At 38.4% G+C, this 144,179-nt stretch overlaps 1 protein-coding gene across 1 annotated transcript; it reads right to left on the bottom strand.

Annotated features, from left to right (window-relative positions):
- Positions 1-93,492: 93,492 nt before the first annotated feature.
- Positions 93,493-95,896, bottom strand: LOC147529187 (uncharacterized). Its single transcript, XM_086625448.1, has 3 exons — positions 95,737-95,896; positions 94,468-95,295; positions 93,493-93,908 (listed from the first exon to the last, which is right to left on the bottom strand). Exons 2-3 carry the CDS (start codon positions 95,225-95,227, stop codon positions 93,493-93,495), a joined length of 1,176 nt encoding a protein of 391 aa, XP_086481574.1. The 5' UTR covers positions 95,228-95,295; positions 95,737-95,896.
- Positions 95,897-144,179: the final 48,283 nt, after the last annotated feature.

Below are 144,179 nucleotides of genomic sequence, written 5' to 3'. Positions count from 1 at the left end.
CCCCATCCCCAATTTTTTATATAAGTACAGTGCATATGTACAGTCCTTTGAAAACAAGAATAAAGACTAAAATCTCCCACACATGTAGGAGATGTGAAGGTGGTGTGACTCACAGTAGATTTCCAGGGTTAACCTCAGTTGCTGCAAAGGCTCTGAAAAGTAATGAGAAGAGATAAAATCTTCGTGGAAGTAGCTTTGTTTCATGCATTTTCTCAGACCGTCGTGCTACAACAACAATGCAACTTTATAAGAAATTAGATTGCTTTCTGAAAGTTTTCTGGAAAGGTAAATACAGACTTTTTTATGTTTTCATCTTGTATCTGACCTTTCCTTAAGAGGAGGTCAGGTTATATCTCTCTTTTGCTACAGCTGAATTTTTGCTAGGGGTTTCTGTTTTATCAAACTCACTTCTGTACTTATCTCTTACAGACTTGACTTTTATGCAGCTGCATCTGCCAAAACTGATTGGTTACAAACTTTTAGTTTCTGCAAATGTTTACATCAAGGGTATTATTCTATGCAAAGAATATCATATGTCTTCCTTTCATAATTTTTATTTCTTACCTGTTAAAAAAAGGTTAGTTTTTCAAATTTTTTTCTGAGCTATCAGTCTCTTTCTAGCATGATATTCTAATATGCATTTTTCAATGCAATGCAATTTTTCCTGTCTACTAATGGGTTTCAGCAGTCTTCAGCAACCATGCTGATAATACATCACTTAATTTCTTCCTTTCACATATGAGTCTTTTTGGTGTGTTATTGTGCTGCCTCAAGAATGGTTTCTGCTGACTGATCATAGTGATATGCTTCAGTGTAACAAAGGGATTTAAATTGGTTAATCTGTCTTTCTATATTGCAGAACAGAACTAATTGCTTTCCGTTTGGATATTCAAAATGCTTTTATTGCCTATGAAAGCCACTGAAGCCAAAATATAACTTTTGGGAGGGCCACAGTCAGCAAATTTTGGAAGTGAAATGGAAATTGAAGGTGCTCTGAAGCTTACTACTATAGGAAAGTGGTTCTGTTTTGTAAGTTATGTTGATTGACTGAGTGAGTGAAAGTAATGCAACCTTCCTCCTGATCATGAAACTGCAATCTATTTTCAGGATGAGTGACATGTGAAAGAGGAAATAAAATGCTACATCATAAACATCATGTCTGACAATATTTCCAGTGAGAAGAACTAAGATAAATGTAGTAAAACAAACAGAAGAATTTAGATTTGACAGGGAAATAGAATACTCTCTATTAAACTGGAAGGTACATATCTTGAACCCTGAGGTTAAAAATAAATACTGGAGTTATATCAGCTGCTGAATGCCATCCTGAGAGACTTGATGAGTGACATAATTAGTACCTTTTCAAAGTACCAAGATTTTTTCAGATGATTGAAGATATTCAACAAGAACTTAATGCATGGAGTAAATGCATTACATGTTTGTCAGAAAATATAACGACAATAGTAAATTCCAATAGCTATCACCTTAGAATATTTTAAGGAAGGATTAAACATGTTTAGATCTATCAAGAACATCTGTGGTTACACTATTCAAAAATCTCTAAAGATTATAGGCATTTATTTTTTTTTCCCCAGAGCACTGTTGTAGAGTATTTTTCATGGTTTTACTGGTTTGGACTGAGATAGAATTAATTTTCTTCATAGTACCTAGTGTAGGGCTATATTTCGAATTCATGCTGAAAACAGTGTTCATAACACAAGGATTTTCCATACCACATGACGTCATGCTCAGCATATAAAGCTGAGGGAAGAAGAATGAAGCAGGGAATGTTTGGAGTGATGGTGTTTGTCTTCCCAAGTAACCATTATTGGTCATGGAGCCCTGTTTTCCTGGAGATGGCTGAACACCTGCTTGTTAATGGGAAGTGGTGAATGAATTCCTTGTTTTGCTTTGTTTGAGCACACAACTTTTATTTTTCCTATTAAACTATCTTTACCTCAACCCATGAGTTTTCTCACTTTTACAGTTCTGTTTCTCTCCTCTATCCTACCAGGGAGGAATGAGTGAGTGGCCGGATGGGACTTAGTTGTCGGCTGCGCTTAAACCACGACAATGGAGTTAAGAAGAAACATTCCTGTAGATGACCTGTTGACTAATTTCCTCTTATGGGAGTTGCTCATCTATCTGTTTTGAAGGCTGATTGCCCAGATTCAGTATGATAATTTGTATGCTTTGTTTGTTTTCGTGCCTACTTATGTGTTCCTTGTGTCGCCAGTGCATTTGTGTGGCTTATTAGCTAAATCTTTACTTGTCTATCAGACCCTTTTCTTCCTGTACCTTATATGTCCTTGCTATGGCTTTTTTCCCACATTATCTTATTGAAATGTATTTTCTCCATGCAGTATGAGAAACAACCATGCTTTCCCATGATGCATGAATAAAATACATTGTGTTCTTGTAATATTCGCTGAAAATCTTCCTGTTTACTCATGTCTTCTTATCAGTCTGTGCACAGTTATGTTTTGTATTGAGGAATATCTGCTAGCCTCATATGATTGCCTTAGATACACTGGGGAATTTTAAATTGTTCTAGCTGCTTATCTATGGGGTTTTAGACTGCTGAAGTAAAAGGCAATAAGATGCGAAATGATTGACATCCAAAGTGAACAGTCTATAATTGCCAATCAGCTGGGTGTAAATGGCAAGGTTTAAGGGGATGTGGGAGGTTGCAAGGGTGGCCTGTGGGAGGAGATCAGCTTCCTCAACTGGTCAGCTGTGCAGCCATACAGCAGCAAGAGACCTACTGCGTGTCAAAGCTGAGCCCATAGGTGAAGCTGATGGGGCTTTCGTGAAAACATATTTAAGAAAGGGTAAAAAACATTGGACAGAGAAATGAGGAAGGAAAAAAGCGTAAGAAACAACAGAAGCGATATGAAGATGAGAGAAGGAGGAGGAGGAGGAGGAGGAGGAGGAGGAGGAGGAGGAGGAGGAAGTGCTCCAGACGCTGAAGCAGATGTGCCCCGAAACCCATGGAGAATCCATGCTGGAGTAGATTTCTTGCAGGACTGCAGCCCATAGAGAGTCCATGCCAGAGCAGGGGAAATGACAAAGAGAAACGACTATGCATTGACCACAATCTCTCCTTCATCCCCTCTGTGCCATCTGGGGTGGGAATAGAGGAGTCTGGAGTGAAGGAATGAAGTTCAGCCTGGAAGAATGGAGAGAAAAGGTGTTGCTTTAATGTTTGTCTTTTTGCTTCTCATGACCTCATCTATTTTAATTGACAGTAAATTAAATTAATTTTCCCTGAGTCTAGTTTGCCAACAACAGCACTCTCCCTGTCTTTATCACAGCCCATGAGCTTTCTCCCTTCTGTTTTTTCCTCTTGTCTCCCCCTGTCCTGCTAAGGAGGGGGAGTGAGAGATCGGCTGAACGAGAATTTGACTTTTAGACCTGCCACAGAAACAAATAATTAGCATAAAGATGGAATGAAAATGGGAAGAGTGATCATTTTATTTATTCTGGGATAAAAATGAGGTAAAAAGGAACTAGAGGAAGTTTGAATAATTTAATTTTATATTCACTTATTTTCATAATTTAAAAACCAAAACTAAACAAAACAAACAAACAAAACAAATAGGGATCCAATAGCACTGATAAGAACATTTAAAGCTACAAGAAGAACATACTTTCCTAACAGTGTCCAATCAACTTGTGAAACTCATTGCTATGAATGCTAATGAGACTAAGACTAAAGCAGGTTTATAAGAAAACTGAAAGATTTGCATAAATGATGAGAACATCCACAGTTCAATTGGAAAGGATTAAGAAAAGATTGGAAAAGGATGGCTGAAAGGACATAACTGTTAATGCTTCATGTCTCTATCTAATGATAAAGGGACATGTGTCTTCATGCCAGCTTCCTATAAGTTTTCTTGCACTCTCCTTTGAAGAAGTTTATACAGGTGTCTGTACGTGACAGACTAATATCTCGGTCAATGCCCTGATTTGCTCCCCTTGTTTCTGTATTCCTAGTTGTCTGAAAAATAGTTAAAAATTCATTTGCAGTAGCAGGATTGAGTTCCAAATGGCTCACCAGGCTGATCATCTAATGAAGACAATTATTCTTTAATCAGCATGATGTAGTTATGAGTGTGAGACTTTGGAAAATTGAGTCTGGAAAAGGAATTTGACAGGATTTGCCAGAAGCCTGTCACTGATGGTGACAACTAACTTCTTCACAGAATCAAAGCAAAGAATGTTTTAAAAGGCTCAAAAAGGATCATTTTCATTCATTCAGGACCAAATCAGTCCAGGGAGACATTTCTCTGACCTGTTCCCTGTATAACCTGTTTATGTGTTTCAGTACCCTTACCATGTCTAATGACAGTATCTTCCACAGTGAGAGTGGAATCCAATTATTAATTAATAAGTTAATATCTAACCTAATTTCTTCATGTGCTGCCTTCAGTGAGTGAAGAGAAAAAATATTCGTCAGTCTCTATCTAATGATGTTCCACGTATTGCAAGTTATCTAAGGCTGTTCTTTTATAGTCTACAAAGGCCATTCCCTTCAACATTTTCTCAAGGGTGTGTCTTCTGTATTTGTTACTCTTGTGCTCCCCTGAACTCTTCCTGATTTGCCTGCATTTTATTTAAAAGTGCAGTGTCCAGACTGGACAAATTTTTCCAGATGAGGCTTTTACCAGAGAAAAGTACAGTAGAAAATATTACCTCCGCTATCATATATAAAATACTCATTAATATTCCAAATTAGGCTAAGTTAAGATAAATTAATTCTCTTTGCAATTCACTTCCCTGGTAGAAAAAGGTTTGAGAACATGAAAGATGGTTCCATTCACAGTGCAGTTTTCACATATTTAGTGACCATTTTTAAACTTACTTATTTAAAGAATGCCACCTTGCCTCACTGTATTGGTCAGTAACGCTCAATTTGAAGGCTTAGCTTTGTGTGCCTAAATAAGCCTAACATGGCTGACTTTCAGAACTTGATTTAAAAAAATATATATTATCAGATTTTAGGCTGAAGATTCCAGTTAGAGGAAAATACTATTTCTTAGTACACTAAGAAACCATATTTATGAAAGGAAAATTTTCAGGATCCTCAAGCTTTCTGTATTTTAAAAAAATTATTATACAAGTTATTTAATTCAGTTAAATATATGCATCCAAATGTCTTCTTTTTAAAGAAAAAAAAATAATTTAAAAAAAGCATTAATTTTTCAGCACTTTTCTGAAAACAGAAAATGTCCTGTTTAATTCAAAAGTTTTACTTTCTCATAGATTCATAGATTCATAGATTTCTAGGTTGGAAAAGACCTTAGAGATCATCGAGTCCAACCATCCCTAATCCCCATTAAACCATATCCTCAAGTAGCTCATCCACCCTATTCTTAAACACATCCAGGGATGGGGACTCAACCACTTCCCTGGGCAGCTTATTCCAGTGGCTGACAACCCTTTCAGAGAAGAAATACTTCCTAACATCCAACCTGAATCTCCCCTGACTAAGCTTATGCCCATTTCCTCTTGTTCTATCTCCCATCACTAATGTAAAGAGCCCTTCCCCTACCTCCCCACCATCTTTTCTCAAGTATTTATAGGCCGTAATCAGGTCTCCCCTCAGCCTCCTCTTCTCCAGGCTAAACAGCCCCAACTCCCTCAGCCGCTCCTCATAAGTTTTATTTTCCAGCCCCTTGACCAGTTTGGTCGCCCTTCTTTGGACTCGCTCCAGGAGCTCAATATCTCTCTTAAAGCGAGGGGCCCAAAACTGGACACAATATTCCAGGTGCGGCCTCACCAGTGCCGAGTACAGGGGCAGGATCACTTCCCTATTCCTGCTGGTCACACTATTCTTGATACATGCCAGTATCCCATTGGCCTTTTTGGCCACCTGGGCACACTGCTGGCTCATATCAAGCCGGTAGTCAACCAACACCCCCAGGTCCTTTTCCGCCAGGCAGCTCTCCAGCCACTCCTCCCCGAGCCTATAGCGATGCTTGGGGTTTTTATACCCCAAGTGAAGGACTCTGCACTTGGCCTTATTAAAGCTCATGCCATTGGCCTAAGCCCAACGATCCAGTCTGTTCAAATCCCTCTGAAGGGCCTCCCTACCCTCGGGCAGATCGACACAGCCTCCCAGCTTGGTGTCGTCCGCAAATTTACTGAGGGTACATTCAATCCCCTCATCCAGGTCATTGATAAAGATGTTAAACAGAATTGGACCCAGCACTGAGCCCTGGGGAACCCCACTGGTGACCGGCCTCCAGCCGGATTTAGCTCCATTTACCACCACTCTTTGGGCCCGGCCATCCAGCCAGTTTTTAACCCAAAGGAGGGTGTGCCTATCCAGGCCAGCAATTACCAGTTTCTCCACCAGAACACTATGAGAAACTGTATCAAAGGCTTTACTGAGGTCCAGGAAAACTACATCCACAGCCCTTCCCTCGTCAACCAGGCGGGTCACCCTGTCATAGAAGGTGATCAGGTTTGATTGGCAAGACCTGCCTTTCATAAACCCATGTTGACTGGGCCTGATCACCCGGTTAACCTGTATGTGCTCATTAATAGCACTCAAGATAACCTGTTCCATGACTTTGCCCGTCACCGAGGTCAGACTGACAGGCCTGTAGTTCCCCGGATCCTCCTTCCGCCCTTTTTTGTAAATGGGGGTAACATCCGCCAGCCTCCAGTCCAGCAGAACTTCCCCAGTGAGCCAAGACTGCCCAAAGATAATGGACAGGGGTTTGGCAATGACATCCGCCAGCTCTCTCAGGACTCTCGGGTGGATACCATCAGGCCCCATAGACTTGTGGGCATCCAGCCGAAGGAGCAGATCCTTGACCCGTTCCTCTTGGATCACAGGAGCTTCGATCTGCTCTCCCTCCCTGCACTCAGACACCGAAGGCCAGCTCACCTGGGAACTGCTGACCTTATTATTAAAGACTGAGGCAAAGAAGGCATTAAGGACTTCAGCCTTGTCTTCATCCCTAGTGACTAACGTACCCCCTGAGTCCAGTAGGGGCTGGAGGTGATCTTTAGCCCTCCTTTTGTTATTAATATATTTATAGAAAGACTTTTTGTTGTCCCTTACGGAGCAGGCTAGTCTAAGTTCCAATTGGGCTTTTGCCTCCCTGATTTTCTCCCTACATGCCCTAACTTCCTCCCTGTATTGATTCCTGGATGCCTGCCCATTCTTCCAAGACTTGTAGACATCCCTTTTTCTTTTGAGATGTTCCCAAATCTCCTTTGTTATCCAAGCTGGTTTTCTACCCCGGCGGCTCGACTTCCGGCACACAGGGACAGCTCGCTCCTGTGCCTCCAGAATTTCCTTTTTGAATAGTAACCATCCCTCCTGCGCCCCCTTACCCTTGAGAGCTGTCTCCCATTGGACTTTGTTAACCAGACTTCTAAACAGCCCAAAGTCAGCTCGCCCAAAGTCCAGCTTGGCCGTTTTAGTGTTCCCTCTCCTAACTTCCCCTAGAATTGAGAATTCTATTATCTCGTGGTCACTAAGCCCCAGGCGTCCTCCAACCTTCACATCTCCCACAAGACCTTCTCTGTTCACAAACAGCAGGTCTAGGGGAGCTCCTTCTCTAGTCGGTTCACTAACCAGTTGTGAGAGGAAGTTATCCTCCACACTCTGCAGGAACCGCCTAGACTGTTTCCTGACTGCCATGTTATACTTCCAACAGACATCAGGCAGGTTAAAGTCACCCATAAGGACAAGGGCTAGTGAGCACGAGACTTCCCCCCAGTTGTTTAAAGAATAGCTCATCAGTCTCACTGTCCTGATAGGGTGGCCTGTAGCAGATACCCACTACAATATCCGCCTTCATAGGCCCCTCTTTGATTTTCACCCATAGACATTCTACTAGGTCATCCCCAACATTTAACTCTAAACAGTTTAGATCTTCCCTTACATACAGGGCAACCCCACCACCCCTTCTACCTCTCCTATCCCTCCTGAAGAGTTTGTAGCCATCCATGGTAGCACTCCAGTTATACGAGTCATCCCACCATGTTTCAGTGATGGCAACTATGTCGTAGTTTCCCCGGATAGCAAGAGCTTCCAGTTCCTCTTGTTTATTGCCCATACTGCGTGCGTTCGTATAGAAGCACGTAAGTTGGGCTTTCGACCCCACGGCACCCCTAGGGGGGGAACTTTTATTACCTGAGCTGTTATTTTTGGGATTCTCTTTAACCTCAAGGCAACTTGTGTGTTGCTCTTGACTACACATATCACCCCCTAGTATCACTGAGGCAGCAGGCCGAAGGCACCTGCCTACACTCCCTTCATCAGACAATCGAGGGCCGTCCTCGGCTGTTAATCCTCTAAGTCTGATAATACCCCCCACCCCCTTCACATCTAGTTTAAAGCCCTGTTGATGATCCCAGCTAGTTCTGTAGCGAGCAGCCTTTTCCCCCGTGGAGACAAACCCGCCCCGTCCCTAGATAGAAGATCTGGCATTAAGGTCAGCCCGTGGTTAAAGAAGCCTAGGTTGTTTTCCTCACACCACTTTTGTAGCCAATTATTTAAATCCTCGATCTCCGGCACTTTCTGTTGCTATTTCCTCTTCTTTATCTCACAGGGCTCAGACGTAGTAAGAGATGAAGTTTGTGGTACACAGTGACTATTTATTATTATCTAGATTATAAGTCTTTCCTCTGATTCTCACATCAATGGAAACAAAAATACCAGGGAGACGATCACTTCCCTAGTCCTGCTGGCAACACTATTTCTGATACGAGCTAGGATGCTGTTGGCCGTCTTGGCCACCTGGGAACACTATTGGCTCATATTCAGCCAGCTGTGACCAACACCCCCAGGTCCTTTTCCACTGGGCAGCTTTCCACCCACTCCAAGCCTGTAGGGTTGCATGGGATTGTTGTGACCCAAGTGCAGGACCCGACACTTTTAGCCTTATTGAATCTCATACAATTGGTCTTGGTCCATCTATCCAGCCTGTCCAGATCCCTCTGTAGAGCCTTCCAACCCTCACACAGATCAATACTCTCACCTAATTTGATGTCATCTGGAAACTTACTGAGGGGGCACTCGATTCCCTCATCCAGATCATTGATAAAGATGTTAAACAGGACTGGCCTCAGTACTGAGCCCTGGGGAACACCACTTTTGACCTACCACCAACTGGATTTAACTCCATTCACCACAACTCTTTGGGACCGGACATCCGGTCAGTTTTTTACCTAGTGGAGAGTATATCCATCCAAGCCATGACCAGCCAGTTTCCCCAGGAGAATGTTGTGGGAAACAGTGCCAAAGGCTTTACTAAAGACTAGGTAGACAGCATCTACAGCCTTTCCCTCATCCACTAAGTGGGTCACCTTGTCATAGAAGGAGATCAGATTAGTCAAGCAGGACCTGCCTTTCAAATATCCATGATGACCACCTGGTTGTCCTGTGCATGCTGTGTGACAGCACTCAAGATGATCAGCTCCATAACCTTCCCTGACACCAAGGTCAGACTGACAGGCCTGTAGTTCTTCAGATCCTCCTTCCAGCCCTCGATGGGCATCACATTTGCCAACCTCCAGTCACCTAGGACCTCCCTGGTTAGCCAGGACTGCTGATTGTTGTGGGTTAGGTTGAAAACTTCCTCCCCCCCCGACACACAGCTGGTCACTCCCCCTTCCCCACCCCCAGGAATGAGGGAGAGAATTAAAGGATAAACGGGAAACCCGTGGGTTGAGATAAGAATGATTTAATACAGATGATTTAATACAGTATAGGTTCTCACCACCCCCTCTTATGCGAAGCCCGTCTTGTCCCGAAAACTGCAAATCCCGGACGAACACGAGGCCCCGAAATAGAGAGGGGCAGAGAGAGAGAGAGAGAAAAGAAAGAAAAGAAACAGCAGAGCAACAGCGCAGCAAACGCAAAAGAGCAAAAGTGCAAAAGAGCAAAAGTGCAAAAGCCAAAGCGCAAAAGCCCTTCTTCCCGGCTGACCCTCGCTTTTATACTGGGCATGACGCTGCATGATATGGAATACTAATTGGCCAGTTTGGCCCTCAATCTTAAGTTCCACCACAAATCACAAGGGGAATCGTGTCCCCCTTGTCCCAACTATGCTCCCCCCTTATCCTGCCGTGTTTCTGCACTCCGGCACGCTGAAAAGTCCTTGGCAGCTTGTTATCAGCGTTCTTCTCAGAGTGAGCCCCTGAGTAAAACCAAAACACGGAGCTCTTCTGGCTGTTAAAAAAAAACTCTGTCCCAGCTAAAACTAGGACACTGATAAATGATAGAAAGTGCCTTGGTGAGCACTTCTGCCAGTGTTCTTGCCTCAGTACCCTTGGGTGGATCTTATCTGGCCCCATAGATTTGTTTGTGTCTAAGTGGTGTAGCAGGTTGCTAATCATTTCCCCTTGCATTCAGGGGAATTCATTCTGCTCCCCATCCTTTCAGCTCAGGTGGGTGAGTATCCAGAGAACAACTGGTCTTACTATGAAAGACTGAGGCAAAGAAGGTATTAAGCTCTTCAGTCTTTTCCTTATCCTTTGTCACTATGTTTCCCCCACATCTGATAAAGGATGGAAGTTCTCCTTACTCCTCCTTTCGTTGCTAATGTATTCATAGAAACATTTTTTATTGTCTTTTATGGCAGTAGTCAAATTAATCTCTAGTTGGGCTTTGGCCCTTCTAATTTTCTTCCTGCATAACCAGGAGCACCGTCCCCTTCTTCCGCAGATCATAAACTCTCTTTTTACCTTTAAGTTTCAGCCGAAGCTCTATTCATCCAGGTCGGTGTTCTTCCCCACCAGCTCATTTTGGATACATGTGAAAATATCAGGAGATGTTGTTATTCGGGCATAACACAATCACGAATCAAGAAAAATTTTCTGCCCTCCTGCAGATTCAAGATGTAGTAGGAATATTTCTGTACAGTTGACTTCTATTGAAGTCATCATGAGCCTGTATAACAGACAATCAAGACTATTCTGTCATTTACTACAACAATTTATCCTTCATATTTCTTTGTTTTGAGATTTATTTCTTAGAGAAAGAAAGTTTATATGATCCTGCTGACTGTGTGTATGTTTACATCCTAGATAATTTCTAAATCTCTTAGCCAGTGTCGAAAGAACTTAACACAGACCTCAGAATAGTTCATTTCCTAAAATTTCTGGGAAATGGGTAGCTGGAAAGAAGATAGAGACCTCGTAAACACCACCTGTAATGAAAAGGCTGCGGGATGAGCTGGGAAGATTACTGAGAGATTTAGTTATCAAATCAGTAATAAACTGCCTTGATTCTTCCTCTGTGCTACAGCCTGGCTCCGGGTCTGCAGTTAATATGTGTGGAAGCATGAGAGAAAGGGACCCAAATTTGTCCATGCCTAATGACACAGATCCCTTTTTTAGCTCTGCAGCATCATAACTGTATTTTGGTGAAGATTAGTGCAGCAGGCATTTGTAACTTGATTAGGACATACCACTGCACAGCCAGCCTCCTGCCTGTCTTTGGAAGATATAGATCATTTCTCATGGAGAGGCTCTTGATGGCCTCATATCCTACTGTGCTACTTAATGGTTTATCTGCTATATTACTTAGGAGAGCAGTGATGCCCTGCTATTTGGTCTAAAATAAATTAGGCAGTAATTAGCTTTATAAGGCACTTGCTGAATGAGTGGTGTGAGAAGAGAAAAAACTATACATTTTAAAGGATTTAAACATTGTTTTTCATCTTGAAAATCTGATATTCAATATAGTTTTTCACAGCTATGTTGTTAAAAAATGATGTCATTTTAACTTTATTTTTTTTCTCTGTCCTGTTGCCCATTTTCAGTGAGGAAAAAAATGCTGAATAATTGAAATGTTAAAGATAAAGCAATGAGAGATGACAAAAAAATTATCACCTTATTAAATATGAAGACAGTGCCTTCTTTTTTCTGGAGTATTTTGTATTGCTGCTTGTTTGGAAATGTTCTGGTCCTTGAAGTATCAGTTATAAAGACAAGATTAAAAAATCATTTGTATCAAACATTGAGTTAGTGACTCTTTTACTCTGGCAACTATAATGAGAATTTTTTTAGAAGAAAACACAACATGATTTGCAATCTTGAGGATGCAATACTTCAAGATAAAGGCAAATAAAAATACCCAGATAATTCTGAAGATGTTTGAGATATTAAATGAAAACTGGTCACAGATATAAACATTAAGACTATATAACATATTAACACTATAAAACACAGCTGAAAGGAGAAAGAATGACCTCACTTGAGGTAAAAAAGCAGGTCTTGAAGGGATGGAGAAACTATTTACAGAGACTTATGTAACAAGGTGAATTAATTTCTTAGCACATTGTATTAGTACTTCTGTCTTCTGCTTTATCAGTCAGATAAGAGATATACGGTATGTTACAGACAATGCTTATGATGTGCAACAGTGCTGTGAAACAAGGTAATATTTTACACGGAGAAACAATACACACATTAAACTACTTATCTTAATGTAACAGAGTCAGTGATATAGATGAGAACAATCAAATAGATAATTCCTGACTCGAGCTCCTAGGAGGTAATTACCAGGCAAGATGAATTCCTAGCTTTATAAAACTGTGATGAAATTATGTGGCACCTTTATAACCAAATTATTTCACTATCTGTATTTCCCTAATGAAATTTCAAATCTGGAGAACCTCCCAGTTTGTGAGAATGTCATATCTCATCTTTTGTCATCTTTAGTTATGGATACTATATTTTCATATTAGTTCCATGCAAAATATAGGAAGGGCATTTAGATATGAGAAAGTGAGAAATTACTGTCAAAAGAACTGCTATAGCAACAAAAAAAGAATATGAAGTACATCAGATGGAGGAAAAGCAATTACATGAAAATACAGATAAAGCTACATAGGTTGTGTGTATTTCTGTATTCATTGGTTACGTCCTCAGTATGTTCCATGACAGGAAGTGCAAGTTCTTTAATGATTTTCATGAAAATTTAGTATTCCCATACTGAGCACAACACCAGGCTTTACACAAGTACAATAAAAGGCTACAACACAGGCTTTTCTGTCCCGCAAGATGTGAAAAATCGTACACGGCCCAAAAGTACAAATGAACAACAGAAAAGAAACAGTCATTTTGAGGGGTTCTTAGTGGATCTCTGTTTAGTTTCGAGATACTCCGTATTACCATATACGTTTTTTTCCTTTGGGAACAGAAGGAAGAAATTTTTCTAGACATTTTTATGCTACAACACCTCTATGTGAGTGCTGGACATATTCTTACTCCACCTTCTTACTTTCAATTACAGAATTTTTCACTCCTTAGGTAGGAATAAGAAGAATATTTTAAATCTTTGCATTGTTCATAGAAAGAAAAAGAAAAAAAAAAAATCCTGCAAGTTCTGCTCCCTTCATCAAGACACTATATTGCTATCTGTACTCCACAATAAGATAACCTTAATGCAATACTGTACTAATGTATCACTTCTTTCTTTCGCATTTTGGGTCTACTTGTGTGGCATAATGCAATGAAGTGCAGACAACTGAAGCAGCTCTAACCAGCTATCTCATGTTCTCAGCAAGTTATTCAGTTAAGGTGGATGGACATGCTAATACTGGTGATGAGACTCAATCCTGTTCTTAGCAGGAACAACAACTCAATCAGGTGATGTATCCGAACTAGCCTGTATCAGGCTGTACATTATTACCTTGCTTCTACAGAAAGATATTCTTTCTCCACCTCCTCAAATACTGCTGCTAATTGAACACAGTCTAATAAAAACAATCTATTTTTCCCTATAGCTATAGTTATGACAGCAAAAATGTAAAGACATAGGCTCAAAGTCCCTCTAAGACTTTGTTTACTTGCACATTGTCAAATACCTTTTCCAGGGTCAGGTATCTCTGCCATCCATTCTGATGATCTACCATATTAATTCCATCACCTGGCAGTATTTCTCTTTGTCCATGGTTATAATTATGAGATAACCATTCATAAATTTAATATTGCCTTACCCATGACAATTTTTATAAATTCTGCTCCTTTAAGTTTTTCAAAGTAATTTCCTTCAAATGTCCAATTGCTTTGAATAGATTAAAAATAAATGGCAAGTGGCAACAGAACTCATTTCTCAACCATGCCAGATATTTTAATTATTTAAACAACTTCTCTCTCAAGACTTCCCCTCATTAGTGTGCTTCGGTTTTGTAGCTAGATCTCTCTGCTCTAGGATTTCTGAAAGACAGAATTCTGTACATTGTGCGTCTCACAGAAAGTTCGTCCTGGCATTCAATAAAAATAAATAAATAAAAAACTAATAAAAACTTCTCTAGATATTTTGATTGCTGAATATCTTTTTTCCTTTCCTTAGCCTTCTAATGCAAATGCTATTTTTACATCTTTTTATGCTTCCTATTCTGCTGGTTTTATGATGACTTGTGTTATTCTAGCTCTTGTGAAGAAAAGACAGAATCTCTCTGGATACGGCTAGGCACAGAAAGTAATGTTTTCCTCTCTATTCCCCATGGCTGAAGTAAAAGCAAATCCCGGATTGAACAGTTATATGAACAAGACTTGTTCGTGAAGGAGTCTTACACGACCATCTTTCCCCAATGCGTCCATGGTCACACACAACTAGCACCTTCCTGCCTTTGTGCTCCTTCGCTAAGGAAGAGCCACTTGTACAATTCTCCTTCCCATAATTAAAACCAAGAAGAAATCAAATCTTCAGGCTGAAGAAAGGAATCAAAACTGGGAGAAGCTCCATTGCATTGGCCTCACTTATAAATGAATTTTCTTGTTTCAGCTCTACAAAGAGCACGTCATGCTGTTTCAAAAGCATTACATTTCTTCATAAATCAAAACCCAGTAACTGCCATTTAAGATATCATCTGCATATGATGATATCTTAATCCTGAAGAGGTTCTAAGAGCCTTCCTCTGTGTGGGAGAAGAAATTTTCAAAAATAACCTACCAAAAATTTCATTTTTTGACATCAACTATAACGCATGACAAAAAGACTACCTTTTCTAACATTCATAGTTTTATTAGACTTCATTGCCCATTACTCTGGGAAGTAAATATAGTTAATTGTCAAGTTAAAGTCCATGTGAAAATCTTTAGAAGAGCTTGATACCTCAGGTTGATAGAACTACAGGATCCATGTTCAGAATTAATAACACCAATCAAGACACTGAATTTCTGAAACAAAATATTTCTGAAATGAAATATTTCTGAATAAGAAGCTGAACAAAGATAAAGGTTATCGAAAATTCTTTTGTAGCATTTTTCAAGGGAATCCTTGCAATTCAGCATAGATTCAAAATACACTCATTGAAATACAGCACCTTATCCCATAAATGGCCAGACTGTCAAACATCGGCACAAAACTTGTCACTAATGACCCTCGATGTAGGGAAAATGATGGATCTGATTTGAAGTCTGTAACTGCTTGGTTCAAGGGCACATAAATATGAATGTGAATCAATTGTGAATAGGTTCAGTTTTTTGTCCATGATACATAGGGAACTCACTCATTTGCAGTTTCTGTCCATCATTTTACCAGAAATGAGTCAAAGTCTGGGAATAGGAGTGCTTCTCCTCAGCTGAAGTCATATGTTGCAGCTTTGCTTTCTGTTTCGTGGGACATCAAAAAAAGAAAGGAAAGGACAAGGGGAAGGTGATCTTCCAATTCATATAGAAGATGCATACATTGCTTTTAGATTATTTTATACCAGTACTTGAAAGTCTACATCTGTTTTTGTTTAGAACTCATAGATTTGATGGACATAGGAGTTCATTCAACCATTGTGTCTGAAAATTAAAATATTTCAGGCCACATGGAGATAATCTAGTCAAACAGGGGGATTGAAGTTGGAAGGGAGTGATTAATTTATTTTGCACCTGAGATATCTGAAATTTTCCATAGAGATCGTAGGAACCTTGCATTAAACAAGCTCTCTACCGAGTTTCAGCTTTCAGGTGTATAGTCCAGCAGTATATCAGTTCTGAGACAGAAAGTGATAAGATCAGAGGATGAAAAACGTAATTCACTCTTTTATATTTCTCGTGAAAAGATGAAAATCGCTGTGAGATATTGTGAATATACATGGTCGACTTCGAGCATGATTTGCTTATTTTTTGTAAATTATCAACAAAATGTATTTTTCAATTTTTTTATATTTTCTAAACACTTCAGTGATTTTTGCACATTAACTGAGATTTAAGCAATACCTTTTTTTTACACAGATGTCATTACACTTGAGTAAGTGGAGCTGGACAAAGTTTTTGTTTAAAAATTCATCCAGCAATCTGGTAACAAATACGGGAACTAGGTGCTTGCACTCTTGCTCTCAGTCCTAGGGTATTCTAAGTATAAGAAAAAATAAAATACAGTCTTACAAACAATCTATGATCATTTCTATCCCCAAGAAGGATCAAAATTAATGAAAGGATTTTTTTCTTGCTTTTGTTTGTTTTGTATAGTAGCATCTGTTTTTATTTGGTCAAGATTGTAGGACAAGTACATTCTGCTATGGACATGGTCTTTGAAATTTTCTGTGGGGAGAACAGTAATCTCCATTTCCCGTCTACAAATCCTAAACTGATCCTACCTGGCAGTATCTCCTATTTAATGTAAGCAAATCCAGACTTCATTTAGAAGTCTCCTGATTGCTCTTGACTTTTGAGGTAGGATTGATGAGTATTCAGCATTAACATCAGTGGTACCTTATTTTGACACATTCAGTGCATCAGAAGAAAGTTCAGCTGGAACATTGTGGTATAGTATACAAATATTCATTGAGTATTAGTGTATTTTTGGTCATCTTTCTTGAAGAAACTTGTACAGTTGGCACAGTATTGCAGAGATGTTTTGAGTGTCAAACTGAGCTCCTCAAGAAATCCTGAGTTCTCTGAGCTGAAGACAACAATGTTATTTTTGGAATGCAGCAATAAAAAACAATGTAACGTTAAAGTAGAAATTATGCCTTATTTTTGAGACCTCTTATGTCTTGTGTTTATTTTCAGTCCGAGAGCAGTTAATGAACAGTAAACAGAACAATTACTCTCTGGAACAACTCATTGGTCACCTCATTGGAATAAATATCATGAGACATGGCAGATTTTCCATCATTTGAAGATTTCAGTTAAAATATTATTTTCTTTTAAAAGATTCCTTCCTCAAATCACAATCCTATGGATTTGTTTATGCTTGAAGCTACTTGAGAGTATCTGTCGTGGTTTTAGGCTGATCCAGCAACTAAAACTCACACAGTCTCTCCTCCAGTAAAGTGGAGAGGAGAAAAATATAATAAAGGGACTGAGGGATGAGACAAGAACAGAGGGAGCACCCACCAACCATGGTCCTGGGCAAAACAGACTTGACTTTCTTAAAAGCAAAACAATTTATTGATGGTTACTTAAAAGGACAAAGGGAAACAAAACCGGTTACGTGAGAGGATAAAAAGAAACAAAGCCAGATCTTAAAAACCGCGGGAGTGGGGTGCCCCCAAGTTCCCCAGCCGGCTCCGCCGCTGCCATTCTGCGTGGGTGGCACCGGCCTGACGCAGGCAGCTGCCCAGCCGGGAACCAGGAAGCGGGGGCAGTGCCCTCCTCCCTTCTCTCCTCGCTCCTGGGCAAAGCACCTTTTCCGGTTCCTTTGTCCCAACTTAAATAGGGCAATTCGCAGAGGCGCCCTATTGGCTCAATCCTGAGGGGGATGGGAGTCCGATCTGGTGGCCAGAACCAAGTCTAACCTGGTTCCAAAACCGGGGAGGTCACACGGAGCAAAACCCCTCTCCTGACACCAGAACCCCCACCCCCTCCACATCAAACCATGACAGTATCATTGTATTTCTGAGACTTTTTCTAGATTTCATGATGAACACTCCGTGAATAAATGAACACATGAATAAATGAACGCAGTATGGCTTAACTTTCATATGGGCATAACTTTGGATTGCAAGCAAAATAAATTGCATTCTTCTAACAAGTGTAAAATTAGCTGTTTATGAGTCAACACAGGTATCTCTCCTCACTTGATATGAGACGTTTTTAGTTTTTATGCTAGTTTTATCAAATATTTAATATAATGTTATCAAAGTAAAAGTTAGCATTTGATGTGATAAATTAAAGTCAACTTGATAATACCCATGTAAACATGGCAGGTTCATAGCAACAGTACTGTTCAATATTACAGACCTTCAAGACTGTATTAAAATTAGACAAAAGGTCCTGAACTTATCACTTGTCCAATCTACTGTTTCAAATAACTTCAAAACATTCATACTTCTAAAAAAATCCCTAAAAAACTATTAGCTATATCTTTTTTTTAACCTCAAGGAATTATGAATTACCATCTGCATCTGACATGAAACCTCTACTGCGGTACTGCCTTCAAAACAATTCAGAAAGACAGAACTTGAATCCTTAACTTTATCAAATACTTTTGAATAGAGGGGGAGCAATCGGCTTCTCTTTCTGAGGAAATTTGGGTTTACTGTGAGTTCTGTCGTTCATCTGATCAATGACCTTGAACATACCTGAGCCTATTCACTGCCATGCACTGGTTATCTTGGGACTTTTAAAATGTATGTTCTTAGTAGCACAAATTCTCTTTTCAAGGTGCCTGACACTGTGCAAACATATGCTGATTTACAGGAGAAGAATTGTATTTTGTCTGAAATTTTTTGAATATTTCACCTCTCTTCCTTGCTTTAATTTTCTGGATTTAAAAAGTAGGAGAAAAAAATCTTGTCTGAAGCTAATACCTTTAAAAATACTGACAATGAGAAACTCAAGAGTAATTAATTTTATTTTTTAAGAGATAACTTACCTTTGCAATGTCACAAATCCAAGAAGCTTCCCTTAGAGTGAAAAGAAAAAATTCAAAAGAACCAAACAAACTGGTAACAGCGCATGCATTCCCAAATGCTATTTCACATCCTCCCTTCAAAGACATCTGGGAGATTGAGTGTGTTCCTTTCTCTCTCCTTAAGATTAATATCATCAATCACACCAACATGGAAACAAGCTTAGAAATCCAAGTGTTTGAGCTGTCTCTCAGCAAATACCCAACCTTTTTTTTAAACTGACCAGAAATGAGTTGGCAGAAATTACTGATTAACTTTAGGGCAGTGAAAGAGCAAGAGGTTTATTAAGTATTAATGAATTCCTTGTCCTTTTGGAATGGTAGAGCACAAAAAGCTATCTCAGATGAAAGTGTCAAATTAAAAAAAATAGGTACTGCTAATAACCTGGAAAAATTCTTGCACCTTTTACACTACTCTTCAAGGTATTTATTAATCAGTAGTAACAATAATCTCCACTTTGTAAGAGAAAAATTATTGTGTTTTCCTAGATTTTTTTATAACTCTTCCATAAACAAATGAACACATCATGAAGTTGTACAAATAGTTTCCCCTAAATATTTTATTTTTATTTAGTGTCATGGTTTAGCGCAGCTGGCAGCTAAATGCCACACAGTTGCTCTCTCACCCTCCCCCACCCCCAGAGAATGGGGAGGAGAATTAAAGGGGAAAAGGGAAGGAAACCCGTGGGTTGAGGTAAGAACAAAATAATACTAATACTAATAATGCATATAGATGTATAACAATAATAATATATACAAACAAGTGATGCACACAGTATAATTGCCCACCACTCAGTGACCAATGCCTGTCCTGTCCCAGCAAATGGTCTCAAAACAGATAAACCCCAACATCGCAATCCCAGACTAGCAAGGGATAGAGACAGTACTCTGAAAGTCCGAGAGAACCCTCTGAAGAGAGTTCTCAGAAGAGCAAAAGCTGTTCTTTCTGGTCAATCTTCATCCATCATATACTGGGCATGACATTGCACTATATGGAATACTTCATTGGTCAATTTGGCCCTCAATTTTAAGTCTAAGTTCAAATCATAAGGGAAGTTGTGAACTCTTTCTCCTTGCCGTGCTCCGAACCCCCAGCCTGTTGTGCTCCTGCACGCTGGCAAGAACATCAGAAGCTGAAAAGCCCTTGATGTCTCTACCAATTATAAACATCAGTGGCTATCAACATTCTTCTCATAGGGAATCCCAGACTAAAACAAAAACACAGAGCTTTTCCAGCTGCTAAAAGAAAAAGTAACTGCTCCAGTCAATACCAAGACAATTGGCAATCTAGTTTTCGTTACTTCAAAAATTATAAATTATTTCTGTTTTCCAATTGGAATATTGAGTTGTTGGCTGGAGACAGAAGAGGTGCTGTATGAACTGAAATGAGCTGATTCGGAAATCCCAGTGAAACTGGAAAATGGAAAGCTGAGTCATATCTTCTACAACTGCTCCACTGTATGAAGGGGAAATTATTTTGCTTAACTGTACGTAGCTAAAAGTCTGTTGTCTCAATCTGAGTTAATTATTCCAAATCCCGGTCTGAAGCTAGTGGAAAAAAGGAATCTAAAATTTATTCTGCTGACCTGCTTTGGATGCCCCTGTTAACAAGAATGCCTTTGTTTTCTTTTCAATGACTAGAATGTGACACAAGTCTAGTTGGATTAGGCAGTGCCTTTCTAGATTCATGTATGCCTTACAATTTACTAAAACATCACACAATTCTCACAGCCAAGGTCATAATGAAAACTGAAACATTTCAGTATGTACCATTTCCTGCACTCTGCCAAAAATCGTAGTATGTATTTACATTATATTACAGTATTTACATTACATTACAGTATTTACATTACACTACATGTAATGACATCCAATTTGGTATACCACCTGCCACTGAACCATTTTGGCCCTTTTTTGTGTCATAAAGCTCCCAGGAGCCCAGAGAGGTTTAGTGACTTGCAATTTAACAAAAAATGCTGAAGAATTCAGTTGTTCATGGAAGTCTGCCTTGAGAAAACTTTTTTCTGGGCTCTATACCATACCTGAACCCCAAGGAGAAATGCAGCAAGGACACAGTGAGAGATGTCTGCCACAAATGGTTACCTGAAAGTGCACCCAGATGAAAGGAAAAGAAGAAAATATTCTGTTAGTTGCTCTTGATGCTCAGGACTAGAAATTTTAGGCCAACTAGGAAACATGAAGAAAAGAGAAGATACAGACATTAGGGAAGAAGTATGACCAAGACCTCAAACGGTCCACTGGCTGGGGAAGCTTGACCCAGCTCTATTCCTCATCCTGTTTTAAACAAATGGGAATGAGCATCTTCCCTTCTCAGGAAGAAAGTGTAAAATGAATAAGAAAAGTTTCAATATTCAGAGGATGATGAAAGAGTGGTGTGATATACGGTCCAGACTATGCTCTGAAGGCAGGAAATTGTCTAAATTTCTTGGAAAAAAAGCTGAAAACCTGAATTTATTGCTGAATTAGACCTCAGTGAACAGTTCTGGGATCACTTTTAAATATAGCAGCCTCATACTAGAATGGATGACGACCATGAATACCATTGTTATTTTGATGAACAATTTATCACTCCTATGAACTAACTTCATAAAGCAGTTGGCAGCAATTTGGAGGGAATACAGGAAGATTGGTGCACCGGGTGACTGTGACCACAATATATTTTATAACTATTCACATTGTATGGCTGTAATGAAACCTATTGAAATTCGTTTTGAAAAATACAGGCAGTTTATTGAGTGATAGAAAAAACACAAGAGTTTTACCCAGGTTTTGTTAAGTAAAAAAGTAAACAAAACAAGAATATGAAAATTCAAATTCTTCTATTTCATATTTTTAGAGGAAAATCAATTAATACTTTTAATTTGGTCTGCTATGTGGCTTACATTACTGGTGGGGTTTGGTTTTATTTGCAAAACAGTCTTAACATTTTCAAAAAGACAGTATCAGATTTTTTGAATTTACTCTGACAAATTTAGAATTAAAGTGGACAAATATTTCTCAAATTTCAAAAGATATAACTTGAAGTGATTGCTTAAAATCTTGATTATCAACTGATAAAATATTCTGAGCTGGGAAAATTAAGTTTCAGATTTTGTTTCCATGCAGAATTTTGAGTAACAGATGCATTTACTTCTTTGACATAATTAATCTGAAATTTAGGTGGTAGTTGTTTCACTTCTACACAAAAATTGATATCTGTCAGGAATCTCAAGCCATATAAATAAGAAATCAAATTTTGTTTAGCTTTTCAAAGTTTGTATTCCTCACAGGGCTAGATTAATGTGTTGATATAGAGTTCATTTTGATCAACAGTTTAATACATTATGAGAGATTACATGCAGCAAAATCTCTTAATGTTTTCTCTGAATTTCCCGTTTTTGAGGTATAAAATGTTCCGCAGGTTAGGGTTTTTCAAGTTTTATGTAGTGTTTATTTATTTTATTCCCACTCATAACTAACATACTTGAATTTATGTGCCCTTCTATTTAAAGCTATGGGAGCATACATTGATAAAGTTTCTGAATCAAACCTCATTTGAAAATCAGTTAAATCATTTTGCTTCTGTGCAGGGTGTCCAGAATGCCAAGAAGCTATCTGCCATGCCAGATTGCCAGGTTTTTATGGCAAGACTGAAAAAGCATTTTATTTCTGTGTACCATATCTGTAGCCAGCAGCAGCAGTGCAGCGAGAATATCCAGGAGGATTTAGAATTGCATGGCCAGGGACAAAAACATACATGGAGCAAGGGGTTCCTCTGTTTCTACTTTGACCAGTACCAAAACCAGTGCTCCAAGATCTAAGGCCACTCTCAGGAGCTAGTTGAAAGCTGCCTTTATGACCTAAAAACATCCCTAAAAAAGGGATGCTACTGCCAAAGGCATCAGGCTTTGTGACTTTTATTACTATAAATAATGTTAACTCTCTGAATTGTTTTGACTTTCCCCATTTGTACAGCTCAGATGCAGTCATGACAGGATGCCATCCTCATGAGAACATAGAGGACAGGGAGGTGGAGGGAGATGGGCTCTTCTGTCCCTGCTTGGAGTAGACGTGCAGATGCTACCACAGGGATACTTTACGAACTGTAGAGAGCATTACAGAGATGTTCAGGCACTGAATTACCAACTAGTCCTGTACATGTCTGACTTCAAGCATGCAGATAACTTCCAGGAGTCACCTGCTGTTGCAGTAAGATGTTGGATTTATGAACAGCACATGTAAATAATAATCTTGCCCTTTTTCACACTGCTACGGGCTTGTTACATCCCTTTATCAATCTTTTCCCAAAGTAGGAAAACTTCTAAATCTTCACAGTAAAACATAAAAAAAAAGGACATAAGGAAATCTTTTCTGCATTCATGACTTTTTCATACTCTTATTTTTCTTTTTTCGTCAAAACAGTCAAAACAAATCAGTACATGAAGGAGGAAGAAAACAAGAAACACAAATTGAAGATGGTTTTCTTCAAGCCTTTGGTTGATTATCATGGAGGAAGGAGGAAGATTTTCTTTTTGTTCTATAAAACAGAAACTATTATTCTTCATATTCTTGAAGTGAAGAATCTTAGCCTTGCTCCTTTGTTTTCTCTTTAATCCCATTAGTTTTTGATAAAGAGTGGCAGAGAGAGTGCTTGTATACAAGTGTCCCGATAGAGTTAATGAGTTTTCTGGTATTGGATATATCATTATTGCTTAGATGATTAAACTAACCATTTGAGATGTCCTTCACAGAGTGCTATTAATCTCATGAATATAGTAAAAATAAAATGAATTATTTTACCCTGATATCTATCAATATTCTTTACCTTCTATCTCTTTAGTTATCATTTGTACACTATTAACTTTTCTGCAGGCAGCACCAAAAAATGGGAACTATAAATATCTTTCTCTCATGTAACACAGTGTTTGAATTTTTATTGTATGTGCTAAACTTCAGAAAACTAGAAAATTGTTTATCCTCGTGGAACAGCTATTTTTGAATGGCTCTGCAGACTTGAGTGTACAAAAAGGGCTTTGTCGCACTTCAGAGATGAGATCCTGTACTGCCTCTCCGTATGACCTGTACTAAACCAGCCTCTTCAGGAAGGGACAGACAAGGTATCATTCAAACATCAATTTAGTCCTCTGTTTCCTGGGTTATTCTTAGATCTTGCTGATTTTCACAACACTTTGAGCCAAATAGACCTGCCCAAAACAAGAGGCTGCCTTATGAGTTGCTTGGAAACTCTACAATAGTCTGCCCTGCAGCCTTCCTTATCCCAATCAACAGACTCCCTGTTCTGGGAGTTATGAGTTAATCTTAAGAATCAGCCTTATTTTCTCCAGTTTTTACTCATAATAGGTCTTTCCCCAGAGAGACAAAGCACTTATAACACTTTGTTTAAAAAAAAATAAAAATAAATTTAAACACATGATACAAAGAGAAAATAAAGAATAATGCAGTGTGAATGAGACACAAGGAGCACACACATGTGATTCTGTTGGCCATTAAAAGATATATTTCTTTAAAGGGAAGTCTCCAGCCTCTCTTCTGAAAATAAGTGACAGGCGGTCAAATCCACTTGAAGAGAAAACTTTCCTAATTTACGGATTAACCCAGTTCAGTTGGCCTTGCGTAGAGGTCCTCTAGAGTACTGTACCTGGTATCCTGGTGCTCCTCCAGAATATCTCAACCCTTCAAGTCCCATATTACATCTGTTAGCAGCTTGTGAATACTTCTGGCTGTCTCAAATCATCTGGATGCCTGTATGTGGGCAAGTGAATGGAGCCATACAAGTGGGACCCAGCTCTGGACTTAAAGAAGTTTAAACAAAGATGTCCGGGTGGGCAGTACAGGCAGTGGATATCTAGGCAGCACTCCACTGGATCTAGAAAGTAATTAGCTAGCTTGCTGCTAAAGGCTTGAATCGGTTTCCTAAATGTAAGTGTCCAGTTCTATTTGTCATGCTCTTTTACATCTGAAAAATTAGTAGCTTGGAGAAGAGGAGACTGAGGGGGGACCTCATTAATGTTTATAAATATGGAAAGGGTGACTGTCATGAGAATGGAGCCAGGCTCTTCTCAGTGGCATCCAATGATAGGACAAGGGGAAATGGATATAAGCTGGGACATAGGAGGTTCCGCTTAAACATGAGGAAGAACTTCTTCCCAGTAAGGGTAACAGAAGACTGGAACAGGCTGCCCAGAGAGGTTGTGGATTCTCCTTCTCTGGAGATGTTCAAAACCCGCCTGGACGCGTTCTTGTGTGATCTGATCTAGGTGGTTCTGCTCCGGCAGGGGGATTGGGCTAGATGATACTTTGAGGTCCCTTCTAATCCCTAACATTCTGTGATTTTGTGATTCTGTGTGATGTGACCCTGGACCTACAACAGGATGATATCTTTACAGAACAGTAGTTGGAAACCATACACAATGTGCTTACGTGTTTCATAAGACACTAAACAGCTGAACAGAGCCCTGTGTTGTCTACAGTGCACTGAATCCTCCTCTAGCTTCAATTGACTGTATTGACTTAATTGCCTCAGTAATACAATTTATACACTTAGAGCATGTGTAGACACTCAACTATCTCTTAACATGGACGTACATCTCACTGTAGACATTCTGTCAAGTTCTTCTGGCTTCTGCAAAGGGAAATGTGAACACAAGTTCAATGAGAAGAGTATTTCTATTCTTTCAATACATTATTTTAACACTTATGTCTATTTATTATAGTTCACAAGTTTGTTTTTCAGCCTCTACTGCTGGGAAGTCTTAGTTCCCTTTTTGTTTCTGATATCTAATGGTTGTACAGGTTTTTTATTTTTTTTTTACTTCTTGCTAGTCTGACTTTGTTCACATGATGAGAAAATCAAGTTTATGTGGACTAGAATTCTATACTTTATATATTCTTTTGTAAAAAAATGAACAAACTATCATCCTTAGGTGACTGTTAGAATAGATCAAAATTTAACAGGGCTAGGAGCATAAAGCGAAAATTTTACGACTCGGTATATTTCTTTCAAAAGAAAGAAGAAAATAAGTTATTTCTGACAACTGAAAGATGTCACGCCCTGGAGCATCCACTAAGAAGGCTTATAAAGAAAGGTAACCTTTGGATGCTTCAGAACATAAAGCTACTCACAGCTTAATACAAATTTCACATCCTGAAAAAGGACTAAGGACTGGTGCACTGTAAAAGATGACAGAAGATGAAGAAATTGCTGAATTTCCTAACTGGACTTATTGTGAGCATCATTTCAAGCAAAACAGTAAGATGACAATTTTTATCTTCCAAAATTTCAGATATGTTATCTCATCAAATCCGTGGGCAAAACTCTAGCATCTGAACTGTATTTCCAATTCAATGTCATTGGAGGCAGGATCTCATCAATAGGAAAACACAGAATAAAACTTTCCGCTTGCATAAGTCTTATTACCAAGTACAGCCAGTTAAATGCTTTTGCAGTTGGTCTGCCTAGAGTATGTATTTGTTAGAAATATAATTGACATTTTATAGATACATATTTCTTTTTTTCCTTTTTTTTTAATTGGCTGCAACAGTTCACTGGAGTAATGGTCATGGTCTTGAACTACATTATGGAAGGTAATTGCCATATCACAGGGACACACTCCATTCCATAATGAATTATTCAATGAGTTCAATAAGAAAAGCTAACTAATGGCTCTGCATAAATACAAGTAAACATAACAAAACTCAGGTGTTAGTTGTTTTTTTTTACTAATAGGGTTAAAACTGATAGGAAAAGTACAGCTAAGCACAATATGGGTGTGTTTCACAGGGCAGTAGTTGCGCAGTGGTATCTCACCACCTGCTTGCCATGCCTGCAAATCGTTATGCTATACTTGAAGAATCTTGTTTTGGAAGATGTATAAATCTTTTCCAGTTTTCCACTGTCTTCCTTAAAAGAACAAGAGACATTAAACAGAAAAGGCACTTGTATATTGACAGATATGTACAGAAGGAGACAAGAGAAGAGTGAAATGTGGACTAGTGTAAATGAATGTGTGTTTTCTCTTAAATATTTCCATTTAATCCTGTTAGTAGTCTCCTTCTTCAATCACTAAGCAATAGCTTTCTTTCAGTCTTACTCCACTTTCATTAAATACAGAGTGATTTTTCATGCAATGCTATTAAAATATGTCACAGTAGGACAAACCTTTATCAGTTAGTCTTACAGTTAAGTACTGAGCTTCCTGGGGGAGATCCAGGCTTGCGAGACTTTCTGTTATCATCAGTCCTAAAAAGAGAGGTGCCACAGGAAGAGTTTGAGAAATAAAACACCGGTTTTTTGTTTTCTAGAGATAAGTACAAGATTGCCATCTGAGCTTCCTTGGAGGTGCTGAGTAACCAGGCACCAAAATAGGCACTGAGGCAGTTTCCAATGCAAAAAGGAAAGGGTAAGAACAAGATGAATGCTGCAGAAAACTGTGTTCAGGAATGTTCACCACGATAAAAATAGTCTTGTCTGTTCTTGTTGATAGGATGATTATAACCTGTTTTCATTTACAAACATGGAAAATATTTTAAGGAGCTAAATTTATTATCACTGAATATTTCCTTACAAAGAATTACACGACTGTGTTAAATTTCTTCCTGGAAACATTTTTGCTGCCATTTCAGATTATGTTTTGCATCCATGGATCTCAGATTCATTTTCTGTACAAGCCGACAGTCTGCATGCAAGCAGATAACTTTAAGGTGATTGAACAATCAATGTATCAAGTACATGCTTAGGGAAATGAGTGATGTGGAAAGAAAAGGGGCTAGAATGTCTAAGCAAGGATTTGTAAAATATGTATCTTCTAATAAAAGATACTGAGAAAGTCAGAATATGAATCAGTGTACCCCAAAAGCAATGAAAAGGAAATTTGGGACATTTTGGGTTATTTCCAAGGATTCTGTGTGCATTTACATTTTGATGCAGCTGTGTCCACTTGAAAAGCTGATTTTAAATTTTTCCTTTTGAGGTCTATTAGTGTTGATTCTCAGAGTACTATATAACATGTACTTTAGTTGTCCTCTTCCTGACAGCAAAGAAAAAATTTAAAGACATCAAAAATAGCTATATTCTTATCAACAAAAGGAATCAGAAAGGACTGGCTGGGTGCAAATAAGAAAAGATGTAAAAAATGATAGGTATATTTTATGTGCTGAAAAAATAATTCTAAACAAGCAATTCATCGACAGAGGAAACACACAAGGTAATCACTGGATGAATGGTTCACAAGGTGTCGCCACTCTCCACTGTGAAAAAAGTAGAGAAGGTTTTGAACAGAAATAAAGGAGAACAAAACTGAACTGAGAATTATAATCTTATTTCTATCCTGTTGTTTATCATGAGAAAAACATAACTTGCACTGCGGTGGGATAAAAAGAATGTGACTTATTAGATCAATAGCTGGAGAACTGAAGCATGACACAAAAGCATGAGCTATAAATCTCAAGTTCCCTTTTTTCTCCTAATTTGAAGTAATTTATTGTAAGATTCAAATGGTCTTTAACAATGGACTGGGACTTGGGATTTGAACCCTGGATCTGCCCATGGTATATTGGAGATACCTGAGCTCTGAGAAATTCATTCCTCATGTTTTTTCCCCTAGGTCTTTGAGCATCCATTCTGTAATCTCGGCATTTTCAGAATATTCACATAGTTTTTACTATGTCTTTTATGAAACACTTCTACTCTTAGCACATGAAAGCACACTATTTTGGAAATTTTAATACCAAGAAATGTTAGAAATTAGAGTGAGTTAATAGAACAAGACTACTGAAGAAAATGCATATCCTTACACAAATTACATTTAAATTTAGTTTTGAAGTACTGACTATGGAACAGCAAAGCCAAAGGATCTCTTTGTACTTAACATTAGGCAACAAGCACCTTAAAAAAAAAAAAATTAACCTTTTAATCATAAAAAAGTGTTTTCCTTCCATCTTCATTTCATTGACAACCTTTACTTTTTCTATTTTATTTTCTTCCCCTCTTTTTTTCCTATTTTTTTTTCAACTGTATTACAAGTACAGAATAAGGAGTTTGATAGTGACTCGCAAATCTACAATATTAAGTAAGTTCAAACTCAGGCAGCACAATTATGCCCATCCCTCCTTGAAGTGAGCCTACCATGCAAGTAAGGAACATAACTGTAGCGACACGGATTTATTCTTGTATCTCATTCTCTTCAGTTTGGTGGATGATCACTGTTCAGGACTTGCAAAGAGTGACTTCCCTTTCACCTAGCGTATGATAATTATGCCCTAAATGTGACTTTGTGGTTTGCTGGAAAATACACTCCAATCTCAGTGTTTCCCAGACTTGTTTTGATTTTAATTTTAAAGTATTCTTTAAAGCTGGTCTGTAAAACACCTTACTGATAATTGTTGCTTTCAGAAAGCGTGCTTTGTGATTGTCAGATTTGATTAAGATCGTCACAAACTAGACAAGTCAAAATTCAAAACCAACATGTTAACACAGTGAAGGTTGCAAAGTAAGAAACTGATTTAAGAAATGCACACAAAAAAGAGACTACATATTTCAATGTCTGAATCAAACCTCTGTAACCTGTCATTTAGGATGTTTCTTAAAAGTTGGCTCCCAGAGCTAACTTAGTCTCAGCTGCCATTATTCTAACTATTGTTGAGAGCTATTGGTGTGCCATTGTATACTAATAATGCTTAAGGCATTCCTGTTCCTTCCAGTTTTTCTTTCTTCCTTACTAGATTAAATTAACAAAACATGCAGTTTCAGTAGTTTGCATTTATAATCCTTTAAAAAAAAATCTAATGAAATATAGCATCTAACTGAGCAGAAACACGCATACAGCATCTGTGATAAGTTTTCTTACCTCAAGAGCCTCTTCCTAGCAGGGAAAGCTGATGCACTGGAAATCCTTCTTACTGCCCTATTTCCAGACAATTTGTCTTAATCTACAAACCTGTTTGAGGTTTCCTGTAACTGGGAATTGTAATATTACAAGAAAATGATGCTATACACAAATTTCATGCTTTCATGAGGCAAAATATTTTCCTTTCTAGAGAGATCCCATGAAGTATAATGATACAAATGAGAACTTCACTGCCAGCTAATGTGATTCACTTTCCTTAATTTGTGATTCAGAGAGGTTAAGGCTCTCACACGTTCCCTCTGACACCATGCAGCAGTTTGGATGTATGCTGTTCCATAAATCCTTGATTTGCTTTCAAGTCTACTTGACTGTAAGCTGTTGACACTACCTCTTTCTGCCATCCAAGACATTGACGACATATTCTTCACTTTGTAAAATCTAGTTTAACAAATTTGAATTAGTGGTTTTATTTTTCTAGAAACATTTCAGTAAAGAACATTAATAAACAAGCAAAACTTCTATCGCCAAATCTATACAATAGCACCATGTCTCCATTATGTGACAAAACCTGCTACTTGCAAAAGGTTAACATTTTTTATAAAACTAAAGAAAAGAAAAAGAATGCAAATATCTCATCCTCTTTCTTTCTTTCCTTTCCTGTTTGGAATAATCTTTTCTATACCTACTGTTTGATGCGTTGATAGAAAATTCAAATATGCTGTCAAAATTGAATGAGCCTTTTTTATGTGTTCAATTTGTTCAGCATCCTTGTTTCTTGGCTGTTTGTTTTCTGGGTTTTTTAATCCAGAAGTCCTCATTTTTACAAAGACAAGTACAATGTTGCCAAAACCCAGGGTAATAGTGTGTCAATCCTGCTAATAAAATGCTAGTCCTAGACACTGGCCAATTAATAGCGGCATCACCTGTAGGAAAGCGTTTTGTGTTCCTTGGTCCTTCCTCTCCAGTTATACTCTTAATTGAACTGCTTAACCTGCTCCTGGTTGGCATTTGGATACTTTAACAATCAGACTTATGTCTCTTAATATTTCTAAAAGAAAATTTCCATGGGTCTTCTGTGGTCTTCCCAGGTGTTGTTTAAAATTGAAATATTGAATGTAGACACAAGTCTACTTTCATTTGATCAGTGTCTGGAAAATATTTCCTGTATTTATTAGCTGAAAAGGTAAGAAAATGAATCAGAAAAAGTCCTATACTTGTCCTAGATCTTTTCTTTGCTTCTGCATTATGACCCAAGGGGATCTGGCAGTATCTTTTGCTCAAATCCAAGGTGAGATACGCAACACAGTAACTAGAGCACAGTATCCATCTTTGCATGACCTTGCAGGGTTTTCCAGGTGTCTTGTATACAGTTCTCTTTTAGGCTTAGAGCCGACACCTAAACTCAGATAAAGACTAGTGAGTTAAATCTCACTTTTAGTTGCCTCAGGCCTGAAACTCTATAGAATCACTGTGGAATTCTTAGAGGATGGGACTTGCCTTGTAGAGCTTCACAGCATTGCAAAAAGCTTTATCTATGTAACCTTGATAGTTTCAGTCTCCAGGATTTATGGCTATTTTTATGTAAAACACCATATACTATGTATATCAATCCAAACTCAATGATTAGGAAAGCACAGGTTTCTCCTTTTGTCTGTTATCACAGCTTCCCCTAATTAAACCCACACTGTTTGAACCTATGGAGCACTGTCCTGTATCATTTGATCACATAGACACTTGTGACTTTTCATTACTTTTGTGGTCACCTGCTTTCTTGATCTGCTGCTCCTCTTAACCTTTTCCAGTTTAAAGGTAGGATAAAAGGTGCAGGGATGGCTAATTCAGGTTCCAATTAAGTCTAGCTTCCTTCAATTCCTGTGGAGTACTGATGACTCATTAATCTCTCTTTCATGTTGACCTTTATACCTCCCTTAGGTGAACCAGAAAAAGGATCTTTCAGCAGAGATGCTTATGCCTGTGTGAATTCTGCAGTGAGAGGCAGCAAATATTGTTTCACTGGAGCTATAATACTAGAACAACATGGTATACACAGGTACTTGCAAAAAGGCTGAGATATTAAAGTACTAATGGAGGTATTGTTTTCCTGTGGAATAGGAATGATAGGAAGAAAGTTCATCAGGTAACATAGTAGTGCCACAATGAGAAGGCTTTGGGCTGCTACTCCAAAACAGGCTAATGCTCCTCAAACACCCAAAAGGGCAATACCCCACTTCCAGGGGAGAAATGCCCCACTTTAATAAACCACAAATCACGTGGTTTGCCAGATGGGTCAAGGCCATTGGCTGCTTGACCATCCATCTCCCAGAGTGATTTACAGCACCTGTTTAACAAGCCACAGGTGTTTCTCAGCTAGCCTGCATAGGGAAAGCAGCAGCCAGAAGACTTCTCCACATAGTAGGAAATGTTCTTTAAGGTGATTTTTTTTGTCATTGGCCATATGTTGTTTTAAAAAGTCTTAGAAACTCCATAATTCTGTAACATAATATGAAATCATGTATCATCTGCCATAGAAATCATTCTATATCATATATTTATGTAAAATATCTATAGCATTTGATTTCTGTGTGAACAAAACAGCAAAAATACACAGATTAGCTTCTGCCACAAAATGAACATTGCTAGGCCAACTTGAGGTGAGGACACTATTCTGAAAATGTTCATCACCATTCACTCAGACTTAATGAGATTGTGTGCCAAGACTCAGTAGTTTGCAATTAACATTGAAAATGTTGAAAGCAGTATAGCATACTCCTTTTTAAACCAGATATGCTCCAGAAAACACTGAACTTTCATGTTACACTGAAATATTGGCTGATGTCTGATATCTTTGCAATACGATCTATTATCAAACAATTCCTCAAAAATAATTTAATTATGTTTGAACAGTCATCCCAAAACTTTGTATGGACGAAACGTCGAAATAGCTGGAGAAACTAGACAGTTCCTCAGAGGAAAGGGACATGTTCTCAGAAAATTCAATTTGTTGTTATACTCAGCTTTTGATAAGCAATTACCAGGACTAATATATGAATTAAAAGCATATTGTGCAAGCATGATAGCAGTTTTGTATGTTGATGACTCTGAACTATTTTTTGTCTGAAATTCACATACTGTCTTTTAAATGTTAGCCCGAATGACAGAGAAGAATTCTATCTGATGGAGACCATGGGGTGATATTATACAGTCAGTGTTACTAATTAAATAAGTTTAAGTATTTTAAAATTTAATTACCAATTTCAAAGGCAAAATACTTGAGCTAAGAAACTAATGTGTAGTTACACAGAAGAGCTTAAACTGGATCTGATCACAGATATTTTATAAATGGTACAGTCCTGGAATTAAAGATTGTTATACAGCAAGTTTGTAGTGTTGCAATATGTACATATATTATTGTTTACATTAATATTCAGAATATGATTATTGACTCTAGTTGATAAACACTAAGCAACAATAAAGATGATCAACTAATCAATATAAAGCCCAGGTTGTAACGAATGTAACACATTTTTCAGTCAACGTCTCATTTCAAATTTAATTTCATATTCCAAACTGTGTTTTAAATTGTTTGTTTTATTCACAGTTAAGGAAGTTTATCACCCTAATTATCACTCTCATTTCTGGATGATAGCTTCTACTTACAAGAAATAAAAAATCTTTTTCATTTTTCAGTGTCTTACTAATTTTCAGGGAACGTTACTAAGGCTTGCTGCATTTGGTTTCACGACTTGAGTCTGGAGTTAAGATTATAAAACTGTATTTTTAGAAGCAATAGAATCAAATTCTTTCCTAAAGCCCTTATTCATTAATATTGGAAAAAAGATGCTACGCACTGCCAACAAAAAGCCGGATACATTTTCCTGATTAGGTAAAACTGATCTTAACAAAGAAGGAAACAGTCTAGTCCAGTCCATTACGATACAAGATATGGGGTTAAGAAAGAACTCTTCACTCACTTAAGGCAATGCACATTACCATAAGCTAGATAGGTTCACAATACCCTTTTATATTCAGGAAAAGGAGAAATAGTGAGTAGCCACAGTTTATCTGTTTCTAGTAGCATCAAGGGCTATATGGGTGATAATTTCTTGCTTGTGGAATCATTTAGCATATAACAGGTGTAGGTGTACCTTGACAGTGTTCTATAATAATTTCAATAAACTTATTGGGAAATCTTTTAATTGTTATATAAATCTTCAAAAAAAAAAGATATGTGATTAGATTAACAATGGGTAAGTTAATGAATAAGAAGCAAACTGCAATTGGAGTGTTTAATCACTAATGTACATTTGTTACAGTAATTATTTTTCTTGATGTCAACATTTTTGTTTTACACTAGCAAATGTCCCCCTACACATTTGAAGGTTCTATGGCATAAGTAAGAAAGGTATTGTCCATCAATTTTACCAGACAGTGCATAATTTTAAAAGGCTGTTCAGTTGGTTTTAAAAAAAAACTGTTTTGAATGTAGATCCAACTACCTTAAAAGTTCTAAACAGATTGAAGGCTACATTGAGAGCATTTGTTGTGAAAATTTTGATATTCTTCAGAGACACAAGGATCTTGAGATCTTCTTGAGACATTCAGAATGTTCTTAAAAAAATTTCACTCATTCTTTATATTATCTTACTACCTGAAAATTAAACTTCATTTTTAACCAATTAAAAACAGAGGGGAGTTAACAAAACTGCCTTTTCTGGAGCCATACAAGACTCAAAGTTAGAAGTTAAAGTATGAACAGTTCAGCAGCTTTCATTAATTACTAGTTGGCGATGCTTTTATTAACCAAAAATCATTGTAGTTGAGTTTCTAATGAGATCCAAAGTTATTACAGACAGTACTAGAGGACTATTCATTCAGAAAAAAACAAAGTATATTCCTTATTGAAGTGGCTATAATATATCTTAAATATGTCAAAGAGAGATTGTAATGGTTAACTGTGAAACACTCTAGGTCAGGATTCATCTTTTCTCTGTCAGCAGTTTTCCACCTGTCATTCACAGACTGTTCAATCTCCCTTTGTTGTTCATGCTACATTCCAAAAACTGATTCATAGAATCATAGAATCATAGAATGGTTAGGGCTGGAAGGGACCTTCAAAGGTCATCTAGTCCAACCCCCCTGCAAGGAACAGGGATATCTCCAACTAGATCAAGTTGCTCAGGGCCTCGTTGAGTATCTTCTTACTGCAATACCATGTGTGTCTGTTGCAACCTTCACTAGCTCAACTGAGTACTGTAGTTTCATGTTATTATCAAGCTGTTAATCTGCCACTTTGTCAAAGTCTTCTATACTGAATTTGCACCATCGCAACAGTGGACTTCTGTGTCTTTGGGACTTGCATGGCTTTGCTTGAGCATCCAGATGGAGTTGTCTAGATTTCTTTCATTGGTTGCTATTGAAAAGCTCCTGGCTCAGTGAGGTAGAGAGCTGGGGAACGACTGATTGGCAGAACAATTCACATATGTGATGTAACTTGTCTAGGTCTATCGACCTTGCCTACAGTACAAAGAATTTGACTGTTTAAGTGTTGGTCTGTTGGCAAATCTTCTATATTACTTTCATGGAGATTCATAAGAGACTTCATTTTCTTACAAAAAGTGGATATATTGATTCAGTAGTAATTTGGATACTCACTAAATAGCCTGGAATTTCTAGGTTACTTTCAAATTCTGTATTTGCCTGTAATGACAGCCTTGCACAGATGAGTTTATCTTCACAGAAGGATTCAGCTTCTTACCAAAGTTAGTCACAGGACTCACACTATTTTAATACTTTTATTTTATCTGTCCCCTGATTTTATTTCTCCTCACTAATATAATGTGATCTTTAAGACACTGAGAAAGTAAGCAATATTGTTTTTATTAGGCACTCAGAAGAGCTACTGCAGTTCTCCTGGCTTTTGTGCCTCTCAAAGACTTTCTGAAGGTGTAACTGAACAGACTGCAGATAAGATCCCAAATATAGGCTGCCCTGATCATTCTCACAGCCTCTGTGTTCCTAACCAAAGATAAGGTGTTAGCTTGACTGGACTAACATCAACTTTATGGATATATTTGGTGTACAATGATGTTTCTGAGTGTACAATCAATATATTTTCCAAAGTCTTCCAGTTGAAAACACCAAAAATTTAGAAAATGCTGAACTCTGTGAAAGTTGTCCATTGGGTTTAAATATAGCTGTGATCACTGTACGTTTTTGTGACCTAGGCAACTACTCATATTTTACAATCTTGTTCCCAGCATACGAAAATAAAAATGACATCAAGATGGGAGCTTGTCACCTTCTGCAGCTGAAATAAGCAGGAAGAAAAGTGAAAGAAGCAGAATGGTGACTGCTGCTGAAGTGCATACAGGATAAAGAAAGCATAAAAACATTCTGAGGAGTAACAATGCAGCTTTTAGGAAGACCTTTGAATTAATTCCTTTTAGTAGAAAACTCTCAAATCCTCAGCAAAGTGTGAACTTTTCAGAGCATTTTTTTTAAATTAAAAGAAAAGAAGTGATTTCAAAAGCTCTATAAGTAACTACCTTGAGAATAAGGACATATTCTTTCAAGAAATAAAAAGCTTGTAAGAAAAAAAAATAATCACAAAAAAAAAAATCATCAAACACTGAGGAGAGATAAACAAGGAATTATCATTCCCTTTTGCTTTGCTACCTATCAGCCACTGCAAGAGCTCATTTCTTATGACTCCTACGATTGTTTTTAAACTTCTGTTTACCAGAGTTTTGAACAAAAATGTTTTGAAATAAAATGGTTTGAAATCTACTAAATCAACCAAAGTAAAAATGAAAATACTTTTTCACTAAAGTGGAAAATGTAGTTAGTTGATTTAATGTTTTTCACCTGAAGAACATTGGCTTTGGGTGCCTACCAATGACAGTCACAATAAAGATGTTGAAGAAGAGGTATAAACAGTCCCTTGCTTATACTGACACAAATTTCTTGCTTGGCTTTTTGTTTATTGAAGAGATCGTGAGAAGACAAGAAAAACAAATCCAGGACATGGTTTAAACATTTGGTTTCATTAAGCTAAGCAACCAGTAAAAGTAACATTATTGTAGTGTTGAATACACAGATAAATGTATGTATGTGGTCCTTATATACGTATAAATACAATACTTGTAGGATGCGATGATTGTAATTTAATGTGTAACAAAATCAGCAAAATATTTTAACAATCACCATTTTAATAGTAATACCACATGCATCCTTTTGTTATGCAGACTATTGGGGCATCTGGTTGCAAGCATTGGTCTAGAAATAACCTACCTGAAGTAGAGAGGTAGTGTCCGTCACCTTTTAGATATCATTATTTGCTTTATCATTACTACTAGCTAATTGCAGCTTGACTGGCATGCACAGGCTTTAAGTAAGAGGGGAAAGTAGTCTGTCCTCGTCAGGAGATGATACACTTCACCATGTCTGACAGACTCGTGTTAACAGCTTTACCTAGAGATCATCTAGATAAAATTTTGAAAAGAAATCAAGTCAGAGAATATGACAAACATGATTACTTCACATTTCTGTGAACATTCATTCATATACCTGAAAATGAATATTTGAGTTTTTATGTGCTCACCCTACTACATTGGCCAAAGCACTATTCAGTGTGTGAGATAGATCCAGATCATCCTTTATAAAGTATGACCGCATTGTTTGGATTACTTTAGTTCAGAGAGTTAGTGGTTCTGTAACTGTGCTGCCCTGGAGCCTCTGATCAAAATCATGTACTCAGAGAATATTTGTGGAAAGGGTTATCTCTATACCAGCAGTTAATCCAGGGAAGAATAATGACCAAAAAAAATAGACTGCAGTGCAATCGATAGATTTATGCCACAGATGAACCTAATATTGTGAGATTTCTTATACAGGTTGTATAAGTGTAGTGGGTAGATTTCCTTCTGGAATAACACAGCCTTTTCACAATTCATGTCAAACATAAATGAACTTACTTGGGTTTGATTCACTCTCATTAAGCTTCCCAGCAAGGCTTTCATTATTAATTACCATGCATAATCATTTGGATTTTTATGTCTGCTTCCTAGATGGTGTTTCTTTTCTGTCAGAAATCCATGTGTGCAATGTGTGCATTTATTTTAGCTCCTGGCAGAAAATACATCATTCAGGAACAGAAAAACACTGTATTATATAATCTGTTTGCTGATATGCCTATCCAGTCTTCCATCTTGTATACATCGTAATTCAGGATTTTACAAAAGTACGTAATCATAAACTCTTCCTTGTATCTCATTGCTGGGGTCCTGCTATCTCACTGTTGGGAGCCTACATATCCTCATATCTAATGGACCAAAGCGATCTACAACAATATTCCCTTAACGAGCAGCCTGAAAAGTGGCACACCTGCTCTGCTGGAGAACTGCCAGCAAACAGATACAGCGACGCTGAACACGGTCATAGCGGCACGTATAGTCTGTTCTCACAAGTAAAACAGGTGGTGTCAACAAGTTTAGTCACCATCATTAACAGATGCGAACTGATGTCATGACTTTTATTATCATTGACCAAAACAAGCCTTGTTCCTGATTTGTTGTGATGGTTGAGGGCTCACCCAATGTTTGCTGGCAGTCACCCCATCTCTACAATTCTGAGAGAGATGTGGGTGTGGAAGAGTTCCAATATTAGTCCAGAAATAAGTAATTTAATTACAGGGCTGAATTCTACATACAGGATTGATTTTAAGCACAGCTCTCACTGAATCAGAGGTTGTTTAACTGTAATAAATTATCATTTTACAACCCAGAGGCATAAGAGGACAAGACCTGAGCCCTGAAACTAAGCTTTCAGAGCTTGGTTCACGTAGTCCACCAGATGCGCTCAGTGTAGGTATTGTGCTTTATACGACATCTACATCCAGGAGAGCCATGAATGACTCAGACTGCTTTCTTCTCTGGGATCCTGAACTCTGTGCCCCAGCACTTCAGGTATTGAGAAAGAAAAGAGATGAAGTCTGGTCCATGTAGACATTCAAGGCTGTATGTGTGGATGATATGATATATATGCACACCAGATTATGGTATGCATCTGTCTGCCTAGGCCCTGCAGCAGAAGAGATTGCCAAACTCTAGGCACAGCACTGAATTTGTGATGGGTTGCGTTGACTGACATGGAAGATAGAGCCCAGGAGATAAGTTTACTCAATATAAATATCCTTCACAGTGCTGCTCTGGAGTCCCTCTCTGAAGATGCCTATATATGTCTCATGGGCAAAGCTTCCTCCATCCTTCCCTTGCATCTCAGTTACTAGCAGCTGATTTGTGTCATGCCTGGAGATATAAGGGTGACACAGCAAATGGACTTTCAACAGGTTGTGCATGGTGCAGACAGGTGGGGATCGTTAAGGTCCTAGAAGGAGCTTATCAACATCAAAGCAATGATTACTGGGAAATGGGAATTTGGAAAATGGACAAATCTAGTTTGGAGTGAAATGAAACTGGGGACCATTAGAGATGCCTTTGAGGCCAAGACTAGGAATGTAGAAAGGGTGCTCCAATATGGACAGTCCTCCTCCACAGAGCAGGACAGAGGTGGTCATTGGTATCTTGTTCAGAGCAATTTGAGCTACACAAATGAGATGGAACTGGTATTTATTTTAACTGATTTTCAGATTTTTACAGTGGTGTGAACCAAACAGAAAGACTGTGATAGAGGAAAATGTCATTGCAGCCTGACTTTGGAATACAAAAGATACTCTATATTACTATAGATTAATTTTGAACATACAATTTTAAGGTTTCTGACCTGTGTGACAATTGTTTAAATTTTTTTAATGGAACATGAAAAAGGATATCCAACTCAAAGCCATGAAATTTCATTCAGTGTAGAAAGTCGAAAAACCTCTAAGGAAATGTGATTTAAAACTAACTATAGTGAATAGAAAAATCAAGAGGGACACAAAGAGCTTCTCGATAGATAGAAGGAAAAATACTGTTTGAGAAAGAATAATGTAACAGTCAGAAAGGATTTAATGAATAGGACAGGTACATACACGCCTAGAAATAGCTATTAATACCACAGAATTATGCACTACTCAGTCATTAACATCACATTGCACCTGGCAGTTTAACAGGCAGATTTTAGTTCTTTGAGAAAAGAAATTAAGGGCTCAATTATGGATCCAAGCCATGCTGAGAAGGGAGAAAGATGAATCCAGTTTCATGGTGTGCTGGGGAGTCATACGCCTCTGGAAGGTACAAAAATGTGCTCTGTCACTACACCTGCAAAAAACAAACCATGCTGACAGACCAGCCCATTCACAGGAAGATGTGTTCTCCAGATTAAATCTCATTCTGAGTGTAGGGAAAAGATCTTAGATATAAGGAAAGTTGTTGTCTCTCTTCTGATGACGGCTCAGGGATGATCCTGCTCTACAAAAAGTAGTGAAGTGCAGTGTAAATTGTGTGAGATTAGGAACTGAAGATTCAAGTTGACATCCTTGGAGCCCTGTAGGATCTATGTCTGGTTTTAGTGCAGTGATGTCTGAGCTGGACATTTGGAGGTATTGGTTTGCCTGAAAGGAGTGTTTTCAAAAGAGGCAGCTTCAGTGATTTTATTACACCATATGATTCTGTTATCTTCAGATACATCTTCCTAGGCTGGTCATGCTGAGAATATGACCCTGATGCCAGTGACTAAGACCACACTGTATATTCTGTGTCTGAGCTTGGTACTTACGCATCTAGATATGATTTTTGGAACCCCGCCCTGTGAGTTGCAAGCAATTCATCATACAGCTTAAACTTACTTCCTTCTTGTAGTACTGAAGGTATTTGCTTGATCCAATGCTGATCCACACCTCCCTTGTCCTTGGCATAGGAAAAATATTTTCTCCTATGGGCCCTATCCATTCTCAGTAAATTTTTCATGAGTACATTTTTACTTCTTTATCACTCATCCACATATCTTAACTTCTGTGTTATCAGACTTCTTTTTCTGATTATTTCTTAAATATAATTGTAGTGATACCATAATCTACATTCTTAATCATTATAATGCTTTTTTCTTTATTAAATAATTACAGATTTTATGTATGCAATGAAGCATTATTTAAGCAAATCAGTATTATCTCTGTCGTTTATCTTCTTCCTCCTACTCTTTTGCTCATATTTCCAGCTTTGTGAAAAATGTCTTTCTGAAGTACTGAGAACACATATATTGATTCACAAACCATATTTTTGCACATAATAAATGCAATTTTATCACGATCACATACAATCACAGAATTATTATTAGAATGATCAGTTGTTTTTATCTCTTGAAAATGCATCTTTAATAAGTAAAATACTTCTAAGATATCAAATCTTTCTATTTGAATGTTACTATCTATCTACTTTGTGCTTTTTATTCTTTTGTTTTTCTTTAAGCAACTCAGATGTTTTAGTAGTGATGACATAGGACTTCAGAATAAATTTTTCATTTTATGCTTTGGAAAGAGCTACTCCTGTTGTTCTTTCCTTGTGACTGATCCATATTAGTCACCTGTGCTGTAACTCATCAGTGAGGAAATCAATCCCTAAACATTCCAAGATCTACTTTTCTGAAATGTCAATAACTCAGAAAACAAGCTATGGCATTTTTCCAGGTGGAGTATAGCCTCCCTGTTTTTGAGGTAGAGAACGTCCATAACAACAATATTGTGAGAGAGCCTGCTCAATTATAGATGTTATCTAAACCTAATTAATACATTTCCTGATGAATAAATGATATGGCAATCACTGGGCTAAGTCAAAACAGTGACTTTCGTCTTTACTCCAGAATTATACATGTGCTACCATTGCTCTTCCTAGATAATATTAGAGATCAAATTTCCTGATGAACAAATATTTTCCACTATCAAGCTCTCTTTAGTCTTAGTTCTAGGATCACACTGATTTTCAGCTGTGCTTCAATGTATTATTTCTGAATGAGTGCCTTTTACCAGGTAGAAAACAAGGCATACATGCTTTATTCTCACAAACCTCCAGACATTCTTGTGAGTTTGTCAGCGCCTTCCTACAGTTTCATATCCTCAAAACCCCAATTTAGTAGTCATATATTGCTTGATATTCCCCCAAAATATTAGAAAAGGTCTGTAAACTTCTAATATTTTCGTTCTGGCATGTTGAGAACTGCTCACATCTGGCCAGTATTGATCAGCAAGATATGCCAAGCATTCACCTGTGCAGGTCCTTATCTGACTGCACTTCTGGGACACAGTCGCCAGATCAGATCCTGTGCAGAGGAGACCTGTATTCCCACACCTTTAATACAAAAACTCCGTATTTTGAACATTCATCTGAGATACAAAGACCCACATTTTTCTCCTGCCTTTAAAAAACAAGCTCCATCTCCCACATCTCACATGGATGTTACTTAACATAGGGACAACAATTCTGAGGTTCTCTAGATTTCAGATTTGGCATTAGCTAACTTGCTTTTAACACTACTCCACTTTATGAAAAAAAACTTTTATGTTCTTGAACCATGGGAAGAGGGAGAGGAGTCTGTAACCCAGCTGGTATCACATTTGGAATATCCATATCTAGTTTCTGTTAGCAACAAAGATTTGTATTTGGAGTGCCTAACTGGTGAGTGTGCTGTGTGATGGGTTAAGAGAAAGATGTTTTTCTTATTTCTTTTGATTTTTGCAAAAAACTGACTTGGACATTTTGCTGCAGAGGAAGATTCAGGGTGATGAATACAGATCGGAAATAGGAAGTCACAGCAATATGCACATTTTATCCAAAGTTTGGTTTCAGCATTTTTTGTCAGCTAATTTACATAGTCCTCTGGTTGTTCCAGTGACTTATTGCCCACAAACACTGCCTACAAAACGAAAAGCAGCATGATTTTAGGAGTATTCACATACCTCCATATGAGAAGGTGTGTCTGTACAAGATCTAAGAGAGGTACTATCTCAGGCTCCCCTATAACAGTGTAGCCATTCCGTATGGTGTTGCATTCAGGCAAAATAACCGTATTTACAATGCCTTTAGTTTTGGAGCTTGAACAGCATTGCACTGCAAGGGAAAAACTACCCTAAATCACCCTATATATCATTCACAGAATGCAGGCACCTAACGATGTCTGAAGCTTGCAGAGGGAAAAAAACTATCTAAAAATTCTGAATGGTAATTTTGAGTGATTAAGGTAGTGCTGTCCCTCTATGGGGCTTGCCTAAAGCTCTCTTAAGAATGGCAGGTGAAACTGTTTGAAATGTAATTGAAGTGGGGGAAAGCTGGAGAAAGTGGGCTGGTTTTCTCTCAAAGAGTTCAAAACACAGGCTTAAACATCAGACTAAACTACAGGGATCACGATTTGCAAATTCTCAGAGGACAAAAAAAAGTCTGAGAATCTGAGGAGCAAGTATTCAGTAGATATGTAATTTAAAAGCTTCATCGGACTTTGCGAATTCTAACCAAAAAAAAAAAATAGCTCTGCAAAAAAATTTTGATTACTGAGGATTTTGATCCCAGCTAGCAAAGATTCTGATGATAGTGTTTATTTGGGGTTATTTCAAGATTATTTTTAATAAATTACTATAAATACGATGCAAAAACTTTTGTAGGAGTCAGTTAAATGAACGGTGAATTCATAGTCTACAGAGGATGGATACTTTTTAAATTCGAGTATTAGAAAATGTCTGAAAGAGTTAGAGACAGTGACTTCAATGGCTGTATGCCCTTAACAATTAACAATTGCCATTAATGCAATTAACTTGTTGAGAGAATATCCTATTTCCCAATGTCAAAAGAATACTTTATGTTGGACTCTTGTCCTCAAACTTTTGTTGTATGAAAATCTGTCATTCAGACTAAACTAATGGTCTGCTTTACTTCTCTATGTAATGACATACAGAGAGACAGAAAAGTCAGCCCTGCAGGATGTTTTATCTTTTCCTAAAATGAAGTTCCAGGATGGTGCATCATTCCCTATAGGATGTGGATTTTTCTTCTTTGACTGTAACAAGTGTAGCTGTGAGGTCTAAAGGAAAACTGCAGTCATAGATTTGTCTTCAGTGATCAAACTGGCTGTATACAGAACATCTTTGTGGGCTTTTAAGTCATTCCTCTTCTGACACCACTTTTCAGAGAAGTTGTGGATGCTCCATCCCTGGAAGTGTTCAAGGCCAGGTTGGATGAGGCTTTGAGCACCCTGATCTAGTGGAAGGTGTCCCTGTCCACGGCAGAGGGGTTGGAACTAGATGATCTTTAAGATCCCTTCCAGCCCAAACCATTCTATGATTCTATGATTCTATGATCTCTCTGGTCTGTCATTTTGCTTCCTTTTCTAACCCTTCCCATGCACTGTGTAGGGAGCTGAGGTACCTATCATAGACTTCTGCTGTGTCGTGGATTGCAGAATCTGCCTCTTGGTGCCTAAGTTATTCAGTGGTAAACATGATGCTCAAAAACCACTACTTTACTAGGTACTGGTATTTGGTGTGCCTACACATTTTTCTTTGAACGTGAAGTGATTTATCCTATGTCACCTCTACCACTTGCTTAAAGATAACTGAATCCCTGCTCTGAAAGCATAAGGCAGTTATTCATAGTTACAGCATCCCTAAGCTACTGAAGCATAAAATTAATTACAAACACACAAGATTTGGTTGGTCCAATCTTAGTCGACATGCCATGTTTAGGAAAATTGGTAATGCTATGAATAAATCTTCCACTGGCATGATCAGTAAACCTGTAACTGAGATGACAAAAGACCATTAAAGATTGGTTTTGTCTAGCTTTAGACAAAAAAAGTAGCTTTATTTTCTGAGCTTCATTTGAGCCAAAATTAGGTGGACCTACATGCACTGTCAGATGCACTAATTCATTATTTTGGCAAGTGATCTCATTCCCTTGTTAAAAATGTTGCCCCTATGACATAATTAAAGAAGTGTAAGATACTGAAACGAGTACCAAGCACAGAGGAGGCAGGCTAATTTAAGCTAATTTAGTTTCTGATCTGGCCAGCTTCTACACATAGGCATAAGTCAACAAGGATGCATCCATATGAAGACACTTCCAATATTAGCTGAGTTGAGATCTCGCTTTTAATGTTGATCTACCAAAACAATACCCATTAATTTCAAATATCCTTTTCATAGGAATGTTTTTGTTCAATGGCACCATCCATCTCTTTCTGACTGGCATTTGCAGAGGCTGCATGTGGTTGGTGAAAGGATTGATCATAGCTATTCTGTAGTATCTGATACAGTCTACCAAATCAGTTGTACGTCAAAAAAAAAACAACATTGTATGAGAGTGTTCCCAGCCTGTTATTACTATTTATTTCTAGCCATGATCTAGTGTCAAACCCAGAACATGGAAAAAGGCCTTTCCTAGCTAACCAGATCCCTTAACTCTTCACCTCTGCTTGGGAACAAGCTTGTGAATAAGTTACTGCAAGTTACTAGTAAGTGTGGATGAGGCTCAGATCATTTCTGTTATCTGCTTATGAATGTACTTTAGCCCTTCACTAAGTGCATGGTAACGTATTCCTTAGTGAAAAGAGACAAGTTATTTCAGAGTTGCTGAGGAACGAGTGTTTGAATAGTGGAAGTTACCGGGGTAACCAACTTACTGAAAGCTTTTAGCTTAGTTGACAGTACATTAGCTTGCCTTACTATTTCTTGAACAACAATAAAAATAACAGCACACTCTTCAGTTCACCTCCTTTCTTGCTTCTGGCAAGTCTCCCTTCGTGTAGGATCAGTACTATCTTGCTCTCCTCACCTTTGATCTTATTGATACTTCAGCAGAGTATACAATTCCAATTCTTCATGCACAGAAAAAAGAAATTTAGATTCAAACAGACGTAAAGACGTTTTGCAGGCATTTTTATTTCTTTTTACCCACATAATCTGTTTACATCAGAGAGTTTTTGCTGTTATCTGTCCACTTTCTCCATGGTTGGGCCATTCAGCCAGCAGATGAAAGCCCTTGATTTCAATCCCAGAGGCAACTTTAGGCAGTATACTGTTAACAAAACATTACCCCAAAAGCTAGAGTAAGATGAGTTTTTTCTGATAGTCATCTTCACTGGAGATTTTTGTTAATAGTCATTTTTCCTTCTGTCTCTAGCTCACTTTCCCTGCTTTAAACCTGCCTTCAGCTGATCTAGCCTAATTTAACAGTAGCAAAATAAGTAGAGATCAGACCAAGTCTTCCTCAATTGCTTTCAGCATTTTGTTTCTTCCTTCTCTAGAGAAGGGAGTGTCATGGTTTGATGGGGGGGGGGGAGGTTCTGGTGGCAGCAGCTGGCCACCAGATCGGACTCCCATCCCCCTTGGGGTTTGAGCCAATCGGTGCCTCTGCAAATTGCCCTATTTAAGCTGGGACAAAGGAACCGGAAAGGTGTGCCTTTGCCCAAAAACGAGGAGAGGAGACAGGGGACACTGCCCCGGCTCCCTGGCTCCTGGCAGGGCGGCGGCCCGGCTGGGCCGGTGCCACCCTCTGAGGATGGCGGTGGTGGAGCCTCTTGGGGCACTCGGGGAGAGCTCCGCTCCCGGGGTGCCCATCGGGCCGAGTTCACCTGGAGAGGACCGAGATCTGAGAGAAATGGCCACACCGACACCAGGTCAGTGAAGATGGAACGGGACGAGGTGTGCCAGAGATGAGTTTCCCCAGGTGGGACAAAAAGCTGTGCTACTTCTCCATAAGCAATATGCTCTTCAAATAAACAAGTGCCTTTTCGCTTAATATATTTACTGATGTCCTACTCTTAGTGGGGAAAATATCCATTCTAGGATGTTATTCCTTATCCATCCCTTTGTAGAGTATTTTCTACATTATTTAATTATTTCTTGAGTTTTCACATCTCCAAATTGTAATGAGCCAGTACGTCAGTGGAAGAAAATAAAAATTCACTCTGAAATCTGTGTCTTCTTGTATGCTTTGTTAGGCTTCAATATTCAAATCCTTTTCTATTCAAATATACTTCAGCTATGAAAGAAACATGATAGTGCTTCTGCTATAGAATGCATGGTTATTGCCATAACCCACCTGGTATTCTATTCAAATTCTTCCGCTATGAGAATTTACTACTGCAAATACACTTCACTCAAAACCTCTGTGCAAAAGCATTTAACATTCTCATTTGCTGCTCTTGACTTTGTACTTCAACATGTTCACTGTAAGGCTGCTGGCTTTTGTGTCCATCTCTCTTCATCTCTTTTGTTATTAACGCTTGCTTTCCACTTCAAACTTTCATCCTAGGCACCACAGAGAATTGGAAAAAGCACTCTGCAAAAGAACTCCACCCCCGTAGCTAGGAACAAATAGTGCTCGGAAAACTAGAGAGGCAGCTGACAAGTCTTGACCGTTGCTTTTTATGCCATTTATGAATTGTCCCTCCTGTTCTGCTCCTCATCTGATATCTATTTGCTGCTTTTGTATGCTGAGTGTCAGGCCCTGGGGTCAGGGACCACTTTTCATTATGTGTGACAGAGTTTAGCAGAATAAGGCATGAGTGAGATCATGTACTGTGAGTAAACAACACCTTGTTGGGAGTGTGGATAGCAAAGCATTGGCTCCTCCTGTTGTAAGAACTGCTGCTGTGGCCCTCATTTACACGCAGTCAGATCACACACTGCTTTCTTCAGAAGCAGTCCACTCTCAAGTGTTTGCTCTATTTATAGACAGAGACCTAGAGCTGAACTCAGTGCAGCGAAGAACCATTTTTTTATTCCATTTATTGCCTTTAAAAGACCAGGACAGAAGCATTAGTACCATTTCTGCACTAATTTCACGTGGAAAAGGAGCTCATTTGTTCTGAAAAATGGGGCCCTGATGTTTTATCTTTGTTTTTGGCAAGTGAAGACCTTTGAGCCTACCAGAGGTAGGATGCTCTCTGGCAGGAGCTGCCTGTTCACAGGCTCCAATATGGCTTCTCTCCTAAGGTTGTTGGCTAGGAGAGCTATGTGCAGTGTTTTCTGTAAAATATAAGAGAGTCTTGTTTTCTTGGACATGTGTAGGAAGATGAATCCCAATCTACATTTCACACTTCCACTTGTTTTAAGATCTTGTGCAGCTGTTCTGTCAGTGGACTCACTTAACATCATGTATTATAGTGGTTAAAGTTTTTCTAGGAGGACTTGACATGTACGAACAAATATAAGGCTCATCCGCAAAGTGTAGTCTGATAAATACACACATTATAATGGAAAACTTAATCACTTTTGGGCCATAAAGTTAAAGAATGAGAAACTAGTATTTTTTTTCAATAAGTTGAAGGACTGAAAAAGTCGAAGTATGCAAATAGTACATGAAGTCTGTTATCACTTGCTGTTTCAAGGCTCCCAAATACAGCAATGTGTGTCAAGCAAAGTTAACAGTTTCAAAAAAGAATTATGGTTGTAGAGAACAGAACAATAAAGAAAAAATCTTTACTCATTTTATCTAGGTTTTAGAACAAGACTTACCTCATTAGGTTTATCAGTGTTTCCTCTATCATTTCCTTTCATGACTACATGGATTAGCTATATATCATAATCTCTATCTTGATTTTTCTCTCCAGAAAGATGGAGAGACCACATAGCTGAGAGGAGAAAGAAACTATTGAAGGAGTAACTTGGGAGCATTTAGCATTCATTGTAAAATATGTGTGAATGTATTCCACATTGCTATATTAGCTCCTCTGAAAGGAAGAATTCTGATAGCAAGGACTCGCTCTGGATTCATGGATCAGAGATGCAGATTACATGGATGGTTTGTAATCTGCAAACAACTGTAACTGAATGGAGTATGTGTTATGGTTGCAGTCACCTTTTAGTGTTCGTATGTGTCTGCCAGGAAGACCTCCAGCTTTTTATCTAAGGAAGACACTGTTTTCATACCATATTTGGAAGTGACTGAGGTTTTTAGGGGTTCCTCCTCACTACCTTTCTGACAAGAAGACTTGAGCTAGGTTGAACTCATTTCTTCATCTAGTTCAGACTAGAGGTTTGAAACTGGGTTTCCCAAGCTATTGAGAACAGCCAAGACACAAGGAACCATTTTTCTTAAAAAAAAAAATCCTTACCCCTCCACAAAGATATTAATGTTAAAATTGCATTGAATGTTCAAAATTCAAACACTCCTCTGTCAGAAGTTGGCATAGTATGTGCCTTTCAGAGTGCACTGTGATTTGCGTCTTATCAGCAATATTTCCAGTTTAATTTCTAACTCCCTCTTTTCACAGCTTTTCTCTTCATTACTTTTCCTTGTTACATGTTCCTAATACCAACACTTTTTTTTTTCCTTTTCCACTTTTTTTTTCTCAGTTTTCCTACTCATTTTCTTACTGTATTTAATACTTTTTAATATCCCCTGTCTTGCTACTACTGCTCTGCAGGGTCCTACTGTGCAAATTGGCACTTTAAGCTGAGGCACTTCATGGAAGTGACTAACAGCCACCCCTGGTGAGATACTTAAAGAAACAATTGCACTAAACTGTACCTCTTGCTTCGAAAAAATTAGATAGAAGGGAAAGAACTCCAGCTAACAAGAGAGTATAATTCAAGTTTCATAGAAAGTACAATACTATGTAAAGCCTTTAAGACCCGTAAAACTGCAAGAGGCTTTTCACAGTTAAAGGGAAAGATTAAATCTTTACTTGGCATCCAGGGCTCAAAGTCAGTGAAGTCCCAAAGTGTTATTGAAATTTTACAACTCCTAAAACATCTGTCTTGTCATCATTAAAGATATTCTATACTCACTGAATTATTATCCTGTTCTATTTCACTTGGAGTAGCCCTTAAAATCAACTTAATTTTGATATTTTCATGCCTTTATCCCCCAGAACAGACAACAGAACTGTTATGTTTCGTATTCTGGATTATTCATGGTTGCCTGGGATCTTTAAAAAAAAAACATTTTTCATTGGCAAAGATCAATTTGACACACTTCAGACTGATGTTTTTTTCATAAAGATTTTTAATTTCCTTTCCATTAAGACCAAATTCTTGGGAACACTTTATTTTTCAGGTCAAAATGAGGAGGTATCCAGCATATCAGTGAGCGTGATCATTGCCCACAATATTCAGTGGTTAATGGTCAAATCCATTATCTGAAACCAACACCAGATTAATGGTTACTTTGTGATGGCCTAATGCCTGGTTTTGTTCTTCTGTTTTTTGTTTTTTTTCCGAATAGCCTTAAATTTTCCCTGCTATTGAACAAGACAATCTTCTTTGTATATAGTTCAGAAATTAGTGTATTTTGCTAATCTAATTCCGTTCTCCCATTTTATCTAGTGATTCCTGAACAGAAAATGGACGCAGGTGTGGACTGTTGCCCAGGGAAGGCAATCAGTTGTTGATGTGCTAAAGGAAGATCTTTTTTTCTCAGATATGAAATGCCCATTCCCTTCTTTCCCTTCTTACTTGGTATTCTGGACCCTTAGTAAATGGAAGCACAGACTTCGCAGCTTGAGATATTTCCTTCAGGTAGGCAGAGTATGGACACTGTTTTCTTTCATTTTTATTCATACAAGATAGCTATTTCTTCTTAAATATTTGAATTTGTATACATTAAGAGTCCAAGTGTAATGTTCTTAAACGTCAAGCTCTTATCCTTGAGGTTAATACACTTGTCTAATCAAAGCCATCCAGTCAAGATGAAAATGAGCTTTACCTCCTCTGAGGTAAAATCCTGGTTCCATTGAAATCTATGGAAAAAGCTTTTACAGATTATGATTTCATATTTAATTAGAAAATACTATTTTAAAACTACATATTAGGGTTTTTTGGGGGGGAGAAAGTATAGAAACTTTCCCTGAACAGAGTTACTATCCAGTAGCCAAATAAACAAACTGGAGAAAAGGTTATTTTTTCTCAATTGTTTTACATTTTAATATATTAATATATATAGTATATATAACATGAAAATAAGATTTGTTTTTTACCCTAGATTTTTTCAAAGCAATGGAATATTTTTCTCTACAGCTTTGTGTGCCAACTAATTATCAATTGACAATCTATTTACAGTGTTTTCTGCCAATATGAATATTTAGTTCTTATAATTTTTACATATCATTCCTAACATAAAAAATAAGGAAAAAACCCCAGCAATAAAAAAACATATTAAGGAAGAGAAAAGAGCATAAAAGAGGTTCAAACTAATTATGAACAACTTGTAGCAACATAGCGAATAGTCTGATTTATGTAGGTGAAAGTAAGGTACGCTTTCAATATTTCTCATAGTATTATGAGGATGATGGATGACCTGTTTTGCTGTTGCAATTTTAGTAATTGCACAGAGCTAGGGTAAAATTCATTCTTCTGACTCACTCTGGAGATAAAGGCATGAATAACTGTGGCCATTTTGATATCACAGAAGTGCTGTTTTTCCTTTTCTTTATAAACAGGAAACCAAACTCATTTTAGGTCAGAGCCACCCGTTTTCTGTCTAAACTAACCCAAGACTCTACACAACTTCCAAAATTAACATCTGAGTAACACGCAGTAGCTAGACTACAATCCATGAGGAAAGTAGGTAGTTTGCATATTTTTACTCTATTTATCTGTCAAGAATAGCAATATCTCATTATAAGCCTGGAGGTGGCCTGTCAAAGGAGAGGAAGCAGAATTTATTTCAGCCATATTGTTTTATGCTGAACTGATTGCTTATTTTTAAGGTTTTTTGATCTGAAGTTGAAAAATAGAATAAATATATGCTATCCATTCTTTAGAATAAAAATACATTTATTAGAATACCAATTTGGGGGAAAATCCAATAATGGCGTTAAAAATAAAGTTATATTAAAATTTGGAAGTTATTTTCTAGTGTTTGACTGACATAAATGAAGCTCAGAGGAAAAAAAATCTGTAACTAGAGAAAAACAAGGAAAATAAGCATGCCACAATGATTTGTGATAGTGACATTAAAAATGTGATAAGTAGGAAACTTATTCAATATTTCAAGTTTTGCTGCCTATTATGTAAAAGATTAAAGTCTTTGATTTCATAAGAATGATAAAATAAATAATATTTCTAAAAAGATTATGCAAGCACCAATATTCACTAAAAAGGTTTCTTCTTCAATTCCATCTCAAAAATGTATTTGGCGAAAATGGATAAAAATCCAGTCGAACTAGGATGTGACTTCAGCTAAAGTAATAAAATTTTTACCTCAGAGTGTTACAAAGTTGTTACTGGTCAAAAAGGGTCAAAAACGTGAATATCAAGTCACAGATGACTTTTTGAAGTTAGATTGGGGGAGCAATGAGGACCAAGACCAGCTTAGCGTTACTGATTGTGGGGTGAGACATGCTGCCAGTCAGCTCCGCCAGCCGGCCTCTGTATTGTTGATGTGTGTGCAATGTATGCAGCTTTTAAATATTTATTGTGTTTTTCTAGGAGAGTGGGCAAATTGCTCACCGTTCATAATCTGTGTAAATATGCACATGTGATTTGCCTCTGAGGTAGGGGTTTGTAGAGTGCCATTTCTAGTTACAGATATTTCTTAAGTTTTCCATCTCCCTCGTATGTTCTTCTGCAGCTTAAAAGCAGCCAATGTGAGGCAGTTTGTTAGAATCAGTTAATCTTTAACAGGATTAAAATAGTCACAGGTATCCTTGCCTGGTGTAAAGGTTCATTGACAAATGCTGAGCTTCTTAAAAAGCGAAGGGGAATTATTATGCATCAATGATGTCAAATCGTTTCCTGAAAACTCTTGAAAATGTCAGGAGCCGTTACTATACTGGTAATTCACAGAGCTGTCAGTCATTACGTTGAGCTCCTGAAGACCTGAATGACATAGTAGGGCAGTCCAAAGAGCAGGAGCTCAGCTCTTCAGCGTACCGAGATGTGGCTAACACGGCACTGGCATCGCCCTGCTGGCATTTGCCGGGATTCTCCAGCAGAGCCAGAGATCCAGAACTCTGACTGCCTCTGGAATCAGTGAAACTCCTTCTGAAATGGAGGGTGATGGTGAATGGGAGAGGAAGAGGCAAGACTGACACAGAATTTAAGCTGTGTGAGCGTGACTTGTAGCGACAAAGTCTTTTGTGAATCTGAGTTTTGCTGAATGTGAATAATGCTGCACCTTGTAAGTAAAAATGGGCCCCATTATGATATTTTTTGTTCTCTGTAGCACTGGGTGGCAATAGTATTCCAAGAACTGGTATCCAGGGCTAGCACTGTGCTTGCTTCTAGCGCGGGAAAGGGGCAGCCAGCTCTGGAGTCTGTGTGACGTGCTCCAGAGACTCCTCACTGAAACAGGTGCTTGTTCTCCCTTCTGAAGTCTGCTAAGGAAGTTGAAACTGTTCACACGGGCCTGAGATTAAGCTCTAAACTTGAGGTAATACAAAAATACTGATTTAATAAGTTGTTGACATTTAAACCAGATTTTTTCTGCAATAAAAATATGTCATCACTTTCTTGGCATTGTTGCTGCAATAAGCTGGGATGACTAGATCTTCCAAGCACTTTCAAAATCAAGTAACTCAAAGAGAGTTCAAGCTGTGTACTCTGATTTCTATTTCTTTTCATACTAAATTTCAGTTTCTTCCAAAAATATTGCTTCTGAACAGTTCCATTAGCCTAAATGATATGGATTCTTACAGGATAAATTGCAGACGAAGACAGAATGAAAAGCGATGAATATTAGCAGGAGAAAGAATCAACAAAGAAATACAATAATGGAACTTTCCAGTCAGATCAGATACAAAAGTAAAAATGGGTGTCATTTTCTTCTGCAGCCAGGAAACAAACACAATTGAGCTAAATCGATCCTGCAGGATTTTTTTTTTTTATGGTTTTTGCTTGTCTTTTTAAATCAGAACTGTGTACTTATTTATTTACTCCTAGTATCTGTTTTTATTGCAGACAGTGCACAACAGATACTACAACTGAAAATGTGAGGACTGCGGGCCCTTCATTAGGACTGCCTGACGTGCCTTCTTCTCCTGGTCAGGTGTTGGAGAAGCCGCTATTCTTCCTACAGGCATGCAGGGATTGTGTCTAGCCTTGGGAAAAAAAAAAAAAAAAGAAAAAGAAAAGTAAAAATAAATAGAAAGGTAGGTAGATAGATAGATAGATAGATAGATAGACAGACATCTAGTTCCAACCCCCCTGCCATGGGCAGGGACACCCTCCACCTACACCAAGTTGCCCAAAGCCTCATCCACCCTGGCCTTGAACACTTCTGGGGATGGAGCATATATGTAAATAAGTTCAGATAGCTTAAGAGTTAACTGTAGAATGATTTTTTTTAGCTGTGGATTTTTTTTGATATTTGAGCTCTACAAGCCCTTAGAAATTGAGCTTCCTTGTTAGCAATTTCATTGCAAGAAAAATACACTCACTGTAAAGAATATATAATATATGGTAATGAGGAAAAATCCCTGTGAAGTAAATATGATTTTTTTTGGTAGTGCAATTACAAACAGAGAGGATCAAGTCCCAGTCAAATTAAGTGCAGATCAGTAAATTATTGCAGAGCATGACTAATTTTCTTTCTGTAGATGGAAATCAGTTGTTGGATAATAATAATTATGAATAGATTTGTGTTTAACAGCTCTATTAAGGCACTATCAGTCCTCTCAATTCCTTTCCTATTTAGTGTGTAAGTACTGGTGGCAGACTACAGTTCAGCAAAAAGAGATGAGAGAACAGTGGATAACTAACTCATGGCAGCACAGCATTTTAGCATGAGGATTAAAACTGAAGATGTCTCAGCTTTGGGTCCTTGACCAATTCTGATTTCTTATTCATCAAGAATAAGAATATTAGCAGGAGAAAGAATGGAATATGCAAACAGCAGTTGTCAGTCAGAATACAACAGGATGTGAACATCTTCAAGAGGCCTGAAGTGGCTCTAAACTCTTTATGACGTGTACAGGAGGAGATAATGACCCTAAAATGTCATAAATGACAGCCAGTACAAGTGATTAGTGTCAGAAGTCTCCTAAGGGGTCGAAACTATGGTAAAAGGTCATAAGTCATTTTCAGACTTCTTTCAGTCAGTTTTAAGTTCTGTGGCCCTGTCTTTCAAAACTATACATTTCCAGTTAGTGGGAAAAAGATGTAATGATGGTTATCACTTTTTCTAATGGCTCAGGAGTTAAAAACTGCACAGGGTTAAAATACGTTCTCATATAGGAATATAAAATTAATACCACAATGTGTGATGGAGACAGCTTAGGAACCACAAATTTTTCCGTTTACTATTTCCAGCTATACTCAAAAGTTGTTGATCATCAAGTCTATCTCTTCAGCTTAGTTGTCTATGTTTAAATAGTCAAGAGATTTTCAAAAGTACCTGCTTTTCACTATAGCTTATAGACATTTTAGGTGTTTGCTTTAAGGAGGTTCATACATTAGGAGTTCAAAATTTAAGCATATCCTGGATTCCCAGAAATTTTACCTTCTCCAGAACAGACAGCAGCTGATCAGATTTTACAAGAGTAAATGTTTTGACCCTAAGCTCCTAAAGTGTGAGTCAAAGAAACACAACCAAAAAACAGCAGTTTTGCACTGTCTTGTATAAATGGATGTAGCTGACATTTTTAGCACTTATTTCAAAGTCTTGTCTGAAGATCTGCACTCCACACAAGTTGCAGACATAACAGAGGAACTGAACAGAGCTGGAAGTGATTTCAGTGATGAGAATGGTTTTACAATCAGAGCAGTTTTCCTTTAGCTGCTTAAATGCCTGCTCTAATATTAAATTTTGGTAGGAATTAGAGCAAATCTTAGGTTCATGACGTGATTCTAACCTAGAACCCTCCATTTTGATTATTTCTTTTCCATAGTAAGTAATAGCACTTTCTGCTTTTTGCCTTTGTGCTGTATCTTTCTTCCAGTCTCTCTCAGATATCTGTAGTCATTTTCTTAGATGCTGACCTTGAATTACAGAACACCAGAACTGACTGTATCAGTGAGCTTAATGTGAGTTTATTCCTGCACAAAGCCCACAAATAAGCTATGGACAAAATGTTCCCCAATCCACTAATTCTCCAACATTCAGCACCCATGAATATGAGAGAGCAACATAGAACTGAGTTTACAGATAAGAAAAATCCTTGGTTTTCTCTTTCTAAAACTTTCCAAAGTAAAAGATTTCAAAAAGAAAATATTTCAAAAATATCTTGGAATAAGACCTCAACAGAAAGATGTTACTTTTACAGTCATGAGTTCCACACACTGTATCACACTCTGAAATGACTCGCACAGCATCTGCTGTCCTGGCACAGGCTGTGAATCAGATGCTTTCAGTCAAGCATATGCTGATAGAAAAACCCACACCTGCAAGAAGACATTCATGATTACATTAGATTAACTACAGGGGCATTGAAAGAGGTGTTGAACTCCAGGCGGGTGTTAACAAAATCTTTCTGACTATCACCTAGAGCTGGAGTAATGCTCTTTATTCCTAAAAATGCAGCTTGACAAGTTTTCCTTTATTTTAGCTGATTTCAGGACTGGAATGGGAGCTCCTTCTGTTCAACCAAGAAAACAAAATAATAAAAAAAACCTCCCGTGTTAAATAACAAAGCAATTTTTTAATAATGAAAGCAACTTACCACTTTTGCCTGAAGACCTAGTCTAACTGGATTCAGAGTGTAAGAGACTGATAGATAGTCAACAGCTCAAAAAAAGGTTCTCTGTTTTGTGGACTGTGAAACAAATCACAGGAAATTGAAACAAAAAGAATCTTCCTGATGGAACACAAACAAACAAACAAAAATCATAGCAATATTCAAACAGATATGACATTCATGAATACAAACAATTTGAAAGATTCGAGGATTTGAATCAACATGTCCTAGAGAGATTCAGGTTTCTGTCTTTGATATATGTTTGGCATTTCACAGTTTCACTGTCACAGACATTCATTTTACTGCATGTATAGTTCGCACAGTCACTTTTATGGTATATGCATTTTATTGCAAACATAAAATTAAATTTCAATTTTTGCAGAGAGTCATCTAGGGTCATAACTTCTATTCTTGTTCTAGTTTTAATTGCTTGTTTATGTTCTTGTCTGAATAGTGACACATTTTGTAGGACTCAATTTTAGTGAGGCTTGATGATATTTGTTGCCAAAATTTTGAGAACTTTCTCTTAGTCTAGCAATAAACTTAGGACCAAATTCTGAAATATTAACTCATTTTACTCCTCTAGCTGATCCCTTTTGACTACTCTTGGTCCCTTTGAAGCCCTGAACATTCAGGGATAAATATACACTGTTTCCATATTTGGCAAAACATTGTGAAAGATGAGGCAGAGTCTGATTTCCACCAGTAATATAGCTTTACAGCACATTTTTGTCTTAAATTTAGGATAAGAATACTATTGCGTCCTAGGACTTCAATACTGTACCAAAATTTTTGTGAAATTGACGAAGTTGCTCTCTCCCACATATCAGCATGACATGTTGGTTTTAGCCCAATACTTTAATTCAATTTTCCATTCTTTTGTGCTACACCTCAAAATCGGGAATTTGAAGTTAAAGTTCTAGCTTTTTACTTCATTTACTTCATTTACTTCACACTATCATTCTAGTATTAAAACATACTTTGGTTTCTACCAGTGCCTCCGTCATGGTTTAACCCCATCCGGCAACTAAGCACTGCACAACCACTTGCTCACTCCCCCGCAGTGGGATAGGAGAAGGAATCAGAACAGTAAAAGTGGGAAAACTCGTGGATTGAGATACAGTTTAATAGATAAAGCAAAAGCTGCACACACCAGCAAGACAAAACAAGGCATTCATTCACCACTTCCCATCGGCAGGCAGGTGTTCAGCCAGCTCCAGGAAAGCAGCTCCATCACGCATAATGGTTACTTGGGAAGATAAATGCCATCGCTCTAAACGTCCTCCCTTTCCTTCTTCTTCACCCAGGTTTGTATTGCTGAGCATGATGTCTTATGTTGTGGAATATCCCCTTGGTCAGTTAAGGTCAGCTGTCCAAGCTGCGTCCCCTCCCCACTTCTCATGCACCCCCAGCCTACTCACTGGTGGGGTGAGGTGAGAAGCAGAAAGGGCCTTGACTCCGTGTAAGCCCTGCCCAGCAAAAATGAAAACATTCCTGTATCATCAACACTGTTTCCAGCACAAATCCAAAACATAGCCTTATACGAGCTACTACAAAGAAAAATAATTCTTTCCCAGTCAAAACCAGCACAACCTCTCAAAGAACTTCTGATATTTATTTAATGACAACCCAGCAACGGGCACAGTAGCGCTGCAGTTCAGAGCAGCACTCCAGGGGCTCACATCACTGACTCACAACAAAGTCCAGAACACATCAACCGAGGTGTTGTTTACAATTCAAACAACTAAGCAAGATGTAGCATACTGTGTTGCAAACATATGGGTTTTGTTCATTTTGTTGTCATCTCGTATTGAAAATTAACTTAATAAGCTTGCTATAACTCCTCTGTTGTAACGGAAAGCAAGGAATTTTAGCCAGGAACTCTTCAACCTAAGAATAATAAGAGTTTCCGGCAGGACCCTCTCCACAAAGTTCCCCTTGTTTTAGCATTTGTTTCAAACTTTTCTCTGAAATAGCTCTACCTTTCATGCTAATTGCAGCTTGCAGCTCATTATTTTCAGGGGTGTTTAAAACAGACTTCTGTTACATAAAAGGGTCATTCTGAAGGAGGAGGTGTCTTCTATGGTCTCTGCCTCACTACTGCCAATTGTTTTGTTGTCATTCTAATTGATTGCTGCTCAGAGATAGGAAATTTGCTGCTGCTTGATCTTTTGCTTGTTTTAGTTTATTCTAGTGTTTCAGGTACTCTAAAAATGGTCGAAGGTAACTAGAGATCAGGAGAGACATCGTGTTTTGTCTGTTTCTGCTTGCAGCTGTGCAAAGCAGAAGCATTCACCTCCCAGGTTCGGAGACAACTTGTGCCTTCTCCTCCGCAGCGATAGCTGTCATTTTTCTCCAGTTCACTAAATCTGCTCTGGACTGGATTTTAGCTTTCTCCAGCTGCCTAGATGAGGAGGAGAAAATTCTTTTTACTTTATTCAGTCACTACTTAAGCTCTGTATACAGGATTATAGATGCTGTATGCTCTTTATTTCTCTACCTTTTGTGAGTGGTAGACCAGTGAATATGTATGGGCATATAGTGCTAACGAAGAGAATGAGCTGAGCATAGAGTAGCTCAGCATCAAATCATTATCCTTTTCCACAACACAGGGTCAGGAACTGTTTCTTTCCAGGAAAGGACTATGACCATCAGATAGGTTATTTAAGACAATCTACTTTCCCAGGGTTTAGAGAAAGGTTGAGTTTCTTACTGCTGCTCATTTTCCACCCCCTCATCTGTCTTATATTCGGTTTAAACTTCAGTGATGTGGGCACGATGAAATGCTTTCCCATCCTAGCCACTCATTCCCAGTAATAACACGGTACTACAGCAACATTATAATCCTGAATTTTCTGACAGAGATAACTGCTTAAAACAGGACATCAAATTTCAAAGCTGACAACTGAGAAATGACTTACACTCTTAGTTCTTTATTAAAGTTTGCATGGGCAGCAGGAGTATGAGAACAGTGAGCAGTAAGAAACAGAAACGGGAGGAACTGTACAGCTCAATAGAGAGGGTGCCGCAAGGTAGTGTCTATTGACAAGGCATTATGGGACTAATTCTTGCAGCCCTCCCACAGATATAAGTGGACCTGGTTGACAGTAGCCAACAACAAATGCATCTGTTAAGACAGAGTAGGAGTGGACCACCCGCATGTCTTTTGTGGTGGCACAGTGGTGACAGCAAAGACTTTAACTATAAATTAGTAACTCTTTCTTTAAAATTAGCTATATTATTCTCCATTAAGAAAGAAAATGGAGTTTTGTGGGAAAGGCAAGAAGATAGCTAGCTTTTTTAAGAGGAAAATGTTCTGAGTAACTTGTAACAGAATCAGAGGATTAAAGGATGGAGAAATTTCTAGCGGTTCCTGTTCTCTTCAAGGGAGATATATTGTGGAAAGAAGGAGGGAGTAGAAGTATCCAACACCTTTATCTGAACAAAACCACCCAACCAGCCCTCCTTTCTGAGTGACGTAACAAGGAACTAGGAAGCAGGTATGCAATCTTGGTCTTACTGCCATAAAGGAACTTTGCGACATTAGGTCACTTCATAAAAAACAAAGACAGCAAATTTTGCAAACATAGTTGGTCACTAAACGTGTAACTCGAGTTCATAATGATAAGAGATGTAGAACACAATGGTAAATTAGACAAACTGTAACTTCTTCCCATCTTCGTATATGTGAAACACACTCGTTTTCTCTATTTAAACACCTGATAGCTGACTTATGTCACCATATGTTTCCAAACACATTTTCCAAATGGTTCCTCAGTAATATGTTGTAAAAAATGCATTGTAACTTAAAATGAAGAATTGCAAAAATAAAGAAACTCTTACTTTCAGGATTGCAAGAGAACTAAGTTGTCAGGAAAGAGCCATTTCATACAGGCCTTTTGGCCCAATGCTGCTTAATCCTGGATCTTTCAGACGACTCCTCATGCTTTTAACAGAGACAGCACAATCTTCCCTTTGGGAAGAGGTGTTATAAGGGTACCAAAGACTTTCTTTTACCTCACTCAAATATCAGCACAAGACAATATCCTTAGAAATGGCTAGCTTAAAAAGCATGAAACCTGCTGTTTCTAAAGAGCTGATCTGTGCTGCTTATCATTATACAAAATACACATTATATATATGTGTAAAATGATAATATAAATTTATTGGGGAGAAAAAAAGACATCCAATTCTTTAGCAATGAAATAGGAAACAAAAGCTTGAGAGATAATAGTTTATTTAAGGAGCAGTGCATATTATTCTAAAATGGGGATTACAAGCAAAAATATATAGTTAGGGATATGCTTTCATATGTATTAGAAAAGTCATACTGTTTACTTTCTTGAGGAAGAATAGCAGGACTTTAGAAGAGGTAGTGTAAATTCTGTCAGTTACATTCAGGAAGAAACTACTGAGAGTCACCTTCACCCAGGACTGTAAGGATCTTGCTGGATCTTGAGTCTCATGCTCATTGCTGAAACCCTCCTGCACATATGGCCACTGCTAATTTCCCTCCACACTGGTAGTAACCCGTATCATCTCTGCTTCAAACATTTTTGAATCCATCTCTCTCTTCTCCCATTTACATAATCTCAGGTCTCTTTGTGAGGTCCTGGTGAGTTAAAATGCATACATATCCCATCATTAAAAAACAGTTCTCAGGGAACATATTGGATTAATTTAGCATGGTATGTCTTTGGTAATGTAATAATATATCTTATTCCATTTACTTCCATTCCCTGATTCCTTTTTCAAAATTTATCCCAAAGTTTATTTTAGATAGATGTGACGAAAAGAGACTTGACTACAAGGTTCAAGCAAACGGTCTATTTGCACTGCGCTTACAGGTTTAACTTTAAGGTTCAAGATAACGATTTACTTGAACTGCACTTGCAGATTCAATACGCCACTATTGCAGGTTCTTATAGATACAATGGAGGAATGCACTAGTGCAATTTAAAACCAAAATATACACTATTACAATACACTATCACAGCACACAAAAGAGTCGCGGAATGCACTATTGCAGCACACAAAAGAGACGACACACAAGCGCACTAGGCTTAAAGCTACTAAATAATCACTTACCCCTTCAGGTAAGGGCTCTCAATCCCAGGGAAGTTACCTTGGCCGGCGTCCCGATCAAGGAGGGAAGAATCTCCTCACAGACCAGCTGTGTAGTTGAGAAGTAGCTCCCGATTCCCAACCCAAATCACAGGGCTTTTATCCCCTGATTTACGTGACTGTGTAGGTACCACGCCTGAGGGGGTCTTTGGGGGTGTGACAGGGAGTTTCCCCTCATCGATCGTCTGAATACACAAAGTTGTCTGAGTACATAAAGTTGTCGGCTGAAGCAGAAACCTTCCAGCTTCCCTTTACCTTATCTCAAGCAACTGGACAATGGTTGGATTGAGACTCGGGGCATATTCTTTGTTGAGGGATTTCAAGGCTCAAATCAAGTTTTGGTTCTTTGTATAACGCAGCACTGACTCATCAGACAACTCAAGGCTACACAGCCCCCCGTGGGAAGTCTCTGCCTCAAGGCAATACAAAGCTGGGCTGCTTCTACAACCCTCCCTGTGTCACCTGTGTGCTGGGCGTTGCCGAGAAACTTGATTTGGATTTATGAGCTGCATGATCCATACAATAGGCAAACTACCTGTGTGACATGTTTCCTCTTTCTCACGTAAAGGTACTTACTATTCTATAGTCAGTTTTTTTATTCAGACTGGATGGCAATGATCTTAGAGCTTTTGATGTCTAATGAAGGCTTATTTGTGTTATGACCTTATGTAGGAAAATAGGAAAATAAAAACCGCAACTAATAATCTTCAGTTTAATGTGATAAAGGTTTTTTAAATTCAATTGATGTTATTTTATGATGTTCTCATAAAAATAAACATCTTCATTTTTATGGTGCAAACTTCAATATCTTTGGGAAAAAAACTATTTGAATTATTGAATTGCCAGGCTCATAGCCATACTAAGAGTCTTTAAATAGGTACTCCTGATTCTGTGTCTTCAGTTCTTCTGACCTAAGCGGTATTTGTCAAATGTGTTAAAATTTGATGGCCTTAGGCTTGGGGGAGGACCATTGATCTAACAGTCAACCCTCAAAAACTGAATAAACACTGGTAGAGTTGATCAAGCATTCAGAAGACTTAGTGAGGTTATTTCAAACACTGTGACTGGGCACATGCAACAGCTGTTTATGACAAACCCAATATAAAAGAAAAAGTATTACAAATATCTGACTGGAATCATGTTAAACTGCAGCAATTCAATAGGCACCTTCTTATTTCCTTAGGCCACTGTGATGGTGTGCCAAATTTCAAGAAAATGCTATATTTTTACTCACGTCTCTAACTGCTAACAAGCTTCTAGGTAGCCAAGAGCACTATTGACATTTTTCATGTGTCTGAAAAATCATTTGATTTAGAACTGAGTACTTCTTATGAAAATGTAATAATAGCACAAAAATATAATATCAGCTTCCCTAAAATGGATAGTGACTTTATGTCAAGCTGCTTTTGTGACTGTATTCCTGAAACTGTAGAGAAAGAGAAGAGTAAGACTTTGCCTTTTGAATATCAGTGCTTTTGAACACCTCTACTGTGTCCTGCTTTGCTCCATCTGAAGAGACATGAATTCACTTCTGCCACTTTCCACAGCTGTTCTGTATCAGTTTAATAATTATTTGAACCCAGTTTATGGGCAAAGATCTTTATTAGAGCCTCCTACCCGTTGAGTGAATGCTCTAGTCACCACAGCATGGCATATGTTGAAGTTTGTGTCCTTGGCTGCAACTCCTTCAAGCTTGTTGTTGAATATGTTTCTCACTGCATGCTATTCTTCTGTCTGAGCAGTTAAGACTGCAAACTTGCAGCTTGAATATTTTTAGTCACTAGTCTAGACAATGATGGGGTCTTTAGGTAAACCAGAATAACATCAAGAAAAAGGTGCTAGACCCTTGGGTGCTTGGTAGGAGACCCTGGTTCATTTTCCTCAAGCAGACAAGGGATTTTAGCTAGGACTCCTGATACAACTGCTTTAGTCCCTAAGCTTTGTCAGCTTCATCCTTGGTGAAGCTAGCCCCTTCATTCCTGTCCTCTGTTTAGCTGTGAGCCAATTGACACTTTCCATTAATAAAATGTTATCTTGGAACTTAATTTCATAAAACATGAAAAGCTCTGTCCTAGCTAAACAAAAGGATTTATTTTTTGTTTACATGCTTTGTTTCACTTCTTGATGACCTGACTCCCCCTAACCAATGAACTCCCAAAGCAACTGACGTTTTTCCAGCAGTCTTTGTCACAACCATTTTATTTTGGTCATAGTACCTCCTCAGGTCTGTACACATTGTATCCAGGCTGAAGTGCTCCAAGATGACGTAGCTGTGACCATAACAGATAAAATCTTGAAAACATTGACTAATGAAGGATGTATTAATTTGCTTGCATTTAGGTGGCTCATAATATTAGAAGGTGAATTGACATTTCAGTTGTTGCAGCTTGGTGCATCCTGTGCCTTCATCCCAATGCATCTCTCTATACAAAGAACTGTTCCTGTCTTAGTAAAATTAATATAAAGTCTTTCTACTAATGGTTCTGAGACCTGGCATTACAAAGAATAGCACTTTCAGAATCCCTCCTAGCAGTCATGCATATTGTAGAAATGAGAGGGTTTATAAATTATGTCCATATTCTCAGAGTAACATTTGACCACAGGAACCAGAGAAAGAAAGAAGCCAAACATGTTGTAAAAGACATTCTGTAGCTGTATATTTAAAAGATATTGTAAGACACTGACTTCTGTTAGTAAGGAAACAGTTCCTCTGATCACCTGCCTATAACTGTGTAGGTGAACCAGCATCATCCAAATAACCTGTGCCATGCAAAGGGCCTTCCTCTGTTTGTACCTCTGTTGTTCGCCTTGTGCTCACAACTCTACAGCTTTTCACTTCTACAGTGACTTCAAAAAGCCTCAGGGGCAGTATTTTCCCCTTGTTTCATGCTGTTCTTCTCATACGTATTTTTCACGGCTTTGCACCTACAAGTCCAGATATCTTTGCTTCACCAGACTTTCATAAGAAGAAATTAACACCAGTGTGAGACTCAGCTTCTCCATGCCCACCTCATCTTGTAGCTTTTAGTTTGTTTAAAAAAGTCTATAACTTAATGTACAGCAAAATAGATAGTATTGTTTCAATAATTTTAAAATATTACCTAATAACATACATGCACAAAAGCTTAGCAACCAGCCAGCATGCAATGCCTGTGCCTGATCAATCATACCCCAATCAGCATTAATAACATCATAAATGGGAACAACTAAGAGGGAATTTGAACAGGTCAAGTGAAAAGTGTACATTGATCCTGGAAAAGTATGGCAAAAATTATCATTGTAGTCATCTTCATCTTCTTTACCTGCTGCAATGGAAGCGCCTCGTTCAGAGGAGAATGCTTGTCTTTGTTTATCCTCTAAAGTAACTTTGAAGTCAGTGACAACCATTACCTACAGATCTCACAAATAAACATTGTGTACATAAACTTTTGTCAAGATCTTTTGTGCAGCAGTCCTACTAATAAAAATTCTTAATTTTGTCAGGAGACCATCAGCAATAGGGAGCTGCTTGCTGTAGTAAGCTGAAGTCTGTAACCAAGGCTTTGTGCTTGTGCCAGCCTGGATATGTCGAGTCTCAAAAGAAACAGTTTAAGAATATATTGAATATATTGAAACAAAATACGTCTCCAAAGAAGGGAAGGGAGGACTGAAAAGAAGAAAGAAAATGTGTTTTTTTTCCTCCAAGTGGCTCATTGACTTCATTTCATGCGATACTCATTTTATGTTTTGGCATCATGTTTTATACCATGCAAATTCCAGATACTCTAGAGTATAAATGCACATACCTGCATTTAGGCACTTTAAATTGAGTAGCTCTGTACTTGAGCTGAGAATGTGAATTGCTCACAAGCCCTACCAGCTGTATTGACTGCAACGTGAATGAAAACTCTCAACATATTTGTAGACATCTTCATCCAAAAATCTTTAGGAGGTTTAACAGAATTGTGTTACCTAAACACAGACATCTAGCGCTTCTGAGACACAATAAGATATCTGAAAAACCTGCCTGGAGTGACAATTAGGACACAGTGTGGAAGGAGTGGCTGGAGGCCACGTGGGAGCCTTGTACAATTCTCATGAGATGCCCACATTTAAGGAACCAAAAAGATTCTACATTGTATGAGCTTAAAATGAGACTTCAGCTTCATCCTCTCTGATGTGCTGGGCACTTTCTACCTTGTCAGTTTGCCTGTCACTGGTTTCCATTAATCTATCCCTTTCTCACCTCCTGTATATTTCCATTATCTTTTTGTTAGTATGCCCCATAAACAACCCTTCTTACCCCTTTACCAGCTCTCTGCAGGGTTCTCCAGTACTTGGCCAATGGGGATTTTTTTCTCCATGCCTTATCCTGTTACTATCTCATTTGTAAACGACAATTGTTTTCTATTACTTACATGAAAAACACAGTGGTCTCTCAGTACCATATAACTGTCTTTCTGCTCAAACTAAAATTGTAATGTCTTTGACATTTTCTCATTGTGTAGCTAGAAGCTCAGATTCAACAAAAATTTGTTTCTTATTCCAAGCTTTCTCCTGCCTCATTTTCTTAAAATTGTAGCAGTTAATGTACTGAATGATTATGCAGCCCAGTAATTTGAGCATCCTTTTCAGCTCTGAATTACATGGGTTTAGATGCAAACTATGGTGAATTTTGCATATTTTCTATACAAAACTTCTCTTAGATACAGTTTTTCATCTTCATCTATGCATACACCTATGTGTACTCTCAAATGTTATTAGAACAGCCTTTTCTCTGAACTTAGCAGATGCTGTACTGTGGGTACAGGCATCCTCCTCATATCCAGCTCATTGGAGCTTGTTATCCCTTTCTTTTAATGACTACTCTGTATCTCTCTCACACCTCACATGTGATTCCAGAAACTGCCTTTTCAAGGCATCCCTGTCACACCTATCATCTCATAATCACAATCGGAAAGTGGACTCTTGCCTCTGGTAGGTCTGTGGTGTCAGGCTCTCCTGGCCCTGCTTTACATTTTCAGACAGGTGTCATCAGACCTTTTATCACTTTCACAGCTGGGAGGATATCACTCTAAGCATCAAAAGAGCTAGCTACCTTCAGAGATGTGAAGAAAAATTGTCCATTACTGTGGCGCCTACAAAAATATAATAGTGAGAGGTTGTTGTGGTGCCACTGCCAGGGCTGGCTATGCCTACTGATATTATCTCACAGTTTGTTTGTGCTCCTTGTCTGTGCCTGTGCTTGCTTAGATATGTAAGCTCTTTACAGCAGGCACCATCCCCTTGCGTTCTGCAACAAATCAAGTCCTGTTCCACAGTAACTCTCTGCTTATACAAATAACAACTATAATACGTGAGTCTGTGTATTTTAGAGACATTCCAAAGCTTCCTCTGTCCTCATGTTGAACTGTGGCAGACTGCAATGCATTTCCCTACTGCCAGGTAGCAGTGGTTGTGCTGGCGTATGAGTAAAACACTACTTAGAAGATCTCTGCTTCACTCAGGGGTGGAATGCTATCCAGGCAATTATTTTAATTGGAGATAATCACTTGGGAAATGGATAGATGAATTAATCAATTCCAGTTAATTGAGATAATGACATTATTTATGCTGGTTACCTTTTTTTACCACCATCTGTAGGAAGCTTTCCAACTGCAAGGCCAAATTCTTCCATGATGCAGATCCACTAAAGCTACTGCAATTAAAGCAGTAATGAATCTAGTGCATTGTAAGTATAGAATAAATTGCCTCACTTACTTATTTTTGGAGAAACCATGTGTGCAGCTGACCTGGGAATACTACAAATTACTCTCTTTATTCCACTGTTGCTATCCTGTCATTAGTAGTGTTGCAACAGGAGGTGTTCTTGGCACTTATTCTAACAGAAATATATAACTTTTGTTTTGTTTGCATACTTATGCAGCTCATTACTATGTGAAAAACAATCTGCAGCTTAGCATTTGTTAATGGGATATGGAACAAGGAAACAGCAGATGGAGTTTTGGGATACTGAATGCATATTAAGTTTGATCCTGAAAGTCTTTGTGTGATTTTTTCAGCTCAAGATTGTTTTTAAATTCTGCTACAAAGCTGAGCAGAAACCGTGCCTATATTCTAGCAGTGAAGGCACAGTCCTCCACACTAAATAGACTTAAGGGTCAAGCATTCTCTGCACCTGATCACCTCTTAAAGGGAAGCAAAAGACAAGGTTTGCTTTGTGATTAATTCTTTGGTTTATTTTACTGTTCAGAGAGGAGCTCTGAAAATAGGATGGCTCATTCTTCTTCAAGTGATTGAAGATAACCTTTTCTGTGATATTGTCCTACCTATTTCTGTCTTCAGCTGAAGAGAAACAGAGTTCTGAATGTCATCCTCTGCTCACCTGTATGGCTAATGTTGACTGGTGTCCACGAGGCTCTGCAGTCTGATGACAAGTAAGTAGGACTATAACCACTCTATACTAAGATTCATCTTCATTTAACGTGTTATAGCACTTTTGCACCTCTCAGAATAAGATCTCAGGGTAAAATGATTTCTGTATAATCTGTTTGTCCATCCTCATCTCTGTGTCAGACTGAGTGGTTCTTCGAGTCTGATGGAACAGACCCAAATCTTTTGTCTTGCAAAGATAAAGATCAAATCATTCTGCCATACTTGTTGGACCAGGATACATTGAGCTGTGGGTACATTTGTGACCACCGGATTAGACATACTTGCCAGGCTGCAGTTAGTCAGTCCAGAGTTTAAGGGCCTTTTATACAGCAGAATGACTCTCCAACTCATCTAACACAGATTTGTTTAATAAATCATAACCTTTCAAAATTCTGGAAATAACAAGGTATGGCAAACAAGAGTTAACAATCTTAGGATCATTACAACCGAATCCTAAGTAGCTACAATACAGTTTACTGCAAATGCTATGTGAGATGAGAACATGACAGATGAGAAATCTTCATGTTTTCAACAGCAAGTGAAAATACCATTCCAGCAAACTGTAATTTTTTTGGGGAAAAAAGTTTGGGATATGTTAGGGCAGGCATCAAACCTAGAATTTCTCATGGGCTTTTGGTTCCTTCGGTACAGGAGATGCATGAATTCAGGCATGGTGTCTTGTGTGACCGCAAACTGGGAAACGTCATCTGTGAAAAGTCGATGCCTTGAGGTTCCCCTGTTTTTGCACCAGGTTGAATTCAATTGTCCTGCTTCCCTCAGAGACCTTTCAGCAAAGAACTTCTATGATGCATGGCATCAGCAGTTCTGAAGGGAGATAGTGTTTTCAGTTAAATAGGACCCAACAGGTTCCTGTGCATGTGACTTTTGTTTTCATAGTCATATTGATCCTCCATCCAGCAGGGCACAGGGAGAGGACACTGTAAGAGGCCGCCTGAGTCACTGCGTGCAGGCCCTAACCTCTGTGCTAACGAACAAATAACAGCTGGGTCAGGGGATCACACTATGTTATCCTACATATCTGCAAAAGCTATGGGCCAGGAAATGCTTCCTGACACCTAACAAAAAGACTATGGTGTGCCACAGGAAGAAAGCAGGAGGAAATAAGAGCATCATCTGTACACCAGATTCCTAGATCTTTGTCAGTAAAATTCTCAGATGACAATGCTCCAGCCTGGAAAAAAAAAAGAAAAAAAAAAAAAGAAATTCTGCTTCTGCAGAAATTCTTCCTAATTAGGAGAAAAAATTCTTCTGGACCCCATATCTGATGATTGTTTTAACACATGTTGAGCTGAGTGAGCAGCTGAACACATGTAAGAATTCAGTGTTACTAAGAACTAAGTAGAATTAAGTCCTACAAATACTTATAATTTTGAAGTTATTTAAAGTTATTACAGTTTTTATTTATAAAGAACCAGTATATCTCATCTTAACCTTTGCTTGACCAAACTAAACAAATCAAACTCACTCAGCATTTCATAATACATTTCCAAATTCATCTTAGCACTGTGTTGGCATCTTTTTCCAGTTTTACTTCACTTCAATGTTGGTGACTAGAAAAATCTGAACTATTTTTCTGTAGCGGTACTAATAATTTCCTGATTTTGCTAAAAAATACTTTAAAGAAGCCAAGATGCAGTTTTAACATTGACTTTAGTGAGGTCAGGATTTCACTCCCACATTCATAAAAAAAACTTTTTTATCTACCTGTGGTATGTGAAGTACATCCTAGAGTTTAATGTCAAAGCCTTTCTCCTAAGAGCATCTTGTTCCAACAAGTGTTGTGGAATGAGGTATGGTTCAGATATCATAACCAAACAGAAAACTGAATACCTGCATCTTGAAAGAAAATACATTTCCATTGGCTTTTCCTCCTCTCAGCTCATTAACCTTGATGAAACACACATGTACATTCAAATGGAAAAAAATAATTACTGAAAAATTCCATCCAAATTAGATATACAAAAATTTTGAAGCACAATTATACATTTCAAACACCATTCTGTGATTGAGAAACTAATTCACAAGTAAAAAGGCTTACATAAATGACTCACGTTCTGATATTCCACAGGGTATGATTTTTTTTTCTGAATGCAAAGGATTGAATGAATTAAAGTCATCTCATGTTAAAGATGACAGTATTTGTTTGATTTAGATCTAGAAATAAATAAATCTGAAATGCAAATAAAGCTTAAACTCAGAAAACAAGATTTCAACTCTACACAGCTTTCAAGTTTCCTCAATCATCACTGGAATATTGTGAAATTTGTGAGAAATTCTTATACATTTGTTTGTTTGTCTGTTTCCCCTTAGTGTAAAGAGCTTTTAGTTTTCTTTAGGAAATAAGCATTTAGTTTCTAGCAAAATGAGATTCCTAAAGAAGGGAGATGCCTTCGTTGTGCACTCCATCAGCTGCAGAAGGAAACACAGTACCCGTGGAAGGGCTGTAACAGGCATCTCGGCCACCAGCTGCTGCTCAGTGATGCCCTGTCTCCATGGAAACGTTTCAGCAGACACTATAACTACTGGCGACACAACAAAGATTTTCCCGTTGCTCTGCAGAAGAGTAGAACTTAAACTACATTGAACATAGCATCTTTCCCTGACCCTGGGTCTGTAAGTGCTGGCAGGCCACAGACATCATGTCTTTCTTTTCTTTTTTTCCCCCTAAAAAAAGAGTAGTAATTAGGGAAGAAAGGGGATTGTGGTTTTCTAAAAACAAAAAAATATATATTTACAGCTGGATGTAAAATCTCAAAGCCATATTCTTTTAGAGAAATAAAGAGAAACTCTCAGATCAGCCATTTGTAGAATTCAGAGAAGGGTGTTTCAAATTGCAATGGTGTGCTTGCTGAAATTAAGATTGTAAGAAAAAGAAATAAGAATAGGGAATATATCATCATATGAAAGAACAGTAACCTCCACTTTCATTTCAGCTACTTTGAGCTGGATTATTGTACAGCCAAGTAAAAGTCTTTTTCCAACATCGAAGTGACAGGAGAGGTGAGTGCTTTTGAATAGAATGTTCAGTTTGAGATAGTGTACAGCTACATTAGAAGAGTAGAAAAAAAAAATCTGTATCAGATCAGGAAAAATATAGGAAGAAAGAAGTCAGCTAAAATAATCTTGTCTTTTGTTCCAAGTTACAAAACAAAGGAGTCAGTCTTAAAGCGTACTTAGTTTAGCCTTTGGGATGACTCCTTTAGGGACTTGCAAGTTTGAATGAGATGAAACTAATTAATAACCAGGATTTTCTGCACATTCCTCTCAAAATCCTGTTCTGGTCACATGGGATGGAGCATTAATTGTCCTTTTTCCTGTATCATCTTCTGACATGTGAAAAGCATTTGCAATCGTAAGAGATTCAAAATTTACACTGATAAGTAAGACAGGAGCAAATATTTCTGCCTTTTTTTCAGCTTCTGAATACCATTTGAATAGGGAAATGATGACAAAATAGAAATTTCCACAGTGCTTTCATCATTCTATATAGGCAAGATTATCTTCTGTATCCTGATACAGATGCCAGTAGTATGCCAACTCTGCTACCTTTATATTTTCACTGACGCAAAATAAACCTTGCTAAATGGCAAGGACAAATCATTAGTTTGATTGCCACTAACAGTCTGCAACGTCTGCATATAAAAAAACATCCCACAATTAAATTTGTCAAACATGACAGAATATGTTTTATTTATTTTTTGAAATAATTATCACAATGATATTGTCAGGTTTGTTTACCACAGCACTAGTATTTTAGCAATTTATGATGATTATAGTTTCTTCTAATTATAATAGAGGTTATATTTAAAGTTCTTCACTCAAAGGATTTAGAGCAGAAGCTGATGTTAGATTGTTCTCATCAACAAACATAAAACTATAGTGCTGATATTCTTTCTGAAGAACTCGTGTTTTCTTGTTTTTTCTTAGGAGACTAGAAGAATCTCAGACTTTCAGAACTAAGTTATTATAATGGCTTTAAACTGAAAGAGGGTACATTTAGATTAGATCTAAGGAAGAAATTCTTCACTCTGAGGGTGGTGAGGCACTGGAACAGGTTGCCCAGAGAAGTTGTGGCTGCCCCATCCCTGGAAGTGTTCAAGGCCGGTGGATGAGGCTTTGAGCAACCTGGTCTAGTGGAAGGTGTCCCTGCCCATGGCAGGGGGTTTGGAACTAGATGATCTTTGAGGTCCTTTCCAATCCAAACCATTCTATGATTCTAATGGATGTGTGATAATAAAAGCTGGGTGTGTCTGTGCTTCCTCCCGGGCAGGCAGAAGCAGGCTTGGAGCTGTACTGGTGGTGGTGGTGGTGGTATATCTTGAACTGTCAAGTCCTGCTGAAGACTTCTTAGCTGCAACTTAGTGACACAGATGCTGTGACTTTGCATCAAACCTGTGTCCTATGTCTGGTCATTTCAGACAGCATAAACTTGTGAGCATCTGCTTGCAAAAGAGCATGTTGATGGAGCTGGGCACAGGAGCACAGTCAGCTGCTTCACACACCTAAGCAGGAAAAGGAAATCCTTTAAAATCCAAATTCAAAGTGTATTTTCTTAGTATGCCTCACTTTACCTGGGATCCTGTTGAAAATGAGATCTGCCTAAGGCCAGAACCGAGTGAAGATGCTCACATTTGGCTTTTAAGAACAAGTGATAATATTCAGCTTTTTAATGTAAAAAGATGCAAACTTTTCATAATAGACTTCCAGCTGTGTTCAGCTATATCTCTAGTAGGAAGGCATTTCCTTCAAGAATGACTTTGTTATGCTTCCTGACCTCATGGTGGATTTGTTGCTGCCTTCATGACCTGGAAAATACATTGCATTAGCTCCCTTGACCAAACAGAATGGTCCCTGATTTCTAACTTCTGTAGACCATGAAAGGCAGGAATGAATAAGAAAACCTGCTGCTTAAAGCAGTCGTGCAAACAATGACTGCAGAGTATAATACTTATTTCTAAGAGTAAGATAACCATTTCATTAATATTGCATGAATTTTCCTTTTTGTGCCCACACAACTGTTACCAATTATTTGTTCCTTTGTTATCTTCCCCAAAATTGGGTTTAATTCTTTAAAATGATATGCTTGTTGTTAGCACCATAGGAATAATTTTAGATCCCTATATTTTGCTGCAATTCAATATAGAGGAAGTGAGGAAAAAAGGATTCCTATGCTCCCACTTTTGGCTCTCTCAAAGAAAACCGTTTGCCTTTATTTCTGAATAGGAAAGTTATCTTGGAGGCATTTAAAACACTATCAAAAGGGGAATATGCTTGCAAAATATAAATCTGAAGAAAAAAATCAAATTCTTCACTATTCTATGGTTCATATTGAACTTGGAAAATTAATTTCTTTCTGATATTGCCGATAGTTGATCATAGACACAAGACTTTTCTTTTGAAAACTGTGCATACACCAAAAATTGAGACTTTCTATTTCAATGAGCAGCTATATTTTGAAAAATATAGACATCATTTTACTTCTGTTTTTGAAAAAATAAAAAAAGAAAATGTGTCCTTTTGCAATTCTACTTTGATTTTTTTTTCAGTAGAATGTAAAAGAGCTAGCAAGACTAATGGGAGGAAGAGTGAAAAATTGAAAGCAAAGCAAAATTGTAAATCAAAATGACAAAAAAAAATAAGTATGATTATTTGAAACCTCTGTATCTTACTGAATTTTATTTTGCCAATGAAATTATTTTGACAAAATTAAGTTTAATATTTTCTTTCCAATCATGTTGGGTTTTATAGACGTACTTTTTTATAGAAATCTTTTATAATCAAAATTATCTGACAATTTCTAATACTTCTGGAGTTTACCACATCCTGATACAAGGAGAAAAAATTTCCAGTAGACTTAAAAATCATTGAGCAGCCTTTCCTTTTTACAAAATCTGTATTCATGTCTGTTCAGATTATACTCCCCTAAACTCAACAGTTATTTAACCACTAGAGTAGAAATCTCCTTTCTGTAGATCGTAGGTGTTCATTAGTTAGAACTTACATGAAGCTAGTTAACTCATTACTCTTTGTTGACCATATTTTTTAAAAATTGTCATTATTTATTTAACAATAAAAGTGTGCAGTCTGCTTGATAGTCACACAGACATTTAGAGAACAGGAGAGTAAACTTTAAATGCTGTTCTTCTAAACAAAGACAATCACCCAAAGACACTAAGCTACTTAAACTGACTACTACTTCTCATTGAAAAAACCACAAAACTTTAAAATACCTTCTCCCCTCCCCCAAAAAAGTAACCATAATGCGTATATAAAAAGCAACTGGTGTGTTACAGGTCAAACACGTAGCACAGCCTTGATCTTCAACCAGGGCACAAAGATATTTTAAGTTTCATATTTTAACCTTCCAACAGAAAGAAGAAAAAGCTGTCTTCAGGTTCAGGCTGTTTCACAAAATTAATGTGTGTCCTTTTCCAAGTCTTCCTAAATCCTTACAGAAGCGAGTCATGCAATATGAATATTCTAAGATTTCTTAAAAATAAACCATAAAAAATTGGTAAACATCGGTTTCTCCCTGTGCTATAGAAAGGCTACTACGCTTTTATTTCCCTCATTTCTTATCTTGCTTTGCCAACAGCAAGAACAACTATTATTTCTACAGTTATGCACTGTAATTTCCAGTCTTCATCTATGTCCTCATCTCTTCATCTCACCTGTGTCATTTCCTTCCTGCTGGATTTTTTGGGAGTCTTTCTTGAGTGCAGGATAAGATTCTTAAATTTGAGTGCCTATTCCCAAGTTACTGAAAAACAGAAACCAAAAAGATCTTATTCATTCTATCAAATCCGTTTTTATCTAACTTAGATAACTACTCACAAGTCTGTGGCATTGCTACTCTATTTCAGTTCAAGACAGAGACATGTTTAAAGGCAGAATAAATTGAATATTTTGCTTAGAATCATTTTATGCTGAAGTGATTTGGCTTCTGGGGAAATGCTGGGATATTTTCCCAAAAATTACATGTGGTATTGATCAGAAAGTGAAAATTGCACTACACATACAATGTACTAAAGATTTACCGGATTCCAATGGATAAGTATACATGTCGTGGTTTAACCCAGACAGCAACCAAACACCATGCAGCCACTCTCTCAACCTCCTCTACCCCCGAGAGATGGAGAAGAGAATCAAAGGGGAAAAGGCAAGGAGACGTGTGTTGAGATAAGAACAATTTAATAATTGAAATAAAATAAAATTTAAAGTAATAATGATAAAACTACTAATAGAAATTATAATAATATATACAAATAAGTGATGCATGGTACCATTACTCACCACCTGCTGACCCACGCTTGGCCCAGCCACTGCTAGTGATCCTGAAACAAAACCACAATCCCAGAAGACCAGGAGAGCCAGAGAGAGAGCTTCCTGGCCAACCCTCATCTATATACTGAGCATGACATTGTATGATATGCATAATTCCATTGGCCAATTTGGACCTCAATCTCAAGCCTAAACTCGAACTCTAAACCAGGAATTGTGGTCTGTTGGTCTGGCTATGCTTCCTCCCAACTTCTTGTGCACCTGCACGCTAGCAAACATGGGAAGTTGTAAAGTCCTTGATTTCCTTAGCAACAACTAAAAACATCAGTATGTTATTGACATTCTTCTCATACCAAATCCCATACTAAATTCAAATCACAGTGTTATTCTGGCTACTAAGAAGAAAATTAACTCGATCCCAGCCAAAACCAGGACAATACATAATGACTATAAATAGACAGCATCTTGTATTTGTCTGAGAGGAGCAGGCATCAAAAATTTGAAGGTCCTCAGCAGGGCAGAAAAAGCTCTTTTCTGGCCCCTTGCTGTAGATGAAGTTATGATCTTGTTGTCCTTTAAATCTGTTTAGCTACCTACCACAAACACTGATATTATTTTTGGATTTGCTGTAACTGTTAAACATGAACACTATTTCGTATGCAAACATTCCGTGCTTGATTATAGCATCATCATCTATTTATAGGGGATTACGACATAACTGTGAGAAAGATGATTTGTAGAAGATTTACAAGGCATTACTGACTGATAAGAGGCTGGAATGTATATAAATATTGCATATGATACTTTGAATAATGTTGAAGTACCTAAAGTAGGTCTAAAGCCTTTTTCTAAAAATATATAAAACGGAAAATATTAAATTATTGATACAATGTGTTTCAAAGATGCTGTATCTGAGCTTAGAGACAAAGGCTGGTCTAAATTCGAGTAACCTGATAGAACTCCATTGACTTTCAGAACATCTTGACTACATTTCTTAGGGTTCTGTAGCATTTTAAATGTTTATCTTCTACAGTGGGAAAATATCATCTTTCCATTATTCATTCATTGCCACTGAGCCATTAGAACATCATGGAAAACTTTAGTGCTCAAAAAGTATTTGCTAATAAAGACAGAAATTTTTATCTGCTAGTTACCTGGAATTTAAGTTAACTGAAAATATTTCACCACTATTCTGTTTTTCTTAAAAAAAAAAAATAAAATTCAGCAGACCAGATATAATTACATTCTCTGATCTTCAAAGTTTTTGAATCTATAGTTCTTCACTTCTGAAGTACACTGACATTTAATTTCCTCTTCCATTTCCTATTTTAGAATTTGTTTTGAAATGAAGCTTGGTACAGTTTATCTTTTCATCTACATCGTGAGCTGAAGTAATTTGAGGCAGAATTGAGCACTATCCTAAAATAAACAAGTGTTCTTGAGGTTTCTTTTGTTCTCTCTTTATTTCACTGAACTTGGAAGCAATCATGTGTGAATGAGATACAGTCTAATGAACCTATACTTTTTAATACTTAGAATTAAAAAGAAAGGAAAAATGCTAGTTAAGGCAGTCTTTAGTTCAGAATTGAGATTGAGACATACACTGTAAATATGCAAAGAGTGTTCAGTCATTTTTTTGTAGAGTCTTTGCTCTGTTGATTAATTTCAAGAATCCATTGGTTAAATCGCAGAACTATTTCGTGGAATTTCTTTCACGACATTATCCATACCTGTTATCTGAGCACTTATTGCTGGGCTTTTTCCTCTTCTGACCAACCACTCTGATAAGAATCTGCAGTTGAGCTGATCCTGGACTGTCTAACTTAACCTTTATCAAATGGAGCCACCTTCAGGAAGACCTGCAGATCTGTGAATACTTGTCATTCCACATGTCCAGGGAAGCACTCTGGCATCTTCAGTTGCGAGAAACATTCAGAGACTTAAGACGAAAGAAAACAATGAGACACAGTTGCTAAGGCATAACCATATTTCAGCATTTTGTGTATCGTAACTCTGTGTTTATATGCATTCTAGGACTTTTAAATTAACATTCCATGGACTTGTTATTCCTTATTATCCAGACTTTACTTGTACAAGCATACATGTAAGTTCTTGAAGGAGATGGGGTATAATACTAGATTTACACAAAAAGAAAATTTAAAATCTAAAGCTTTTTAATGTCATTGGACAGTGACTAATGACTATTTATCATGTAAAAATTTTCTCTGGTCACACTTTATTTCCTTGAAACAAATGACTACTTCATCAAAACCTTTCATGTTTGTCTTTCCAAGTAAACTTAATTAAAACTAGGAAAAAGATTGTTCCACTAAGAAAGACCTGAGAGGCACTGATGGGATAATATTTGGTACCCTTAATTAGCTACATGAATTTCATTCTTTTTCTGTAGTTAAATGAAAAATAACTTCTTTATTTTTACCCAAGAAGGACTGTGACTGCCATCATGTAGCTCTAAATTTAAGAAAGAAAAACATCTTATGTGTCTTTTGAGAGCTTTCATCAGGCATTTGATGCCTGTATGTTGCAAGTTGCCACAATGTAAGGAAGAGCTGAAAAAGACAGAAAGAACAAGAACGGGAAAAAAGGGCATCTTACCACAGTTATGGAAAACCAGTATCTCAGTCATTGTAAACGTGTCAAAGAATTAGTGGAATATTTACAGATATCTTGTAACTTAAAGGCCATCAATATAGTCTGATTTCTTGTAACTGCAGAGAAATAGAGGAAGCAGATTGATCATCAATTTCTCTGCACTGTTAAACTGAAGGAATTAAGAATACAGGAATATGAGAAAAATGTCTTGTTTTAGCAGAATGCAGACCAGGGAACAGAGAGGACGTTTTGAGTGATTTCCCAGAAATTATGGCCAAAAGGAATATCTACTTGATATTCTCTGCTGTTCTTTGTATTTCTATTGTTTTACAGGAATGCTGCAATGGTCAAGACTTCATTGTGTTAATTCCCATAGAAAGAGAACAAAAAGATGATCTATATCTCTGTGTGCTTGCAAACAACATGTATCCGAAAAACAAAAAGTACAAGCAAAAAGGTGAATGAGTCCAGTGAAGTACTGAAAGTTACTCAGAAACAAACAACAAAAGGACAGTGACCTATGCAGGGTGTGGATTGCCTGTTGCTATAAGACCTGAGCACAAATTCTCTGCAGAGATGTACTGCTTGAAATCTGATACCAGAACCTTTAGCAGTCATTTCCAGTGGAGGTGGTCAAACCCATAGGAAAGGCCATTAATGGAAAAACTGTCTGGCTTCCATATCAATTAAAGGTAATTAAAAAGGAAGAAAAGACTTTCTCAAAATCTGTCTTTCATTGATCAAAGAACAGTGGAGAGGTCTGAAAGCCACAGTTCCTTGCAGAGACAAAAGGATATGAGGAAACAGGTTAAAACTGAACAGATAGGAACATGCCACCAGTACCAGAATGAGAGAAGTACAACCAAAACATTTCATGAGTACCTTGCTATTAGACTGAAATGCTCATACAGTGCGATTCAAGAGATAGATATCATATCTGAAACAAACAAATGTAAATGCAGATTTAATACTTAAGAACTTCAGAAAGTTATTATACGTCTATACAAAAATTGATCAGAAATTCGGTGTCTCTTCGTCATGCAGTATGAAAAATATTCCAAAGGATTATGGAATAAGAACCAATAAAAGTCTCTTCATTCCTAAAAATGTTCTGTTCTTACACTTCCTTCCATGTCAAACATTTCCATTTCATTATCATTGTATGTTTCATACAGATAGATCTATTGAAATGTTTATGAGCTGTATTACAGGCTGTAGTATCTCATTTCCATATCTGTTTCCATTACCTGAGAAAAGAAGCAATAGCACATGTTCCATAACAGTTCCATCAAATACTGCAAGCCCTTCAGCAGAGGTCCTGATCGTAAAGTGAAAATTGATGTAATCCAATCCAGAAAGTAAGAAAAATAAATTTGTGACATTAAGTGTCTGAAATATCAGTCTCAAATGGACGGTGAATTAGTTCATCTTGTGTGCTTGCTGTGCCTTGTTAAGTATTTAATTTTTTATTACATTGCTTTTTAGCTTTCTTCCTGAGATACACTACCAAAATATTTTATTCTGTTGGCAGAACATGATTTTCCCCTGTTATTTGCACTTGAGCTGTATGAGTGCCTTAATTAACCTCTTGCTAAGTAGAAATGCTTTTCTTTCCTGATCAAGATTTCATTTGTCTTCTACCCACAAGAGAAGAGGAAAATTCTGACTTTAAAAATTAATGGTTTGATTATTGCTGATAAAAAGAGAAATATGTGAACAATAATATTTTTCTCTGTTCAGACTATTTTGTATGCTTTCTTCTTTACACCTTCCAATATATCATTGAAGGATACTCTCATGATAAAATTAACCAGAAGTGATTTCATACAACACGTTATTTCATAACACATATCGACATTATAGTTATTCTGATGTTTCTTTTTAAGTAAGTGTCTTGCCCACGGATGGTGACTCACTGAAAAGCAAGTAAAGCTAGATGGAAACAAAGCAGTATCTAATGTATGAATGAGCAATGAATTGAACAGAATTCATTCACGAAAGACCTTCAGAAAAAACAGGACATGTAATGCCTCAGCTTATGTCTCACATCATTTTCCAAGAGAACATCACACATTACTGGAGTCTGAATTGTTACATTAAAAGAAATGAACTCCCACAAACACTTTTCTCCAATGAAAAGTAAATCTGTGTATGCATCACACTGACTAGAGATTTAAACCTGTTTTATTAGCAGAATTCTGTCCAACTGCCTCACCTAATACGGGCCAACGGATTAAGCTCTTCTTCTGCAATATGGACTCCAGATTTCTTTTCCATCCTACCAGACTAAAATCACAGGGTTGGGTCCATTGGTTGCACATAAATAAATTAAAGACCTCTGAGGCCTCATAGGTTCTTTAAAATATTGCAGTTCTTCCCTGTCACCCTCACAGACAACTTCGTAGAAGGCTAAGTTCAAAAAGGTCACAAACATGAGCAAACTGACTCACTTAACACATCTTGTACTGTGCCCTAGCAAAAGTAAATATATTTGCCAAAGTTTCAGCTATCAAGATGAGTGGAAGTATTCTGTGTAAAAGCACTTTGTACTTCTCAACCTTCAGCTTTTTGCAGATGAGATCAAGACTAAGAGATTAAGAGAACTGATTCAGTGAATTTCCACCTGCCTCTTTCCCTCCACATCACTTGTCCAAGTTCCAGAGCATAATGATTCAAGAGCAAGTGAATCTCAGTTGGCTTAAGGCAATTACTTTATATCTGAGTCACAAAATTGTACATAAGTCTGGAAGAGGGTCTCGTGGCCTCCTGACTTTGGCTTAGACACCCACATTCTGACCAGGATACAGTTCAGCACCAAAATGTTTTACTGCATCTCACCCATGTGCACTTTTTGATAGAGCTGTCAGTGCTTCAGCTGGAAAGCAACTGGAATTTCGAGATGCCTGACAATGTGATAAAATGAATTTTGCAGTTTAGCAGCTTAGAAACTCATAAATTTCCTGCAAAAACAAAACTATACAGTTTTCTGTGTGTCACCTGCAGTTAAATAGGAAATATAGAAGTTATGGAAAATTAGCCATCTGAAAATACTACATGTTAACCTTGCTGCTTTCAAAACAAAAGTAACTCCTTATCTTGATTGGAGAGCCTGTAACTAATAAAGAACTACTAAGGTGAAGCATAGCGGTCTCAAGACTACAAGTAAAGCAGCAACGTCCTTTATGGATGATGGCAATTGCTTGTCCAGTTGCGAATACACAGCACGTAACTCCTACTTCCACTGTAGGAAGCTGAGGTCCTGCTTCTGAGAGAGTCAAGAAAGGGAAGGGTGTATAGAAAACTGATATATCAGATGCCTAATTTGGGCAGACTAGCTCCCTTCCTTTGTCACACTTGAAATTTTGAGCTAAATCTTGAAGGTTTATTAAATAGTAAGACCAAATAAATGATTTGTTCCTTAGTTCAATTCTTTGGAGAGATGTCATGAAAATTCTGGAGATTTGGTCTCTGTCGCAGATAGAATGTTTTAACACAGTCATGATTCAGTAGCAATTCAAGATTTATTAAGGGTATGAGGTAAATCAAAGGTTAAATTTTAGCAGCACTTGATGATTAACCCATGTAAAGATTAACAAGATGATTCAGTAGGATATGTTATAATTAAAACAGTGATTAATTACAGATTAAAAAATGGAAAGATTCACACTAACTTGCTACAGGGTATCAGATCGATATGTACATATGTAGAAAACATAAAGCATGCAGACAGATAGAAATATTTGGATCTGGTAAAATATAGATCCCCACGCTCATGAAGGCAAATGTGTGTACTCAAACACATAGGTAGGTAGAGAGGCAGATGGAAGAGGCTAGCCTATAGGTAAAATTTTCATCTTGAGTTTAGAGTAAATATTCACAACACATAGGCATTCCTCAACAGGCAATGATTGAGACTCGAGGAGGGTACCTCACCTTGGACTTCCATCAGCTTTGTCAGCAGACGATCCACAGAGTTGGTACCTGAGAGGCATTCCAGCTCAGGGGAGATGCTGGTCACAGCCCACTGCAATCCAGGAGAGCTCAAAAGATCTCACTTGGAATCGGTATTTATAGGGTCCGAGATAATTGATTTTTGGCAGGCACTTTTCCATTCCGGCCCAACTTGGATGGTGACTTATTCTGGTATTTTCCACCACTTGTGCAGGTCCTGAACTTGCTGATTTTGGGGTTTCTGGCATCAGCCTTTCTGGGTCACAACCCAGGTATAGATGTACCAGGTCAAGCGACAGGGAAAGTGGGGGCCTGGAACATTACGGGGGTGCCTGGTACATTACGGGGGTGCCTTAATGCTCTGGTCCACTGTCTTGTGCAATCCACCTCCGACTCATCCTAGGTTGGGTGTTGTCCAGAAAAAAGGGGAGAATCACACTGAGCACTGAGTGGCCCAGGAGGAGAGGGAGGGTTGCACCACCACAGTCTTTTAATTACAAAAGCTTGGCATATAGTTCTCACAGAATCATTAATTCAAATGAAGTATCTACCTTATTTTCTTCAAGATATTGGTCATATTCCCTGAGTTTTTTCATCTGAGTCATTCGTAAAATGTGATGTTCTTTCCTGCACTCTTATATTTGCTGTTCTCCAGCCTTAGGCACATGATGTCCTTCATCTCTCTTTCTGCATGTATGTTTACACTACACCAATCAATCAAAAAATCAAGTAATAATGTTTTTCATAAAAACCCAGAATATCAGTACAGAAGGCTACCAAAAAAATCTCACTAGACAAAATGAGTAGGTGTAATTTCTCTATCTGACAAGCTATTTAGCTAGCCTGACCTTTGTTACAAGTAAATGATCATAACAGCTAGAGGAAGCCTGAAAAAATGTAATTAAAAAAAAACAAATAGAGTATGTAAGAAAGTAACAGGTGGGCACCATCTCTGATGAAGTCATTAGGACTTCCAAACACTTTTTCTCCTTTGTAAACAATCTGAAATGAAGATGTACAGGAAAATGCACCATTCAGCAGATAACAAATGATTAAAATGGTCCTGAAATTTCAGCATTTTGTAGTTCTGTAGGTTGTAGGCTCTGACAAGGAAGAGATTCATTTTTAGTATCTAAAATACTATTGCTAATACTTATTGTTCATAAACCTGAGTGCAAAAGCAATAATATTTCTTACCATAAACTTTGTATGAGGGGGAGGGGGAGGGGGAGGAGGATGCTGATCATCCTGAATCAGTCATTACATAAACCTGAATAATTTTTTACAGTTCATTGAAAAATACACATGAAAGAACATGAAAGTTAAGAACTATGCAGGACACCAAACATTTTTCTAATTGTTTTCTTCCATACAAAATGGAATGGCTACCCATAGGCTTGCCATTATTGACTCTTCTGATTAGAATAAAGATAGGTTTCATTAGATTAGATTTATTTCCCTTGCTACTTCATTTCAAGCTGTTTTGAGGTAGAAGAAGCTGATAAAAAGAAGCTGTATAAAGTTACGAATCAAAGTATGACCATGCTCTACAGCTAAAGACTGGCGGGAAAATCTCCAAAGAGAAAACTCATTAATGAGTCATAATCTTTGCAGAAGAGGGAGTTTTTCTAAAAAATAGATACCGATTAAACAGTATAACTACTGAGTTAAGTGCAGATGCACTTAATGATGTCTGATGAATGAATGTCTCTTTTCACGTAACTGACTACATTAAACTATCATTGTTTTCTATCTTTTCCAGGCCACACACTATCAAGAAACGCTTTCTCTTAGAAAATGGATCAAAGTTTTTGTTTAAGTTAAAGGAATTTTTCCTTTCTATGGAGCATTTCTCTGAGTAGTTATGAAGAATAGGTGAAATATATGAGGAAATCATATGACAGACATAGCAAAACAGATACCTTATGACAACGCCTGGAAGTAAGGTCCATCGCAGTAACAGTAAAACAGGTTAAAGTGCATACTTTGAAAGACTTCACCAAAGTTGTCTGGTCAGAATGCAGATGGAGTCCATCAAAAGTAGGTTTTCTCATTTATATTTCCTCCTTTTCCTCTCTTTAGAGAAGGACAGAAGGTCCAGTAAAACTGATTATTTTCCAAGTACCAAAGACCATTGTTCTGTTAATTTTGAAAAGAATTAGAAATAATACAAGTATATTTTGCTAATATTGTCAGTAGTGGCTAATTTTATCTCTATAAAGAAAAAAGTTTCCAAGTTCACAAGAAGACATTTTTTTCAATAAATGAACAAAAAAAAATAATTTCAAATTTAGCAAAGATCTGTGTGATTAACTGGGAAAACAGTTTTTCTAAGTAGTGTGTCTGAAAGCAGATCAAACCCTGCACAACCAAGTAGAATCATATGTCATCATGTGCCAGAGTCCAAGCCAATATGCAGGAGATGGAAAAGGGAGGACAACACAAACTCAGGAGAGATGATTTGCAGACATTTGTCCATGGAAATGTGAAAGGACTCATGTTGTCAAAGTAGTATCTCCCAGGCAACCACTCCTTAGACAGAAACAACAACAAATACAAGATGATGATGATGTGTATAGCATATTGGTAACATTCTATTTCTTTATTCATTTGCTTGGCTAATATATAATATACTATTATATATAATAAAATATTTCCTGCTGGAAATATTAACATGGTTTGTAATGGTTCAATATTTAAGTATCTCGATATTAGAGTACAGACATCAACCACCTGTACGCAATTTACATATTTGTATTATAATTCCCCTAGAAAACTACTGTCCAGTCCAAAATGTAAATGGGAGAAAAGGGTAAAGTTCATCTATGTACAGAATAATGAATATAATGTATATATATCTATGTACATGTATAAGTCTGTATCTCAGCTATAGATATATATATACATAGCTATAGATATAGCTGAGATACAGGTTTATATGTTATACCACCTCCCTGGGCAATCTGTGCTAGTGCTAGGTCACCTTCACAGTGAAAAAGTGTTTCCTGATGTTCAGACCTGAACACAGGTCCTGAATGGGCACAAACTAGACACCCAAACCTCTTGGGTTTCAGTTTGTGCCCATTGCCTCTGGTCCTGTCACTGGGCACCACTGAAAAGAGCCTGGCTCCATCTTCTTTACACCCTCCCTTCAGGTATTGATATACATTGATGAGATCACCCCTGAGCCTCCACTTCTCCAGGCTGAACAGATCCAGCTGTCTCAACCTTTCCTCACATGAGAGATGCTCTAACACCGACCATTTCTGTGGTCCTTCATTGGACTTCCTCCAGTATGCCCATATCTCTTCTTGAACTGAGGAGCCCAGAACCGGACACAACACTCGAGGTGTGGCCTCATCAGTGCTGAGTAGAGTGGAAGAATCACCGCCTTTGATCTGCTGTCAATACTTTGTCTAATGCTGCCCAGGATATTATTCACCTTCTTTACTGCAAGGACACAGTGCTGGCTTATGTAAATATGTACATACTTACATTCATATGTCCTCATTTATCCTGTTCCTGATAGAAAGAAAAAAAAAAAGAAAAAACATCTTAAAAAATCTTAAAATCTTACATGGAATAATATGCAGTATTCTTCTCTTCTTGAGATGTAGGATTGTTTGGTATGATCTTACTTTTTCAACGTGCCAGTTAATATTCAGTTTCAATAAAACAGGCTAAAATATCCTTTGGCAATGGAAATCTAAAGGGAATAATATGTAACTATCAAATTTTCGACCTTGCTGGAACTTGGAACTCAGCCCAGATTTAGAGTGTTTAATTCTCTGAATCTAAAAGTACCTAAGTTTCACTTTAACTAAAATTAAGGATTCAGATTCTCAATAGCACTTAGGAGCTTGCATCCAGTTTAAATTAAACCTAAATGAGAGTTAGGATCCTAAGTGACTTTATGAACCTGTGTGTAGGTACGTAACATAGAGACCAAGACCGTGAAATCCCTGCCTACCTATCTACATGTCCCAGCACCAAAGATGCTGTATTTACATTAGAAGACTTAACAGACTAAAGCTCTTCTACACTTTATATTTCAAGACGTACCAGCACCTCAGTTTATTCAAGGTTTAAAAACCTGCATGTGTTTCTACCAAAATTCCCCATTTAGACTACCCCTGTGCAGTCTTTCAACACAAACCCCCTCAGTCTGGTGAGCGAAATATGAACCAAGGAGCAAAAGACCTAAATTTTAGACTCTCATCAGCAGGAGGGGCTTTGAATACTCATCTTCTGCTCCCTGGGAAAGTTCACAAGGACTACAACTAGAGAGAATTTAATAAGAAAGAAAGCTTGATTCAAAGATGGTGCCAGAAGAGATGGTTCTTGCTTTTTTAGATAATGTTTGAGGAGCCTATGGAGCCGGAAGCCTGGATGTTAAACTTATTTTGTACACTTGAACTTTTCACACCTACTGTCCCCAGGAGCCATGATACTGTTCAAATTCACCCAGTAATCTTGTACTGGACCTCTGCAGCCATATCGGGACACCCATGGAGAAAGGAATAAAAGACACCCGGGGACAGGGAGCAACTAGGCAAGAGTTAGCCTAGCTCTACAGGTAAAGAATGGTAGTATACCTTGTCTTGCAACCCTGGCTTTCAATTCCTCGTTAAGGAAGGGAACATAAGACTTTCTCACCAACACCAACCTCTTAGTAACTGCGACTGGACTTAATATCAGACTTTTTCCCTTTCTTCAAAGAGAATAATCTCACAGTTTGGGCTAAGTGGTGGCATTTAAATAGCTTTTGTGAAAGCCTGATAGTTGATGTTATGATGAACTCCACCTCTGTATGATGAAGACGTAGATTCACAAAATCCCAGGCTGAGGTGAGCCTAGACCTCACTTCTTTCACTTTTTGCAAGGGTATTCTAAGTAGAGGATTTTTACATAAAAATAGGATCTGTTGCTGAAATTACATACACAACTGAGCTCTAGCGTGATTTCAAACCAACGTACTTCACAGATGTGCTTCACTGCATCTCAGGCAAACGCAAATCTAAGCAAGTGGTGGATTTCCAGGTACAATCCTCCCATCTATTCTTATTTCACACCTACCTAATTACTATATAGAACTTCTTTATTCTCTTCAATCAGTGTTTAACTTTCCCCATTGACTATGGAAGACTTGAAAATCTGGCATAAGAATTTTAATATCAGTCCAAAAGCCAGATGTATCAGCTGTGGTAATACTCAATGGGTTAAAATCTGAACTGAAAAACATTTACTGTAAGTGGAAACTTTCTCATATGTGACATGAGATGATGATCTTAGCTCAATTACTAGAAACTTAGTTCCTACCTGCTCAAAAGTAACATAACATTTGTTTCTCCTTTCTTCATAACTCTGTAAGAAAACTCTATTTATTTTACAAGTCTCACAGAAAGATCAAGAGTGGATTGAACCTAGGGGCTGTTTTTCAACTGGGGAGATGACACTTCAGGAAAACAAATAAAAAAATCCTCAAATGCTGATGTTTTCAGACTGGAACCATTCACAAACAGTAAACTTCCTTATTAACTCTCTTTGTAATTCAGACTTGTGTTTAATTCAATTGAGACCAAGGTGAATGCTTTTGTTTTTTTCTTTTGACCCTTATGGTTTTAATAAATAAAGATCTATCATCCATACAGTGCTCATGGTGTAGAGGTGTGTAAGTTAATTAGTTTCCATGGTTTGAAGTCAAGTGAGCTTAAACATCTTCTTTGTTTCTATTTGCCATACTACAAAGTGTTCACAAAGTCTCATGCCATGTCTCATGCCATGTCTCATGCCAGCCATTTCTTTCAAGTGGCCTTGCGGAGTTTGCCCCATGCAGAGTACGTGACGAAGGAAGGACACAGAATCTGGGTGGTTGCAGTAGATTCAGAAACAATACCTACGGTTGTTCAAATAAAAGTGACTGAACTAAATGGGTGGAACAAATTTACTAATTTTTGTCACACTTTCTGGCTGAAAACTCTGTAATGTGAAGATTTCCCACAGGATAGATTTGCTGATTTTTATCTGTTCCAAGTACAGCTCCAATGAGAATTCATGGCAGCAACCCAAGATGAAGTAAACTGGGTAGTTGGAGAGAAAATATCATTATAAAATCCCACTAGGCTGCACACAGCACATTACAACACACAAGTGTGGAAGATAAATGAATTCCAGTAACATAGACCATTGCTCATAGTTGGCCAAAGCCCTGTATTCCCTAGTGACTTTGTGTATGATATGTATTTCACAGGAGAGACAACAGGCCAGATCACTGGCTGTCATCAATATTCTCTTCTTGAAGCTACGGGAAGGGGAAAAAAGGTCTTCTGAATAATGTTACCTTTTCAAGATACAAGGCAGCAGGGGAACATCAAAAGCTCAGTGAGACATCCCAGCCTGGTTTAGTGCTTCTGAGTAAGTACCTGAGTGTATGGTTCTTGAAGATAGAAACTGGAAATGAATGCAGGGGCCTCAAAAATAGTCTCTTCAATCAGTTATTAAATAAGGTGTAGATGTTTCAATATCTGAAATACCTTAAGTGAGTCATAGGAGTAAATCTACTCACAGGCAATTGTGTAGCTGCAGTAAGCAAAGTAGCAGCAGTGAAATAGCAGCACACTATAGCAGCAGAGATGCAGAGTAACCTGGTTCCCACGTGTCAGTGCTGGCATCTTGGAAAGCAGGGTTTCCACTGCTGTAAAAGGACAATGCAGACCTGTGGCTACATCTGAACTTTAATACGTCCATAAACAGAATTCAGTTTCTATCTCTCTGTTCTGCAAAAACATTAAGCCCTGTGTGTTCCTTTAGCTTTGCCCCTTCCCTCCCCACAGACAGCTCAGTCCTGCCTAAGCTTTTGCTCTGGATCCCCAGAACAGTAACATTCAGCTTGGTCTGCAGTGCCGAGAAGCCTAAACTGCTGGTGAGCACATTCCCCCAACCGCCAACTGTTCTTTTATTCGCTGTGCAACATTTTTCTACCTCTTTTTCTTTTTTCTTTTTTTTTCTTTTTTTTTTTTGGTCATAAAGCATAACAGCTTTGACAACTACATAATATCCCTGTTTAAAAGTGCTCATTACAGACTTCCTTTGGGAATTGCCAAGTTTTATTCTTACTAGTCACTTACTGCCTTTAAAAATTCTGTATCTTTCAATTAAAAGGGAGTCTTTGAGGTAATGAGGGAAAAAGATTATCTCCAACTTTATTTGAAGCTTTCTCCAGTACATCAATACACCATTAAAACTTTTCACTTAAAATATTTGAAATGGGTTATTCCTGCCATCAGAAATAAAAACTAGGATTTGTATTGCTAAACTTTACTAATTAGAGCACAATAGGACCTGTATTTTTAAACCAAGATCAGGAGGACACTTAGAAGAACCAGTCTCTCATCCGTCCCATGCTTCTTCCCTCAATCATTTTAGTGGCCCTTTACTGGACTATGCATTTCTCAGTTGTACTCAGAAAGGAGAGGACCAAGCTGGACGCTTTTCCAGGTGCAAAAACATGGTTGTAAAATACAGAGGAAAAATTATGTCCTTCTGCCTACGCATTTGTTAGTTCAGCTCACTACATGTTTAGTCTTTACTGCTGCCAGGGCACGCTGCTGACTCACACCCAGCTTTTAGTCCACCAGGACCCAGGTCCTTTGTGCAGATTTGCCACTGAGGCCAGTCAGTTCTCAACCTGTATCAGAGCACAGGGTGGTCCCAGCTCAGGTGCAGAACTTTACCTCTGGCTCTATTGAACTTTATGCGGTCCTTGCTGGCCCATTCCTCCAGCTTCCCAAGGTTCCTCTGGATGGCACACGTCTTCCAGTGTACCATTTGCTCCCCCAGGAAGCAATGCTGGAAATGGCTTCTCACTTGTTTGAAAAAGGTCAGGTTTTTAATATTCAGGGCAGAAAGTACAATTTGCCTGTATAGACAGGTCTTGTCTTATAAGATGATTAATAAGTAGCTTCATTAAATAGCTCTTTACTTGTTTGTGATTTGTTCACATACTTTTTTTTTTTGTAAATTTTGAAAGTAGGGATTGTTAAGAGCAGAATAATCAACCGACTTTATGACCCAGGATTAGTTCTCCCCATCTGGCACGCTGGATGTGAGAAAAATGCTTTTCCCAACTCACAAATGTAGTCAACAATGATACTGAACACGTATTTCGAGGGTGTAAGTACGTCTTAGAAAGCTTTACCCAAGGACTGACCTGTCTATATCTTTCAGTGGGCATCAGAGTAGAGATTTGCAGAACTGGTGCATTTGCAGAACAAGCACAGCACTGTGCAGGGAATCCTAAGGGCATCAGCTCCACAGCAACAGCTAGCCAGCATAGAGGCATTGCTGAAACAGCCATTGCTATTTCTACAGTGATGCACATACACAGCTAGTTGAAGGACCCTTATGCACTACCTACTATTTTGTGCATATCACCTTACATTATTTGCTTGCTTCTCCTAGAACTGTCAAGCATTCATTTCTGCAACATGCTTTCGTGTCAATTATTTAACTATTAACCCTCATAAACCTACTGTTTAAAATGTTTTAGACTTTACAATTCTTTAAAATGTCCCACTGAAAATAAATGGGTCATCTTCATGCTTGAAGTAACCGCAGTGAAAGCAGTGACACCAGGACTTAACTTTAGCCAGAATTTAAGTTGCTCTCCAAGTAAAAGAATAAGTCTTCCATCTACAGGCATGTGCTGGGTTTGTGTGAAGGGGTTCTGGTGGCGGGAGAGGGGATTTGCTCCCTGTGACTTCCCTGGTTTTGGAACCAGGTCAGACCTGGCTCTGGTCACCAGATCGGACTCCCATCCCCCTCGGACCGGGGTTGAGCCAATCGACGCCTCTACGAATTCCCCTATTTAAGTTGGGACAAAGGAACCGGAAAAGGTGCTTTGCCCAGGAGCGAGAAGAGAAGGGAGGAGGGCACTGCCCCCACTCCCCAGCTCCCAGCCAGGCGGCTGCCTGCGCCGGGCTGGCGCCACCTGCTGAGGATGGAGGCGGCGGAGCCGCTTGGGGAACTCGGGGAGTGCCCCACTCCTGGGGTGCCCATTGGGCCGAGTTCACCCAGAGAGGACTGAGATCTGAGAGAAACGGCCACACTGACACCAGGTCAGTGAGGATGGAACAGGACGAGGTGCTGGAGCTGAGTTTCCCCTGCAACCGGTGGCGAGACGGCAACGGCCCCCCTGCAGCAGACTTGGTGGAGCAGAGACCCACTTGCAGCCCACGGAGAAGCCCACGTCAGAGAAGAGATGCCTGAGCCTGAGAGAGGTCGTGGAGAATGGGAGGACAAGGTAGAGACGCATCTAAAGCCCGTGCGATGACCCGCGCCAGAGTGAGTGGCAACTCCCTAAGAATCTGAGACTGTGGTAAAAGCCTGCACTGGAGCAATCCGATGGGGAAGGATTGCATCCTGTGAGTAGAACTTATGCTGGAGAAATTTGTGGATTTTCCTCATGAGTAGGAGACCCACTGGAGCAAGGGAAAAAGGGTGTAAGGATTCCTCCTCCTTTAAGAAAAGGAACGCCAGGAACAACATGGGATGAACTGACCTGCACTCCCCCATTCCCTGTCCCCCTGCGCTGCTGGGGGAGGAGGTAGAGCCGGGAAGAAAAGGAAAGGGGGGAAGGTGTTGTTTTTAAGATCTGGCTTTTGTTTCTCTTTATCCTTTCAAGTAACAGTTAATAAATTGGATTGTTTTGTTCCCAAGCCGAGTTTGTTTTGCCTAGGACCATGGTTGGTGGGTGCTCCCTCTCTGTTGTTGTCTCAACCCTCAGTCCTTTTATTATATTTTTCTCCTCTCCACTTTGCTGGGGAAGGAGTGAGACAGCAGATGTGTGGAGTTTAGTGCCAAAACGGGCTAAACCACGACAAGGCATAACAGAAATGACATATCATCCTAGCTTAAATGTTATTGAAGCACACTCTTTGTAACAGGACTTTACTATTTAGAACATCCAGGATATATACAATATATGAAGATTAAATGGAGTTTTAGAACTTCCAGTACCTAAAGGGGTCCTACAAGAAAGCTGGAGAGAGACATTTTACAAGGGTATGTAGTGATAAGACAAGGGGCAATGGATTTAAACTGAAAGAGGGTAGATTTAGATTAGATCTAAGGAAGAAATTCTTCACTCTGAGGGTGGTGAGACACTGGAACAGGTTGCCCAGAGATGTTGTAGATGCCCCATCCCTGGAAGTGTTCAAGGCCGGGTTGGATGAGGCTTTGAGCAACGTGGTGTAGTGGAAGGTGTCCTTGCCCATGGCAGGATGGCCATGGTTGGGTCTAAATAGATGCCCCATCCCTGGAAGTGTTCAAGGCCAGGCTGGATGAGGCTTTGAGCAACGTGGTGTAGTGGAAGGTGTCCTTGCCCATGGCAGGATGGCCATGGTTGGATCTAAATAGATGCTCCATCCCTGGAAGTGTTCAAGGCCAGGTTGGATGAGGCTTTGGGCAACCTGGTGTAGTGGAGGGTTTCCCTGCCCATGGCCTGGAGCTTGGAACTAGATGATCTTTAAGGTCCCTTCCAACCCAAACCATTCTATGATTCTATGATTCTAAATGATCTTTGAGGTCCCTTCCAACCCTAACCATTCTATGATTCTAATGGATGTGTGATAATAAAAAAAAAAATTCTATGATTCTAACTTGGAATCTAGGAGACTCACTCAGAATTTAGTCTGTAGTTCAATAATCTTTTCAATAACACACTTATTTGTAATTCTGATTTCCTGGATAATATTTTGTGATACAGAGAAATGCATCATTTACTAGTACAACAATAACAATTATAATAATTCTTATCTAAATATATTAGAAGTCAGCCTAGATTCATATAAACATGTAAATTGTCTCTATTTTCATTGGAGTACTGTGTCCCAAAATAACAGCTCAGGCAAAACTGCAAGTGCTCAATAATTTCTATTTCTATACCCACATTTCACGTGGGTAAAACAGAAGGTTTTGATCATTACACTGAAGTTAGGAAAAAGCTGTCGGCTCAACTGGGTGGCTGTTGTGTTTCTTGGAATAGTAGCAGGAGGAATGATGTGCCTTTGACACAGGGGAAGCCTTTTTTTATGAGTTAGGCAATGAGCAAAAAGGTGCTGTGCTGTGTCAATTTGTAACACAATTGACTTTATTCAATGGAATGTATGTTTTGACACTGTAATGATCATGTCTCAATGCAGTATATATCAAGGATTTATGACGATACCAACTGCGGGAGATGAGTGAGGACACCTGACACGATCAATGTGATCAAACAAGTGAACCTTTATTTGCATACACTCAGCGTGCTTTATAGCTTTCTAAACGAGACTTGGCAATCTATGATTGGTTACAATACAAACAATAGCCCACCCCTGAGTATGATTGGTTGCATCCCGGAAGCAACGTCATCATGGTGTCGAATTCCCTTTCTGCATCCAGGCACATGCTCCCAGGAAAGGCTGGATTGTTCACATGTCTCAGGTATCCTTCCACACATCCCCCTTCTTGTTTTTGAACAATCCAGACTTGTTTTACAACCTGTTCAATCATTTTTGTGAGCAAGTGTAACAGACAAATTATTAAGCATACAAGCAACCCCCACACCTGCAATATACCAAACAACAAGAAACATAAAACCAGTTTACATATTAACATGAAATCTTATTATGAGTCTTTTGAACCATTTCTTGTCAGTAACCAGTATGTATCTGTGGGAAGAAGCCACATTCTAGTTTGCTTCGGGTATATATGGTTTTACCCACTTCGCCGGAATCCACAGTGGTCCGTTTCCTGTAAGTAAACACATATATCCTCTGCCTGTTACTTTTAATTCTACTGGTCCTTCCCACTTCCCTGTTTTTAAATCTTTATAGAGTCATCAGATGAAGGCACACAGGCACGGAAAGGCACTAGTTGAGCAATTTTACTGCTCTTTGGAATAAAAACAGGTGGAGTTAACATATATACCATGACCTTAATAATCCCTGTGTAGTCTGCATCAATAACTCCTGGTAATACAAAAATACCTTGACGTGATGTAGATGAGCGACCAATTAATAAGGCTGATAACCCTTCACCTAATGGTCCTTTTACATTTGTATCTATTACTACTACTTTGTCAGATACAAGCGTTGAATCTACTGTGGTTTCCACATCCACTCCGGCACATCCTGTGGTGGCGGCACAGAGGGAACAAATTCCTGACTTGATACTGGTGTTGCTCCCCGATTTACTATCATCGCGCGCGGGGCTGGCACGCTTGGTTTCCAGTTTCCCTGCTTCCGGCACTCATTGGTATTATGATTATCCCTTTTGCAATTTTTGCACCATTTCTTGCTACTATATTGCTGCTGTTGTTGTGGCTGTTTACATTGAGTTCTGTAATGGCCTGATTTCCCACAATTAAAGCATTTCTTTGCTTAGCTCCTCCCCCTTTTTGTTCTAATAGAGGACGAACAGCACTATATACCGCAGCAGCAACTAAAGATACAGGACCGGTGGTGCGTTCCATAACTTCTAACATATCTGCCACTTGGGCATCTCTAGGCAATGTGCTCAAAACCCTTTTTGCTTTATCATTAGCATTCTCAAAGGCAAACATTTTAAAGACTTGTTCCTTCATTGTCTCATCCAAATCGGGATGACTTCGAACAGCCTGATGTAAACGATCAATAAAGGAAGGAAAACTTTCCTGGGGGCCTTGTTTAGTATTTGCAAAAGAATATACTTTTCCCGGTTCTCTAATTGAAATCATTGCTTGATAAGCTAATTGTTGTGACAACTGCAATACTTCTCCCCAGAAACCCTTGCTGTAATGCCGTATTTGAAAAGGACCGTGACCCATCAGCATTTGTGCTTGAACACCATATAGAGGATCTCCCTGCTGCCGAGGTCGTGCAGCTTCACGTTCACATAGTTGTTGCCAGGCCCTGGAAAACAAAAGCTGCTGAGAAGGGGACAAAAGAATATTAGCAACTTGTTGAGAATCATGTGGTATCAGCACATCTGCTGTGAAAATAAATTGCAACAGTTGTTGAGTATAACTGGATTGAAGCCCATATTGCGATACCGCAGAACGCGCCTTTTCTAAAATTTTCCAGTCAAAAGGTTCCCATTTTCTATTTCCCCCATGGTCTGTGATAATGGGAAAGGCAGACGGTAGAAAATTTCCTTCAATTAAGGCTTCACGAATAACTCCCTTCCATCTTCTGCTTCTTTCTTCTTCATCCGGTGGCGCAAAGGGTGGTGGAGCAGTCGGCACTGGCGGTGATAACGGCATAGCAAAAGGATTAGGTGTATTGTGGAGATTTTTCCTCTCGTTGGCATCTGTCGTTTTTAATTCCGAGAATTTGTCCATAACTTGCTGCAAGACTTCTTCAGATAGTTCCTTTTTCTGTTGTTCTCCCAAAGAAATCGGTGCGGACAAAGGTTCCTCCACCGGGTGGAGCTCTCGGCGGGGTGGTGGGAGGTCAGGGTAGAGGCGGGACTTAGGCCGGCAGGACCGTCCGCCTGTTCCCCCGCCCCTTTGTAGTTCTTCCGCCTTCTCTTCCGAGTCCCCTTTTTCTGCCCACGTGCTGCCGCCATCTTGGCGCATGCTGTCGCCATTTTGGCTGCCGCCATTTCGGCGCGGTTCTAAGCACGTGGTCCCTGAATTCGCAGTTTCTACTTTGATGGCAGAAGGTAATGGTGGTGTTACAGGCACAGAAATTCGCGTAGAAAAGATAGAGGAAGTGTTTGGTAAAGAATCAATAGGAGAGGGGGTAAAGGGAGCAAAAGCAGCAGCAGCGACAGTTCGTTCGACTTCCATGGTATGCAACGTTTCTTTAATTAACTTCCACAGGGTAGCATACTTATTCGCCTCCTTCGCGCTCGCTCCCCCCGAACTGATATCATCCCATAGCTCTCTGCCTATGGCTTCCCACGTAGCGAGTTCAAAAACGACTCCTACTGAGGGGATTAATTCTTTGTTCCATGCCCACATTAACAGCCCTTTAAGAGCCGAGGATTCATATTTAAGTCCTCTCACAGAGAGCATGTGTTGGAGCAGATTTAGGACAGCCTCTTGTTGCTTATCCAACCCCATCTGTCTCCCCGACCGCTCACCTCTTCTAGGCGAGATTCCAGCGTCGATCCAGCGACTAAACAGGTGCACCTTTTTCCACTTAGTGACTGGGCAGGTCACTGCTCATTCCGCCGGGGCAGCGGATCATTCGGTCGGCCTTCCACCCTCTTCCTCGCCAAGTCTTGCAACTTTGCTTTGAGGATTCTGAGGGTCCCTGTTCGGGCGCCAATTGCAGGAGATGAGTGAGGACACCTGACACGATCAATGTGATCAAACAAGTGAACCTTTATTTGCATACACTCAGCGTGCTTTATAGCTTTCTAAACAAGACTTGGCAATCTATGATTGGTTACAATACAAACAATAGCCCACCCCTGAGTATGATTGGTTGCATCCCGGAAGCAACGTCATCATGGTGTCGAATTCCCTTTCTGCATCCAGGCACGTGCTCCCAGGAAAGGCTGGATTGTTCACATGTCTCAGGTATCCTTCCACAACCAACCATCATCAATTAAGTCATTGCAACCCTAAAAGGCTTTGATAAAATGATTGGAAAGTCATTGTGACCCTTTTGATATTTTAAATACATGAAAATATAAGTCAATTGAAGTTTAAGCAGACAAAAAAGTAGACAAATTGTATTGTTTAGCACGCAAACATGCACAATCTGCAGGAACGCATACACTAATGATCTTGTAATATCAAAAGGAATTTTGACAACTGGTTCTTTGATATTTTTAACAGATACTTTTGGCAATACTTACGTTTAACAGCTGTTAGTCACTTTATTTTGCCATCTTAAAGAAGTTATGAGTGTAAAACAGAAAACAAACAAGCAGTAAGGTTTTGCTTTTCAGGAGGAACAAAAATAATTTACTTTGCAACTGATTCAGTGAAATTTATCTTGCGGCTTGGATTCATGAATACTCTTCCCAGTAACCAAAGATAAATGGGACTCAAGAAGCTTAGTAAAATTCAGTGTCCTGGTTTTGACTGGGACAGAATTTCTTGTTTCATTAGGTTGTTTCTGTTCATACTAATTAATTACCAAAATTTTGCTAATGGAGTTTACTGGGGTTATCTGAGTAAAAACCCTAATTCTTCAGCAAAACACTTCAAAAAAGAATGAACCAGGGAACTCTTTAATTAAAGCCATTAACAACTTCACAGTATTCAGATAAATAGCAAAGAGGTTTCCAAACGTGACGATAACTTCAACATGCCATCTTAATGCACCTCTTAACAGTACTGCACACATTGTTACCTCATTCTAGCTCTTCAGCGACCATACTACTGTGATCTAAGTACCCTGACAGTGAGCAGCCTTCACAGTTATTTTTTAGGAATTATACAGGATAAAGCACAATAAACTATTTTATCTATAATGGCACTTAATAAAACGCAGGTTTATTTCAAGCTCCTTTTTTTTTGTAGTACAGTTTGTCAGTCATGTTAGATTATGGTACTCTTGAAAATGTCAAACAGAAATTTGAATATGCCTGAGGCATGTCACATGCTAAAAGGTTTTTATCATGAGCCTTTCATAATAGCTGGGGTTTTTTCTTAGAACAAAATTTAACTATTACTTTAAGACTTCAAAATGCCCTTTTTAAACCTGAAATTATAGATATTTATCTGTGCCATAGCTGCACGTTCCTTTCCCCCTTCTGAGGATTAAAAAGAAAATATTGTATAAATAATTACCTATTTCTGTGAAAATAATGTGCATTTCTTAATGTGAAATGGAGTTTCTATTGTCACTTCAGATTAACTCTCATTCATTGACTTGTTATAATCTGATGAACTGTGGTATATGATGCTCACCATCTGTGAAGCTATTGCACTTATTTAAAATGCTGCCTGCTCATCTCTTTCATCCAGGAAATATATTGCTTCTATTGTCAGTACATCTTGGCAGTTGCACAAATAAGTCAGATTCTGAGTTTGGGGAACTTTATGTTCAGTCACTTTGCTTTTGCAGAGTCTTTGAAAACTCTTGGATATCTAGATTTTAGGAGCCAAAGCTCTTGGACAGATTTAAAAGAAAGCTCACCTATTACCACAGCCTGCTGGAATTTCCATGCTCTCACAGGCTCAAGACTAGACTGCAGGTGCTTGGATCCAATTTATTAGAGCTAGAAGAGTTAAAAAACTGGTCCCAAAGTATCTGTTAAAAAGTACTTAGCAATGTGCACTGCCTGACAGTGTTGACACTCCTAGGAGCTGTGTCACCTAGACTAGCATGTGCTTCTCCAGGATCACTGGTTGCTTCTCCATACCCACTCTTCCAGAGGAGGTTGGTTGTTTTGCGGAGCAGTTCAGCAGTGAATCAATCAACTGAGCCAGGAAGGTCTTTCTTACTGAGTAAATATCAAAGTAAGAGACAGAATTTCCATGTTATAATTTAAGAGAATAAGTATTCTTTTAAATGTAAGTACTTGATGGATCCTGAGAGCTTCAGTGTAGCTTCCTAAATGGCAGTGTTATCACTTAATTCTTTGGAGCTCTTTCTTGTTTAAATTTTCTTATTTTCTTGTTTCTTTCTAGTAGTTGAAAAATGTATTAGTGAATTACACTAAATGCATAAGTGTCATAATGATGAGCAGTGCCATAATGATCTGTCATTATGATGAGCAGATATTACTGTTATCAATGGTGTCAGATACCTGCATTTTAAAGCAAAATCCCTTGTCCAGTTGCTAATTGAGGCAGTATCTACTAATCTATTCATTGCAACTCAACTATTACTTTTTTTCCCCACCTTTTTGCTTTATCTTGTTGCCCTTGATATCCCTTGCACATCTCGACTCCAGCTGAGCTTTGGCTTTTGTTGAGACATTCATCCCTGAGGTGAATAAAACATGTTTGTGCTTAAATATATATGTATTAAAAAAAAAAAAAGAACAATGCATTGGACAGAGTTCTACTGTCATAAGTATTTCTACAAGGGGTCTGCAAATATACATCACGAGCCAATTCCTTATACACACTTACACATGCACCAATCATGTGAGTGTCAGCATCAGGCACCTCGACTCAGTCTTGGGTCCATCCTCCGGCCCAGTTCTGCTACCCAAAGGTGTCCTCTGAGTGCTTGCATTCCAGGATTGCTACAAGACAATGCTTTGGCTATTTGTTGTCTCATCACTAATGGAAACTTCATTCCTTTACATGAAGTCATTCTGTCTCTGGCATTCCTACTTCCAGCCAGTTTAGCCTATTCTGTAGTTGGGCTTTCTTGCTTTCGATGCCAGATCATTCCTTGGTCAGAAATTACTACTGCTGAGCAGTTATTATTTAAATTTCCTCTTCACTTTCCTAACAACTCCCCTCCAGCCTTCTTCAGCCTGGAGAAGAGACCTCTGATGGGTGGGGTCTTGATAGCAGCCTTCCAAGATCTGTGAGGATGTTATCAAGAAGATAGATAGAGTCAGGCTCTTCACACAACGGTGCACCATGGGAGGATGAGTGACAATGGGCATAAACTGAAACAAGAGAGGTTCAGACTGGATATAAGGAAAAGCCCATAAGGTCAGTCAAGCAATGAAACAGGTTGCCCAAAAGGTTGTCCAGTCTCCATCCTTGGAGGTTTTCAAGATCTGGCAGGATAAAAATTTAAGCAATATGGTCTGATTGAATGTACCCTCAGTAAATTTGCGGACGACACCAAGCTGGGAGGCTGTGTCCATCTGCTTGAGGGTAGGGAGGCCCTTCAGAGGGATTTGAACAGACTGGATCGTTGGGCTGAGGCCAATGGCATGAGCTTTAATAAGGCCAAGTGCAGAGTCCTTCACTTGGGGTGTAAAAACCCCAAGCATCGCTATAGGCTCGGGGAAGAGTGGCTGGAGAGCTGCCTGGCGGAGAAGGACCTGGGGGTGTTGGTTGATTACCGGCTTGATATGAGCCAGCAGTGTGCCCAGGTAGCCAAAAAGGCCAATGGGATACTGGCGTGTATCAAGAATAGTGTGACCAGCAGGAACAGGGAAGTGATCCTGCCCCTGTACTTGGCACTGGTGAGGCCGCACCTGGAATATTGTGTCCAGTTTTGGGCCCCTCGCTTTAAGAGAGATATTGAGCTCCTGGAGCGAGTCCAGAGAAGGGCGACTAAACTGGTCAAGGGGCTGGAAAATAAAACTTATGAGGAGCGGCTGAGGGAGTTGGGGCTGTTTAGCCTGGAGAAGAGGAGGCTGAGGGGAGACCTGATTACAGCCTACAAATACTTGAGAAAAGATGGTGGGGAGGTAGGGGAAGGGCTCTTTACATTAGTGATGGGTGATAGAACAAGAGGAAATGGGTATAAGCTTAGTCAGGGCAGATTCAGGTTGGATGTTAGGAAGCATTTCTTCTCTGAAAGGGTTGTCAGCCACTGGAATAGGCTGCCCAGGGAGTTGGTTGAGTCTCCATCCCTGGATGTGTTTAAGAATAGGGTGGATGATCTACTTAGCGATATGGTTTAATGGGGATTAGGGATGGTTGGACTCGATGATCTCTAAGGTCTTTTCCAACCTAGAAATCTATGAATCTATGAATCTATGATCTCATAGCTGACCATGCTGTGAGCAGGAGGTTGGACTAGAGACCTCCAGAGGTCCCTTTCTATATGAAATATTTTATGATACCAAGATCCTATGTAAAAATAAAGATAGGATAGAGACATGATCTATTTCTGTTCTTTCAGAATACAGGAGAATCCCAAATGTGAGATTTTTTGTGTTCCAGGGTGTGGTAACACTTCTAAAGGACTTTAATGGAACTTCTTTACATCTCAGGTACATATTTGGGAATATACTATATACCTGAAATCTTGAAATGAAATCATCCTTTTCATTCAAGGTCTCACTATTTTTTTATTACTCAATAGCCACTTCTGACCTAAATTTTTGCTTCTTCTAGAGGAATACTGTACCTACTCTCACCCTCTTTCCAGGTTTTCTGTTTCTGTTAGAGAAATTTATAAGAAAAAAAACCCAACAAAACAATCAGAATCTTTTCATCCCTGAACATTGAACTGGTAAAAAGAAATTGGGTCCTTATGTATGCCTCTTATTAAAAAAGTGCTTAAAATTCTTCAAAAACTGTATTCAATTTGATCTTTCAGAGGAATATTTTGACAAGAAAATCTACACTATCGACAATGATCATTAATTTTCTTAACATCTTGTTTAAATTCCCTCCCGTGGGTAACTAAGAAATAGCCAGTGAGTGTTCTGATCTACACGTAAATCCAGCAGCTGCTGACACAGAGGAAAGAGGATGCTTTGGAAAAACTGAAACTGGTGTGCAGTGTCTCTGGGAGCCTCAGGACTGTTCCCAGATAAGTATGGACAAAATCTTGTCTGAGCCTTTTTAATGGCAGTCATTTTATAAATCTTCATGGTATTTAATCAGTTTGTCTTTTGGTTCTATAAAGAACTGTAATGGTCCTCTACTCCATAGAACAGCATTTCTTTCTTTCCTATTGCAAAAGAAAAATAACCTCTTTATCATAGTATTTCTATGCTATATGTTCCTGTAGCTTTCTTTTTTCTTCTTTCATGTCACTGCAATGAACAGCATGAAGGCTAGTCTTTATTTTTATGCATCCCAGTATTAAAACATGTCTTCATTTTCTTTATTGTTTTTGTTACATTTCTTTTCTTGTGCTTTATTTATGGAGGAAAACACCTGTTTACGACTGAAGTGTGTCTTGGTCATAGGTGTGATGTTTGAGTCAACAACTTAAGAAAGAGACAGTCTTTTGGTAGGAAGGTTAAATTTGCAGAGTCAGCCTGAATGAAGGTAAGGAAAAGTATGTTTGTCTAACTGTTCAAGTCATGAAATTGTATAACTCTGATCACACCAGGTTAGGCTTTTTTGTAGCAATAAGATAAGGTAGAGGGGAAAGCAAGTTTAGTTAGAGAGGCAAATATACAGGGAATCTCCAATCCAAAGTCTAACTATGAGTATGGAAACACTAACTTTGTCTTAAAAATAAAATAAAACAACAGATTATGCACATCGTTACATCACTTGAACATGTCACCGCAGAAAAAGAAAACAAGAGAGTAAAAGATGATCCTTGAGGTCCTATATTTCAAAAATCTTTACTGAAAATATATATCTGAAGCGGAGGGTGGGGGGTGAGACACCAAGAAAGTCTTGATGCCCTGGAAGAAATAGATGATATCATGTGGTGAGTGAAAGTTATTTGGAAAACAATTTGGATTTGAGACAATGATCTCATTTTCACAAAGCAGCCTGAGCTCAGTGTACATAAACATAAAACCAAATATTAATATTTATTTCCCCCTTGGTGGAAATGAAAAATTCAAAACACTCTTAACGGTTAATACATTTTAAGTCTTTAGTATCTTACCAAGACTGTTAAGTAAGCTGATAGATCAAAACATTGATCAGTAAAGTAAAAGGTTCTGTTTTAATTTTGTTGTTTCTCAGATAATAACTGCGTATTCATTCCTTAAAGCTTCTTCACATTTAATATTAAACATCATCTGACCATAAACTTATACTCTTCCCTCTGCATTGCTTTACCATGTAAAATTCCAAAGCCAGCCAGATCCAGGAAGCAGCATAGGTCTCTCAGAAGGTTCCTGGTGGATTTTATGTGTGCAGTTTTGCTACCTCCAACCTAAACAAGGCTCATATCTGAGCTAGTTAGATGCCTTCTTGTACCTGAGGTTGATGTCCTTGGACTCAGAGGATTCTGCAATGTAGACATCAGCATCCAGGGTAAGGATCTCAACTTTTTGTCATACAGTAAATAAACATTTTGAAGGTGCCATTCTTCAGAAATTGTAAATACATCTTAAATTAGGTTTGTAAGACAAGTAAGATGAATCATCTTCTTGTTCCTATTTGCCTACACTGACTATAGAAAGCGCCTGAGTGACTTAAAGTAGAGGTCTATTTTTAGAGTTAGAGCTGGATGCGACAAATCCAATCATTGAAGTTTTATCTTCATCTTCTCTTTATCCAACAGAAAAGATATCCCCCTCCTAACTTGAATCCCACTTTCATCTATAAACTAGGTAGAGCAGTATGGGGTTTTTTAAATATCTTAAGATCCTCGGATGAAAGGCACTACAGAAGTGCAAAGCTATTATCATCTTCGACCACATGGCTGCAGTTCTTTATAATGTATTCGCTGTGTTATTATTTCTAATATCATTGCTCTTTTAGTCTCAGATGACATCTTTGATGTTAACGTGATTTACTGTTTAATGGTATTTAATATAATATGCATGTCTGTGTGTTACCTTTTAAAAATAACTGATTGATTTCATGGTGTTCTTTGGTCAGTGTTCTTTTGTCAATATTTAAACTATTAACTTTCTCAAACTGATTAATTTTACTAGAAGTAGTTTCCTAAATTCCTTCTGCATGCCTGTCTGTGTTGACCTATTAAGACAATCTATGTTACCATCAAAGTATATTCTGAAACGTCTGTCATGACTTTAGGCTAGATATGGACAGAAGTTACACTGAGCAGAAACAATCTTTCACTATATTTTCAACTAGACGTTTCAGCTTGCTTTGAAATTGAATTTATACTAGATAAGAAAAAGAGTTGAACATCTTGAAATGCTTTCAGTGCTCAAAGAATGGTCTGTAAGGAGAGACTACTCACTTCAATATTTTGCTCTGGTGTTCATTTCTCATAACATTTATTATTTTTTACATAACTTTTAATAACTGATATTAGAAAGCTAAAATAATAACAGTTTTATCCAAACATATCAGTAATTTTCAATATTTTTAGTGTATGGGACCTTAACTCTTTTCAGGCAAGCTATGAATGTTTATAGAGACTTCACATACACAGGATGCTATATGTCATATGCTGGGGTTTTTTCCTTTCGATATTGGTTGACAGCCGGCTGAATATGAGCCAGCAGTGGGTGGCCAAGAAGGCCAATAGCATCTTGGCTTGTATCAGAAATAGTGTGGCCAGCAGGACTAGGGAAGTGATTGTCTCTCTGTACTTGGCACTGGTGAAGCCGCACCTCGAGTACTGTGTTTAGTTTTGGGCCCCTCACTATAAAAAAGACATTGAGGTGCTGGAATGTGTCCAAAGAAGGGTGATGAAGCTGGTGGAGGATCTGGAGAGCAAGTCCTGTGAGGATCAGCTGAGGCAACTGGGGTTGTTTAGTCTGGAGAAAAGGAGGCTCAGAGGAGACTTTATTTCTCTCTACAACTACCTGAAAGGAGGTTGTAGTGAGGTGGGTGTCAGTTTTTTCTTCCAAGTAGTAAGCAATAGGACAAGAGGAGATGGCCTCAAGTTGCATCGGGGTGGTTTAGATTGGATATTAGGAAAAATGTCTTTACTGAAGGGGTTGTCAAGCATTGGAACAGGCTGCCCAAGAAGTGGTGGACTCACCAACCCTGAAGGTATTTTAAAGATGTGTAGATATGGCGCTTAGGGATGTGGTTTAGCGATGGACTTGGCAGTGCTAGGTTAGCAGTTGGACTTGATGATCCTAATGGTCTTTTCCAACCTAAATTATTCTATTATGAGTTATGAACCCCATAAAAATATTTCACAAAGTGTTAGGGGTCAATAAATCCAAAGTTGTAAACGATGAAGTTGTATTTATGATTGTTAAGAATTTGCCAATATGTATCATTGCCCAGTAGAAGATAGAAATTTTTTAGAGAACTACTTAAGAGTTAAGTAAGGAGTTTTTTAAGTATTTACTTTATCTTTGACAAGGATACTACAGTAATGCCATTTAACAGAAGACCAACCAATCAGCTAACCTGGTTTCAATCAAGATTCAGAAATATACATATCCCTTCAATTCTATCATACTATGATTATGCTAAGGTGGAAAATGTTCAAAGAGTATTGGGTTTTATCTTTGAGAGCTGGAGATCTTTATGATTTCTGAAGCAAGAAGGACAGATTCTATCCTTTTTCCACTATGAAAACTGTCAAATTCTTTACCAGTCATGGAGACATTAAAATACTTACTATTCACATAGCACTGTCTAGTCCTTAAGTAAGTCATTACCAAAGTTGACGTCCAAACCCAACCTGAAGACACATTACTCACATTTTACATGTAAAAGGAACTAGATAAAGGAATGGAATCTGATAATGCCTCAGTTGCAGCATTTATTGTCCTTTCAGGTTAAATAGTTACAAATATACCATGATTGGATGAGTGAATGCTGAAATCTCTTGGCTATATTTGAGCATCTGTTGGGCTCCAGAATGACTAAGTATGATTCATTGTCAAAAAAACCCCCACTATCCATTACAGAAATATTGACTCCAGGAAAAGCAGCAACAACTAAGCAAAACGAAAATGCAATGTTTTAAGTACTGCTCATGTGCTAAAATAATGTAGTACACAATACTTCGCCCTTAGTTAAGCAAGTTAGAAGCTAGATGAGCCAATGAGTAATCTCTCATTCAAACTGGCTTTGATTCTCCAGATGTCTGATGAGGTCAAACATGTTCACTTGCCCAGGTTTTCAAGAGCACTGAATGATGGCAGGCATTCTTAAGGTGGACACATTCATTGGCACCTTTTCAATGTGGAAAGCGCTACATGCAGTTCTGATTACGAAATGCTATATCAGTCTATAAAGACATTGGGACCTGGAGTCGCAGCAGGGAGCAGCAAGGAGGAAAAATGGCTTCAAGACATTTGCAGAACAGTGTGGCAGTCTCTTCAGCTTCCTAATATTTTGAGAAAATGTGCAAGAGAAAGATATTGTAGAGTCTGGAAATAGTGTAGTGCAGAAGCCAATGGCTTAGGTCTTTAAAATTAGACTCGATGGTTATTTACCAAGCATCAGGGCCTGGTTCAATCCCGTCTAACTTTATACTCTTTAAAACAGTGCTTAAATAAATATTGTAATTTCTTATAGGTTATCCCTAAACTCAGTGGGAAAAGGGGAAATATTTCAGCTGCCTTCTGGATATTATCAGCCTGCTTCTCTGACTGCAGCATAAGAATAGGATTACCCTAATTTAGGATGCTAATTGAGGTTTCTCATACAAGAGTATAACATGGGGTTGATTAATCTGGGGTTTTGTTCCCACTATAGATTTCATACCTACATGTCACATAGCTACCTATGCTTCATATACAGCACAGAAAGAGATAATGTTGCAGAAGGGCAGTTCAGAAATAACAGAGATTGTGTGAGGAAATGTCAAACAATGAAGATGCATTCCCCCGGCCTCCCGAGCAGGTGGCTACCATGCTGGGCCACCACTGACTGACTGGAGATGGCTGTGGCAACACAGCTTGGAGAGCTCCAAAGCGCCCCGCTCCCAGGGTGTCTGCTGGACAACTCTGGTTCATCAGGCTAGTTGGGCCCTACATGGCTGCAGTGGAGAGAGGACTGAGACCTGAGAGAAACAGCTACACAGACGTCAAGGTCAGTGAAGGCAGAGCAAGAGGAGGTGTGCCGGAGCTGAAATTCCCTTGCCCCCTGTGGAGATTAACGGTGGAGCAAGATCCACCCACAGCCCATGGACAACTCCACACTGGAGCAGAGATTCCTGCACCTAAGGGAGTTCATAGAAGACTGTCTCTGTGGGAAGGACCCCATGCTGCTGGAGACTGATGGTGAAGCAGAGATGCACCTGCAGTCCATGGAGGACCCCATGCCAGAGTGGGTGGCTACACCCTAAGAAGCTGTGACTCAATGGAGAAAGCCTGAGCTGGAGCAATCAGATGGGTAAGGAAGGACTCACACTGGAGAAGTTTGGGGAGGACTGTTTTCCATGAGGAAGGGCCCTGCGTTGAAGCACAAGAAGACTTTAAGGAGTTCTCACCTTTTAAGAAAGGAGCAGCAGAAACAACGTGTGACAAACTGACCTTCAATCTCCATTCCCAGTTCCCCTGCACCACTGAGGGAGGAGGTAGAGCCAAGAAGAAGGGAGGGGTGGGGGGAAGGTGTTTTTAAATCTGTTTTAGTTTCTTATTATCGTCTCTGAATTACCTGTTAATAAATTAAATTGATTTGTCCCCAAACCAAGTCTGTTTTGCCCGGAGCCATGGTTGGTGTGTGATCCTTCCCTGTTCTTTATCTTGAGCTTCAGGTCTTTTGTTACCTTTTTCTCCTCTCTACCCCACTGAAGGGGAGGAGTGAACGAGTGGCCTCGTGGTAGCTTAGCTGCCAGCTGGGCTAAGCCAAGACACGCATAAAACCACACTAGAGAAGATGGTGATGGTGCCACCATAATACAAAGACGAGAGACCATGTCTGTGTTCCCAGCTTAAGAAGACTCAAGCCCATGTCGTCTTCTTCCTGGCAGAACGTCCTATCCACCAGGGTACAAAAAAAGGCAAGGGGACTGGGGAAAGGGGACTTCAACCAACTTCTCGTGTCTGGGTTTCAGCAGACAGATAATTCAGGAAAAGCTTGATGTCAGAAGAGCAAATATAAACCAGGGACTCCATAGCTTAGTGACCGCACTGCAGCTCCATCAGAGGTCACCTGCAGACGTGGATCAAAACTGATGGGTGGGAAGGGGTTTCTGGTTCCTCCAACTGTCGTCCAGAACATTGCATAATTTTGTTAACTAAACCAGAGTCCAAAATAACACTCTGCAATGCAGAATTATGCTAATAGCATAGGAGCATAGGGACCTTCTCATAGTTTTGGTATGCAGCAGCCATTTTTCGGTGCTCTCAAACCACAGAGTGCTGAGTTATGAAGAACTGAAGATTGGCAGGATTTGTCAACGCTATAACTTATGTTTGATTTATGCCTCCTTCACTTCAGAAATAAAAGGAACTTAACATGATAAATGGTGACAACATATCAAGGTCTGATTTTTTTCTGGAATTCTGTTTTGTTCTGTAGAACATTGTGAGAAAAACTGCAATTATACAAGTTTTAAACCTTGCCTGCAGTGAACAGCCCTTTTGAATATTAATGAGAACACACGCACAAAATAAAATTTCAGGCAGAAGCTACAATTAGGGTAAAATGAAACAAAATAATACTTTTGCTGTAAACAGTGAACAAGCTGACCATCTTCCATGGCTTATGATAAATAAACAAAATAAGAAAATGTAATAGATGATTTAAAAAATATTCCTTAGGAAGAAGTAGGAAACCCAGGTAAATGAGTTTATATTATACAAAGTAATATATTACGCCTGCTAGCAAAACGAACCATGAGAAAGGTTTTACTGCAAAAACCAGGTTCATAAGCTAAGCAGCATCATGACATTGCATGAGGACAGCAAAGGCACATTGCGCATAGCAGCAAACTTGCTTGTGGTAGTGCCATAAGTTAGGGCAGCTATGTGAGCTACACCGGCTCGTTTAGTCTCCTTGCTTTTCCTACAGCTATAGAGCCTGGGATTCCAAGTGGCTATGTGGTGAATCTACCAAGAATATCAATTTCATGGAGCAGCTGCAGAGAGCCCTAGGATTACATTTCCTTTCAGAAGAGCTCAAATTACTTTTTTGTGAAATTTCATAAATTTCTACTTCCGTCTGATTTGGACTGGCAGGTAGTCTTGCTTTCCGGCCAGCTACAGTCTGTAATGGCACTTTGGAATACACCAATATTTTCTTTGCTTTTTACCAGTACAGGCAACATAGGGGTTTAAAAGATATGAAAGATAATGGAGGTTAAACAGATTATTCCCATTTATTGAATAATATCCTGTAGAAAAGGTTTGAATTATTATAGAGATACTGTGCAATCTTATTAATTTATTTTATTTGCATCATTTTGTTAATCCCCTTGGTTACTATGTATGAACATGAGAGGTAGTTTGGGCATCTGTATTTTAATGTTGACATGATTACATACGACTACAGTGAGTGAAGTCAAGGGCAAAATGTTGTTGATATTAAACAAAAGAGAAATTCCTCTAGCAACATCTGGGAGAAAGTGAAGATTGCATAACTTAAAGCTGCTCACAGTCACATTGAATTTTCATTCTGTCTGCTAAAAACACTTGATCACCCTGTAGTGAAGTTTGTGAATCCTGCTGGGCTCTGTAATGTCGCTGCAGAAATATTTAGGCATTTTTCAGCACGCTTCATGGAGCCCAAGATCTAAATCCAACAGAGATCCCCCCCACCGTAATTACCATCTTCTGCAACTCATTGTAATACAGACAACCGGATATTTTTTATTCCTTCATGTTGCTTTAATAATGCTGATGCAGTTTCATGTGGTATATCCCTGTAGAGGTCAATACTTGCACTGAAATCTGGCTTTCTAGAGCACAGTCATTTATATTTTGCAATATTAAGAGGCAATTTCCTGGTCTTGGTTCAATAAACTGTGGTTTTGTAGGGTAAATCCCATTTTCTTGTTGTTTTTGTTTTTTTTTTTTTTTCTATTTTGGAACCATTTTATGAAAGTGCACAGTTTCTGAAAATAGTACTGTATCATGAAATGAAAAAAAAAAGGAAAGTATCATGGAGAGAAAAATAAATATTTCATGTCTTGAAAACATATGAAATTCTGAATAAAGGCCTTTTGCTTTGAAAAAAGCATGAAAAGAAATCTAAGTCAACTACTTTCTGCTATAAAACCAGGGACTTTATTGCTGCTATTAAAATCATCTTTCCATGGTCCTTGGTTGAAAAGCAAAATCTGTGCCTTTCTAGGGAACAGTGAGCAATGGGGTAGAAAGAAAGGATGGAGAGGAACAAAACTCAGTGATGCAAAGCATGCTGTGCATAATGCTTTATACTCTGGTGAGATGCGTGGCTTATCAGTCTATGACATGACAGCAAAATCAGATCCCTTAGTGGACACTGAAGAGAGGTCATTCCTTTTATATATCTTAGGAAAACACTGCAACAAAAAAAAAAAACAAACAACCTAGAGATACTTCAAAGGCCACTGAAGTTAATCATGAGAACTGTGTGAACAGTCAATTTGCTCCAACCAATCTGCTTCAGACCTGCTCTTAAACTTTTTGACCTTGCTGCATCAGGAAAAAGCAGATATATCTCACCCCTGCATGGGAGCTGAGGACTCCATAGAGGGGAGCCTCACACTGTTATTCTTTCCCTCACATCAATGAGGAGGAGATGGAGAGCCTCAGAGCTGACTAAAGGTGCAGAGAGGCATCAAATTTACACATTGAGGAAGGACTGAAGTCCCAGGAGAGTTGCTGGGTGGTTTTACTTACTCTAAAATGAAATTGAGATAGTCAAGGCTGCAGGCACTTCTGCAAAGTAGTAGTAGAAGGACAAGAAAAACTAACAATTGTAGTCAGTGATGAAACATTTTCATAGTTGACTCAGTTCTCTCCACATTTCTCATAAAACATTCCAAAATCCACTTTTTTTTTGAGAAAAACTCAAACTTTTTGAACTCTTGTTATATATTGCAACCCTGGGGCTGAGAAATGTCCAATAATGAATGGGTTAGAGGTGAGCTAACAAGAACAAGAAAGTTTTCTAAATAACCTATTGCCTCAGTGCCTGATTTCTTCAGCAGTTATTCCTAGCCAAGGAACCAGCTTTGAACATGAGAACCAGTTTCTCACTGTTCTTAAATGTTCAGTACTTTAAAGTACTTTTCTAGTAGCTAAAAAAGGAAGACTAGGAGCAGGGATGGTATATTTCATTACTCTTTTTAGGTGAAAGATGGAAGAGATTAAAGTCAAACTCGCTGAGGAGAGACATCTACTAACCCACATGCTGCATCAGAGTCTCTGGAGCGCCTGAAATCACCCTTGGTGCCTTCATATGGAACCAGACTCCTCACCAGATACTTGGCACATTTATAAACACCGACATTTAGATACCTGTTTAGCGTGTTGAACTAAACTCCCTACTTCAATACAGGCACTTAATGCAATTGTAAACATTTGACAGCATCTCTCCTGGCCCTCAGCAGCCTCCCAGTAGGATTCAGGCCCTCCACACACCCAGCCTCAGGGAGGTGAACATGATTGAGCATTTGAATTGAACATCTTGCAGCTGGTTGGCTGAAATACTCACTGACCCCATTAGCTGTATTGACCGATCACTTGTAAATGCTGACATCTTTTCCTAATTGTACACACGTACATTTATAATGCCATGTGAATTCCCCCAGGATATGAGAGTTATCTAGATGGGACTGGTATATACGACATAGGACTTCTTGGAAATCAGCTGGAAACCAGGTGAGCTACCTGATGCAGACCAAGAGACACAGTGGAACTGTGTATGGACTGCTGAATCATGCTTTCAGGTGGCTTCATGGGGAGCAAAACCCCATGAGACTTGACAAGGAAGAAAACAATGACATTATAATTCAAATATCTTTTGGTGTCCTTTCATGCTTATTGAAAAATTAGACTTTGATTAGCAGTCTCTGAAAGCTTCTTCATTTTATATGCATAATTTGATACAAAAGATTGGTATCTCTGAGTAACAAAGAATTTTTGTAAGGAACTACGTGACCATTTATTTGAAATTTTTGATCTCCATTGATAGTAACATGAAGAGATTCTGTCTAAAAATATATTTCAAAGTTTCTAGTGTGGCTTATTCAGAATGACAAAATTAATGAAATCGGCAATACATACTGCAGGATGGAAAATCTTTAATTTAAGTGAAGATTAATCATTTTTGTTTTCAAGTATGTGTTTGAGAAGATATTTTACTTAGTCCTTTTGTGCATGTCAAGCTCACCAAAAAGTAGAAAAGCCTTGGGTCAAAAACTCTATGTCAAATCCAACTCAGAGTGTTATATAAAAATGTAATACCCACTTATTCCCTCTTTCTTCTGCAGTTCACCTACAAATTGCCTGGAGGACTGATCTCAGATGATTTGGTTCTTTGCTTTTTGAATCTCTGTCTAGATGAATCTACTATGATTTATTATTATTATTATTATGAACTAGAATGCATTGTTCAGATAAATTGAGTTGTTTTCCTGTTTAACATTTCAGGGTTTATTTTTTTTTAGTGTTCTCTGAGCCCTTTAGGCACTGGAACAAATTGATGAAGAGTAAATTATTAACGTACTTTCAGTCAGGCATATCTAATCAGCCCAATTTAAAGTCATTATGTCTTATATAAACAAGTACTGCATATATTTAAATATTTACCATAACAGTTTTTGGAATTACTAGGGTGCAGAATACCCAGTCTGTTTTAGAGTATCTGAAATGAAGTATACAACTCCAGCAGCTATCAGCTCAGGGTATATAGAAAGGGAAAAATGAATAGGTGGAGAATAGACTTATTTATGGTAAATTGAGTTGTGATGGCTGAAAAAGGTCATAATGATCTGTTGTGATGATGAGTTTAAAAAGCTTATTCCTGATCATTGATCTTTCAGGGCATTTCATTTCTAATTTGAACCTTACCAACCATTGTTTTCAAAATATGCTTAATGACAGGGTGAGAAGCTAGAGAGCATGTAGGGCTTCTTCCTCATTTGTTAAAATTTGCTTGTGACTAACGCTGGGTCAAATAAATGGAAAGAAATGAACTGTGTAAGAGGATTGTGGAAAGATGCCCATATTTTAAAATTTGGCAAAAAAATTTCTCACTGATGTATTCTTGGAAAGCATACCAGTGCCAATGTTTTGTCCTTAAAAAGATGTTGCCAAGAAACATGAAAATAGATGTAAAAATGCTAATATTTTCTTTGAGGTCTTCTTCAGAAAACTTTTTTTTTTTTTCCAGAAGAAGACGTTTAAACCTGTAGTAGAAAGGATTTTATGCCAATAAGATCTTCCAAGGAAGGAAACCAAAGGTAATAGAAATAGCAAGTCAATGCTAGAGTCCCCTTCTATTTCTTTCTATGAAATTCACTACTTCAAAAATACTTTTGAAAATATTGGTTAAATTTTAGTTTTCATATATCAGCCTTAAAAGTGCAACAGAAATAACAAATATATTTGTTTTGTAGTTTGTTAACATCTTTCTTTTTCCAATTCCATTTTGGTCTCCTTTTCTTACATTTATTTTCTCATAAACAAGAGATGGAAAAATTTTAAAAAAAAAAAAAGGAAGCTCATAGCAAACTTTGGAATATTTTTTACACTTTTCAAACTGATGAAAAGTTGAAAATTATTGAAGTGGAATACCTAATTTTAAAATATTTCTTCAATAAAAATACAGTTTTCAGTCAAACCACCTTTTTTTTCTTTTTTTCTTAAATCACTTACCTATCTTGAAACATCTGAGATGGAAACAGAATGAGAAATCATTACTGAAAATAAATGTATATACTGGTCTCAAAATTAAGCCTCTCAGAATGAAAAACCTCATTTCAAAGAGTCTGTAAACCTGAGAAAGATGGATCTTCATGAAATATTGCTAATATCTCTGCAACTATAAGTTTTACAAATGGTGTAAATCAAGATATCAAAAGATTTTATGCTAAAGTATAAAACAATAAAAAAGGATGTGAACCTTCAGATTTATGAGAGATCATTAACATGAAGTAACTGAAAGGCTGGCAAAACGTCAGCTATCCTTTGCCTTCCAAGTACTATTGAAAAGATAGAGCAAATGACATGCCTAAATAAATCCACCACATGCCAGAAGGAAGACATCCACCACTTCGGATATGATAATGTTTTGCTTTAGATGACTTTGATCAGTCAATAAGGAAAAAGCTTTTCATGCTGAAATGTGGCAAGGGCTAATCAAAATATTGGCAAGCTCTCAGACTGAAGCATCAGCTTCATATGCAAATTGTAGGAGAGTATAATTATTAAAAGACATTTTTCAAATATACTAACGATAATGATATTCTTATATGTCTGTTCTGCTCATTAAAGGGACATGACATACATTTCTTCAACTGTCTTCATCAATTTTGTGGTTAAACCTGCAGGTTCTAACTCTAATACTTTTTCTTCCCTGTATTTTAATGTTCAGATACTTGATTTTAATATTTAAGTACTCCATTTGTATTATAAGTAATTGTTGATTGGAAATAAAAATGTTAGTAACTATTTAAGAAAACATTTTTGTAATTTTTTGTTTTAAGACAACATCAGCAAGTCATATTCAAGTGTTTGAAGTTCTAAATTCTTTTCCATGCTCATCTTTGTACCATTTGCCAGAAAAAAAAGAATTAAGAGTTTTGATGCTTTCGACACAATACTGTTAACTTAGTTTATGTACTACAATATATAGAAGCCGTAGTGTTTTAGACACCTTATAGGATAAAAGAAAAGAAGCTGGCTTTGGATTTCATGTTATGAGAAAGAAAATATACATTCTAAAGACTGTAGAGTGGTTATGAAGGACTTCTCTCACCTGAAAACTCTGCCTGAGAATTATTTTTCTAGGATAATAGGGCCTTTTCTACAGAACATGGAGAAATGGATGTAGCTCTGGAGTGAGATTCGGCCCATTTGCCTTAGCTACTTATTTAATCTCCCTCTAGAAATGTCCATCCCCCTCCTATAGAATGTTCCCAAAAGATGTGGCTTAGTCTTGGTTAGCTGAAATTATTTTATTTGCTGCTTTTAATTTTTGTATTGTTTCGAGGTTGTTTTTGAGCAAGAACTGAGTGAAGGTGGCTGTGAGATACAAAGATGACAGCATTTTTTTCTTTGCAGAATAAGTTAGCATCGTTACTAAGATTTAGTCCATATTGAGAAGTAAATGGTTGTAGTGACAGACAGTTTATGGAATTGAAAGGGACCACCTGTTTGTATATTTTTCGGTGGATGCTTTGATTAATTCTAAATTTATGTGTGACCACATTTTAAATTAATGCTTCAGCGATGACAAAAATTATGTTCTGATATTTATAGGAGAATGGTTGGCTGTGAAGAGGTTCATGAATTTTCCTTGGCCAAGCAGAGTTAACAAACTCTTTTGTGTTCTGCTACACCTAGAAAAGATTTGAGACTTGAAAGGGGATACTTGGAAGGAGAAATCTCAGTTGTTTCTGAAGCCAGACCAGGTAACAAGGAAAGCATAAATGGAGAAAGTCTTTGGAGATGTCTTTGAAGTCTTATAACAGTAAAATTTTCTCCTTAGAAAGTTCAACTTGAGCAAGTAAATAGCTGCTCTGAAAGCTTTCAAAGACAACCATATTTCTCAATCAACAGTTAAAGGACTTTAAACAATTCTTTCAGGAGGATTATTTTACTAGGCACCAAAAGCTTACATGAATATTAGAGACCTGTGGAAGGTGACTAGGTCTCACCTGTAATTTCCTGCAAACTCACAAGTGTTACAAACTACCCAGAAATCACAGATCAGAAGCAGAATAAGTGTTAGGTCTGTTTGTTCTCCAAATGAGATATCTGAGAGACAGATATAACATAACGTAAGGCTTGACACTAAATATTTCAGAGTGAATAAGTCATTTCTGCTAGATCAAGTAGGCTGCAGGCCTGTGGAATAATAAAAAGTGCTGCAGTTTCTCTCCTCATATTCCTGAGTCTTGTATATTATCAAAATATGAGAAGGAATTAAACATTAAATTGACAAAACTGAATTTCTAATCGCCTTCAGAGTTTGTGTGTCAGTCTTTTACCAAGCGAATTATTATAATCTCAGTCAATTCTTTCAGGTTGCTTAGACAGGGCATTCAATGTTTTAAAACAAGTTACTCAAGTTACTGCAAAATTAAATACTACATAAAAATGAGTGATGCTGCTGGGGGGAAAAATGTAATTTTATCATTTCAAATTTAAAGCTACATTTCATTCCATTGGAAAAAGACAGATCTTTAATGGGTGAAACAACAACAAAAAAATCTATTACAAGTACTTTGGAAGTCTAAAGGCCAGTTTAGATTAACCTGAAAAGCTTTATTGTTTAGGCAGGGCCCCAAGAAAATATGATCCATGTAAGTCTCACTTTAAAAATGCACTCCTTGTCATATTTTCTCTCAAAAAAAAAAAAAAATCTAATTTACCCTTGTAACCCAGCTACTGGGAGCCCAACTGCTGAAAATATTTGAGCAAATCTGACAGGAGAGATAAGAAAGATTGTTTACCTATGGGTTGTATTGAGTTTTCATTCCCTCTGCGTTATTGAAAGGAGCATTTAGAGGTTTCTGCCTTGGAAGATCAGAAAACTGACAGCGAAAGCAGAGGCAGTGCATTCATTACCATATTTTTGTGAGGTCGTTTGCTCTTGTATTCTTCCTGCAGTTCTTGAGGTGCACAGATGAAATACTGATATATAATCTCTGCTCATCCATACCTTTTCGCAGTGCCAACCCTAGAGGAACATGTAAAAAATGTTTCACAACCCTCGTACATACCAGGTTGCAATAGCTCTATTTTTTTTTCAAGTCTCTATTTTATACCACTCACAAAAGGTGTGGGAATGGAAAAAAGAGAGAAGAGAAGTAAGGTGGTGGTGGTGAGATATATGCCCTTCCATACACACTATAAACTTACATGAAGAATTAGGTCTTAACAGTAATAATCCTTCCATCTATAAGAAGAAAAGATAAGACAATTCAGTGTCTGGGCTGTGAAAGGATTACATGTGATTTATATACATTTAACATAAGAATTATGAACATTTTTAGACCCAAAAGACTTTTAGTTATTAGAGTTGAATAAAACATACTAACATTTGGTCTCACTCTTGGAAAGTGGTTATTTGTCCAATAGCTTCAGCTGAGATATAGATTAGAAGATCGTAATTCATGCTATTAAAACAGGCTGGAAGAACTCAGTATATTTCCTGAGGGGGCTAATTGATTGTTTCTAGTGAGTTAAAGGACAGATCTTAACGGAGACTTGGAGCCACATTGCATTCCCTTATTCGTTATAGAGAGTGAGGGTACACAGAGCCTCCAGCTAAAGAGAAGAGGAGATTTTACGCAGAAACAACATGGGACCTTATGCTGTGCCAGCTAGTAACAATGTGATAGTTTGCTTTGCCCATAAAATTTGTAGCTCACATTCCTAGGGCATGAGATTTGAATTTTAAAAATTAATTTTATGGTATTGGTCCCATTGGGTCTCCAATAATCTCCCAGTGCAGGATGGCAGAAAGCAAACAGCTCATTCAGAGCCTGGACTTCTCTGGCAGGAAAGGGAGATTGCTGCCAAAAAGTAAAACTAATAAATGTCAAATAGTGGATGCTTAAAGAACATAAGCCTCTCTGTGCAGGATTGTGAACTAATGTCAGTGGCCTGTCCCTCTCCTGAAGTAAAAATAATCATTCAATGAGTCCTTGCTGGTTCTAACACAGGGGCATTTGCATCATCCACTGAAAAAGATGGTAATAACCTCCAAACCAATGAGTTGACATAAATTTCTCCCTATTATTTTTATTATAGTCACAAAACATCCCAAACTTGGTATACCAGATTAATAGTTCTGTTTTAATTAAAAAGAGCTACATAAAACATTCCTTACTTTCTGTGGAAGCTTTGTTCCATGATAACTTGCATTTAAGTGTGAGGAAGCAATCAATCAAAAATTAATCTCCAGCAGCAATAAATTAATGGAGGCAAATTAAACGAAAGCAGGTTGCCTTCTTAGTGAAGAAAACTACTAAAAATGCAGCTTCTCAGGCAGAACAAGAAACATTAGTGTTTGGCAAACAGTATTCTCATTTTACAATAATATATTTCACAAAATGTTTGAGAAGTCTTGCAATTTTTTTTTTTTTTTTATATTAACAGGGCAATATATACTACAGGATGTAATGCAAGGGTAATACCTAGGTAATCTATAATCAGTGTCAGAATTTGATATAAATATGAATGCTGGAGCATTGTCTCTCCTGCAGTTTTTCTTACAGTAAGATTTCAATACGAAAGTTTTGCATATAATTGGAAAAATATGTAGTAATTCTACTTGCTAGCTGTAATTATTTTCAAGGATTTTTGTCTTTCCTGAACACCTTGCATGATACTCATTGGTTTCCTGATGAGGCATAGAGGAGTTCAACATTTAAAACCAATGTTCGTACTTCTAGATTCAGTTTATAAATACTTTACAATAAATACCTTCTTAGGTTCTGATAGACAATAAACACCTTATAAATACTAGTTCATGCTGAAATATGTAGCATACATCTGTATAGTGAATAAAAAGAGGAAGCTGATTCTCTTTTATTGTTCTTTAAGGTCCCCATTGCCCCTCCTGGATGATCTAGGAGATGCAGTAAGCTTTAAAAATATGTTTTCAGGCTGTTCTTAAAGCATTCTATGCTTTTTTTGCCTCACTTTTTAATAATTCTGATAGACCATGGGCTCCTCAGTCCTCTGAGTTGGAGGACTACATGAACAGTGATTTTTCATTTGTAGACACTGAAATTGTAAGGGACCAGTTGTATCGGTTAAAAGTTCATAAGTTCATGAGGCCTCATGGGATTCATCTCAGCATACTGAAGTAGCTAGCAAAAGGTACAGCAGAACCCCTCTCAGTTATCTACCAAAGGTCTTGGGAGTCTGGGGACATCTGCAGCCGCATTCTGTGGTGCATCAAACACAGTATAACAGCCGGGCAAGAGAGGGTGATTATCCGCTGTATTCAGTGTTGGTGCAGCCTCACCTTGAGTACTGTGTGCAGCTCTGGGCCCCACAATTTAAGAAGGATGTGAAGGTCCTTGAAAAAAGCCAGAGGAGGGCAACAAAACTGGTGAAAGGGCTGGAAGGAATGTCCTCTGAGGAGTGGCTAAGGACTTAACAGAGGCTGAGAGGCGACCTCATTGCTCTCTACAGCTTCTGGAGGAGAGGAAGTGGAGAGGAAGGCTCTGATCTCTTCTACCTGGGATCCAGTGATAGGACATGTGGGAATGATTCAAAACTGTGCCAGGAGAGGCTTAGACTGGACATTAGGAAGCATTTCTTTACCAAGATGGTGGTCAAACACTGGAACAGGCTTTCTAGAGAGGTGGTTGATGCCCCAAGCCTGTCAGTGTTTAAGAGGCATTTCGACAATGCCCTTAATAACATGCTTTAACTTTTGGTCAGCCCTGGAATGGTCAGGCAGTTGGACTAGATGATCATTGTAGGTCCCTTCCAACTGAGATAGTCTGCTCTACTCTGTTCACTCACATTTGCCAATTGACCTTTACTAGAAACAAGTTGATTGCAAAAAGTCTTTCTGGGAGCATGAATACTTCTAATTATATACTGTTGCCAGAAAAGGAAAATCTTCTACAGTGTTTGGGAGAGTTATCCCATTAGACACGCAGTTCTGATGCATGCTGAATTACAGAAGGTGTGGGAGAGGTAACTTTAGGGAAAGATTAAGGTTGTCTGTCTCTTCTCAGAAAAAGACCAATCTGTGTCATCACAGAAACTGTACTTTATCAATACGTACAAGCCATGCAGGCGTAAAAATGATCTTGCTCTAAGGTAGTATCAGAAAGTACAAAGCTGTAGAGAAAGACGGGTAGATATCAACAGTATCTCTGCAGTTTATCTCATGCTCCAAACAGAATGCACGATATCCCATGTTAAGATCTTGATTCTCTACAGTAGATTTTAGATCCAGCCAAAAAAGCCCCTGTATCTGACATCAGGCAGAACTTGAAGGAATTTTGGAATCAGTGAAGAACTTTTGGAATCAGTGACAAAATACTCTGGGTTTAGAATCAGCTGTCTGAGTTAATGTGATAATCGTTGCTACTAATGTATATAGTGTTTATGCATATACATCAAGACATAAGGTATATATGGTTTGTTTAGTTTTTAAGTTTACAATCGTCAGTCATAGGCAGTTCTTACATAAGAAAAGCAGCATGTAAAGTTAACTATTCCTGCATGTCAGTAAGTTTATAAACTGGTGGAAAACAGTACTTCCCTTATGCAGTACCGGAAAACAATTTTTTCCAGAAACATTTTATCTCTAGAAATTCCAGGATACAAGAAGCAGAACTTCAAAGATAATTAGGCACTTAGTAAACCACTCAGTCGCCTGGGAGAAGCAGAAGCTCTTAAGATCATTCCCTTACTGAAAGTTAAGTGTCTAAAAGTTAGCATCTAGTTGAAGCAAGCCGTAATAGATCTTTTCGTTGCCAATGGAGGTAATGAGACACCCCTGGAGAGCTGTTCATCTTACCTGTCAGACAGATCTTTCTCAGTATGGGTAGGAGTCTTCCTGTGGAGTCTTTATCTTTTTCCCCTTCATTGGCTATAAAGGAAACTTTTTAGCAGATACATTAATAGACTCAAATCTTGAACCAGCCTAATTAATGCCAGGTCTCACCAAATTAAATGTTTTGTCCAATTCCTAGATGTCTTAGAAAAAAATAAAATCCTGCACTTTCATGTCAGTATGCAAGCAGTGTGTGGAAACTATTATCAAAAAAAGACAAGTTTTCTCAAGATGGGAGGCAGGTGTTGCCAACACAAACCAGGAATTAAATGAAGAGTGAAATGATACAACATCAGTTAATATGCAACTAGTGAGTTCTGAAATGTTACCCTCTCTTTTGACCTCTGCTCACATTATTTTGCTTTTTGTCAATGCCCCACTGAGTGTAAGACCTGTGTTCAGTGCTCTGCTCTAAACAAGAAAGCTGTTACCATGGCTCTGTCAAGACAGCTGTAAAGGATGTATCCAGCTCTGGTAAGACCTGTGCATAGCTGGAAGATTAAGTCCACAGTTTCAGATCTTCGCATGTCATTGATTAATTACCTTGTGTTTCATCATTATGTTGGAAAAATAATGTTATTTCTTACTCTGGTTTTCCTCTATGTGATCTCAGATTTTATTAAGCGGGACGAATTTAATCAAAAACTAATCTCTCAAAGCAGTAGATAAGAACAAGCAAATAGGAATCGTGTAAAAAACATTCAAGAAATGAGAATTTTACTGAAATTAAATTTGTCCTGAACAGGAAGAGGTCTATTAATGAAATTGTATTTTTTCCCATATTTAAAAATAATCTATGCATAAATTGGTCTGTATTACATTCAGGAAAAAATGCATCTTGTTACATCTTTAAGATTCCTGCTAACTTTCACAATATCACATTGTTGCAACCAGCACAGAATTGCAGTTCAGCTTATGCAACCTTCGATAAACATCAATATCGGATTGAAAAAATGAATAAGTATATTATACAGAGATCTGACCTCTAATTAGTGAAAATTAATATAATATTTAAAGTTATTTGAAAGCATATGTTTTTCCAAATATTTGGTATAGTTAGTGATTTTTTTATTGATAGTACTGATGATTTGAGAATATATTTATTTCTCTGTGACAGCTATAAATATTTGTTGTGAGTTGACCCCGATGGGCAGCTGAGCAGCTCATTCACTTCCCCTCCAATGGAACAAGGGAAGAGAAAAGGAAGAAGAAAAGCAAGAAAACTTGGGGGTCGAGATGAAAAAAGATTAAAAGTTGTTTAATAGTTGAAGGATAAGTGGAATAAGAGAGAAGAAAACAAAACGAAACAAGTGATGCAAAGGCAGTCACTCCTCATGTCGTATGGATAGACTGATGAGCAGCCAGCTCCTGACCAAAAGATACCTAACTCTCCTAAAATCCCCTCTTTTCCCTTTTATTGCTGATCATGATGTTATATGGTATGGAACATCTCTTTGGTTAGTTCAGGTCATTCGTCCAGTTGTGCCTCCTCCCAAGCTATTGCACACTCCCTAGTCTATTCACTGTGGGAAGGCAGAGTGAGGAACAAAGGACTTGATGCTCTGCAAACACTGTTGAGGAAAAGCTAGTACATTAGTGTGTCAGTATTGTTCTGGTCAAAAATCTAAAACACAGCACCATATGAGCTGCTATGAAGAAAATGAGCTCTATTCTAGCTAGGCCCAGTAAAATAGTCAAACTGTCAACATCTCTTCTTAAAAGTATATACTCATATGATAATGACTTTGAAACAAAAGATAATGCAATAAAATACATGAATATATCCAGAAATTACTTCAGTATAAGGTTATCACTATTTGTGATCTGTTTGACAATATGCAAACTGATTCCCAAAGCATCAACAGGTCAGATTTAATGACATTATAAAATTGACATTACAAAGAACCCTTTTTTATGTCAAGTATCTCCTTTAGAAGACTTTATAACCAGTCAAAACTTGCCGCTTGAAACTAAAACTATGAAAAAGTGGGGGTTTAATCTAAAAAATATAACTATTCTTTGAAGGATGAAAAGATCAACTGTGTAAAAAGCACGTTTAGTTAAGTGTAACAGTGATCTGTGTCTGACAACATTTAGACCAAACTATAACTATCAAGACAATTTGGCAAGTTTTTAGGGTTCCTATAAGATTTCTATGACATCAAGCAAAAGTTTTGTGTTAGTATTTCATAACAGAAGCAGACAGTTTAAAACAGCTTTTGGTTTAGGTACATATAAATATTTTGTCAGAGTATTTTGACATCTAGCATGATGAAAATTGCCAAGACCAACATGTTCTTCCCCATATGAAAAAATACCCTATGGTTCCTATAACAGCTGAAGAAAAACTACATAGCCCTGGTATCATCAAAATAGGTGGTTCAATGGTTGCTGGAGCATAGAAATCCATGTCTGTGTTGGTATGCGTGCCTCACCATTGACCACTGTTGAACTATGAGCTTACCACCAAAGTTTCCAATGCCTGAGGCATTCAGAAAGCATCTCTTCAAGGACCTACGTGGATTATCTGATGTCTATGTAGGAACGAAATCACACCGAGACTCCTCAGAAACAGATGAGATTTTTTCAGGGCTCTTTCTTTGCCTTGACCTTTTTCACTGAATCTTACTTGAGACATCTACTCCTGTGGCACATGTGGAACAAATTTGCCACCAAGGCAACAGATTTACTAGGAAAATTGATTCCATCTCAGCCAAACCCAGTGCACTAGTGAAGGAACAAACAGACAAATGTATACATGATATGATCCCTAAGCTAAGCTAAACATTGTTTTGCCTGTCTAGGTTCAGAATGAGAAAATTTCCATTTAAGTAAGTCTAAACCTTGCACTAGCTTTATATAAACTACACAAAGCTGTAAACAGAAGACCAAGAAGACTCAAGGAGAAAATGGATTTATCTGTCCTAATTTATGCATCTAAAGGTTAGCCATATAAATCTACACTAGCTATTTAAGCTTTAAAGTGGAGAAAAGTATGTCCAGATGGAAACTTATTTCATCCAAAATGAGTATATGTGATAGGTCTAAGGCATACTGAAATCAGTAGGAAAAAAATCCCTCTGGATTCAACTATCTTTGTTGATAGATACCGATATTTGTTTATATTCTTTTAGACCAAGAATGGAGAGAAATAAACATGTCTTTTTGCTTTGCGAGTTTTGTTTTTCTATACAGATATATTAGCAGTAAATGCAAAGAATCAATACAAAAGTTTTGCAGGTGTATATATAGAACTAAGAATGTATTCAAACACAAAATGGAAACCAGTTAAAAGGCTTTTCTGATACTCCAGAAGCCTGGTTTTTAGAGAGCTGAAGACAATAGCTTGATTAAAACAGTGTTTGTAACTATTCCAATAACATATTACATATCCTGCAAACTTTTAATACCTAAAAGTATAAAGAAAGAGTGTTATACTAGATGACGAAAGCAACAAGATCTCCCTGTTGGGATTTAATACCTATAAAATAGATATATTTTCCTCCTTCAGTAAAGGCTTTTAAAAAGTGCAATGTTCTAACACTCGTACTAAAATATAACAGGCGACCCTGTGACTAAGTTGAATAGCCAACCTGACAGAAGTGTAATAAGCCTCTTGTGGTTGTTGTCAGATTGGGAAAAGTACTATTTATAATGTCAAGAAAGATACAAACTCAAGTAAGGTCTGTCATTCATCTTCAGTAAAAAGGTGGCAGATATAATGGGGACTATGATCAATGTACTAAATTAATAATTATTTTCTTAAGTTAAAGCCAACCAAATTGATCATATTATTTTATATTACATGTCTATAACTGATAAGGCAAGTCATAGGGTTTGGAAGTGTAATTTCAGATCTGGCAATAAAATGATCGATGATTAAGAATTAAATATGTGGGCTATGAATAACTCCAACCTAATTATTATGAAGTTAGATTCATATTGAATGGGATTAAATAAACATGCTACGTTGTTAGGTACATCTCAGATCAGACACTGGGATATTTGTCATGGAAGTCTCAGCCTTACCAGAACAGAATCTGAGACATAAGATACCTATATTAAACAGGTATAACACATGATAATAGACCAAACTGGTTAGCAACTTCTTTGTTGTCTCTGTGCATAACACAGCCTGGCAAAGTGGATGTCCTGGTATTGATAAAAACTACCACAGGGAATGCAGCAGGCATATCTCCTTCTTATGTATCTTTTACATTTTATATTGTCTACTTTACGTATTTATTTATTTGAAATTTCCTAGTCTAGATTTATTTAAAGAATTAGAGCATTGAATACTTACATCCTTTATCGGGGAGTTGGACTAGATAATCTCTAGATATCCCTTCCCAACCAAACCATTCTATGATTCTAGTTTAGATCAACTTATTTATTTGCTTACTGCTTCCTAACAAGGCTATGTTAGGAACCTTGCAAGTGACTTTGTTTTTCAAAACTAAAAACATTTCTAGAAAAACATTCGAACTTCCAAAATTAATTAATCTTTCTTTTGCAACCACCACAATTTTTCTCTAAGGTAGGAATGTGACTGCCAATATATGTATACCCATATATTAATCTACTCGTGTCAAGAAAACTTCTCCTCTTTCTTTTACAAAACTAAAATGTCAAAAGCATCAACAATAGCAGAGTCATTCTAGGGCATCTTTGCATGTTTTGCCAATGGCAATTCAACTGTCCTGCTTCAGCCTGTATTTCCTATTGACAGTGTTTCAGTTGACTTTCCACAGAAAACTGTAGCTGACAAACTGCTTGGAGAGAGCATCCTCCTAGACATAACACCCATTTCTGTCCCCATATATCTATAGGAAAAACAGCAGAAGCCATAAGGTCTCTGGAGATTCATCGGGACACTTGTTCTACAAATTAAACATGCTGATGTTAGGCCATCAGCAAAAAAAAATCAAGTGGCCCCAATATTTTTTAAGGATAGATTAGAAATCCTTCAGGTCTGACCTTTGCTATTCAATAAGGAGGCAGAAACATCTAAATGGAGAAAGGTTCTGTTTTTTCATAACTTTGTGTTTTTCTTAATTATTATAACCCATATTAAAATCAAGAAGCTTATTTCATTGTCCATTTTAGAGAATATCTTCTGATGTTGACATTCCCCAAGTATTCATGTGCTATTAATGGAAAAAAAGCAATTTACTGAATATTAAAAACTACAAAATGAAAAAACAAACCAATGAAAGCAAGGGTAATTGAAGGTCTCATCCTGGAATTTTAGCCTTGAAAGCTGTCTTTTCCTTGTCTTTATTGTCCTTTTGAGATGCAGATAGAGCTTTCTAAGGCTTTATGAAAGGCCACGAGTTGAACAAACTGGAAAAGACAGTAAAAGGAGAGTTCTTTTCAGTAACTGGGCAACTTGATGACTCGATCTTTTCAGCTTGGTATAAACCAAAGTCAAGCTGTCCAGTTGAATAACAGACATAGCAATATTCTCTATTATATCTTAATCTGATAAACAATGTTCACAGTCTGCTGATGAAATGAAACTGCTGACAGTCATTAAAATCCAGGAGAGGAAAACATCTTCTGAATCAATGAAATTTCTTGCAACCCAAATTTGAATTCAAGGGTGCATGCTGATTTGTAATGCTTACACACTGCCTAAAGTTAAAACTTAACACCTAAACTTCCAATACATTTGGGTACAAACACATAGAACTGTTTTTATGTATGTGAATGAAAACTATAAATACACATTTAAACTATTAATACATAAAAACATGTATATAAAAATGTATTTGTTGTTTTTATATATATACATACAAGCAAAAATATAGTAACCGAATTCATAAACTCATGACAGTGCTGCCATGCTGTTGCTGGACTGGATTTGCAGTATCCCTAATGGTGAAAAATAAGGTTGCTAACAGACTAGACCTGGGTTTTGAGGATCACAATATTGGAGTTTGCTGTAAATTCTGCGACACTGCTTTGATTGTTTAATTTTATTGCATCAAGGCCTGACTAACTGAGAGTGTGAGATGGAGCCTGTTGCAGGATAAGGAGCAGAGGACCAAATAATCTTCAGAGGGGTCATAACTATTACACCATCTTTACACAATTACAAGTGGAATAAGAGGCTGTTATGAAATATTGGTCTGTGCCAGAAAATGATTATTTTTGAACGATCCAATAATTAAATTAACTGTTTGCATGCACTAGGTATCACTGATTTTTTTATTAGCTACATAGCTGTCAGACACGAAATAAACTTGAAAACATTTGATCAAACAATTTGACATACTCCCAAGGGCTTAGTTATGCTTCTTTCCACCTTTCTTCCAGAAAGACTGATCTGAGTGTGAGCATGTCCTAATTTCGGCTGGGATAGAGTTAGGTTTCTTCATAATAGCTAGAATAGCTCTTTGTTTTGGATTTAGTATGGGAATAGTTTGAGAAGAATTTAATAATGTGCTGATTTTTTTCAGTTGTTGCTAAGAAATCAAGGACTTTTCAACTTCCCATGTTTTGTTAGTGTGCAGGTGCACAAGAAGTAGGGAGGGAATACAGCCAGAGCAACTGATTCAAATTGGCCAATGGGATATCCTGTACCATGCAATGTTCTGCACAATATATAAATGAGGATTGGCCAGGAAGTTGGTTCTCTCTCTTCAGGGATTGTGGTTCCAGGATTTCTCTCCTCTGGGATCACTAGCCAGGAACGAGCTGGGCATTGGTCTGTGGGTGGTGAGCATCACTCATTAGTATATTGTATTATCATTATCATTTTCTATTTTTTTTCATTTATTAGAATCATAGAATGGTTTGGGTTGGAAGGGACCTTAAAGATCATCTTTAAAAAGATGGAAGTTGGAACTAGATGATCTTTGAGGTCCCTTCCACCCAAACCATTCTATGATTCTATAATCTAGTTCCAACCCCCCTACCATGCACAGGAACACCTTCCACTAGATCAGGTTGCTCAAAGCCCCATCCAACCTGACCTTCAACACTTCCAGGGATGGGGCAGGCACAACTTCTCTGGACAACCTGGTCCAATGTTTCACCACCCTCATAGAAATCTACTGTCTTTCAGTTTAAAGCTATTGCCCTTTGTCCCATCACTACATACACTTGTCAGAAGTCCCTCTCCAGCTTTCTTGTAGGCCCCCTTTAGGTACTGGAAGCAGCAGCAGGACAGCAGCTTCTTGGGAAGACCTGCAAAATTAATATCTCCTCAGAGCCTTCTCTTCTCCAGGCTGAATAACCTCAACACTCTCAGCCTGTCTTCATAGCAGAGGTGCTCCAGCCCCCTGATCATCTTCATGGCCCTCCTTTGGACCAGCTCCAACAGCTCCATGTCCTTCTTGCGTTGGGTTTCTCAGAGCTGAATGCAGCATTACAGATGGGGTCTCACGAGAGCAGAGTAGAGGGACAGAATCACCTCCCTCGACCTGCTGGCCACATTTCTTTCGATGCAGCCCAGGACACAGTTGGCTTTCTGGGCTGCAGGCGCACATTGCCAGCTCATGTTGAGCTTCTCATCAACCAATATCCCTATGTCCTTCTCGTCAGGGCTGCTCTCAATCCATTCTTTTCCCAGCCCATATTGGTACCAGCAGTTGCCCCAACCCATGTGCGGGAACCTGGATCTTGGCCTTGTTGAACTTCATAAGGTTCTTGTAAGCCCATCTCTCAAGTCTGTCAAGGTCCCTTAAATTCTTATTTCAACCCACAAGTATCCTTACTTTTACACCTCCGATTCTCTCCCATCCCCTGGGGGTAGGAAGAGTAAGTGAGCAGCTGGATGGTGTTTGGTTGCTGCCTGGGTTAAAACCACAGCAAAGTAGTGTTTGGGTTCCTACAGTAATATAATATTTGCTAGTATTCCTTTCATAGATGCTGCTGTTTCCTTTGAGCCAGTGTTTGTTAATTACCCCTGTTAAATAGAAATGTGCTGTCATCCCAGAAACTGCAGCTGCTGCAGCAGCAGGACAGCAGCTTCTTGGGAAGAGCTGCAAAATTAAGATCTTGTCTACTTTAAGCCCTTCATGTCCCATGGCATTTTTCAGAAGCACACAGAGGCCTTGGCTTGGTTGACCAGATGATCTGCTAACATGTAATGAGATTTAGCCTAATTAAAACTCCTCTGTAGCTGCAGTCTGCCATGTGTAGCAACATCTTTGTCTGCAGTGTATAAAAAAAAATAAAATATTTAGCTATTAAATCTGGTATTTTGCATACACTTCAGTATAGATATGGTTTTTTAGCAAGGGAAACACTGATTGTATTTAAAGTGTTGGTAATATTCCCTTTTATTGTGCCTATCACTACAAGAAAGACATTGAGGTGCTGGAACGTGTCCAAAGAAGGGTGACGAAGCTGGTGGAGGGTCTGGAGAGCAAGTCCTATGAGGAGCAGCTGAGGGAACTGGGCTTGTTTAGCCTGCAGGAAAGGAGGCTGAGGGCAGATCTTATCACTCTCTATAACTACCTGAAAGGAGGTTGTAGTGAGGTGGGTGTCAGTCTCTTCTCCAAAGCAACAAGTGATAGGACAAGAAGAAATGGCCTCAAGTTGCTCCAGGGAAGGTTTAGATTGGCTATTAGGAAAAATGTCTTTACTGAAAGGGTTGTCAAGCATTGGAACAGGCTGCCCAGGGAAGTCACGGTGTCACCATCCCTGGAGGTATTTAAAAGATTGTAGATGTGTGTGTTTAGGGACATGGTTTAGTGGTAGGCTTGGCAGTGTTAGGTTAATGGTTGGACTTGATGATCTTACAGGTCGTTTCCAACCTAAATGATTCCATGTTTCTATGATTTAATTCAAAAGCAATTTTCTAGTTTATTGTATCACCCCCAGTTCGACATATTTTCCCCTCAGGAAAATACTTAGAGATGTGGCCAGGTACAACTAACTTAAGTATAGTGAAAAGCATTTAAGCACTGTTCATTTTACACTGAAGCTGTAAATAAAAGACATACTGTGAGAAATGTGCATTGTGGTTAATTATTGCATTCACAGTAAGTGCAGATAAAATCTGTGGATAATAAAATCTACGCTGACCTCAAACAAAACAAAAATAAAGGGGAAAAGGTGCTTATACTAAAAAGCATTTGAAGTAAACTCTAAGCAGGCAGACTACACAGCAATAAGACATCAACATTTGACATTAATTACACTTACTTGAGTTTTGCTTTGAATACTTTCACCCTCCCTTCTCCCAAGGAGTGCTTGAATTTTGCTTATCATTAATTTGATGTTTAAAAATCCTGTCATTTCCTGAGTGCTTTTTGTTTAGTGTACAACAAAAGTGGGATTTTGCACCCCTGTTTGTAAAGGGCATATTTTCAGATGAGCACAACACAAATTTACATTTATCAATGGTTCTTAATAGAGTTTACAGGCAGTATGTTCTCTGCAAGATCCTTCAACAACACCAGAGGCCGAAGAAAGTTGTTACTGATAAAGCTGAAATATGTTTAGACAGAGCAAGTTCAGATGTGGCTGGCTATGGCACCAATCATTCTTACCCAGCTGGACTGAGTTGAGATAATGAACTACTAATTAACTACTCAACTCAAGGTACCTATCCTGCCTACAAGAGGCAGGCCATTTCCTTCTGGCTGTGGAGGATGCAACAGTGTCCTTGGTGCCGCAGCCCAGGCTGGTGAGCAACAGCTGGCAGCACATTTCTTCCCAAGTACTGTTGCTAGCAAGCTAGAAAAAGGTGGAGACCACTGACCAAAACAGAAGATTATTTTTTTTTAATATAAGCTCCTCTGCTTCAGTACCTATTTCAGGATCCCTTTTAAGTAATAGACAATCAAGACAAAGAAAGGCAAAGAATTTGTTCAGGATCTCAAACCCTAATTATGAGACCAATCTTCTGCTGATTAAATGTGATCCAATTTTGTCATCTTAACCTAGATGCTTATTTGCTATCTAGTAATTTAGAAGTACAATCAGAACATTACATAATTAATGACTGAAGGATGTTTCATGAAATTCAAGAGTATGGTACACAGCTGGTGTTTGGCAATGGCAGTCATTTTGTTGTATCTGATAATGTATAATATAACATACTGCATGCAGAGGGAAAAAAATCCCAAACTTTACATCTTTAAGACATTTTACTGATATTTGCTGTACAGGGCATTAGTTTTTGAGCCTGCTATTCAAACTTACTCAAAAATAAAATGCAGAGTCTTTCTCTTTTGTCCTTCACAGCCTGACCATACATTAAAATGGTAAATTAAGAAAAATATCTCATTTATATACTTTAGCAAAGGTATGTAAGCCTCTGGGCTGTCTCAGAACAACAGCAAATAGAAACTTGACTGCTATGATCACAACAGAAACACAATAGGTTGAAGTCTGCTCTAATGTCATAGTATCAGGAAATATTAAATTCCTTAAACACCTGTACTGCTGTAGGGTACTATTCAAGCCTTTTCATTACTGCTGACTGCATTCAGCAAACTTTCCAGGGTCCATAGATCACTTCATTAAAATGCAGACCCAGACTACAGACCTTTGCAGGATGGATAAAGGGGAAGCACAGATTTAAAAAGAAAAAAAAAGTGATCGATGACATGGCTAACACAAGTATTACAGTAGCAGCTGAAGAGAATAAGAACTCATTTGAAACAAAAATATGCTACTGCTTTCAGTATTGTGAAGGACTATACAAAAGAGCAGAAATTCTTTTGTTTATTTTTTTTTTAAATAGAACACACTTATGTTTGTTCCTCCCATTCTAATAAAGAATATTCACCACACAGATGAATCTAAAGATGGATTTAGGTAATTAGAGCTTTAGGAAGGCTGCTATCTTGTACAAACATATAGCTAACCTATGCTAGGATTTTACATGGGATGCACAACTGTACATATAAAAATTATTAAGGCAATCTAAGTCTTCACTAAGATATCATTAGCACGGTTAATGAAATAGTTGCATCTCTTTGCAACTATCTAATAATGGCCCTGCTTGTTGGCCATTTGTGTGCAATGTACAGAGAGCCCTCTGCCCTGCCCTTCTCCAGACAACACTGCTGTGACCCACTGCATGAACCTCTGTGCAAGTGTGCTGTTCTTGTCACTTTATTCTAACTTGACAAGTCACATGAAGAGAAAACTATTGTTACCCTTCTACACAGGAGGCAAACTGAAGTACAGTAATATTAAGTAGCTAGTGTAAGATTTCACAAGAAATCTTTGGCTGGCAGGAGTTAAATACAGATCACAACACCCTGATATCCTGACTCCCCTGCAAGACCATTTTCTCTGCCAGTTCTAAAATGCTTTGATGTGCTGCTTCTGCTTAGGGAAATAACAAAACAACATAAATATATATTGAACAAATTTATTCTGGGTTTGATAAGATTCAGGCATGAAATAAATGTCCACTGGAGTTCAGATCTGAATTTAGTAAAGCTTCTATGCAACACTACAAGGTCTAGAATAACTGGCCTTTTCAAGATATTTTTTTTTTTTTCCTACTTCCATTGCTTCCCAAAAGTGGTATAAGGAGGTCTCTGATCAAAGTAATTAAGGCTGCTAATTAATAGGGGAAAATCACATTTACATGTGGCATCACTCCCAATTTCAATTAATTACTCTAGACAATAATTTATTCCAAATGCTCTTCCCGACAAGATGCAAAAGTCTTTACTAATTAGTAATTTTTTCAAACATGATACCCTGACATAAGAGGAGAATTGGTATTATTCTAGCATGAGATAGCAACCACAGTTTAATGGAAACAGTGTGCACATGACAAATTTTTCACATCTGTGAGTGAGTTTATCAGTAATTATTCTGTCGTTTTTCAGATAATTCTTGAACTGAAAATCTGGATCTGCTCCTGGAAATCACAATGTTTTTTCCTGGTAATTTAAAACAGAAATTGAATTATTTGTATTTATATAGTTACCTATATCATCACACTTACTTACTTGCCATGAGGTCATTAGAAACATTCTCAAACCATTTCCCAACAAAATAGGATTGGCTCTCTGCACCTGTGGACAAGATGCCTTTACAGGAAGTTGTTTGTAAATAAGACATGCTTGTATTTTTAGGGATCATCCTTTCTGCTTAACAAAATGAACATGTGACATGCAAAGATGAATTTGTTATTGGGTTTGGTTCTTTTTTCAGTGAGAAATCTGAAATTAACCCTCATCCAATCATAAAACCCCCTGCATACTCAGGCAATCCTTATTCATGGACAGAATTTCACTCGGAGGCAGACCAGCGTAATAAATACCCTTTTCTGGCACTGCTTGTTCAAGACTAACAGACTCACTCACATAACTTAGATTCCGGGCTTGCAATTAACCGAATTTGACTGAAGTCCTATTATTTTAAAGCTGTGCAGTTTGTCAAAGAAAGATGATTAATGATATACTGTGATAATTTTTTACTTCTGATTCATTTACAGCCCAGGATAAAATTCACTAGAAGCTGTTACTAAGCAATGGTTGTAGAGGACTGAATAGATCTTAAGGATCTGTCTGCTTTTAAAACCTTCACAAAGCATCCATCACATCTCTGACACCCGAATATTCTTTGACAATTTGCCCCTAAGCATGTAACTCTTCCCTGATTAACAGACTACAACTAGTTTTCTGATCTAAGATAATCACCCTACATCACCCTAAACTGCATCATAGTCAGTGGTGAGAACAGGATATCACCTAAAACAAGATTAATCTACCACTGCCCTATTTAGGTTAACAGAGGCTCACATGGTCGGTTTAGGGTTTGGCCTTTAAATTACATAAGATAAATTTTGGTTTGAGACTACATCTGTTCCACTACTGTACCCATAAACTAAATAGTGCCAACCATCTGGGCTGTTTCATTATTACAACAGTCCCTGGCACAGCATCGTCCCTGGGCAAATTGCAGTTTCCCAAATGGTTTCTGGAAAGATTCTGGGCTGTGAAGGGCCAGGAACCATCCTTAATAGAAATTCTACATACAGCATATCTTGTTTTGGAAAGTAAAAGAATTTAGTAGCACTGATGTGGCCCGCCTGTGCCAGCTGGCCCAAGGAACGGGTGTCAGGACTGCTCAGCTCACTAGCATAGATGTAGCTTCAGCCTACAGGCCAGTCCTAAAGAATGACTTAAATGACCCCCAGTCTGAGTACCACAATGATAACCTCCCTTGGCCTGCTCCTGACACTCTTCCTCATGCAGCCCAAGATGCTGTTGATCTTCTTTGCCACAAGATCACACTGCTGGGTCTTGGTCACCAGCTTGTCAATCACGATCTCCAAGACCTTTTCTGCAAAGCTACTTCCCAATTCATTGGCCTCCAGCCTGCCTCAGTGCGTGAGGTTATTACTTTTTAGGTGCAGGACTTTACACTTCCCTTTATTCAATACGATTCCAGTTTGTCTAATTCTCCAGCGTGTCAAGGTCCCTCTGAATGGCAGCAAAACCCTCTAGTGTATCAAAAACTTCTCCTGATATCATATCATTTGCTGAGGTACATTCTATCTCATCTTTCAAGTCATTAATGAAGATGTTAAATGGTACTGACTCCATTATTGACCCCTCAGGTGCACAACTAGTGACTAGACTCCAGATGGACTTTATGCTGTTGATCACAACCCTGTGAGCCCAATGGTTCAGTCTCCCTCACTGTTCACATACTTAGTCTGCACTTCATCAGTTTGTCTGTGACTTGTTAAAGCAAACAGTGCCAAAAGCCTTAATACAGTCAAGATAAAACATCCACTTCTCTCCCCTCCTTCACTAAGCAAGTCACCTCATCACAGAGGGCTATTTATTTGGTTGAGTATGATTTCCCTTTCATATATCCTTGCTGACTACTCCAAATCACATCCTAGACCCTTGTATATCTGCTCCATCATCTTCCAAGGGATCGATTTGAAGTTAACCAGCCTGTAGTTCCCTGAATAGCACTCAAAAAACTTTGCTTCTGGATGAACACACCCTCTGTGAAAAGTGGCCTTCCACTTGGCTCGTTGTCTGCTTATGCCATCCATCTGCCTACCCATCAAACTTCTACAGTAATTTTTGAAAGTGTTTTTGGCACAGTTGACTAAAGGTTAGTAATCCACACCATATTAAGTTATTATAAATTCCATCAGTCAGGACATTGTCGTTCCAAAGTAGCTATGGCATATGTCAAATAACTGCAGGTAAAAAGCCAGAGAAGGTAGGCAGCAGGTAAGGAGGAGATAGGTATATCATGAGAAAAAATTATAGGAAGGACTTTGTAGTTAGAATTATAGAGGAGTTTGGGTTATGGCACTGAGGAATATAGGATACATAGGACACAGTTCCCATGTGTGCTTCTCATAGTACAAATTGTTCTGATAAAAGTGGGTGATGCTGAAGTGTTTGTGCTGCAGTGGATGTTAGTACTTGCTCAGTACAGAGCCTTCAACAGACAAAGGACTCACACTGCCTGATTTCTCAGTCTCACTCAGTTTGCTGCCTTAGTACCGAGCTGGGTGGCTGAGAACGGCTAGATGTAACACTAGGTATGAAAAGTGGGCTTTCAACTCTAACAGGGAGATGCTTTGAGAGTTCACATGCATCCAAGTTTAGGAATTCACATTAAAAATTAAGGAATCACAACTTTGGGAATAGAAATATAACTTTCTTTTCAATTTTAGTGCATATGCCTAGACTGTTTGTCTTCTCTTTTTTTTTTTTTCCAATCTCACCTCAATGTCATTAATCACAACAGATTGATACTTTGAATAAAAATGTCCATTAAATAGATTCAAAAGTGGAGTTTGTAAATCTCATGATACTGACATTTAGTTTTGAATTGTTTAAAACAAAAGAGTCAGACTGCCATTAAACTTTAGTAGGTATATTGCAGCAGGAAGGAAAGAAATTTGGAAAGCTTTGCTTTCCTTTCATAAAGGTATACACAAATTAAAGCACAACTTTAAAAAGGGTAGTTTAGTTCTTCTAGTTGTTCATTACTTAAAATTTGATTGGGGGCTACATTAGATAGTTTAATGCCTTTCAATTTTTCATATCCTTCACAAGGGATGAGATCTCCTATCCTCCCTTCAAAGTAAACAGCTTCTCTTACAACCATTTGCAAATGTGCTTCCTAAGACAGGGAGGTCTGAGCTGCATAATGCCACATTGTAAGCTACTTAGGGGCAATCAATTAGTACAGATGGTTCAAGAGACTGTATTATATTGACATATCTTCTACTATATCTACTAAGTATCTACTTTATCCCCAGTTTGTACAGCTCTATTTCTATACCGGAAATTTTCAACATGCAAAATTGCTGCTGCAATCCAAGGAGGTTCTGCTTATGGAAAGCCTGATCTGGCCCTGCACACAGGGATAATAACACATCATAATAACGTACTACATATGTAACTGTAGCATCATACTAATCGTAACTAATTCAGACCATATAACAGTCTCTGAGATAAGGATTAAAATGCAATTTTGATAGTGGCCAAGTTCTAGGCATGCAGTTCAATGGTACTTTGGAACTATCAAGCTCACATACAATTAATAATTTTAAATTTCTGGCACTTACTTTCTTTGATGTCCAGAATTTTGAGAAAAAGAGGAGGAAGAAGACAATCTTTTCTTTTCTCTTCTCTTCAGCAATTTCCTCTGTCTCTCTTCCTTCTTTTATTTCATACATTCTTGCTGACCTTCTAGACCTGGTTCACTGCACCTGACAATGTTCCTCAGGATGATGCTGTCAGCTGAAAAAAAAAAAAGAGAGGCTGGGAGGTGAATGCAAACAAATCACATTTGTTTGCATGGCTTGTAAAATGTGAATGACCTTATTTTCCTTGTCTTTAAGGCCCGGAAATCAGAAGTGAAGACATGAATGTGGCAATGTGAAGGTGGAAAAATATTGTAGGTACAGGTGTAACCGACCAAAGAGCCTGTCTGTTGCTGACACAAGCTAGCAATAAGTGCCAAATTACTGTTTAAAGCACTAAAGATTCTGAAAAGTCTGATAATTATGCAGGTATACAAGTTAGTTCTTAGTAGTTGGAGAATGTTTGTGACGCAGAACAAGAATTCATTTCTAATCAATGCTGTAATAACTAAAGGATGTCAAGAGACAGCCTGACACAGTAGAGTATGAAAATATCTCTGTATAAGGGTGCAGTCTTGGGACCAGAGGTAAATAATAGCCTGTAATCAGAGGATGCAGAATAGGTTACCTTAAAGTACAGAATTTTTAAATCAATTATATTAGAACATCTGTCCCAGGATTTATTTCTTCTCAGATAGTCTGTAAACGGGGATGCATTTTCTCCAGCAACAGGAAGCACCATCTCTTGCATTTGTTTTACACTGTTTAGCTAAAGTAATTGGAAAATATTATCCACCATATGCTACTTGGTTTCAGTGAATTATAACATGTACAGAAGCACGGGCATGGCAATGATTAATAGTTAGCCTTGTTTCAATGAGCACAGATCCTGGCATGCTGAAATAGAACGATATCGATGCTGCCTGGCTAGGATCCCTTACATCATTAACACCAGTGGAGGAGTAGGATGTTATTAACACTTCAGAGGAGGAACTAGATTTCTCTTTTGGTAGTAGAGGCAATCCTGAAATAACATCTCCTTATTTACCAGCATATGTAAAACTAGCTGTATATTTTAGAAACATGTTATACCCTTGGCCTTTGTTTCACACTGAATTTTAATGATTGTCTACGATGCCCTCTTTACTGCAGTTCTGTAACCTGCTCGTTTATTTTAACATGAATATTCCAAGGCATTTGACTGTGACTATCTCACAACTGATAAAACCTGTCTTTATGTCTGTGGCTTTTCACATCACGACTCAGTGGCCCACCAGGCTCTGTCCTATCTTTATTATGCATTGTCCTATGCTCCTCTTCAACTCATTTGTAAAAAGAGGCTTTGGCCAACAACCAATGCCTACACTGCCTTTATTAAGAAGCACACCATATGGATGCAGTGGAGTTTCTTTCACATTACATTTTGAGCTCCAGTAATTAGCCAGCTATTTATCAGTTTAAGATTTATATATTTGCTTTCATATGCTGCAAATCTAATTTGAATGGTGTGTGAGCGTTTAGTAGAACTGCAGATGTGTCTCACCATCTCCACTCCTCATCCCTTTTGCCTGGTGGGCATATTGCTCATGCAGGACTTCTTTAGTTAATGAAGTCGACAAGAACAAATACTTTATTTAGGAAGGATATGAAGCAGTGTTTGCATCTAAACATAATTTGGAAAGTATAGATTAAAATTTCAAAAGAAAAATTCTGTTTACCTGTAGAAAAATAATGGTAGCGCATCATTTGCCCAACTGCAACTGGAACTTGGAACATCTGGCACTTACTTGTAATCTGATCTAGACAATTAGAGGTGAAGTCATCCAGCGTAAAGCAATTGTATTGTCAAATATCCATTTTGACACTGTATATAAATAATTATATGCATGTTTATGTATTTATAGATAACATATATACTTTAAAAATCTGTATAGTGTCCTTTTCTAAAACAATGGTCTACAATGTTGTCTGTAGAAACATACGTCTGCCGCATAGGTATTTTTGACAACATTTTTATTTTTCTTCCTCAGATTCTTCAGAAGAAAAGAAGAGAGCAGCTCTTTCTGCTCTTTTGAGCCCCTTCCTACTATCCATTTCAAGTCAGATATGTTATTTACCCTTTCCATAAGAAGGTTTTGCAACCTTGTCTCCCTTAATAAAGCAAACCAAAAAGACATTGCCAGAACGAACTGGAAAGACTGAGCAGTGGGGATGACATCTGGTCACTGCTTAATTTTCATGCAGCAGTACCAGCAATTTTTTTCTGTCATAGATGACATATTCTTTGTGTTAGGTTGCAGTGAAAAGCTAGCAGAAAAAAAGAGGGAGACAAAAGGTGGGAAACAGTCAGACACAAATAGAGGAAAAACAGTTCCATTCTTCAAGATCCAAACAAGTAAAATCCTTCTATCCAGCCTTAAAACAGATGAAAATTGAAAAAGGGACCTTGCTCATTCCTGTTCTATAGAACTACAAACCAATATGGTTTTCTGTAATTGCCTTAAAAAAATGTCTGCTATCTTGTTAGTTTGAGAGAATAAATTGCTTCAGAGCTCTCTGCCCTCTTCCTTTTTTATAGTTTGTTCTTTTATTTTTCACCTATGACTGCAAACCAAGCAATGTGAAATACGTGACTCTGAAAGTGACAAGGGAATAATTTCTTTGCTGATAGGCTTAAGAGATAAAAAAAAGAAGAGCATTGCGAATCAAGGCTAATTCCCAATTTCAGAGTACTTTTCCCTGTAGTACAAGCAGTATTTCTATGAGCTTTATTTCTTTTCCAAGAGAGTACAAGGGGTCAGCAGAAACCAGTAGCTAATGTTAAATTGCATTTCAAAATCTTAAGTTTCCTGTGCTAAAGATTCATCATTTCTGTGGAAACTTTGGTTCCCTCTAGCAACATTATATATCACTCTGGCTAACACTGCAGCAAACTGCCAAAGGTATGAACAAATACAACATTAAGGGTGCAGTGTATTCATACCTTTTGCTATGGGGAAAATCAGTGCTGACAACTCTTCTTTCAAAGGCCAGAAACTCCTCTGAAAATGTTTTCAGTGCAGATCTCCAAAGACCATGCAATTGCTTATATCTTTGGCAGATTTAAGAGTGACGTATATTCCTACTAGCAGGTCAGGAGAGGAAGCAATGCTATGTTTTCCAAGGTAACTGGTAACAGCAGACTGATTGCTTCTGACCACATGAAGAGACACAAGACTCGATATGCGACACTGTTTAGCAACAACAAAAAGATACGACTACGTATTGCTAGAAAAGTAAACTCTCTAACTCCACACACACACAAGAGCGCTCACCTCCCACATTGCAGCTGTAGAGCTCAGGGGAAAAGTGATTATTAAGATGAATATTAGAGGTAGGAGTCCTCAGACTGATTCTGACTCACATTTTTGCAGAATGAACATCGGGGTCAATAACAGCAAAACTGGACGTGGAAGTTGCAGAGTTCAACTTCATGGGCAGAGTGACGGAGCCGAATCTGCCTCTCTAACTTCAGGTTTCTTGTGCCAGCCGCTCTAATATTTCCTCAAAAAGTGCTAGGACTGGAAGTATGGGTTAAAATGAGAAAACATCCCATCATCATTCCTTGCACACCCAAGTATATGTTCAGAGACTTGCCACTTTACATCCCATTTTGGTATCTGAAGCTCATCCTTAGTAGCTCAATCTAATCCATAATTTTGAGGCAGGAGTAGAGTAGCCCATGATTGGTTCAGATGATCGTGTGTTTCATTTGATCATTTGTTCTCTTGTGATTTCTAAGTAACATTTATCTTATTATCCCTTTGGTAATCCTGCTCCTTCTATCCAGTGTGATTTTATGCAGGTTTATATAAGTATATGGTCTTCTACAGCTCACCATGAGCCAGCAGTGCGCTCATGTGACCCAGAAGGCCAAACGCATCCTGGGATGTATCAAGAGAAGCGTGGTCAGCAGGTCAAGAGAGGTGATTCTTCCCCTCTACTCTGCTCTTGTGAGACCCCCACCTCGAATACTGCGTCCAGTTCTGGTGTCCCCACCATAAGAGAGACATAGATTTGTTGGAGCGTGTTCAGAGGAGGGCCACAAAGATGATCCAGGGGCTGGAGCTCCTCTGCTACGAGGACAGGTTGCGGAAGCTGGGATTGTTCAGCCTGGAAAAGAGAAGACTTTGGGGGGACCTAATAGCTGCCTTCCAATACCTGAAGGGAACCTACAGGAAGGCTGGGGAGGGACTTTTTACAAGAGTATCCACTGATAGGACAAGGGGAAATGGGTTTAAATTGAAGGAGAACAGATTTAGATTAGATCTTAGGAAGAAATTCTTCAGTACGAGACTTTGGAATAAATTGCCCAGGGAAGTTGTGGATGCCCCCTCCCCGGAGGTGTTCAAGGTCAGGTTGGACGGAGCCTTGAGTATCTTGATCTAGTTGAGAGGCGTCCCTGCCCATGACAGGGAGGTTGGATTAGATGATCTCTGAGGTCCCTTCCAGCCTATGCCATTCTATGATCCTATGATTCTATGATTAACCATGACTTCATTTGCATTTTACTTGTATCAGGACAATGTGTGAATTTCTACTTAGTCCAAATAAGATTATGAAATTGTGCAGTACTAGAGAGACAATGTAGTGTTATTAATGATGTCTGTGTGCTGCGAGTCAGGAGGGTATTAAGCTAATTCTCCTCATGGAAAAGAGATCATAATTGTGAGGTTTCTTGCTGATATCTAATTTTTTTCTTGCCTCCCTTTGCTATACTAGAGGTGGCAAAAGGCAAATTCACGAACATGAAACATTTCTTATTCTTTCATAAGTTTCTGGTTGAAATTGGCAACTTTACAAGTGATAAATCACCTTGTTTTGGTATTGCACTGGAGAATCAGACTATTAAACAGGCCTTTTACAGCACAGAGAGAACTTTTGACTGTTCTGGGAAACAGGAAAAATTAGAGAAAACGATACAAGGAAAAAAATATATGTGTGCACGTGTACATATAAACTTATGGTGCATGTATTTTATATATATTTTTTAAAAAACATAAAAAACTTTTTGGTTCTGATTCAGATTCTGATCCTTTCTGTTTCAGTCAGTCAGGGAGATGTCGGTAATAATGGATATTAATGCTATAGTTTTTATTGGAAAACAGCCTGGTTTAAACAGATATTCTTATTTTCCAAGACTACAAGCATCTATTATTTCATGAATAAATGCTACTTCTCAGGTCATTATCACCATCTTTTCTTAATTATTGAGACTCCAGTCAGTCCTGCTAATTGCCCATGGGCATGCTCTTCATAAAAGGCAAATCCAATGTTGCCAAGTATCCTTGGGATTTTGCCAGCTCTCTTCTGTTCTCATTCAGTCACACTCAGCTATGAAGGATGTGGATGGTCTTAACAGATACAGATGCCTCCTCAGTGGCATCAATTATTGAGCTGCTATGCTCCCTGGAGTTACATTTGCCTTTTAGCTGACTGACAAGAAAAGTCTTGCTTTAGCCTCTTGATTCCTTGATCACAAATCTGAGTAACTCAAGGCATCATGGGCCTGTACCTCGTTATTAGAGATACACAGTAGTGAAAGCTGCAAGAACATATATTCACCTAATAAGGCTGAGCACACACAGAACTGCACAAACAGATACAAGGAGTAATCTGAAGAAGTTTCCTGTATTAGGTTACAGCTGTCATCTTATTCTTTCTCTCCTGCCACTGTACAGCAGGTAATATATTTGTATTCCAGGCAAATAATAAAGATCGTGAAAACAGCTGAACTGGAAGAGGGGCTTTTTTGTTACTTTGTTGTTTGGGGTTTTTTTTAATTAAAGGGTGTTGCAAAGCTTCTTTGACCATGAAATCACTTGTAACATTGCTACATGTGTGTATTATTTACAGCACATTTGTTTCAAGAGGTAAAAAGTTTATATTGCTCTGTAAGTACATCCTAAGACACTGAGTGCTATTTTTCACAAATATGTGCTGTCAAGAAAAGCATTTCAACACAAAGGAACAGGAGCAGTTGTGCTAAATCTTCCACGGTACATGTACATCCTGTCATTTGTTACGGAGAAATAGTAACGGCACAAAAGTGCAACTCTAGCAGACAGCGATGGACTGTCAGGGCTGAAGACGCTGTGAATGAATGAACTCCTGCTTGTTTTCTGGAGCTACTTCTGTGTATGCCGTTATACTACTTTGGCTGAACCCTGACATAAAGATTGATGTAACTTGCTGGTTGTGAAGTCCCTCTGAAAAGCTGTTCTCAATCTCTTTCAGGAGAAAGCGTGCATTCCAGCGAATTGCTCCATATATTTGGTAAGGTGTGGCATATGCTTTACTGAGGTCTGATGTACATCTGCCTGTTTCTCCAGGTTTGTTTCTTCATTGCCTTATTTCAGAATGACGTCGTTTTATTTGCTCTTCAAATCCTAGAGAATCATAGAATCATAGAATGGTTAGGGCTGGAAGGGATCTTCAAAGGTCATCTAGTCCAACCCCCCTGCAAGGAACAGGGATATCTCCAACTAGATCAGGTTGCTCAGGGCCTCGTCCAACCTGGCCTTGAACGTCTCCAGGGATGGAGCATCCACCACCTCTCTGGGCAACCTGTTCCAGTGTTCTACAACTCTCATGGTAAAAAATTTTTTCCTAATATCCAATCTGAATCTACCTCCCTCTATTTTAAAACCATTACCCCTTGTCCTATCACAACAGGCCCTCCTGAACAGCCTCTCCCCATCTTTCCTGTAGGCCCCCTTGAGGTACTGGAAGAAGATTAAAGAAATTTGAAGGTTGGTTCTTCAAGCATATACTCATTTTAAGAACAAGAACAATTTCCTCTGCCTTCAGTGATGCTATTCACATATCTAATATTAAATGTACTCTTTGTTTCCTTTCTGCCTTTGATTTTTAAAGATGGAAGCAGGGACTGGTAACCTGGGATGAGTACAAGGAAGTTGCTTGTGTACTCAGAGACCAGGTTAGAAAAGCTAAGGCCCTGACAGAGTCAAATCCGGCCAGCGATATTAGAAATAACAGAAAAGGATTTTATAGGTATGTGAGAGAAAAAAGAAAAATGAGAGAGAATGTGGGGCCTCTCTGGAAGGATATGGGTGACCTGGTTACTGAGGACATGGAGACGGCTGAAATATTCAACAACTTTTTTGCCTCAGTCTTCACTGGCAACCACTCGAACCACACCACCCAAATCACAGAGGATGTTGTCTGGGTCTGGGAGAGTGAAGAACCACCCAGGGTAGGAGTAGATCAGGTCCGGGAACACCTAGATAACCTGAAGGTGCACAAGTCCATGGGACCTGATGAGATACATCCACGGGTCCTGAAGGAACTGGCAGATGAAGTTGCTAGGCCACTAGCCATCATGTTTCAGAGGTCTTGGCAGTCTGGTGAGGTTCCTACAGATTGGAAAAGGGTGAACATAACCCCCATCTTTAAAAAAGGGACGAAGGACAACCCGGGAAACTACAGACCAGTCAGCCTTACCTCTGTGCCAGGTAAAATCATGGAACAGATTCTCCTGGTAGCTGTACTAAGGCACATAAAAAATAACCAAGTGGTTGGTGACAGCCAATGTGGCTTCACTAGCAGCAAGTCGTGCCTGACTAATTTAGTGGCCTTCTACGACAAAGCTACGGTGCTGGTTGACATGGGTAAAGCAATGGATGTCATTTTCCTGGACTTGTGCAAGGCATTTGACACTGTCCCACATGACATCCTTGTCTCTAAAATGATGAGACACGGACTTGACTGATGGACCACTCGGTGGATAAAGGACTGGCTGGATGGTTGCACTCAAAGAGTTGTGGTCAATGGTGCGATGTCTACATGGAGACCAGTGTCAAGCGGTGTCCCTCAGGGGTCTGTTCTGGGTCCAGTGCTGTTCAACATCTTTGTCAGCGACATGGATGACGGCATCGAGTGCACCCTCAGTAAGTTTGCCGATGACACCAAGTTGTGTGGTGTCGTGGACTCACTTGAGGGAAGAGATGCCATCCAGAGGGACCTTGATAGGCTTGAGAATTGGGCCAGTGCTAACTGCATGAGCTTCAACAAGTCAAAATGCAAGGTCCTTCACCTGGGTCGGGCCAATCCTAGGCACAAATACAAACTGGGCACAGAGTGGGTTGAGAGTAGCCCTGAAGAGAAGGATTTTGGGGTGTTTATAGATGAGAAGCTCAACATGAGCCGGCAGTGCGCTCATGCGGCCCAGAAGGCCAAACGCATCCTGGGATGTATCAAGACAAGTGTGGTCAGCAGGTCAAGAGAGGTGATTTTCCCCCTCTACTCTGCTCTTGTGAGACCCCACCTCGAATACTGCGTCCAGTTCTGGTGTCCCCACCATAAGAGAGACATAGATTTGTTGGAGCGTGTTCAGAGGAGGGCCACAAAGATGATCCAGGGGCTGGAGCTCCTCTGCTACGAGGACAGGTTGCGGAAGCTGGGATTGTTCAGCCTTGAAAAGAGAAGACTTTGGGGGAACCTAATAGCTGCCTTCCAATACCTGAAGGGAACCTACAGGAAGGCTGGGGAGGGACTTTTTACAAGAGTATCCACTGATAGGACAAGGGGAAATGGGTTTAAATTGAAGGAGAACAGATTTAGATTAGATCTTAGGAAGAAATTCTTCAGTATGAGGGTGGTAAGACTTTGGAATAAATTGCCCAGAGAAGTTGTGGATGCCCCCTCCCCGGAGGTGTTCAAGGCCAGGTTGGACGGAGCCTTGAGTATCTTGATCTAGTTGAGAGGCGTCCCTGCCCATGACAGGGAGGTTGGATTAGATGATCTCTAAGGTCCCTTCCAGCCTATGCCATTCTATGATTCTATGATTCTATGATACTCTTACTCACCTGGACCTTTTTGTGAGCATTCCTCAATTTTCATTGAAGTTAGTGTGAATTTTTATGTTACATTTGATAAATCTTTGGA

This window comes from Tauraco erythrolophus, chromosome 2 (genome assembly GCF_009769465.1).
Source record: "Tauraco erythrolophus isolate bTauEry1 chromosome 2, bTauEry1.pri, whole genome shotgun sequence".
Lineage (NCBI taxonomy): Eukaryota > Metazoa > Chordata > Aves > Musophagiformes > Musophagidae > Tauraco > Tauraco erythrolophus.
The sequence above is the reverse complement of the archived record's forward strand: the minus strand, read 5'-3'. Positions and strand labels throughout refer to the sequence as shown.

Bases quoted from the DNA above. Each gene is read 5' to 3' on its own strand.
- LOC147529187 (XM_086625448.1), bottom strand. From the start codon at position 95,227: ATGCGCCAAGATGGCGGCAGCACGTGGGCAGAAAAAGGGGACTCGGAA. The intron at 93,909-94,467 runs GTCCTTTTCAAA...TGCCGGAAGCAG, and splicing joins ACAAATGCTGATGGGTCACG to GGAAACTGGAAACCAAGCGT.